The following is a 104,961-nucleotide window of genomic DNA, read 5'->3' as shown; positions in this document are numbered from 1 at the left end:
GCCAAAAAATGGAAACAACCCAAGCGTCCATTAACTGATGAATGGATAAATAAGTGGTATATCTGTATAAAGGAATATTATTCAGCCAAAATGAGAAAAAGTATGTGTTATAACATAGAAAAAATTAGAATACATTATGAAATAAGCCATGCACAAGATGGCACCTATTGGTATGTTTTCATTTGTATGACATGTCTAGAACAGGTAAATGTCTAGAGACAGAAAGTAAATTAGTGGCTGATAGGGGTTGATTGAAGCGGGGATGGAGAATCATTACTAGTGGAGATGATTTTTTTTTTTTTTTTTTGAGACAGAGTCTGGCTCTGTCACCCAGGCTGGAGTGCAGTGGTGTGATCTCGATTCACTGCAAACTTTGCCTCCCAGGTTCAAGCGATTCTCCTGCCTTAGCCTCCCGAATAACTGGGATCACAGGCACAAACTACCACACTCAGCTAATTTTTGTATTTTTGGTAGAGACGGGGGTTCACCATATTGGCTAGGCCACTGTGCCCGGCCGTGGAGATTATTTTTAGGGTGATGAACTGGGCATGGTGGCTCATGTCTGTAATCCCAGCACTTTGGGAGGCCGAGGTGGGCAGATCACATGAGGTCAGGAGTTTGAGACCAGCCTGGCCAACACGGTGAAACCCTGTCTCTACTAAAAATACAAAAATTAGCCAGGTGTGTTGGCACACGCCTGTAGTCCCAGCTACTAAAGAGTTTGAGGAAGGAGAATTGCTTGAACCCAGGGGGCTGGAGGATGCAGTGAGCCGAGATCGTGCCGCTGCACTCCAGCCTGGGAAACAGTGAGACGCCATCTCAAAAAAAAAAAAGATTTTTAGGATGATGAAAACTTTCTGAAAGTAGATAGTGGTGATCAATGTATAACTTTGTGAATATATTAAAAACCACCAAATCGTACACTTTTAAAGGGTGAACTTTATTGTATGTGCATTATATCTCAAAGCTGTCATGAAGATACTGCATGCAAACCACTGAATTGTACACTTTTAAGGGGTGAACTTTATTGTGTGTGAGTTATATCTCAAAGCTGTCATTAAAATAAGATACTGCATTCAAACTAGCAACTGCAGTTAAGGCAGTTCAGTGTTTTTTGCTCTTGTGGTACTCTACAATCCATCTATTTTTTAAATTGTCGTAAAATATACTTAAAATTTACTGTTTTAAAGTATACGGTTCAGTAACATTAAGTACTTTCACACTGTTGTGCAATTATCACCACCATCCATCTCCAGACGTTTTCTATCTGGTTTTTACAGGGAGCAGAGGGAATTGAATGGGGATATAGAGTCCCCTATCTCTAGATCTTCAAATCTTTGAAGGTTACATTAATGTCTACAATCCTTCCCTCCCCTCTGCTCACCTCCCCTTCTCTCTCTCTCCTTTTCTTTCTTTCTTTCTCTCTTCCTCTCTTTTTTTCTTTCTCTCTTTATTTTCCTTTCTTTCTCTGTTCCCCAGGCTGGAGTGCAGTGGCACAATCGCAGCTCATTGCAGATTTGACCTCAGACTCAATTGATCCACCAGTCTCAACCTCCCAAGTGACTGGGATTATAAGCATGTGCCACCATGTCCAGCTAGTTTTTAAAACTTTTTTATAGAGATGGGGTCTCACTATGTTGCCCAGGCTGCTTTGAAACTCTGGGGCTCAAGCTATCCTCCAGCCTCAGTCTCCCAAAGTGCTGGAATTACAGGTGTGAGCCACCACGCCTGGCCTATGAATTGCTTCTAATTTACTGTCTTAGCCAGGTAAGGCAGATTTGGGGGCTTTCAGTTAGCACTTTCTATCATAAAGGCTTTTACAACAAGGTCGGTGTGAGGTCTCTCACATGCCAACTACTGAGTTTATATCTGTCCCACTTAAAGACCGGGAGAAAAAAATCCTGCAAAGTGGGTCCTATTAGATTAGTTTGGTCCAAAGCTGCATTCATCCTTTAACCTCCATGAACTCCCACTCTTAACTGAAAGGTCATGGTGGCATTTTCTAGTCTGCTTATACCAGTGTCCACTTAAGGCCTGTATCCAGTGGCCATCAAAGTCTGAGTATTTTTCTTTCCCCAGTGCACATTTGTCTGGTTAATGGCTTTGGATCTCTTGAGAAAAGGAGCAAGAGAATGATCATTGCATATTTTTATGGCATTGAAGAGTCCTTTCCCAGGGGTGGATACGGCTATTTAAATCACTGGGCTCTACATCTATGAAGTCTATGAAATGATTTAGATCAGTAAACTGGTGAGGGACCATGATTTGCATGGTAGAGACTGACATCAGCCTTCTATCCAGTAGTTCTTGATTCCCTACGCATCTCGCCCTTGCCCCCTGCCTTTTAAAAAAATATATGTAAGTCAAGAAGCACCACCCCATTTCTTTTTTGAAACAGAGTTTCTCTCTTGTTGCCCAGGCTGGAGTGCAATGGCACATTCTCGGCTCACTGCAACCTCCACCTCCCGGGTTCAAGTGATTCTCCTGCCTCAGCCTCCTGAGTAGCTGGGATTACAGGCATGCACCACCATGCCTGGATAATTTTCTATTTTTAGTAGAGATGGGGTTTCTCTATGTCGGTCAGGCTGGTCTCGAACTCCTGACCTCGGGTGATCCGCCCGCCTTGGCCTCCCAAAGTGCTGGAATTACAGGTGTGAAACACCGGGCCCAGCCAAGAAACACCCCTTTTATCTTTCCTTTCAGAATACCATATCTCTTAGCTATCACCACAGATCTCTCTGGGTCCAGACACCCTGGTTGCACTCCCGACTTGCTTCCCATGGCAGTGTATATGTAATTATAGATACACACACGCAAGCATATTATAATTTTCCTGAATCCTTTGAGAGTGAGTCATATGCAGGATGCCCTTTTATTCCTGAATATTTAATTCCTAAATGCAAAGATGCTCTCTTTCATAATCACAATATAATGATCAAGAAATTAGGATTGATATAACATTATTATCTAACTTCATATATCATCCAAATTCTCCCAAGTTTCATTAATGTCCTTTAGAATAAGACAAACTTGTTTTTTTCTGGTCCCAGAACTAATCCAGAATCATATTTGAATTTAGTTGTCATGTCTCTTGTTTCCTTTATTCTGGAGCCAGTTTCTCAGTCACTCCCTTTCACGACTGACTTTTTATTTATTTATTTATTTTTTATTTTTTTTTTTAGAGAGAGAGTCTCACTCTGTCACTCAGGCTGGAGTGCAGTGATGTGATCTTGGCTCACTGCAATCTCTGCCTCCTAGGTTGGAGCAATTCTCCTGCCTCAGCCTTCCAAGTAGCTGGGCTACAGGTGTGAGCCACCACGCCCGGCTAATTTTTGTATTTTTAGTAGAGACGGGGTTTTGCCATGTTGGTCAGGCTGGTCCTTAACTGCTGACCTCAGGTGATCCACCCACCTTGACCTCCCAGAGTGTTGGGATTACAGGCATGAGCCACTGTGGCTGGTCCACAACTGACATTTTTTTTTTTTTTTTTGAGACGGAGTCTCGCTCTGTCGCCCAGGCTAGAGTGCAGTGGTGCAATCTCGGCTCACAGCAAGCTCCACCTCCCAGGTTCACGCCGTTCTCCTGCCTCAGCCTCCCAAGTAGCTAAGACTATAGGCATCCGCCACCATGCCCGGCTAATTTTTTGTATTTTTTTAAGTAGAGGCGGGGTTTCACCCTGTTAGCCAGGGTGGTCTCGATCTCCTGACCTCATGATCTGCCCGCCTCAGCCTCTCAAAGTGCTGGGATTACAGGCGTCAGCCACCGCGCCCGGTCACAAGTGACATTTTTTAAGAATACTGGCCTGCTGTTTTGTAGAATGTCCCTTAAATTGTGTTTGTTGATGGTTTTTTAATTATTTGATAGATTCAGTTTGATAGAAACATACAGAAATGATGTATTACCATGATTCATGGATTCCTATTTCGTGGGTTACAATCCATTACTACTATCAGGGCTGGCTGCGTAATTTGTGGGGCTCAGCACAAATGAAAATGCAGGGCCCTGGGTGTGGACAAGGAAGCCAATTTCCTCTTCTCATAAACTGCTGTTCCAGTCGATGCAAATGGACAATGCCCAGGGAACTGTATCCTCCACGCTGGTTTGTTCTCGATTGTTAGATGGCACTGGTAAGAGGCCCTAGCTGAATGGCCTGCAGAATGTGCTGTGTTACTGTCAGATTAGGGAGGGGATGACTGCCTTCTTGATCACCCCATGGTGCTATGAAAGTTGCAAATACAGGATAAAGTCCACTCTACTCAGACCGAGACAAATTGGAGATAGGAGAACACAAAGGAGAGAGCTCATGCTTGCATGTCTAAAGCTAAAAGCTGTTTCCAGGCAATAACCCACAAGAAATTCTCTCATGTCCTTCATGCATCTTATGCTTTGCATGGCTTGCATATTTCACACACATGCACATATTTCTTTGACATGATTTCTTACTAGACGTTTTTTAGGACTGCATCTATTCAGATAAGATAATCTCAAAAGAAGGCTTGCCTGATAATGGCTTCTCTACCAGTGAAGCCATTCACTGCTACCGACTCTGGCTTTGAACCGCTGGTATCAATAAACTGTTTCTAAGCAGCTTACATGAACGTCTCTGTGTTACTGATAAAGGCTTCTCTTTACCCTCCCCTCTTTGGATGCGTTTGTGGCTTGCTGTAACTGTGCATCCCAGGTTATAATCCTTTTTGCTTACTCCCAGATAAAATAATTATATTATGAGGTTTTTTTCTGATGTCTTTTTTTTTAGGTTGACTGCCCTGGGATATGGGCCCAACCCTGAACCCTCCTGTACCTATCCATGCCTAGGCTTCTGCCAGGGTGGAAGGTGATGGCAAAACACGGGCCTCCCCCAGCCAAGGTGACCCAGTCACTGCTCTGAAGCAAGGCAGAGAATGCAAAGCTGGGCAGGGACCACGGGACCGGGGGTAGGGAGTGGGCAGCAGCAGGCCTCAGACCCATGTGTCATCAGAGGCTCCAGGTTCTCAGAATGCTCCATTGTGCCATCAGACTTCACTTAGAAACCACAAATTCAAAGGTAAAATGATAAAGGGTTTTAAGGCAATGACTCTACATTATTAAAATTCTGCATGCCAAGCCTTGTGTGATTCTACAGGTCCACAAAGTCAGCCCTGACAAACACTATTAATTTTGATGTTCAAATTGACCCAGATTTGGCTAGTGAGAACCCCTTCAAGCTGGTTCCTGTGTCCTTTTTTTTTCTATTTAAATAAATGTTTCAAGTATAGAAATTAATTTTAAAACATTATCCAAAAGTTGTGTTCCATTTAACAAATGTAAAGCAGAACTTTTGGGAAAAAAAGTTTACAATTAGGTATAAAATACTTAATAATATACTTTGACATTCACAGTAGCTGTTTTCAAAAAACAGATTTTGCTAATATAGCTTAAAAGGAAAATTACAGTCTCATTAAAAATAAATAAGCCTTTAACTGAGGAATAGTCCTCCCTCAGGATGGATCCTGTGTCCTTTGCATGTCACTGTCATTTTCTGAGCACTCTTTTACTTTCTGACTCATCTTTTTCCTTCCCAGACCAAGTTTTGTTTTCCTTTGTTTCTTTGTTTTTGAGATAGAGTCTCCCTCTGTCGCCCAAGCTGGAGTGCAGTGGCACGATCTAGGCATCTAGGCGCACTGGAGCCTCCGCCTCTCAGGTTCAAGTGATTCTCAGGCCTCAGCCTCCCGAGTAGCTGGGACCACAGGCGTGTACTACCACACCCAGCTAATTTTTGTATTTTTAGTAGAGACGGGTTTTCACCCTGTTGGCCAGGCTGGTCTGGAACTCCTGACTGCCCGCCTCGGCCTCCCAAAGTGCTGGGTCTACAGGTGTGAGCCACCGCGTCAGGCCCCAGACCAAGTTTTGAATCAAGAAGTACTGGGACCAGGCGCAGTGGCTCACACCTGTAATTTCAGCACTTTGGGAGGCTAAGGCGGGCGGATCATAAGGCCAGGAGTTTGAGACCAACCTGGCCAACGTGGTGAATCTCCGTCTCTACTAAAAATACAAAAATCAACCGGGCATGGTGGCAGGGGCCTGTAGTCCCAGCTACTTGGGAGGCTGAGGCAGGAGAATTGCTTGAAACCGGAAGGCGGAGGTTGCAGTGAGCTGAGATCACACCACTGCACTCTAGCCTGGGTGAAACAGCGAAACTCTGTCTCAAAAAAAAAAAAAAGTATTGGTTCTTTAAAAAAAAAAAAAAATTGAAGCAAAATCTGCATCACAAAACATTAATCTTGGTCATTTTAAAATGTACAATTCTGTGACATTTTGTACATCTATCTAGTTCCAAGACTTTTTCATCACCCCAGAAGGAAACCTCGTGTGCAATTAACAGTGAACACCTCATTTCTCCCTCTCCCCAGCCTCTGGAAACCACTTGTCTGCTTTCCATCTTTACGGATTTACCTGCTCTGGATGTTTCATGTAAGTAGAATGATACAATATGTGGCCTTCTGTGTTTGACTTCTTTCACTTACTGTAATGTTTTTGAAGTTCATCCATGTTGTAACATGTATCAATACTTTATTCCTCTTTATGGCTGAATACAATTCCATTATATGGATGTGCCACATTCTGTTTATTCATTCTTTGATGCCATTTGTCTCTAGTTCTGGGCTGTTGTAAATAATGCTGCTATGAACACTTATGTACAAGTATTAAACATGTGTTTGGATGCCTGTTTTCAGTTTTTTTAGGCATAGTTCTAGGAATAGGCTTGCTAGGTCATCTGTTTAACTTTTTGAAGACTCATCAAACTGTTTTCCAAAGTGACTGTACTATTTTACATTCCCAGTTTCTGCATGTCCTTGTCAAATCACCCTTCTTTCCTCCCTCCCTTTCTTTCTCCTTCTTTCTCTTTCTCTTGCTCTTTCTTTCTTTCCAACCTAGTGAGTTTGAAGTGGCAGCTCATTGTGGTTTTGATTCACATTTTCTTAACGACTAATGACATTAAACATCTTTCCATTTGATGTTGGCCATTTTTATGTCTTCTTTGGAGAAATGTATATCCAATTATATTCATATGCCCATTTTTTAATTGGGTTATGTCTTTTTGTTGTTGAGTAGTTACAGCTCTTTATATATTCTGATACTATAATTTTATCAGATATATATGATTTGCAAATATTTTCTCTCATTCTGTAGGTTGTGTTTTCACTCTGTTGATAGCGTGTTTTATGCACCATTTACAAAAAATTTGGTGAAGTCTAATTAATCTACTCTTTTCTTCTGTTGCTTGTGTTTTTGGTGTCAAACCTAAAAAATATCATTGCTAAATCCAGGGTCATAAAGATTTGTGCCTATGTTTTCCTCTAAAAGTTTTAGAGTTTTAGTTCTTATATTCAGCTATTTGATTCATTTTGAGTTAATTTTTGTATATCATGTAATTTTGTATATGATATTGATGAGAGTCCAATTTCTTATTGTTCTTCTTTTTTTTTCTTTTTCTTTTTTTTCCAGAGACAGGGTCTTGCTCTGTCACCCAGGCTGGCGTGTAGTGGAGGGATCTCGGCTCACTGCAACCTCCTGGGCTCAAGCGATCCTCCCACCTCAGCTTCCCGAGTAGCTGGGACTACAGGCGCAAGCCACCATGTCTGGCTAATTTTTCTATTTTTAGTAGAGACAGGGTTTTACCATGTTGCCCTGTTGGGTCTGGAATTCCTGAGCTCAAGTGATCTACCCACGATGGCCTCCCAAAGTGTTGAAATTACAGACATGAGCTACCATGCCAGGCCTCAGTTTCATTCTTTTGCATGTAGATATCTAGTTCTCCGAGTACCACCTGCTGAGGCCACTTCTTTCTCCATTGAATGATCTTGACTATAGATGCATACTTTTATTTCTAGACTCTCAAGTCTATTCCACTCCTCTATATGTCTTTACATCAATACCATAATTTTTTTTTTTTTTAATTACTGTACCTTTGTGGTAAGTTTTGAAATCAGGAAGCATGAGCTTTTTAAATTTTTGGGTCCTTTGTAATTTCATATGCATTTTAGCGTATACTTTTCCATTTCTTCAAAAATGTTGTTGAATCTGTAGCTCTATCTGGGGGAATATAGCCATCTTCACAATATTATGTGTTTGAATCCATGAACATTAAATGTATGTTTTATTTTTATTTTTTAATTTGAGAAGGAATTTCACTCGTCACCCAAGCTGGAATGCAGTGGTGTGATCTTGGCTCACTGTAACTTCCACCTCCCAGCTTCAAGCAATTCTCCTGCCTCAGTCTCCCGAGTAGCTGGGATTACAGGTGCCCACCACAACACCCAGCTAATTTTTGTATTTTTAGTAGAGACGGGGTTTTGCCAAGTTGGCCAGGCTGGTCTCAAACTCCTGACCTCAGGTAATCCACCTGCCTCAGCCTCCCAAAGTGCTGGGATTATAGGCGTGAGCCACTGTGCCCAGCCATGTCTTTTCATTTATTTAGATTTTCTTTATTTTTTTTAGTAGTGGTTTGTGGTTTTCAATGTATAAATCCTGCACCTTCTTGGTTAAATTTATGCCTAAGTGTTTTATTCTTTTTAATATTATTGTAAATGGAACTTTTAAAGTTTCCTTTTCAATTGTTCATTTCTAATGTGTTGAAATGCAACTAATGTTTATGTGTCGATCTAGTCTTTTGCATTTTTGCTTATTTCATTTATTAGCTCTAATAGTTTTTTTATTATTTAGGATTTTCTATATATAATATCATGTAATTGGTTCCTTTTGTTGGAAAGGGATATTAAGAAATCAAGATCCCAAGCCTGTAATCCCAGCACTTTGGGAGTCCGAGACAGGTGGATCACGAGGTCAGGAGATCGAGACCATCCTGGCTAACACGGTAAAACCCCGTCTCTACTAAAAAATACCAAAAACTAGCCGGGCGAAGTGGCGGGCGCCTGTAGTCCCAGCTACTCGCGAGGCTGAGGCAGGAGAATGGCGTGAACCCGGGAGGCGGAGCTTGCAGTGAGCTGAGATCCGGTCACTGCACTCCAGCCTGGGCAACAGAGCGAGACTCCGTCTCAAAAAAAAAAAAAAAAAAAAAAAAAGAAATCAAGATCCAGGTGCTAAGTGTACTCATAACTACTTTGATATAATTGCTTCTAGGACCTCTTAGCAGACAGAACTAGATAATACATACATACACACACATATATATATATTTATATATTAAAATCCTTGAATTCTTACTGATTCCACCAACTTTAATTCTATTAGGAAAACTGGAGGTGAAACTCTCCATGCTGCAAGTAGCAGTGCCCGAAAAGCCCCAGGGTGGGAAGCAAGAGGTATACTGTGATCGATTCTGTGGCTGGAGTAAGAAGTGGCGTAGAGATGACTTTGAACTGGCACACAAGATGTGTTCAGTATACTTAGTTTCCATAATAACAGTCTCCTTGTTTTCTTTCTACCTCTCTGGATACTGTTTTTTTGGATTCCTTTTTGAACTTCTGTTGCTCATGCCTTAAAAGCTGGGTGTTCATCTGGGTTCTGTAACAAGCCTATTGTCCTCTCAGCTCACTTTCTAGATTAGCTCATTGATTCTAATGCCTTCCGGTACCTTTTGGGTAATAGCTACAGCACACGTTTTCAGTGCTTCAGATAGGCCTATTTGACTACATACTAAATATCCAGGCTTCACTTGGATATTCTGTTGTTGCTAGTGTGTCAAAATGGAAATGTCCTAAACTCATCACCGTGGCCTATTTCACCCTTCCTCCCGGTTGTAACTAGGTTTTCTTCCTATTGCTCAATGGTTTCTTGTTGCCCAAACCAGAAACTGGACATCCCCATGGACTCCTGCCTCGCTTTCACACCCCCACATCCAAGTCCTCTTGATTCATTCTCCTAAATATGTCAAATATGTCCATTCATCTCCATCCTTATGGCCACTGCCTTAATCAGATCACTATTATCCCTCACTTGGATTACAGAGTGCTAATTGACCTCTCAAACCCATTCTTAGTCTTAGAACCATTACAAACTTCAGTTCTAAGTTTTAGTCTTGGCTGTGCCACTTATTAGCTATATGATCTTGGTCAGATTGCTTAATCGCTTTAGGACTCAGTTTCCTCATCTGTAATACAGAGGCAAGAATAGAACCTACTTCATAAAGTAGTTGTAAGACACATAAGAGGTGATGTAGTCAAAACTATTAGCGTATTGGCTGACTCATAGTAAATGATCAAGAAATGTTAGTTATTATCATGATCATCATTGCACGGTTATTCACCACACGGCCTCTGTTATTTCTCCAAATTCTTTTCTGATTGTTTCAGTCTTTCAGCTTTTCTGAACCTCTTCCTGTTGCTGCAGGGTCAAATCCTATCTTTTGCTTCCAGGCCTTCCCTCTGCTCCCTTTTCCTGGAATTCTCTTCTCCCTTGCCCCTTGCCCTCATTCATTCTAAGTTTATCCATCATTTTCTCTTGATTTGGTGTCATTTATCTGTGTTCCAATAACACTCTTTAACTTCCTTTACTGAGGCTTTTATCTCACTACGGGACTTGCCTACTTATTCGTTGGTCTCTCAAGTAAGTCCTGAGGTCAGGGACCAGTTTACCTTGTTTACTAATACAGGGCCTGACTTGATGAATGAGTGAATGAATGGGTGATGAATGGGCCATAGCGCCATCCTGGGTTTTCTGATCTCCTGTCTGGTATACTCCTGGTGAGAGCACTGCCTGGCCGCAGGAGTGGGGAAAGCTGAAGGTGGGCTTTCCCTGTACCATACCAGCCATTAGCAATTACTGCATTATTGGCTTCCCAGATTTTAGCTGACCAGTGATTGCCAGGACTATTCCTCTAGACATGAACATAGGGCTACCTTTTCTCTCTCTCTTTTTTTTTTTCCAGACAGAGTCTCTCTCTGTCGCCCAGGCTGGAGTGCAGTAGCGCCATCTCAGCTCACTGCAACCTCCACCTCCTGGGTTCAAGCGATTCTCCTGCCTCAGCCTCCTAAGTAGCTGGGACTACAGGCGCGTGCCACCATACCCGGATAATTTTTTGGTATTTTTAGTAGTGACGGGGTTTCGCCGTGTTAGCCAGCATGGTGTCAATCTCCTGACCTTGTAATCCGCCCGCTTCGGGCGCCCAAAGTGCTGGGATTACAGGCGTGAGCCGCCGCACCCGGCCTTTTTCTCTTAACCTCACCAACAGTCTGATGGCCCTTCTCTCACACGGGAACAGCTCTTGAACTTATCAACCTGTTATGACATCTGTTATCTCTAAACCCGAGTTTACTGTGTTATGGTTGCCTGGAAATGTTATATCAAATGTGTGAAATTGCCGACTATTGGTAATTTCATAAGGTTCATCCTATAGGTGCTTTTGTAAATTGGACCCATCTGACAAGCTAACTACTGTAACGCAAATTGTGAGTAGCTACAGATTGGAAAGGTGATGGAGTTGGCCAGGTGGGCCTGGGACAGCTGGAATTTGCGGTGGAGGTAGACACAAGTTAGCAAGATGGCTTAGAAGGCAGAAGAGAAGCCAGACTAAGGCTTCTCAACATTTTACTCTACTTAGAAGTGGAAACATTTGGTTCAGAGGGCCTTTGCCTTAGACTCCATAGGGGCAGGCCCAAGGCCGCTGAGGTGGATGAACTTGGCTGCCTCTGAGTGGGAACCAGGAGGCCTGATCCCCTACAAAGTCCCAGGTTCACGACCCCGCAGGCCCGAGCGACACCGTCGGCGCTGGGAGAAGAGAGCCACTGGGTGGCAGCAAAGGCACGCAGGTTTCTTCCGATAGAGGCGGTTCCTTAACATACTGTAGTTTCCTTCTTTTCAAACTCATTGCTCTAACACTCTTAGAAATTTACAGTGGTTTTATATTCTTGAATTAGACAGTGTGAGCAGAGACTCCGTTTGCCATTTCCTCTCAGAATTACATTGATGTTTTTCCTGCGAAAATTTTAACTTATTTTTCTCCCATGTTATTTCCAGGAATCCCAGACTTTTCCTTGCCCCGGAAAGGCCGTGTCCAGGGCGACCTGAGCCAGGAGCCGCAGGGGTGGGAAGCCGGCTGCAGGGCCGGACCCGGGAAGCCGCCTCAGGAGCCGCGAGGACTCGGGAACCCCGGGCGGGGCCGGCGTGCATTCGCCCGGCACCTCCGGCTGCTACGGTGGCGACCGCGATCTGATGCCCTGGAAAACACCTTTAGAACATGGCTTTTGGGGGAGGTGAATAGGGCAGAGTCCCCAAAGGACACCTCGCCGCATACCGGTTCTTGGTGCACTTTGTAAATGTCACCCCCGTGTCTCAAAACGAAAACATCCCTTTGTCTTCTAGCACCTTCCAGAACGGGGCAGTGGAAACTAGTGTTGGGACAAAGGAGGCGAGCAGGGCCTTTTCGGGGCTCACAGAGGACCCCTCGGAGGCGCGGCGGCGGGGGAGAGCGCGACAGTCCTCCAACCCCCGCCAACCGGGCAGGGGCCGCTCCCGAGGTGACAGAAGGAGGCGGGAGGTGGAGGAGAGAAGGTCCCGCCCCACCTCGCTCTCCTTTACGGGAAGTGATGTGGGGCCAGGCGGAAAATACCCGCCAAGAACCCAAAAAAGGCCAGCGGCGGGTGGACGCGGCGCGCGGGGACTCGAGCCGGGCGGGGACAGGACTGCGGGGCGAGCCAGGTGAGGGGGCCTGAGGAGCGGGAGGCTCGCGGCGGGTTCGGTCCCTCCGGGAGGACCGAGTGAGGCGTCCCCGTGGGGCCGTCCTGGGGCTGGGGTCGGAGGCTGAGCCGCCCTTTCTCCTCGCCTCCTGGCACCCGAGCCCGCCGGAAAAGTGGCTTCTCTCCCAGGCCCTCAGTGCAGACCCCAGTGATGACAATCGCCTGGTGCTGGTCAGGTGCGGTCCGGGGTCCGGCCAGGGTCTCAGGTCGCCTCCGGGTTGCATCCAGGTGCGAGGGTGCCCATCAGGGGTAGGAAACTTTCCTGGATGGAAAGGAGGAAAGTCCCCGACCTCCCGCACGCCCCCCAGTTCATTCCTCCCTCTTTAGCTTTCAGTTTAACTGTTTAACCCGGTTGCCCTCTCGGTGAGGGTCTGGACTGCAGACTGGCTGCGAGGGAGGGGCTCTCCCTTCTCCTGTCAGTTAGACAGCAAACTCTACCTGGCGGCCAGGCCCTGCCGTCGGGACTGGTGGTGGGCTGATGTGATGACAGGCTTTAGTAACTATTGCCAAAGCCTGTCTCTGTCCCAGTAGATCACCAGCTCAGCAAAGGCAGGCCTGAAGCGAAGGGAATTTTGTGAGCCCTGGACTGAGGAGCCTTCCCAGCCTTTTAGCTCCTGCTGGCCACCTGGGCCTGCATGGCCTCAGGGTCTTCTGCCACAGGGTCCTCTTCCTTACCCCTGCAGCTAACAGCTGTTCTTTCCTTCCCGATGGATTCTCACTTTTTATGGTTGGTTGATCAGTCAGATGTTGGAGTTGGGGGTAGAGGGATTATAGAGTTGCGCTATGTACGTTTTCTCTAATCATTGCTAATTAAATTTGTTGATTCTCCACTCACTGTTCTTGTTACTTTTTTTTTTTTTTTCCCGGCCTTCTTAAAAACTTGCTTTAGAGGGAAAATACAACCTGGAAAACAGTTTCTGCAGATGGTTAGAAGTGAAGAAAGGTTAATATAATGCCGAAGGAACTTGACTGAGGATCATTATTTTCTGTATTTTCTGTTGGTTTATGTTGTTTTATGTTTTCATTCCTACTTTTTTCTTCCTTCCTTTGTACCCTTCTCTCTTCCTCCCTCCCTCGCTTTTTTCCCTCCTTCCTTAATTTCTATGACCTGCTTTGATTTTTAATTTCATTGAAGTATATTTAATCTATTTTTCCTTTTTTTTTTTTTTTGAGACAGAGTCTGATTCTGTCGCCCAGGTTGGACTGCAGTGGCGTGATCTTGGCTCACAACAACCTCTGCTTCCTGGATTGAAGTGATTCTTTTGCTTCAGACTCTAGAGTAGCTGGGATTACAGGCATGCGCCACCATGCTTGGCTAATTTTTGTATTTTTAGTAGAGGTAGGGTTTTGCTATGTTGGCCAGGCTGGTCTCAAACTCCTGACCTCAAGTGATCAACCCGCATCAGCCCAAAGTGCTGGGATTATAGGCTTGAGCCACCACACCCAGCCTGTTTTTCCTTTTGTTGTTTGTGCTTTTGATGTCAAATTTAAGAAAACATTGTCAAATTCAAGGTCATGAAGATTTATACTTATGTTTTCTTCTAAAAGTTTTATAGTTTTACCTCTTACATTTCATTCTTTGATCCATTTTAAGTTAATTTTTAAATATGGTGTGAGGTAGGAGGTCTAACTTCAACCTTTGTGTGTGGATATCCAGTTCTTTCAGCACCATTTGTTTAAAAGACTGTTCTTCTTTGAATGGTTTTGGCACCTCTGTTGAGATAAATTGACATGAATGTAAAGGTTTCTTTCTGAACTGTCAATTCTATTCCATTGATCTGTATGTCTGTCCTCAAGCTAGTATCATACTACCTTGATTATTGTAGCTACATAGTGTTTTGAAATCAGGATATGTGAGTCCTTCAACCTTGTTCTTTTTCAAGATTGTTTTGAGTGTCCAGTTCCCTGAATTTCCATATGATTTTTTTTTTTTTTTGAGACGGAGTTTTGCTATTATTTCGCAGGTTGGAGTGCAATGGCACGATCTCAGCTCACTGCAACCTCCGCCTCCCAGGTTCAAGTGATTCTCCTGCCTCAGCCTCCTGAGTAGCTGGGATTACAGGCATGTGCCACCACGCCCAGATAATTTTGTATTTTTAGTAGAGACAGGGTTTCTCCATGTTGGTCAGGCTGGTCTCGGACTCCCGATCTCAGGTGATCTGTCTGCCTCAGCCTCCCAAAGTGCTGCGATCACAGGCATGAGCCACTGTGCCTGGCCTTCCATATGAAATTTAAAGTCAGCTTCTCAATTTCTGTTGTTTTGGTTCTAGAATAGATGTAAGGGTTTTGAAGTGAACAACAATCTCTAGGAGCCACACTTTTGAGTTTTCTCTCCCAAAGCTGCTTTTCCCCTAGTCTTCTCCATCTTAGTGAATGGCAACTTCACTCTTCCAGATGCTCACACCAGACATCCTGAAATCATTCTTGATTCTTTCTCTTATACCCCACATTACATTCCTCAGCAGGCTGAGTGTGGTGGCTCACGCCTGTAATCCCAGCACTTTGGGAGACAGGTGGACGGATCACAAGGTCAGGAGATCAAGACCATCCTGGCTAACACGGTGAAATCCCATCTCTACCAAAATACAAAAAATTAGCTGGGCATGGTGGTACGTGCCTGTAGTCCCAGCTACTTGGGAGGCTGAGGTGGGAGGCTGAGGCAGGAGAATCGCTTGAACCAAGGAGGCAGAGGTTGCGGTGAGCCGAGATGGCGCCACTGCACTCCAGCCTGGGCAACGTAGTGAAACTCCATCTCAAAAAAAAAAAAAAAAAAATTCCTCAGCAAATCTCACTGATTCTACTTTAAGAATACATCTGACCAGGCACAGTGGCTCACGCCTGTAATCCCAGCACTTTGGGAGGCTAAGACAGGTGGATCATCTGAGGTCAGGAGTTCAGGACCAGGCTGGCAACATGGTGAAACCTCATCTCTACTAAAAATACAAAAATTAGCTGGGCATGGTCATGGGTGCCTGTAATCCCAGCTACCTGGGAGGCTGAGGCAGGAGAATCACTTGAACCTGGGAGGCGGAGGTTGCAGTGAGCCAAGATCACACCATTGCACCCCAGTCTGGGTGACTGAGACTCCATCTCAAAACAAACAAACGAACAAGCAAACAAAAAGAATACATCTAGGATGATAACCATTTTCCACCACTTCTGCTGCTTCCACCAAGTTCCTATCATCTCTGTCACCTGGATTACTGCAAAAGCCTCCTAAAGGACTTCCCTGCTTCCACCCTTACTGCTGCACACTCTATTCTTAAGGCAGCAGCCAGGGTCTATTATGTCACTCTGCTTGAAAGTCTCCAATGGCTTTTTATCTCAGAAGAGACAGAGTCCTCACCATGGTCTCTACAGCCCTTGCATGGAGTGTGGCTTCATCTGCTCTCACTCTTTCCTTTGCTGACTTCTGCTGCCGCCATACCTCAGGACCTTTGCCCTTGTTTCCTCTGCCTGGAATGCTCTTCCCCTCAGATGTCTGTGTGGCTTTCTTATATATTTCACTCAGGTGAAAAGTCATTTTTCTAGAGAGGCCTTCTTTGACCACCGCATCTAAAAGAGTATTTCTCACCCATCCCATCATTTTCTGCCCCCTTACCTTGCCTTGTTTTCTTTAGAGTATTTATAGTACTGTCATACACAAACCAGCACATACACACGATATTTGTCTTTCACTGATAGAAGACAAGCTCCATGATGGCCAGGAATCTGCCTTGCTCACTGTGATGTCCACAGCACATAGAATGGTTTCTGACATACATTAAGCGCTCAGAAAGATAGGTGCTGAACTAATGAAAAAGGGAACGGAAGATGGAGCAATAGGGATCATTCTGCCATTTCTCTCATCCAAGTACTAACCAGGCCCAACCCTGCTTAGCTTCCAAGATCAGAGGAGAACAGGTGCATTCAGGCTGGTATGTCTGTAGAGTGTTCTGCTGTTTCTTTCCTACTATTCTATCCATTTTTTTTTTCTAAGAGAAGCAACGTCTATAGATACACCAGCATCTCCTAAGTCTCTCATCTTCTGTCCTACTTTCCCAAAAATAATAGTCTTATCTTCCTTAAAAAGGGGAAGTTCAAATAAGTGGAAAGGTGAGGCTGTCGGTCCTTTCCACGGTGGCAGACCGGAACCCTCTGTTTGTATCCTGGGCAAACTGGGCAGGGCCATTCAGTGCCTATCTCCAGGGTGTTGTCCTCTTGTGCTGATTTAGGAAGAGTGAAGTTTTTTGGATATTTAAGAAAATGGAAATTCATTTCTTATGTATTTATTCAATAGAAACGGGGTTTCACCATGTTGACCAGGCCCCTGCGAAGGGAAATTGTCTTGCCATTGCTAAAACAAGATTGGTTCTTGAAGAGAGTAATTTATCCTTTCTATAGCCTTCACTTTTTATGCCCCATGCAGATTTTGCTTGGACCGTATTTGTTCTTCTGCTTCTTGGTCAGGAAGTTTGAGTTTATGATTTGGTTTCCCCAAGTGCAGACAGGAGCCCTGAGCTGGAGGCAGAGATAAGGGGTCTGTCATTTACCTGTGTTCATAGGGTAAGGTGTGTGGAGTAGAGAGCATTCAGCTCTGTTTGGACACTCTCGTTGTGCAGGTACTTGTATGACTGAGGTCTAGTAACACTCATATTTGATTTAGTGTCAAGTAAAATTAGATGCCTCTCTTACTCAAGAGGAATGCTGAAAGTTTTGTTCCTCCTTTCCTGTTTTTTGTTTGTTTGTTTTTCCTCTGTATATGTTGCCTTAAACAGAAGGTTACCATGTAGTGCTTTAGTCAGCCAACCTCCCATGTGTATGGAGTGAAGAGTTTTGATTCTAATGTGGGGATAGAGGTGGGGTGCCAGATTTAGCAAACTAAAAAAAGTTAAATATTGCAGATAAACACTGAATAATTGTTTCCTATATCTTATGCATTATTTGGGACATGCTTTTACTAAAAAATTGTTCTTTATTCCAAAGTGCATATTTAACTGGGTGTCTTGTTTTGTGTCTGGCAGCCCTAGTTGGAGGTTATGTTTATGCATAGAAATTGCATCGATCGTGAAAATGTCCAAAGAATGATTGAGCCGTGGCTGATTTTTAGTGATTGTGCATGTATCCAAAAGAGAGGATTTGTAAACCCAAGAAGTATTAGAATTAGAAGGAAGTTAGAGAACATTTCATTTATCTCTAGTCTTTTATAGTTAAGGGAATTTACTCCAGAGAGGTTAAGTCACTTTGTCAAAGTCACATAGAGTTAGTGGCAGAGCTGGACATGGGACTGTGGGACCAGCGGTGGTTCTGCTGCATAATCCCGTCCCTTAAGAGGTCATGAAAAAGTTGCTTATGTTTTCATGTTGACCTTTAATCACATCTGTAGCCATCCACTCAAGATCACCTCATTATCATACTGTCCTTCAGTCCCCAGATCCAACATGTGGCAGTCAAAGCCATTCTCATGAGACACCTTGACTTTTCTCTGAGGGCTACATGACTGTTGAAAGCCCCACGTGGTTCTCTTCCCTGCTGTTATGCCAGAAAGCCTGTAGTTCAATGTATTTTTTTTTTTTTTTTTTTGAGATGGAGTCTCGCTGTGTCTCCCAGGCTGGAGTGCAGTGGCACGATCTCAGCTCACTGCAAGCTCCGCCTCCCGGGTTCATGCCATTCTCCTGCCTTGGCTTCTTGAGTAGCTGGGACCACAGGCGCCCGCCACCATGCTGGGCTAATTTTTTTGTATTTTCAGTAGAGACGGGGTTTCACCCTGTTAGCCAGGATGGTCTCGGTGTCCTGACCTTGTGATCTGCCAGCCTCCGCCTCCCAAAGTGCTGGGATTACAGGCGTGAGCCCCTGCGCCTGGCCTATTTTTATTTTGTTTATGGTTTTGTTAACACTTTTGACCCTCTTGAGTATTTATTGTAAGGTGCTTTGATTAAGGTGGTCTTACTGAGTATAATTCCGCAACAACTAAGTGTTGTCTTATGGGAAGCCTGCTTGCTTTGAGTGGCCTATTCCCACGAAACTCCTCACCCCTTTTTATTTTGGTAGAATGAATATGGAAGATATACATATGACAAGGACCAAGGTAGATAGACAGGTATATGTGACTTGCTTACTAGAGATCTGTTCTTTTTAAACAATATTTTATTATTTTTTATTACAATTATTTGTACCTCTTTAAAAGAAAGCAGCCTTGAAAGTGAACATGCTTTCTCTAACTGCTATTTGAATACCATATTTCAGAACCACTAATCTTGTTTTTTCATAGTCTGGTTGGTTAATTCATATAAAGTCTTACCAGCTGCCAGGTCAAAGCATAATAATAAAATTGGTTGCCAAGAGACTGAAAAACCTGTTCATCCTTATTTGCTACAGTTTATCTACCTTGGCCTGATCCCAACCTCATGGGAGGCTGGTCAGGTCCTATCAGGGTATGGCTGAATACTAATCTCCTGTGTATTTGTATCTTTAAAAGCAAAGACAAGGTCTAAATCAGCTAGTTAAACATGATAATAGGATACTTTTATTCTTGCTGTACTAGCCCTAATAAGAGGGGAAATGAAACATACAGAAATAGGTCATGGCTTAAATGTTCATTTGCAATACCAAAGAGTTTTAAAATATAACCTATGATTGTGGTCAGGATTTCTTTGTTTCTTGCTAAGAAATCATTATGAAAATAGTGATTTTCATAATACATCTCATCATTACAAGGAAACAACTCCAAGAATGAGTGAAGAGGTCTAGCGGTCCTTGAAAAGATAAGGCATTGTCCTCACAGTCAAATACTAGAGACCTAATGTGACTTTTCCCGTTAGGGACAAGGTCAGCTGTCCCAGGCCCCACGTCTGCCCTAGGCACAGAGGGCTGTGTAGTGAAGTGGGCTGTGATATTTCCTCAGGCGGTGGCTCGTTCCTGTGTTCCGGAGCTCCTGCTTGAATGTGGAAGAATCAACGCAGTCAGGAATCAGTAGGTCGGTTTTTAGTCTCCATATTCCTGATTATTAACTATGTGATATCACACCAGTATCTCTCAGTTGGGGTTGATTTTCTCGCCTGCCCCACCCCACATGGGACATTTAGCAATGCCTGGCGACGTTTTTGACTGTCACAACTGGGGAGTAACTCCTGGCATTTAGTGGGTGGAGGCCAGGGATGCCGCAAAACATTCCCAGTACACAGGACAGCCCCCAGCAAAGGATTATCCTGCCTAAAATGTCAACAGTGCCGAGGCTAAGAAACCCTGCATTAGACAAACCTCTTTGGCTTGCAGTTTCCCAAGTTACACGTTCTCGCCATCATGTAAAACTAAGCCTAACTCTACCACTGTTGTCTTTCTAACCTCTCCCTCACCCCAATTCTTTTTTCTTTTTTCTTTTTTTTTTTTTTTTTTTTTTTGAGACGGAGTCTGGCTCTGTCGCCCAGGCTGGAGTGCAGTGGCCGGATCTCAGCTCACTGCAAGCTCCGCCTCCTGGGTTCCCTCACCCCAATTCTAAGTCAGTAAATATGGGGTAGGGCTCAGCCTGTTATTTATTTATTTATTTATTTATTTATTTATTTATTTATTGTCTCCACACGGGCTTCTGATGGGCAGTTGCAGTTGAGGCTGAGAACCACTGCCCCCAGGGATCATGCGAAATGGGGTTCTCGTGGAGGTGCCAGGTTGGCCATAAGAGAGGAGTGGACCCTCTCGGAACAGCCTACCAGCAGGAGGAAGTGAGAGGCCTGTCTATTGCGTGCTTCCACGTGAGCAGAAGCCACATGCATGAGCGACCACAGAGAACATGTACCTGAAGGGTTACACAGGGACTTGGGCTCTCAGTTTCTGCACGATAAGCTCTCAGCTGCCGGGAATGTCTACTTCCCAGATTTCCGGCTGACCACCATACCCTGGAAAGGAAATGATAAAACGGGACAGTTTCTTTATTAACACCCTGATTCTAGCTTCACTAGAGCTTCTCTGGGAGGTTGAAAATCAGTAACAAAAAACCTCACCCTGAGTCATCAGCCCATTTTGCCACCCAGATAAGGAAACCACATTTGTTACACTTACAGAATTGTGTAATTTAAGAGCTGGTAGGGACCTTGGAAATTGTAGCTCAGGCTCCCCTCCCAGAAGTCCAGAGCTGTACCTCAGGTCACGTGGCTCATTGATGGCAGGGATGGTTCCAGAAGCCTGGTCTGCTGGTTCCCTGGTGTGTTCTTTTTATGTTCTTATTCTAATATTTCTTGATTGGAACCAGTGGTACTGTGGACAATCCAAAATTGTGTGTATTGTTCAAAGGAAGTGACTTCTAGATGGAACTTTGCTAACACCCAGAGTCTCTTCCTTGAACTCCTCTGAAATATGTTAGGAGGCAAAACAAGTATATCATGATTTCCCTGTGTTAAAGCAGTGCAGAAATACCCAAGTGCCTTCTCTGTGCCAGCTGCTGGTTAAAGGCCTGTACTGCTACTTTTCCGTTCCAATTCTTGCGCCTCCCTGCCATAGCCCATTTTTCACACAAAGCCAGTGATGTCCAAAAAAAAGGAATTCACACTCCTGAGGAGCATGAAACAAAATTTTAAAAAGTTAAAGGAATTCAGGTCATATCCTTCTGCTTAAAATCCCCTAGTTGCTTTCATTGTAGTAGGTGTGAGATCCACATAGGTAGCTGTGGTCTGTAAGGGCCTCTAGTTTCCTTTTTTTCCCTTCTCCCTTCCTTTCCTACTTTCCCTTCTCCCTTCCGTTCCCCCTTCCCTTCTCCCTTCCTTCCCTTCCTTTCTTTTCTATCTTCCCTTCCCTTCTTTCTTGTCTTTGTCACCCAGCTCACTGCAGCCTCAACATCCTGGGCTCAAGTGGATCCTCCTACCTCAGCCTCCCAAGTAACTAGGACCACAGGAACATGTCACCATGCTGGGCTAATTTTTGTATTTTTAGTAGAGATGAGTTTTTACCATGTTGGCCAGGCTGGTCTTGAACTCCTGACCTCAAGTGATCTGCCTGCCTTGGCCTCCCAAAGTGCTGGGATTACAGCTGTGAGCACTTCGCCCATCCTGGACTTTATTTTTAAAATGAAATCAGAATGCCAGTTTATTGATACATGAGAAGTGGAACTGCTAAGCATAATAGATTCCTTTCTTTGAAGACAGCGTATGCTTCCTATAGGAAAAATATCCAGGTGAAGCAGATATAAAAGGAGAAAGCTACTGGGTAAGTATAGACTCAGCACCCAGTGAATTGGAAATCAAAAAGACCCAAGAGCTTTGATGCTGGAGAAAGATTACCATGTTAATGGCTCCTCAAAACTGGCTGGATGTGAAAATTGCACAGGAAGCTTTTGTTTAAAACATACCCACAAAAGAGTGTAAATTGGTTCAACTATTGTGGAAGACAGTGTGGTGATTCCTCAAGGATCTAGAACTAGAATTACCATTTGACCCAGCAATCCCATTACTGGGTGTATACCCAAAGGATTATAAATCATGCTACTATAAAGACACGTGCACACATATGTTTATTGTGGCACTATTCACAATAGCAAAGACTTGGAACCAACTCAAATGTCCATCAATGATAGATTGGATTAAGAAAATGTGGCACATATACACCATGGAATACTATGCAGCCATAAAAAAGGAGGTGTTTATGTCCTTTGCAGAGACACGGATAAAGCTGGAAACCATCATTCTCAGCAAACTGTCACAAGGACAGAAAACCAGACACCGCATGTTCTCACTTATAGGTGAGAATTGAACAATGAGAACACTTGAACACAGGGCAGGGAATATCACACACTGCAGCCTGTTGTGGGGTGAGGGAAGGGGGAGGGATAGCATTAGAAGAAATACCTAATGTAAATTTTGAGTTGATGGGTGCAGCAAACCAGCATGGCACATGTACACCTATGTATCAAACTTGCATGTTGTACACATGTACCCTAGAACTTAAAGTATAATAATAATAATTAAAAAAAACATACCCACAAGGAACAACAACACATTTTTCAGTCTCTCCTTTGGAGATTCTAATTTATTAGGTTTGTGGTGAGGGCTCGGGAATCTATGTTTTATTTAAAATACTGCTGTAGTGATTGATGGTGGACAGCCTGGTTTGGGAACCAGTGCCTAGCTCACCTTTACTTCCAGCATGAGTAAACTCAGGCTGGAAGAGATCATATGTCTCATGCAGAGTCACACAGCAAGTGAGTGGGAAGATAGAATTCAAATCTCCCTGTCCTCTGTATGCATCGTTCAAACAACATAGTAAGATTCTCAGGGACAGAGGCAGCACAGCCTCGGAAATTGTTGGTTTCTTAGTTTTTTCCTCTATATACATGTAACTAACCAGTCTAGTGTCAAACAGGAAATATACACAGCATAGTTTTTTTTTTGTTTTGTTTTGTTTTATTGCAAAGTGTCAGATTAGGACCAGTAACATCAGCACCACCTGGGAACTTAGAAATGCAGATTTTCAGCCCCACTCCAGACCTACTGAATCTGAAACTCTGGTGGGGCCTACAGCCTGTGTTTTAAAGCCATCTAGGTGACTCTGATGCACCCTGAAGCTTGAGAATCACTGTCTGCAGGAACATTTCATAACTCAATCGCTGGTTAAAGCTGCTGACCTCGGCCTTTGTAGTTGATGAGTCATTAACATTGAGGCCTTAACTTTCCTAGCTATCTGCTTTCCTTGGTGATATTTATTCAAAACAGAAACTATTGTCGTAAGTCTTCATTAGAGACGGAGTCTCGCTCTGTCGCCCAGGCTGGAGTGCAGTGGGGTGATCTCAGCTCACTGCAAGCTCCACCTCCCAGGTTCACCCCATTCTCCTGCCTCAGCCTCCCGAGTAGCTGGGACTACAGGCGTCTGCCACCACACCTGGCTAATTTTTTGTAGTTTTAGTAGAAACGAGGTTTCACTGTGTTAGCCAGGATGGTCTCCATCTCCTGACCTCGTGATCTGCCCACCTCGGCCTCCCAAAGTGCTGGGATTACAGGCTTGAGCCACCGCACCCGGCCGGGAATGGACTTTTATTGAGCACTTGCCGTATGTGAGGCACTGTGTGTGAGGCTATTATTTGTTTCATTTAATTCTCACATCCACCTTGCTAGGTCAGTGTTATTATCCCTATTTTACAGATTTGGTATCTGAGGCTAGTAGAAGTTAGATATAATCTTGATGTACAGGCTATTTGCCTAACTATAGTTGTACATTTTTGCCATCTGTTGTCTCCCTAGAACAGTGGCTTACAAGCTTGATTGCGTATAACCAGAACGCCCCTGGGAAGCTTGTTATAAATGCAAATTCCCTAGGCCTCCCTTGCAGAGATCCTAATTCGGAGGCCTGGATGGGACCCAGAATTTTGAATTTTCCTCAAATACCCTAGGTGATTCTGCGCCAGTCCTAGATCCATTTTCACCTGCCCTAATTGGTTGACCAGTTGCCCCTCAAGGCTTCTCTGAAGTTCTGTGTTCTCCTGTGTTTTGTGCTCACAGGCCTTGGACACTGGTTGGAGAAGAAATATGAGTATGGGAGAAGAGGCCATGGGAGCCTTTATTAAGAGTCTTATCTGCCCGGCTCTTTCTGCTGTCTCTGCTGCTGCTTAGAGGGTTCCTAGGCCATATTTTGGCTTTGAGTAACTTGTGATGCTTTCCATTATCTATCCCAAAGTTTGTAACTGTTCTTATAGCAACTTTGCCCTTGTGTCTGTGGGGTGCATAGATGTGAGCCATTTCCTTCAGGCTGTCATTAATAACTGTGGAGTAGGGAGTTGCTTCAGCTTTTGAGGTCAGAAATGGTAGTTCATCTGTTTGGTGATAAAAGCCCTTATTTTTCAGGGATAGAATTGACATATATAGTGAATGATTTGGCTTAGAACTTAGAAATGCAGATGCAGATGTTCAGCCCCATGCAAATGTACTGAATTCACTAAATAATTAGAAGACTGAATAATCTGGTGCTATTATGAAGGAAAAAAGTGAAATGGAAATTAAAAACAAATTTCAGATATGATGCCTGATGTCCTTTGTGAGGTGACAGGCTGATTTCTGTCTACAAGTTTAGAAGCAGCTACTAACATAAATAACCCAGGGATCCCATAGTGTAAAAGAGTCATGTCTATGAAAAGATAGTGGAAATCGGCCAGGCTTTTGTCCAGTAGAGAAATCAGAAATGTTAAACTATTAAATTTCTTTAATATGTCTTAGTCCCTGAAACAAAATGTGTATTACAAAATGGGAAGGAAATTCACAAAAGCAAACATTGCAGCTTCCTGAAGTCCACTATATATAAAGCAAATTATAGGTTATGTTTCTAAGAATACTTTCTTTTTTACCTGATACTAGAGTTGATAATAACAATATGCAAGTGAGTATAATAGCTACAGCTACCATATGTGTCAAGAATTATACAAACACTTTCTCATTTAATCCTCAAGAATCTTACAAAGCAGATATTATCCTTCATTATACAGATGATGAAACAGGCTCAAGAGGATGAAGTAATTTGCCCAATGCTGGGATATGGTTTCCAGGGATTCAGGACTTTCAGTGCTATAACTCAGACGGTCTCCACTAAACTGGGTTGGTTGGTCCCACCAAGTGTCACCCAACCTGCTGACCCACAGTTAATAGTAAGGCCAAAGGGTTCTGAGTTAGACAGTGGTTAATATACTGAAAATTGCCAACCTGCCTCACAGAGCAACTTTCAGAACATTTTTTGGTGCCCATTTTTCTTCATTTTACACACAGTTCTAATAATCTGGGTTATTTGGTTTCCAGGTGCCTTGTCAATTAAAAACAGTGCATCGGAAGGGGTAGGGGTTGACCCAGGAAGGCACACGGATTACTGTGGTGAGGGATAGCTGCCTGACTGATAGCAAAGGTGAGGGCAGGGAGAAGGAAATATAAATTAACAAAAGACACGAAATCAATACAGTGGTCAGGAGCCATTTATTATGGAGGCAAACATACATTAAAAAGAATAGCTATTATTGAACATTTCCTTTGTGTCAAACACAGTTTTAGGCATTTTATAGGTATACATAATTAAATCCATGCAAAGTAATCCTATTATTATTCCTGTTCCACAGATGAGGCAACTGAGACAGAAAGGTTAAGTAATTTGCTCAAGGTCACATGGCCTGTGAGTGGTAAAGTTGAGAATTAAAGTCATACAGTCTGTCTCCAGACTCAGATCCTCAACATCCTACTTCAGTGTAGGTCCTAGGTCTTGAGGACGTAGCATGGCAAGTTAGTGAGGTTTATTGTGATGTCCTGAATCCTCCAAGAAAAAAAAAAAAAACCCATGGGCATTAAATTTTTTTTTGTAATAATTAATTTTTAAAAATTTACCAAAGCTTTTTTTTTTTTTTTTTTTTTTTGGGAGACAGAGTCTCGCTATGTCACCCGGGCTAGAGAGCAGTGGCGTGATGTTGACTCACTGTAACCTCCGCCTCCCTCGTTCAAGTGATTCTCCTGCCTCAGCCTCCTAAGTAACTGGGATTACAGGTGTGTGCCATCACACCTAACTAATTTTTGTATTTTTAGTAGAGACGGGGTTTCCCTATGTTGGCCAGGCTGGTCTCAGACTCCTGGCCTCCAGTGATCTGCCCACCTCTGCCTCCCAAAGTTCTGGGATTACAGATATGAGACACCATGCCCTGCCAAATTTACCAAAGTTATACATGGACATTGTTCTACAACGCCTGTTACAAAAAACCAGTAGACTCCTCTCCCCCAGCCCATTTCCTGCTCCCCAGAGTTAACCAGTGAACTCTTGCAGTAGTTTACACATCTAGTCTCTAAATGACATGTTTCTATTCCTATGGTCAGTTTTTCAGTTTTAGTCATTATCTGTCGATACTTTATTACAGAAGAAGAGAATTTAGCTCATTCCTCCATCCACCCCTGCTACAAGTGTACCATTTTCATCTCCTCTTTCTTACCTGAGTTTGTTCATTTGTTCCTACATTTGTTTGTTCATTCTTTCCTTCCCCTACTCAACAGTTTATTTTTACTTTATGGAGGTATTATTGACAGATAAAAGGCTATACATATTTAATATATAGATCTTGATGAATTTGGGGATAATTATTCACCCATGAAACCATCGCCACCATCAAGGCCATAAACATATCCGTCATCTCCCAAAGTTTTATCCTGCCTCCTTTATTATTATTATTGCTTTGTGTGTGTGTGTGTGTTTTAAGAACAATTAACACTGGACCTATCTTCTTAGCAGGTTTCAGTATATAATACAGTATTAGTATTATATAGACATTATGCTGTATAATAGCTTTTCAGAACTTATTTATTTTTGCATAACTGAAGCTTGTTCCCTTTAACTGTGACCTTCCCATTTCCCCTTCCTCCCAGTCCCTGGCAACCATCATTCTGCTCTCTGCTTCTGGGAGTTTGAGTATTTTTTTTTTTAATTACATTTTTTTCTTTTAGAAACAAGATCTTGCTGTGCTGCCCAGGCTGGAGTGCAGTGATGTGATCATAGCTCACTGCAGCCTTGAAGTCATGGGCTCAAGCAATTATTGTGCCTCAGCCTCTTGAGTAGCTGGGGCTACAGGAGTGGCCACCATGCGTGTAGAGTTTGACATTTTAGATTCTATATATTAAATATATGGAAGATCACATAGTATTTTTCTTTATGTGTCTGGCTTATTTAACTTAGTCTAATAGCTTCCACACCTATCCGTATTGTCACAGATGGCAGGATTTCTTTCTTTTTTAACGCTGAATACTTTTCCATTGTATGTATAGACCACATTTTCTTCATTTATTCATTGTGAATGGACATTTAGGTTGCTTCTAAGTCTTGGCTATTGTGAATAATGCTGCAGTGAACATGGGAGTACAGATACCACTTAGAAATCCTGATTTCAATTCTTTCGGATGTATTATACCCAGAAGGAGGATTGCTAAATCCTATGGTATTCTATTTTTAAAATTTTTGAAAAAATTATTTTAAAGAACCTCCATAATGTTTTCCATGGTGGCTGTACCACTCTGTATTCCCACCAACAGTGTACAAGGGCCCCTTTTCTCCATATCCTTGCCAACACTTACCTCTTGTTTTTTTTTTTTCTTCTAATTGGCCATCCCAGCAGATGTGAGGTAATCAAAATCATTGTGGTTTTGATTTGCATTTCTCTGATGATTAGTGATGTCGAGCACTTTTTCATATACTTGTTGACCATTTTTTATGTATTCTTTGAAAAAATGTCTATTCAGGTATTTTGCCCATTAAATTTTTTTTTCTTTTGGGTGTGTTTTTGGTATTCAGTAGTATGAGGTTCTTGTATATTTTGGATATTAAACCCTTATCAGATTTACATTTTTTTTTTCCTTCTATACGTTGCCTTTTCTTTCTTTCTTTTTTTTTGTTTTTTGAGGTGGAGTGTCATTCTGTCACCTGGCTGGAGTTCAGTGGCACGACCTCCGCTCACTGCAACCTCTGCCTCTGGACTCAAGTGATTCTCGTGCCTCAGCCTCCTGAGTAGCCAGGATTACAGGTGCCTACCACCATGTCCAGCTAATTTTTGTATTTTTAGTAGAGATGGGGTTTTGCCATGTTGGTCAGGCTGGTCTCAAAGTCCTGCCCTCAAGTGATCTGCCTCTGGGCTCCCAAAGTGCTGGGATTACAGGTGTGAGCCACCATGCCCGGCCATTTTATTGTGGCCTTTCCATTTTATTGTTTCCTTTGCTGTGCAGCAGCTTTAGTTTGATGTAATCACACTTTTTTTGGTCTTTTTTTTTTTTTTTAAGATGGAATCTCACTTTGTCACCCAGGCTGGAGTACAATGGAACAATCTCAGCTCACTGCAACCTCTGCCTCCTGGGTTCAAGTGATTCTCCTGCCTCATCCTCCCAAGTAGCTGGGATCATAGGTGCGCACCACCATGCCCCAGTTAATGTTTGTATTTTTAGTAGAGACGGGGTTTCACCATGTTGGCCAGGCTGGTCTTGAACTCCTGACCTCAAGTGATCTACCTACTTTGACCTCCCAAAGTGCTGGGGTTACAGGCGTGAGCCACTGTACCTGACTGGATTATTTAGAGTATCTCTTATTATTCTTTGTACCTCTGTGGTATCAGTTGTAACACCTCCTATTTCATTTACAATTTTATTAATTTGAGTTTTTACTCTTTTTTTAGACTAGGTAAAGTTTTCTCTCTCTCTCTGTCTCTCTTTCTCTCTCTCTCCGCCTCAGTAAAATACAATTTATTTAATTTTTTGAGGACGGATTCTTGCTGTGTTACCCAGGCTGGAGTGCAGTGGTGCAATCTCAGCTCAATGCAACCTCTGCTTCCCAGGTTCAAGTGATTCTCCTGTTTCAGCCTCCCAAGCAGCTGGGATTACAGGCACCCGCCACCACGCCCGGCTAATGTTTGTATTTTTGGTAGAAATGGGGTTTCGCCATGTTGCTCAGGCTGGTCTCAAACTCCTGACCTCAGGTGATACCCGCCTCGGCCTCCCAAAGTGTTGGGATTATAGGCATGAGCCACTGCGCCCAGCCAGTTTTGTCAATTTTATTTTTTCAAAAAATAGTTAGTTTTATTCATCTTTTCTTTCTTTTCTGGTTTTTTTTAAAAATTTTTTTGGTCTCTATTGAATTTTAGCTCCAATCTTTATTATTTCATTCCTTCTTCTAACTTTGGGCTTATTTTGTTCCCTTTTTTCTAGTTTGTTGCAGTATAAACTTAGGTTGTTTACTGAAGATCTTTCTTTTTTCTTAATGGAGGCCATTTATCACTGTAAACTTCCCTCTTAAAACTGCGTCTGCTGAATCCCATAAAATTTTGATGTGTTATATTCTATTTCCATGTATCTCGAGATTAAAAAAAATTCCTTTTGATTTTATTTGACCAAGTAGCTGTTCAGGATTATGTTACTGAATTTCCACATATTTGCGAAATTTTCAGTTTTCTTCCTGTTATTGATTTCTAGTTACATGTTGGTGTGGTCAGAAAAGATACTTAGTATGATTTCAATCTTCTTAAATTTGTTGAGACTTGTTTTGTGGCCTACTATATGTTCTATCCTGAAGAATATTCCATGTGCACTTGAGAATAATGTATATTCTCCTATAGTTGGATAGAAAGTTCTGTATGTGCCTGTTAATTCTATTTGTTCTATAATATTGTTCAGACCTGCCATTTCCTTATTGATTTTCTATCTGGATGATCTGTTCATTGTTGAAATTAGGGTATTCAAATCCCTTACTATTATTGTATGATTATCTATTTCTCCTTTCAGTTTGGTTAGTATTTGCTTTATATATTTAGGTACTTTGATGTTGGGTGCCTACATGTTTACAACTGTTATATCTGCTTGATGAATTCACCTCCTTGTCACCACATAACTACCTTCTTGGTCTCTTGGGACTGTTTTTTACTTGAAGTCTATTCTGATATAAGTATAGTCACCCCTGCTTTCTTTTGGTTTCTATTTGCATGAAATATTTTTTTCCATCCCTTCACTTCCAGTCTGTCTGCCCTTAAATCTAAAACGACTCTCTTTCAGGCAGCAAATAATTGTATCTTATTTTTTATATATATTCTGTCATTCTATGCCTTTTGTTTTTATTTATTTATTTATTTATTTGAGACGGAGTCTTGCTCTGTCGCCCGGGCTGGAGTGCAGTGGCCGGATCTCAGCTCACTGCAAGCTCCGCCTCCCGGGTTCACGCCATTCTCCTGCCTCAGCCTCCCCAGTAGCTGGGACTACAGGCGCCCACCACCTCGCCCGGCTAGTTTTTTTGTATTTTTAATAGAGACGGAGTTTCACTATGTTGGCTAGGCTGGTTTTGAACTGAGCTCAAGTGATCTGCCCGCCTTGGCCTCCCAAAGTGCTAGGATTACAGGCAAGAACCACCATGCCCAGCCTCTATGTCTTTTAATTGGAGAATGTAATACATTCACATTTCAAGTAATTATCGATAGATAGGGACTTACTATGCCATTTTGCTCATTATTTTCTATTTGGTAGTTCTTTCTTTCTTTTCTTAAAAAGCTGAGCTGCTTTTTAAGCAGATGACCACCATTCTGTCTGTTTTGAGTCCCGATTTTACGGTCCCCCGAATTCCAGAAGTTTTGGGGTTCTGAATCCCTGAGACTTTCTGGAGATTCTGTGATGAGTTCCTTCTTGGATTTCCCTACTGGCAGATAAAGAGTCAGCTTTCCGAGGTCTGTTAATCAGTTACCTCTAGTCCATCTACTCTCTAGCCTCTACCATTTTGTTGCTTCCACTACCTGATCTTTGTCCTTGTGAGTTTATGTCTAAAAGAAATAAAACATTCTTTATTGTTATCTTAGTGAGATTTTGGGAGGAAGCAGAACCACATGTACATGCTGAGCATGCCATCTTTATTCTGAAGTCTGAAAGATATTTTAGAAAGATTTTAATGCAAAAGCATCCAAAAAAGGTTTTATTGCTTTAAGCAGACTACGAAAAATGGTATTGTTGTAATAATTTTACTTGCTATTCAAATTATAGTTCCAGAGTTAGGAATGTCGGTATTACCTGGGCATCACCTGGGTGCTTACTCGAAATACAGACTCCTGGGCCCCCTACAGAAATTATTTATTTATTTTTTTATTTTTTGAGACGGAGTCTCGCTCTGCCGCCCAGGCTGGAGTGCGGTGGCGCCATCTCGGCTCACTGCAAGCTCCGCCTCCTGGGTTCACGCGATTCTCCTGCCTCAGCCTCCTGAGTAGCTGGGACTATAGGCACCCACCGCCACGCCCAGCGAATTTTTTGTGTTTCTAGAGACGGCGTTTCACTGTGTTAGCCGGTAAGGTCTTGATCTCCCCCTACGTGAATATTGAATCAGAATTAGCATTTTGAAAGATCCCTAGGAGATTCCTATATATCTTGAGGCTTGAGAAGTGCTAATATGAACTTGTAATTAAAGGAAGCTAACTCTAATGAATTTTCATCTGGGATTTAAAAATCTTGATACATTTTTCTTACTAAATTGTTCTCAAAATTCTCGAGGTTGCTGTGATATATAAAAGAGAAAGGGGTGCATTTTCATGAGATTTTCATCAGGTATGAAACAAAACTTCCATTTCATTTACCATGAGAAGAGATGTCAGACTGGTTGTGCTCAGACTTTTCTTAGCTGCCCACAGTTCTTGAGGCTGGTGGTAGTTTTTTTAGATTGGACAGATTGAGTCTTCAGTCACACGTTGAGCTGCCAAAATGAAAGCGTAGCTTCTCCTAGAGGTAAGGGATACATTGATTAGTTCTATGTCCAACATTTCACCCAATAATTAATAAGTGCTCAATAACTCGTTGGGGGGTGAATGAATAAAAAACAAGATACAACCCCGTCTTCAAGATCGTCACAAACCAACAACAAAGACCAAGAAATAAATTGAATAATTAGCATACAGGGGTGACCAGTTGTAGAAATACTAAGCACAGGGAAGGTGCATCCAGCTCAGCATTGCTGGCACAAGGAGCCAAGGAGCTGATTCTCTTGGTGAACAGAGCTTGGTGCAGTTAGAGCAGCAGCTCTCACACTTTAGTGTGTATCAGAATCACCTGGAGTGCTTGTTGAACCACAGACAGCTGTGCCCTATCCTCAGCATTTCTAATTCAGTGGGGTGGGCCCAAGAATGTGCAAATATAGTAAGCTCGTAGAAGATGCTGGTAATACTGGTCTTGGAACCACAGTTTGAGAACCACTTAACTTAGAGAATTACAACGAATTCTGATGGCTGGACTCTGGCAGCTTATAGGCAGGAGGCAGGTGATACTGAAGGCAGAAGCTTAAGGAGTAGGAATTTTATTGTGGAGATTGTGGGGAGCCATTAACAGGAGAGTGATGGACTCTCATTTGCCTTTTGGAAAGATCACTTTGGGTGTGGTGTGGAGGATGGATCAGAGTCAAGAATACGTGGGGATCATAAAACCAAATAAGAGGTTTATTATAGCCGTCCAAGAAATAATCAAAACTTGGAGTAAAGGCGAGATGATGAATATCCTTAGGACCTGCTGGCCAATTGGAAGTGGGAGGGGCAGAGAGGGAGGAGTTAATGAGAACCATCAGATTTCTGGCTGTGTGTGTTGGGATTGTGTGATTCAAGACACAGGAAGAGAAGTGGGATTGAAGCAAGGTTGTGGAGAAAAGCAGAGGAGGTGAGTACAGGACATGTTGGATTGAGATGCCAGCAAGATATCTGGGTGGACTCCCTTGTAGGCAGTTTTACTTATGGAATTGGAGGCCAGCTGCAAGGTCTGGTAAGTAATCCAGCCGCTTCCCTCCTGCCACTTCCATTTGATCTCACATATCGTTTGTTTGGATGAGGCATTGTATTTGTAAGCAACAATACGAATATAACCTTCAAGGGCCTTGAGAATACAATACTTTTCTAAATATTTTCTCGAGAAAACAAATGTTCTACTTTTTTGATTCACGGGGTAGGGGGGAGGAAGAAAGAGCTGAAGTACGAGTCTTCTAATACCAGAAGAGGTTAATAAAGCCGCCCTCTGAGTGGCCAGTCGAATTGGAACTTGGTAAGCTTGAAAGGGGCAAAAATCACTTGACTGGTCTGCAGTGCCATATGACAAACAGCTGAGACTAATTAGCTGGATTGTGGGTTTTTACAGCGATGCCTGTTTTGAAAGTTGATGGAGCGAATGCTTTTCAAAAGAGTCTTTTGAAAACCTTTTTAAGTAGGCCATTCTGACTTTAACATTTCTCCCTGTCTTAACCTCAGACAAAAAGTAACCTTCCTGAAGAGGACATGTGATTGGAAATTGTCAATTGCTGAAGCGTTGGTAACTCCCGTCTCTAACGTTTTAGAAAATTACAACAAGCGGTTCTCTACCCTGGCAAGGTATGGTTTTGTATTTATCTTTTTTTTTTTTTTGGTAGTGGTTTTGAGCTCTGTCATGTCAATTTTCATGCGCTTAAATTATGTGCAATATAACACACAATACCAGTGCACATATTATTTTTAAACTAAAGACTTAATGATGTCTACTAAATTTCTAGGGATTAGTTTGAAAAGTGAATTTTCAGTGACCAGGGAGTGGGTATGAATACTGACTGCATTTTTCCTTTATTTTCTGTACGTGAATAAATAAACACAGGTTTTTACTTTCAGGTAATTGTTGAATATGAGAGCTGATTAAGAAATTGAATTATTCTGAGAGTCTTGCTTATCCTCTGAGGGTTGTTTGACAAAAATTCAAGCTTACTGGTGTTTTGTTTTTGATAGTGTTAACAGCGTTCTTTCTTTTCTCTTTCTTTCTTCCTTTCCCTTTCCCTTTCCTTTGTTAAATTTGAGACAGAGTCTTGCTCTGTCACCCAGGCTTGAGTGCAGCGGTACAATCTTGGGTTACTGCAACTTCTGCCTCCCAGGATCAAGCAATTCTCCTGCCTCAGCGTCCTGAGTAGCTGGGACCCCAAGCTACCATGCCTGGCTAATTTTTGTATTTTTAGTAGAGATGGGGTTTCACCATGTTGGCCAGGCTGGTCTCAAACTTCTGACCCCAAGTGATCTGCCCGCCTCGGCCTCCCAAAGTGCTGGGATTATAGGCATGAGCCACCGTGCCCGGCCTAATAGTGTTAATAGTTTTAATGGAGGAATGTAAGTGTGTGTTTTAGTGTAAGGTTTATTTCTTCTGGGAATTAAATGTGCTTTTCAATTAGTGTTAATTCTGTTAGGTTTGATAAGGGTATTGTTGTTATGTAAGGAAATGTCCATATATTTTAGAGATGCAAAGTGAAGTATGCTGGAGTGAAAGATCTGGGTGGTGTAATGGGAGATTTCATTATATAATTCTCTCTACTTCTGGATATTGTATTAGTTTACTAGAGCTGCCATAACAAAGTGCCATAAACTGGGTGGCTTTAAAACTATGATTTCAAAAACAGAAATGTATTTCCTCACAGTTGTGGAGCCTGAAAGTCTAAGATCAAGATGTCAGTGGGGTTGGTCCCTTTTGAGGACTGTGAGGGAGAATCCGTTTTAGGCCTTTCTGCTTAGCTGTGGATGGCTGTCTTCTCCCTATGTCTCTTCATGCCATCCTCCCTGTGTTCATATCTGTGATCACAGTTCCTTTCTTGTGAAGAGACCATGAGGGAAGATTAGGACCCACCCTAATGACCTCTTTTTAACTTGATTCCCTCTATAAAGGTCCTAGCTCCAAAAAACATTATATTCTGAGGTACTGGGAATTAGAGCTTCAGCATGTGAATTTTAGGGGAACACAATTCAATCCATAACTGGCAGTCTGAAAAGTTTCATAATATGATATTTTAAAGATTTGCCTGAAATTGCATGCAGTAAACATTTGTTAAGCCCAGTGCCTGGTAAGTGCTGGATATTGAGTGTGTAAAGATGTGGAAGACATGGTTCCTGTCCACTAACCCATGGTTTAATCAAATACAGGGATCTAACTTTGTGAGTGTGTATGTGTTTGCTTATTCCTTCCACTGAGTTGTAGCCACTCTCACACTTGTGTGTCCCTGGAGGCACAATCACGGTCCTGACACATGGACAGCCTAATATCACAAGAGATACCTGGAAGGGTTCCCTTGCCCTGAGCACCCATGAGCATAGGTTAAGAGAGTGGAAGGACTTCGTGTTCACCCAGTCCATTCTTCTCATTTTACAGATGAAGAAATTGAGGCTTAGAAGTGCTAAAGTCATTTGCTGATTTGTATTAGTGCCAAGTCATCCTTCAGAGTCTCCTGGCTTCCATTCCAGTGTGGTGACCAAAAAATACTGTTTTCTTTGCCACAAACTCATGCTTTTCACCTGGGAATGAACCCCAAGCCCCATTATCAGAAGTCATTGTGGGAAAGAGCCTTGATAAAAAGCGGACATTCTGTGTCAAGGTTCTTGGATTATAAATACCAAAAAAAAAAAGAAAAAAGATGTTTTGGGGATGAGTGTTTATTCACGAGGGCATTTTATCCATAGAATGAAGTTAGATTAAATACATTCCAAAGGAGTTTAGCCCCATCTTGGCTGCTTTCTCTGTTTCTTAGCTCTTTCTCCTTGTCACTTGTAGAAATAGGTTGTAGAGCTACGACTCTGCGGCCATAAGAATACAAACAACTGTTTTTCTTCTTTCTTGGTGCTTCTGCTGCCCACAAGACAGGAACTGTGGCAGAAAGGGGACGGTCTGATGAAACCTTGCTGGCTGGCAGGATGGCACCATGGCAACTAGGCTGCCTCTCTCTGCAGCTGTTTTAGCTTCCGCCCTCTCTGGACCCTCGGTACCTGAGTGCTCAACGGGGAAAGTGTCTTCTCCCTGCCTCCATTTCTGATTTTCCTCTGTAGGATTAAGGCTTCTTGAGATATCTGCTCCTCTTTTGCTGTTATTCCTTTCTTCCTCCCTTTAAACTTGTTTGATTTAGAGCCAGAGCTCAGGCTATAGCACACATGATAGCTGATGAGTCATGTGAAGCCCATTAAAAACAAAAGCTGATTATCACAGGAGCCATTATTTACTTGCGCTGTCTATGCGCCAGCACGTTTTCTTGTGCGCTTCTGGTGTTGCTGCAGCATGGCTGGGGCCCTCTTAGGGTGTAGGCTGGGGGCAGGTGGGGGAAGTGGGTGATGGATGAGATGGGGTGCTGCCTGAGAGAGGAGCTAGCTTTGCTGCTGCTTCTCTGAAGGCAGAAGTCACTTTGCTCAAACACGGGTATAAATCATCCTTTCAAGAGCTGAGAGCATCCATTTTTTTGTTTGTTTTTCTTGTTTTCCCAGTTTCATACTCTATCAGGCCTCCTTTCCTGATGACATGATCTAAGCTGGAATCTTTTAGCTATTCTTTAGCTAGATGGTAAATCCAGCAAATAGCTAGATGTTAAATTCATTCATCTAGCAAATAGTGAATGGGTTCGCCATTTTCACACGGAGAAGGTCCAGACCACTTCAAGTTTGTACCTCTGTGGTATGGCAACTGAGCTAGCCTGTGGATGATCACTGGTTGAAAAATCTCCTTCCTAGTGTCCTTCTTGGATCTGTCTTGCTGCGCCTTACATTTTGGTTCTCTCTTCACTCTAAATGTCCATCTCATTTTTCCCATGGCCTCAGGAAATAGAATTATGTTGATGACACTAAAATTCATAGCCATATTCTTGTGAGCCCTAGGTCTGTTTTCCAAATGCGAATTAAAACAACTCCCTTGATGTCCCTCAGACATGGAGACATTTAACTGGTTGGGTACCGTACAGTGTAATGTGGTAGTTGAGAGTGTGTCTGAGTTCAAATCTTGGTTCTGCCATTTCTGGCTGTGTGACCTTGGGCAAATTTATTAACCTTTCTGTGCATTGGTTTTTTCCATCTGTAGATTAGGGACTTTATACGGTTGTTGTGAAGACTAAATGAGTCAGTGCTTTAAAGGATTTAGAATAGTGCTCAGTGTTAGTTATAATTATCATCTTCTCAGACAATCTTTTCCTTTTTCAGTTAATGATGTACCATTTATTTACCAAACTAAAAGTTTTGGTTATCTTTAATTTCTATACTAGTCTATCAAGAAATTATATTGATTTCTACCTCCTAAATATATCTCGAATTAATCACTTCTTTTTCATCCCTACTGTCTCCAACACAATTCAAACCCTCAGAGTCTCTCTCCATATGTCTTAGCCAGTTCAAACTGTTACAACAAAGTACTATAGACTGGATAGCTTGCAAACAACAGACATTTATTTCTCACGCTTCTAGAGGCTGCAAGTCTGAGATCAGGGTGTTCACATGCTCAGATTTTGGTGAGAGCTCTCTTCCAGGCTGCAGACACTTGACTTTTCACTGTGTTCTCATCAGGCAGAAAGGTAGCTCTCTAGACTCTTCTTATAGGGGCACTGATCCCCTTCATGAAGGGTCTATCCTCAAAACCTCATTACTTACCAAAGACCTTCCTCTTTCTACCGTCACACTGGGGATTAGATTTCAACATACCATTTTTGGGAAGACACAAACATTCACTCAGTAACATTAGAGCCTCCTGATGCTGTGTGTATTTCCAGTCTCCATGTGGCTGCCATAGAGATCTTTGTAAGGCACACATTTCATGGTCCTCTCCTGCATAAAGAGCCCATGGTGGTCTTCCCTTGCCCAGAGGATAACACACAAACTTTTTTTTTTTTTTATTATACTTTAAGTTCTAGGGTACATGTGCACAACGTGCAGGTTTGTTACATATGTATACTTGTGCCGTGTTGTTGTGCTGCACCTAGCAACTCGTCAGCACTCATCAACTCATCATTTACATTAGGTATAACTCCCAATGCCATCCCTCCCCGCTCCCTGCTCCCCATAATAGGCCCCGGTGTGTGATGTTCCCCTTCCAGAGTCCAAGTGATCTCATTGTTCAGTTCCCACCTATGAGTGAGAACATGCGGTGTTTGGTCTTCTGTTCTTGCGATAGTTTGCTGAGAATGATGGTTTCCAGCTTCATACATGTCCCTACAAAGGACACACTCATCCTTTTTTATGGCTGCATAGTATTCCATGGTGTATATGTGCCACATTTGCTTAATCCAGTCTGTCACTGATGGACATTTGGGTTGATTCCAAGTCTTTGCTGTTGTGGATAGTGCCGCAATAAACATACGTGTGCATGTGTCTTTATAGCAGCATGATTTATAATCCTTTGGGTATATACCCAGTAATGGGATGGCTGGGTCAAATGGTATTTCTAGTTCTAGATCCTTGAGGAATCACCATATTGTTTTCCACAGTGGTTGAACCAGTTTACAATCCCACCAACAGTGTAAAATTGTTCCTATTTCTCCACATCCTCTCCAGCACTTGTTGTTTCCTGACTTTTTAATGATTGCCATTCTAACTGGTGTGAGATGGTATCTCATTGAACACACAAACTTTTTAGTGCCATGTCACAGTCCCTTTAGGCCCAGGTCTCCAACACTTTCCCATGTTTTCAGCCTCTGTTCTGGATACCTTCTCCCCTACCTCCATGCATCCTTTCAGCCGCGTCCACTGCTGAGGTCCTTTCATGCATCCTAAGTAACCTTAGCCTCCTACACCTTTGCAAGTGCAAACCCTCAAACCCTTACTCACCCGCATCAGTCAGCCCAAGATGTGTTCCCTCCTGAAGGACTTAAACCTGGTCTATTTCTTTTTTTAATTTTGGACATCAGGCATTCCTTACCAAATTCCATCAAAACTCGATTACATGTTTTGGATTGGCATCAAGAATTATTTGCTTACAGTTTTTGTTATCTTGAAAGGATAATGCTTATTTGGCTGACATGTGAGGTAAAGACCTTCCCCACATTATCTGGTGCACTGTGTAATTTTTGTCCATTCACATTTGTCACTTGTCCCTCTGTGTGCCTGGACACTCACATTCTGACTTCAGTCCTTGACTCAGATGCCCCTATGTGAAGTTTTTCTGATTCCCTCCTTAGACATCGTGGGCTCCTTCTCCTCCCTCTTGTGCTATCTCCCCAGACCTCCCATCTCCCCAACGGCTTGCATATACTTCTGTTACAGTTCTTTTTTTTCTTGAGACAGAGTTTTGCTCTTGTTGCCCAGGCTGGAGTGCAATGGTGCGATCTCGGCTCACTGCAACTTCTGCCTCCCGGGTTCAAATGTTTCTCCTGCCTCAGCCTCCCTAGTAGCTGGGATTACAGGCATGTGCCACCATGCCTGGCCAATTTTGTATTTTTAGTAGAGACGGGGTTTCTCCATGTTGGTCAGGCTGGTCTTGAACTCTCGACCTCAGGTGATCCGCCCACCTCGGCCTCCCAAAGTGCTGGGATTACAGGCATGAGCCACCATGCCAGGCCCTATAGTTCTTCTTTCCATGAATTTTCCTTGGGCACTTCCACAAATAGCTTACCTATTAGACTGTTGCTCTTCTAGAGCCACATTCTTGGTGCTTAACATAGTGGCACATCCCCAGTTCTTGTTCGTTAGATGTTTAATTGATGTGCTCATAAGCTGCTGCCTGAATTTCAGTCATTTAAACCAGGCTCTCTCCCTCCTTAGTGGCATCAAGCTTTACTAGTATATCTTTGGATCTTTGGTGGAGGCCAATTTACTTATCAAACCTTATTTAAAATTACTAACAGCTTTTGGATAGGTATATGTATGCTATTTTGCATTTAACTTCTGTTATATTTGAAGGACATTTAATATATATATTTGGGAAATACTTTCATATGTGTTGTGAAGAACACTACAACCCTTTCCCACATCCTCCTATGCTTTGTAGTTTTGATATTTTCACATTTGTCATTTGAGCCAAGTTTATTTTTCTCTAAAACAGCTTAAAATTTCTGTTAAAAAACAGATCCCCATCTATTCTAGCTTATAGAGGTTGGAAAAATGTTTAAAATCTAAAAGTGATTAAAGGTTTGTAGAAATCACAAAATAAAGATTTTGGCCAGGAGCTGTGGCTCACACCTGTAATCCCGATACTTTGGGAGTCCGAGGCCGGCTGATCACCTGAGGTCAAGAGTTTGAGACCAGCCTGGGCAATATGGCAAAACCCCATCTCTACTAAAAATATAAAAATAAGCCGGATGTGGTGGTGCATGCCTGTACTCCCAGCTACTTGGGAGGCTGAGGCACGAGAATCACCTGAATCCAGGAGGCAGAGGTTGCAATAAGCCAAGATCAGACCACTGCACTCCAACTCCAGCCTGGGTGACACAGCGAGAGAGACTGTCTCAAAAAAAAAAAAAAAAGTAATCCTGGCTGTAGTTGAGGGACTCTTTGGAGTCAGGTGTGGACTAAATGTTGTATTCTCTTATGATGTTTAATGTGGTTTTTTGTAAGACTAAAGATTCCAGAATTCTGTTACAGAGTTGTTTGCTGATTTGTTTCTCTTGTGTAAGTGCCCTTTTCATTTCTAGATCACAGTTACTCTAACATCTTTCCTCAAATATATGCATTTCGTGGAGTTAAATGAAATACAGACTTTAGGACAATTAAATATAGACTAATGAAAAAACTTGGCAAAGTTTTTTTAAGTGGCTCCTAAATTATTAGCCAGAATTCAGAAATTTGGGTTTGGTTTCTTTAATTTGAAAATTAAGAAGAGACATGGGCTGGCCTTTTTAACATACAGTGTTGAATTACAGAATGCATAAACATTATTCCTTGTCTCTCTTAAGATACTTGCCATTTTTATAATCTAGTACCCTACTTTCTAGATATTAAATGGGGGAACCCAAGTGCTAGTAGTTAAAATTAAATATAGTACTGTATTCAAAAGAAAATTCGGATGATAGCTAATGCATTTTCGATGTTTCTCTAGAGGGTGAAACACCATTTCTGTTTAAAACATTCTACTATAATTCTTCCTCTAGTGACTGCATCTCAAGTAACTTTTTTTTTCTTGAGCCCAAGACGGGAACAACTTATATAAATGTAATATGTTACATTTGAAGACTGGTTTTGGATAAGGTCACCTCAAGGATCTGGCACCTATTAGGTATTTCACCTTTTAGCCATTCAAATATTTATTAATTACCCTGAGAACTACCTCCCTTCGCTCTCCCAACCCCCTGGCGAATGCAAAAGAGAGAAACAGAATGACTTTGAAAGAGAAATTATAGGTAGAAAGTATGAGAAAAGAGCAGAAACCAGTAAAGTGAGAGAAGAAACTAGAAGAAAGGAAAGAAAAATATCAAAGGCAGAATAAATGTAAAAGCTGGTAAATTAACAGATTAAGGGAAAAAAGTAACAGTCTCCTTGATACATGCTGAAACGAAATGTGATAAAGTTGACACCCATTCTTAATTCTCATGCTTAGCAAACTAGGATAAACCTGATAAAAATGTGTACCAAAAGTCTACAGCAAATGTTATTCTTAACAGTGAAACGTTAGAATCAAGACATGACGGGACTGGGCTGGGCGTGCTGGCTCACACCTATAATCCCAGCACTTTGGAAGACCGGTGGGTGGTTTGAGCCCAGGAGTTCCGGACCAGCCTGGGCAAGGGAGGCTGGGGCGGGACAGTCACCTGAGACTGGGAGGCCGAGGCTGCAGTGAGCTGTGATTGTGCCATTGCACTCCAGCCTGGACAACAGAGTGAGATCTTGTCTCAAAAAAAAAAAAAAAAAAAGACAAGAAAAAAAAGAGATAAGACTACCTGTATCACCACGTGTATTCACTGTTTTTTTTTTTTTTTGAGATTCTCAGTACAGTAAGATAAGAAATATAAATAAAAGGTATAATTAGGTATAATTAGCTTTTTTTTTTTTTTTTTTTTTTTTTCAGAGTCTCACTGTGTTGCCCAGGCTGGAGTGCAGTGGTGTGATCTTGGCTTACTGCAAGCTCCGCCTCCCGGGTTCATGCCATTCTCGTGCCTCAGACTCCCGAGTACCTGAGACTACAGGTGCCCATCACCACACCCGGCTAATTTTTTTGTATTTTTAGTAGAGACAGGGTTTCACTGTGTTAGCCAGCATGGTCTCAATCTCCTGACCTTGTGATCCACCCACCTCGGCTTCCCAAATTGCTGGGATTACAGGCGTGAGCCACTGCGCCCAGCTGACTCTTTATAATTAGACTAAAAGGTAAGATTAGAAAGGAAGAAGTAATTTATTTTTACCTAATATGTTTAACAAATTGCTGGAATTAATATGGCTGTATAAGAAATAGAAGATACATGTTTAAAAGTTATCACTTACAGTAGTGACAAAAACAAAGTATCAATAAGTTGAAAGATACACAAGATCTTCATGAAAAGTGTTTATTGAAAACCTTTTTTTTTTTTTTTTGGGATGGAGTCTCGCCCTGTCACTCAGGCTGGAGTGCAGTTGTGCAATTTCGGCTCACTGCAACTTCTTTTCCTGAGTTCAAGTGATTCTTCTGCCTCAGCCTCCCGAGTGGCTGGGATTACAGGTGCATGCCACTATGCCCGGCTAATTTTGTATCTTTAGTAGAGACAGGATTTTACCATGTTGGCCAGGCTGGTTTCGAACTCCTGACCTCATGATCCACCCACCTCGGCCTTCCAAAGTGCTGGGATTACAGGTGTGAGCTACTGTGCCTGGCCCAAAAACTTTTTGAAAGATGCTTTTCTTTTCTTTTTTTTTTTTGAGACGCAGTGAGCGATCTCGGCTCACTGCAACCTCTGCCTCCTGGGTTCAAGCTATTCTCCTACCCTAGCCTCTCAAGTAGCTGGAACTACAGGCGCACACCACCAAGCCCAGCTAACTTTTTTTTTTCTTTTTTTTTGTGGTATTTTTAGTAGAGATGGGGTTTCGCCATGTTGGCCAGGCTGGTCTTGGACTCCTGACCTCATAATCTGGCTGCTGTGGCTTTCCAAAGTGCTGGGATTACAGGCATAAGCCACAGCACCCAGCCAAAAATACTCTTTTCTTAGAGTTTATTTATTTATTATTTCTGTTTTTTTTGAGATAGAGTCTCACTCTGTCACCCAGGCTGGAGTGCAGTGGCATGATCTTGGCTCACTGAAACCTCTGCTGCCTGAGTTCCAGCAATTCTCCTACCTCAGCCTCCTGAGTAGCTGGGATAACAGGTGCCTGCCACCGTGCCTGGCTAATTTTTGTATTTTAGTAGAGATGGGGTGTCACCATCTTGGCCAGGCTGGTTTTGAATTCCTGACCTCATGATCCACCTGCCTTGGCCTCCCAAAGTGCTGGGATTACAGGCCACTGTGAGACACCATGCCCAGCCTAGCTTATTTTTTAGAGCAGTTTTAGGTTCACAGTAATACTGAGTAGAAGGTACAATTTTCATATATTCCCTTCCCTCCCAACACCCACAACATGCACAGTCTCCCCTACTATCAACATCCCATACCAGAGTGGTACGTTTGTTACACGTGATGAGCCTACATTGATACATTATCATCCAAAGTCCATAGTTTATATTGGAGTTCACTCTTGGTGTTGTACATTCTATGGGTATGTATACAAACGTATAATGACATCTATCTATGTTATAGTGTCATACAAAATAATTTCACTGCCCTAAAAATCCTCTGTTCTCTGCCTGTTCATCTCTTTCACTTCCCCCACTCCAACCACTAATAACCACTGATCTTTGTGCTATCTCCATAGTTTTGCCTTTCCTAGAATGCCACGTAGTTGGAATCATACAGATTGACTTCTTTCAGGTAGTAATATGCATTTACGGTTCTTCCATGTTTTTTCATGGCTTGATAGCTGTTTCTTTTCAGTGCTGAATAATTTTCCATTGTCTGAATGTACCACAGTTTATTTATCCATTCACCTACTGACGAACATCTTGTTTCTTCTGAGTTCTGGCAATTATGAATAAGGCTGCTATAATAAATATCAGTATGCAGGTTTTTGTGTGGACATGAGTTCTCCCTTCATTTGGGTAGATACCAAAGAATGTGATTGGATTGTATGGTAAGAGTAAGTTTAGCTTTGTAAACAACTGCCAAACTGTCTATAACAAAGGGCCTGTACCATTTTGCATTCCTACCAGCAATGAAGGAGAGTTCTGGGTTTCCATATCCTCACCAGCATTTGATGTTGTCAGTGTTTTGGATTTTGGTCATTCTGATAGGTATATAATGATATCTCATTCTTGTTTTAATTTGCAATTCTCTAATAACATATGATGTTGAGCATCTTCTCGTGCTTATTTGCCATTTGTATATCTTCTTTTGTGAGATGCGAGAATATTTTTAAAAGCACTGAAACATAAATAGATGGAGAAATATGCATGTACTTAGGTAGGTAGATTAAACATCATGAACATGTCAATCTTCTTAATTTGATCTATAGATTTATGCAATCCCAATGCAATGCAGTGCAATCCCAATAAAAATCCCCATATGTTTTTGAGGAACTCAGATGGAAGTGTGAAGGGTGCATGTCCATGGTAAGGTGGGTACCAGTCCTACCAGATATGAAGTTATATTTTAGGGTCATAGTGATTAAGACATTGTGGCACTGGCCCAGGGATGGTCAAAATGACCAATGAAACCAAATGTAAAGCCCTGAAACAGATCCGTTCATTTATTGCATGTCACTGGGGAAAAGATAATTTTATGCAATAAATGGTGCTATGACAATTGTGTATCCTTAAGGGAAAAATAATGAAATTGGATCCCTACATATTCCTCAAATTCTCAGTGTATTAAAGACGTAAATAAAAAGGCAGTATCTTTGCAAACATAATATACAAAAATATCTTTGTCGCTTTAGATAAGAATTTCTTGGCTGGGCATGGTGGCTCACACCTGTAATCCTAGCAATTTGGGAGGCTGAAGTGGGAAGATCACTTGAGACTAGGAGTTCAGGACCAGCTTGGGCAACATAGTGAGACCCTGTCTCTACAAAAAAGAAAAGAAAGTTAGCTGGGCATGGTGACCCATGCCTGTAGTCCTAGTTACTTGGGAGACTGAGATGGGAGGATGACTTGAGCCTGGGAAGTTGAGGCTGTAGTAAGCTATGACTGTGCCATTGCACTGGAGTGAGACCCTGTCTCCATTTAAAAAAAAAAAAAAAAAGGCTTTCTTGATCATAATATAAATTAAAGTAACTATAAGAAAAGAATAAATTTGACGACTTTAAGATTAAGAGACACTAAAAAAGTGAAAAGACAAACCAAAAACGGTAAGAATATATTTGCAACATACGTGACTGATAAATAGTATCCAGAATATATGAAGAGCTGTACATCCATGGAAAAAGAACCTGGCTGGGCGTGGTGGCTTGTGTCTATAATCCCAGCGCTTTGGACGGCTGAGGTGGGCAGATCACTTGCCTCCAGGAGTTCGAGACCAGCCTGGCCAACATGGCGAAACCCCATCTCTACTAAAAATACAAAAATTAACCGGGTATGGTGGTGCGTGCCTGTAGTCCCAGCTACTTGGGAGGCTGAGGGGTGAGAATCACTTGAACGCAGGAGGTGGGGGTTGCAGTGAGATGAGATTGTGCCACTGCACACAAGCCTGGGCAACAGAGGGAGACTCTGTCTTAAAAAAAAAAGAACCCAATAGAAAAATAGGAGAAAGATACAAATGTGCATTTTAATAAGAGGAAACTAGATGGCCAAGAAACTAATAAAAGATGCTCACACTCATTAGCAAATTTAGATCATAATGTGTTACCATTTTGAGAAGTCTGACAACAAGCACCAAATGTTGGTGAAGATATGAAGTTGGGAGTGTGTGAAACAACTATGCTGGACAGCAATTTGATATTATCTTCTATTACTGAACATGTGTGCATAGATATAGCCCAGGAATTTCACGCTTTGACACCTACCCTAGAGGAGGTGATCTCCCCCGGTGTGCGCCGAATTCGTTCAGTTGTGTGCCGAATTCGTTCAGTTGTGTTGAGATGTTGAACCCCTTGTCCCTCACGGTGGCTGGACAGGGCCTGGCCTTTCTGGGGCCCTCAGACCTGTTGCCTTTGATCAAGAGCATGTGTCCTGGTAGGTCATACAAATATCATGAACAAGGTTGAAAAGCAATTTTCTAGAGAAACTCTTGCTGGTGTGCATTAGGAGATATGCACATACATATAGCAGTGTTAAGTGAGACCAAAAACATGGTAGACCTGGTATAGGTACTGAATTCTTCTTCTAGGAAAACACAGAGACATTAAGTAACTAGATAAGGGTAATTAGAGAAGGGTTCTAACCTCTTATTTCTTAGTGTCAGTGGTTTCAAGGAGAGTGAGCGGGGCAGAGAAGGTGATAATACTACAACTCCTCTCCACTGTGTTTCCTGTGTTTTCTTTTTTCTTTTTTTTTTTTTTTTGAGACTTGAGGCTCACTGTATTGCCCAGGATGGAGTGCAGTGGCATGATCTCAGCTCCCTGGCAACCTCCGCTTCACAGGTTCCAGCAATTCTCGTGCCTCAGCCTGGAGTGCAGTGGCGCGATCTCAGCTCACTGCAACCTCTGCCTCCCAGGTGCAAGCAATTCTCATGCCTCAGCCTCCTGAGTAGCTGGGCTTATAGGTGCCCATCTGCATGCCTGGCTAATTTTTGTATTTTTAGTAGAGATGGGGTTTCATCATGTTGGCCAGGCTGGTCTTGATCTCTTGACCTTAGGTGATCCGCTGGCTTTGGCCTCTCAAAGTGCTGGGATTACAGGCATGAGCCACCATGCCCAGCTAGTGTGTGTTTTCATTGAGATACATTCAGATGGGTGGTGGATGATGATGGGCAAGGCCTAAGTTTGGAATCTGAGGAGGTGCTTATTGCAGTCTTCTAAGAGGAGTGAATGAGTGAGTGCCGTGTGGGACATCTAGCTGTCTTCCCTGACATTTCCTTTTTTACTCACTGCCAGATAAAGAACTTTACAACAGGGAGATAGTATCTGGAAACCAAGTTTAATCAGAACAGCCGGGACTGCCCACCATGTCCTGTGTATTGAGTTTGGCTGAGAGCACCCTGCTGTTATCCTTGGTCTTGTTCATCCTGAACTAACAGCATGTTCCGTCTTCTGTGGCTTGTACAGTCATGGTCTTTTTGGAGCTTTCACTGTTGGCTACTCTGCCTCTGTCTCAAGGACAGAGGTAAATGTGGGCCACAGGGAATGGGGATGATTTTCAAGCATTTCTCGGTGATGTGGCTTTGATGATCTCTCACACTGAAGCTGCCCCCATCCAATCTCATCATCCTTCCCTTCCAAAAATCTGATACCACCCACGAACACCTCATGGCCATTCCAACTCTTTCCCTTCCCCACTTCACATGTCCTGCTTCTGTCGGCAGCATTATTTTGGCCTCCTGGCTCTCTAGGCTTTATTCTTTGGTGTTTTCTTTGCTGTATCCTTTTCTACCTGATGTGGAACTCTGTTCTGTTATTTTAAAATTAGTGTATCTTGGATCCCCTTCTTCCCATCCCCATGTGGCTGCCCTCATCTAGGCCCTCATGTGCAAGGAGTGAGAGGTGATAGAAGGGACAGCTGTCACCATGACCCCACTTAAATTTCTCATGGCTGAGCTTTGAACTTTGAACCTGGAATCATACAGCATAGAATGTCTGTGTTGGAAAGAGACCATTGAGGTGAAACCTCTTATTTCATATTTGAGAAAACAAGGCCTGCAGAGGGATGGTGACCTATCCTGGGTCTACACAGATGGTGGTAGAGGAACCCCATATACCAACGGATTAGTCGTCCTGCTCTCCTTAACTTGCCACATTACCTCATAAGCATTCCTTTGAGTTTACAGCCAGTTTTGTACTTCGAGGATTATATCTTAAACACATTTGTATCCTTTGAAATGATTAGCAAGCTCCTCAATACTTATTAAATGGAAGTCAAAACATGTCCTTGCATGAAACATGCTGTGTATCCTATTCCTCACTCTCTAGCTAAATCTTGCCTGGCTTTGAAGAAGATGCCCAGCTCAGGTCCTGGCTCTTGCTTTGAGTCATGGTCACATTGCTCCTTTTCTTTCTTTTTTTGAGACAGGGTCTCACTGTGTCACCCAGGCTGGAGTGTGGTGACATAGTCATGGCTCACTGTAGCCTTGAACTCTTGGGCTCAAGTGATCCTCCCACCTCAGCCTTCTGAGTAGCTGGACTACTGGCACAAGCCACCTCGAGTAGCTGGACTACTGGCACAAGCCACCTCACCTTGCTAATTAGAAAAATTTTTGTACAACAGCATCTCATTATGTTGCCCAGGTTGGTTTTGATCTCTTGGGCTCAAGTGATCCTCCCACCTCAGTCTCTTGAATAGGGGGGATTACAGGTATGAGCCACCATGCCTGGCAGATTGCTCTCCTTTTCTGACCTCCCAGGCTCTACTTGACTTATAAAACAGCCATCTTACATGTCCCCAGTAGTTTACAGTTTATAAAATGCATTTCACGTCATGGACCCTTTAATCCTTCCAATAATCTTGCTAGATAAATATTCCCATACTGAGGAAACAGTAGGGAGAGGCTGTCTGGCTCACCACAGGACACATAGCTGGGAAGGAAGTAGCATAGTTCAGGTCTTTTGACTTGAAGCCCCTTTCACTTTTGATTTCTTGTGCTGGCTGGTCCAGATGGTGTACCAGATGTTTTTCTCCCTGATAACATTGTCTTATCCGTCCTTTTTTGTAAATGAGTGCGTCATTCCACCTAACCCTGATTACCAACTTCTTTAAGGGAGTAGCTGGATCATATGTTTCTTTCATGACATTCGTAGTTGCTAGCACAGTAATGGATAGGTAGTAATTGCTTACCAAATACTGTTGAGTTGGATGTAAATATCGTTTAATTATCAGAAAAGCACAGCTATCAGTGGAGTCCCAAAACACTTTTTGAGTCACTCCTAAATAAAATTGGCAGGGAATGGAGGGAACTAGGGGAAGGAAAAGCCTGTTAGAGAAAGTAGATGGTAGACACAATTAGCATTTGAGTGACAGCTGGCCAGTTGTCTGTCCAGTGGTGAGGGGTAGTGGAGAAGCAATACACAAAATGAGACTCTTCAGGAAGTATGCAACTGTACTGAAGAGATGAGACACACCCATGAGGTGGGAACGGAGTACTTAAAAGTGGCAGATGACCTGTACAAGTTAGCCAAAGCATTCATTCATATTAAGAAACACTGATTAAAGGAATACCCTGAGGAGAATGAATTTATGAGAACAGGCTTCCAGGGTGAAAATGGAAGGGATAGAGATGCAGTTTGGTTTCAGTTTATAATCATTCAGTTAATTACTGGAGCCATGAGAAAAGAGACATAAGTAGGTGAGGATGTTGCCATTGAAACAACTTCTCTTCCCTTTCTTCTACTATGTGCAGTCAATAGGACCTCAGCCCTGAGCCCTGGAAGTCAGAAGTGAAAGAAAGACAAATAATTGCTCATGTCATCTGTGCATGGAGGTGTGTAGTGATGAGCAACTTGCTGGATTTTCTGGTACTTCTTTAACATATTTTTGTGCATTTTCTTCATAAATCAAAGAGATGCTTTAAAAGTTCTAATACTTGGACAACTAAGTTGTGTTTCCAACTCTGCCTTTTCCCAAAGGGTCGCAAAAATCCGTAGACATAAGCCCCAGATTTTGGTTTGGAAAATCATGCTGCATTTTGTCTTTATGTTTGGGCTGCTTCTGAGTTCATAAATATTTTGTGCCTGAATGAAATGTAAAACTGCTTCCACTATAATATATGTGAAAAATGTCCAGTTTCCTAATAGTAGAAGCCAACACATTTTCTTTTGTGAGTTTCTGTCTCCTACAGAAAACATAAGATGGAGGGCTTTTAGATTAAAAGTAATAGAATTTTGATATCTGTTCCTGCCTGTGTCAGAATTTTTCACAGTTTAGAACTGTATTTCAAGAGCTAAAGGAATGTATATCTAAAATGCTTACAAGCATCAGAAATTAATGGAAATTATTTCAAATTAATTAAAAATCATAATTTCTATATGGAATAATTTTATCTCTCATGTTCTATGCTGTAGATTCTAAAAGAAAAATAAAAAACTTGCATTTCTTGAACATTCATATATGGTTTTAGAGTGATACATCTAGGAAAATAGATTGGTACCATTGAGGCCTATTGTTAGATGTGTTGGTTTATTTTTAATGCTTGATGGCTATATAGCAATTATATTTTTTATGTGATGAGCAAGTATATATAGGAAAGTAATAAAAGGAATATCATTATAATATTTCTTTCTTTAAAAAATAGGAAGGTATTTCTCGAGGTCAAAACTCAACCAACCTTTGCGGCCAAATTTGTTGGTATATAAAGGCTAACTTTATACTTTAAAATGTGGACATAATAAAATGTGATTGTAGAATTATGAGATTGATTTTCATGTGTGACTTCTGAAAACTTTTTTTACTACTTTACAGTTATCTGTCTCATGCAGAATCTCATTTCACCCTCATTTAAAAAATTAAGTGTAATGTCGCTTGTTTTTGTGATTTCCCCTGAACACTCATAGTTTCTAAAGACTTACTTATTGCTTATCAATTATCCATGTTATAAACACGTGGGTACTTACGTCTTCATGGTTTATGCTCCTCTTGTCTACAATTTCCTTTATCCTCTTGGGTTGTTCTCTTGCTGATTCATAGTCTCTTTGCTAACACAAAGTCTTTATTTCTGTGTTAGTAAATCTGTATTGAGGTTTATTCCCTGACTTTTTTTTTTTTTTTTTTTTTAAAACAAGGCTCTTGTTCTTTCTGAGCCACCCTCTTGCCTGCTTATTTTAGCCCTTATGTTCTTAACCTCTAGGCTTCAAATGTCTTTCTCAGAGGCATGTTAAGAAAATAGGAGCTTTGTTTCCATGGATAGCCTTATCACAGGCTTAGCTGAGGACAGAGACAAGGTATGGCCTTGGAGGACTAAGTTCTAACCTGGATGCTTGCCTTTCCATCTGCCTAGTCAGGAAAAGGAAACTTAGTGAAGGAACCTAGTTGGAGTAGTTAGGGAGCTTTTCTTTTTTTTTTTCTTTGAGATCGTGTCTTGCTCTGTTACCCAGGCTGGAGTGCGGTGGCACTGTCTTGGCTCACTGCAACCTCTGCCTCCTTAGTTCAAGCAATTCTCCTGCCTTAGCCTCCAGAGTAGTTGGGATTACAGGCGCCCACCACCATGCCTGGCTAATTTTTGTATTTTTAGTAGAGACAGATTTCACCATGTTGGCCAGGATGGCCTCGAATACCTTACCTCAGGTGATCTGTTGGCCTTGGCTTTCCAAAGTGCTGGGATTACAGGCATGAGCCACCACACCTGGCCAGTTAGGGAGCCTTTCTTTTCTTTTTTTAATGGACAGAGTCTTGCTCTGTCAGCCAGGCTGGAGTGCAGTGACACGATCTTGGCACCTCCGCCTCCTGGGTTCAAGTAATTCTCCTGCCTTGGCCTCCCAAGTAACTGGGATTATAGGCGCATGCCACCATGCCCAGCTAATTTTTGTAATTTTAGTTGAGCTGGGGTTACACCATGGTGGCCAGCTGGTCTCGATCTCTTGACCTCATGATCCTCCTGCCTTGGCCTCCCAAAGTGCTGGGATTATAGGTGTGAGCCACCGTGCCTGGCCAGGGAGTCTTTCAAACTGGATGGGCAGAATAGGGGAAAGCAAGTTGACCGAATAAATTGCTGTAACTTAGAAGGTTAGAAAATTTCTCTGGCTTTTGATAAAGCAACAACTACTATGGGTCTTTTTTTGGTATATATAAATAGATACATATATCTACATCTATCTATCTATATCTATAGCTTTTCGGGTGTTTGGCTGCATGGATGAATTATTATTTTATTTTCTATATTTTTTTTGAGATGGAGTCTCGCTCTGTCACCCAGGCTGGAGTACGGTGGTGCAATCTTGGCTCACTGCAGCCTCTGCTTCCTGGGTTCGAGCCATTCTCGTGCCTCAGCCTCCGGAGTAGCTGGGATTACAGGCACGTGTCCCCATGCCTGGCTAATTTTTGTATTTTTTAGTAGAGACGGGGTTTCACTATGTTGGCCAGGCTGTTGAACTCTTGGCCTCAACTGATCCACCTGCCTTGGCCTCCCAAAGTGCTGGGATTACAGGTGCGAGCCACTGTGCCTGGCAACTTGGATGAATTATATAGTGGTGAATTCTGAGATTTTAGTGTACCCATCACCTGAATAGTGTACGCTGTACCCAATATGTAGTTTTTATATCCCTCACCACTCTCCCCCAGTCTTTTCTAGCTACTGTTACTGTGGGCTCTAATGAACTGTGTTGTCTGCCCAGATGTCCTCTTGAATTCTTGGAATGCTATCCTCCGAGACTCCCAGATCCATAAACGACTCTTTCCCTTTGTTGACGTGCTCCTTAGTCTCTTGGTGTTTGACCTTGATATGACTTTGAATACCTGTCTGAAAACTCCCTTTGTACATAATCCCTGTGGATTTGAGTTGATTTTGTGCTGCGTTGACATAAAGCCAGGTAGGGAATGCCAGGGGTTTCTCTGTCCCCTCTACCTCCTGCCCCTTTCTCCTTCCCTGGAACTTTGTAATGGTTTTAAGCAAGGGTACTTTCTTGTAAAACACTCCTCCTGACACAGCCATTAGCTGAGCCTAATACTAGAAATTTCTTCTGAATTCATAGAAAGAAGAAAATCTGAAGTTTTACTTTGATCAGTATTTTGAAAAATTTTTGTACCTCTTTATGCTCTTTTGTGCTATAATTTAGTATGAAGTGACTTCTGATACAGCTCAAAATAATATGTTCTCAGTTATCTTAAAGTTGCTATACCAACATTTCATTGTGTTTTTCAAACCATACCTTGACTTTTGAGGGTTCCATCCATATATAGATTTTTGAGTCCGTCAGGACTAATCTGGTCATATTTTCTGATGGCCTCAAAGTGTCCGTTTAGATACAAGAAAGGATCACCAGTGTACCTGGTTACAAACATCGTCCCAACAGTTTTCTCTCTTGCGCCTTTAAGGACACCAGTTTCCTATCCCATGGTCAGTGCTGCTTCCCTTTTGGGCAATTTGGCCTAGATTTTTCCAGGACTCATTTCCAGGACACATTCCCTGGGAATGACCCAGTTATGGTTGTTCTCAAGACTCTTCCTGTAGTCTCATTTCATTCTCTCAAGCTTTAGATAGCTCCTCTTGCAGTTCTCACCAGGGACACCCAAAGCATTTCAGATCCCTCCCAGATAAGAAGTGTGTTAAGGTGGTATAGGAGACGCTGAATAAAGAGTGTGGCAGACCTTACAAATGAGCTGTCAACTGAAGTGGTTAGGCAGAGAGGAGGTGTTTAGGGACAAAGCCAAAGGCAAAGGAGATGATTCAGAGCTGCATTGTAGGTAGACCTTTCTGCAATGATTTTCCAAATGTGTACCGTGAGATTCTTCTTATGTCCTTGGTGGGTCTATGGGCGCTGGTGTCTTAACCTTCACTCCTTTCATTAGAATCATTCTGCTGCCACCTATTTTATATGTTGGGGTGCCATGTAAGATTTTATTTGAAGAAACAGTTTTATTGCTAAAGAAAGTTTGCAACCAGCTGGACCAGAGCAGTTTTCTGAGGCAATGAAAGGTTTGTTGCAATGACATTATGTAGGTTTCCTGTGCAGGAACTGGCTCTGAAGACACTCATCTGCTATGAAAAAGAAGTAGCCCAAACCTAGAATAGCCCTTTCATGCTTCTAGAAGTCAGACAAGAAACTTCCCAAAGAATAATCTCTATAGTGATCTGTAATAAAATGTTATGATGCAACATATTGTGTTCGTTCTTTATTGCTCAATTGACTGTTGTAACAGGATGAAAGCAAACATGTGCTGAAACGTGTGCCTGAGCCTTGACTGCCGTTTCTTGAATGTAGTTCACATGTGCTTCCTTAAATAATTTTACAACAATAGACAAATGAATCCATTCTGATTAAGAAAAGGAGAGAAGTCTAGTGCGAATTACAGGCTTCTCCACTAATAATTATAGGAATTCCAAATAACATGTAAATGCTAATGGCAGACGTAAATAACTTAAAGTAGCATAAATAAACAACTTGGAGGTCTCTAAATTTGGTATATCACTTATTTGACCATATACTTTTTTTAATTCCAGTTTTTAAAAAACATAATAGAAAGTCCAGGCGGGGTGGCTCATGTCTGTAATCCCAGCACCTTGGAAGGCTGAGGTGGGCAGATCACTTGAGGTCAGGAGTTTGAGACCCAGCCTGGCCAACATGGTGAAACCCCATCTCTACTAAAAAATACAAAAATTAGCTGGGCGTGGTTGCGCAGGCCTTTAGTCCCAGCCACACGAGAGGCTGAGGCATGAGAATCACTTGAACCTGGGTGGCGGTGGTTTCAGTGAGCCCGAGATCACACCACTGCACTCCAACCTGGGTGACAGAGTGAGACTCCATCTCAAACAAACAAAAAAACCCCCAAAAAAACCCAAAAACAAACAATAGAAAAATAAAATTTTAATAAGTTTACAGAACTCTTTTTTTTTTTTTTTTTTTTTTGAGACGGAGTCTGGCTCTGTCGCCCAGGCTGGAGCACAGTGGCCGGATCTCAGCTCACTGCAAGCTCCGCCTCCCGGGTTTACGCCATTCTCCTGCCTCAGCCTCCCAAGTAGCTGGGACTACAGGCGCCCGCCTCATCGCCCGGCTAGTTTTTTGTATTTTTTAGTAGAGACGGGGTTTCACCGTATTAGCCAGGATGGTCTCGATCTCCCGAGCTCGTGATCCGCCCGTCTGGGCCTCCCAAAGTGCTGGGATTACAGGCTTGAGCCACCGCGCCCGGCCCCAGTTTACAGAACTCTTAAAGTATTTTCATGAATCCTGGAGTTTCACAGAATGCAAACTGAAAAGCACAGATTTAGTGCTTCTCCGAATAAAGACTGCAATGCTTGCTCTTTTATTATGCTTTATATTCATCCTCTTTAAGAGATGACCTTGGGCTTATTTTCTAAAAATGAATATGATCTAGGAGTTTCAACACACCTTTCTTAGAAATAGATGAAGTAGCAAAAAGATAAATAAGGGTATATCAGATCGAAAACCACAACTAACTAGTTTGACTAGAATGTATGTAATTTTGCATCCAGCTAACAGGGTGTACAGATTGTTTTCACATAATCATGGAACACTTATAAAACTTAATTCAGGTGGGGCATGGTGGCTCATGTCTGTCATTTCACCATTTTGGGAGGCTGAGATAGGACGATCACTTAAGCCCGGGAGTTCAAGACCAGCCTGGGCAGCAACATAGTGACACCTTGTCTCTACCAAAAAACTGAAAAAGAATTATCCATTTTTGGTGGTGCATACCTGTGATCCCAGCTACTTAGGAGGCTGAGATGGGAGGATTGCTTAAGCTGGGGAGGTCAAGGCTGCGGTGAGACATAATTGCGCCAGTGCGCTCCAGCCTGGGCAACAGAGTGAGACCCTGTCTCTAAATAAATAAACTTAATTCCTCTTAAATTCCCCCAAATTCGATGTTATGCAGACCACATTTAGCAATCACAGTGCAATAAAATTAGAGATGGACAACAGTAATAGCAAAAAAGCCAACTGTAATCTGACAGGCTGAGTTAGAAACTGGCTGGATGAGTGTGCGTTGTTGTTCTTCAGTCCTTTTGCATAAGTAAACACAAGTCACACCCCATTCTATAAACAGCTGCTGATAGAAATGCAGTCAGTTCTGAGACTCTGCATACTGAATAATAGGTGAAATAAGGAAAGACTTTGAGAAGCAATAAGAAGTATATTTGATTTGACCTTGTCCATTAGGTGAGTTTCCTTTTTTTTTTTGGTTCAGTTACTAAAGAATATGATATTTAGGGAACATTTAAACATGTGTTGTAAATATATATTAATGGAGACAGTAGACTTGACAAAAATAAAAAAGACCTGTGTATAGCTGGCTGTCTACAGCGTACTGACAGCAAATGGAAGAAGCTAAGAATCCTGGCATCATTGGTTTAGTGGTATTAAAACATCAGGAAAAGCCTTGATTTTTCTGAGCCTAGTTTACTGTTTTTAAAAGAACTAAGTTGGGATATAATAAACATATTTATAGATACTAATGTTTTAAACGCGTGACCTGTTTGTATCAGAATGCTACCTTTTCATTAACATTATGGTAAAGCCCAAACTGGCATAGTACTAAGAAGCACTGGGGTTTCCAGAATGGCTTTTTTCCCAGACTTTACAGGGGAAAAACTCTTCCTGATTGGAAAAGTGGGAGTCCCTGAAGACACAGCAGCATTATGAATTTATTGAGGAGGGTTGCACACCTTGAAGTTCACATAGCAACTCAGTGTGTAACAAGAAAAGCACTGGCATTGTTAGTTTCATGTCACTTTTTGCACATGCAAACTGAAGTTGGCAACAGTACCTGGAGATGAGGGACAGGAAAGCCAGAAGAGGAAAAAGACTAAAAGTAGAGAGGCTATGGCACCCAGATGATGGTTGGAAGTGAGGCTGTTGGAACACAGCATGGGGTGTGGTAGGGTGGATGTTTGACTATGGAAATGAAAATCAGCTGTGAAGAGATGGAAGTCCTGTGTGCTTTAGCATGCAACCATGTACCTGAAGAACATATGCCTGTGGGCAGAGAATGTATCTGCTTAAATGTGGTTACTGCCTGTAGTCAGGACGTGGTGCTGTGCGCCTGTAGTCCCAGCTGCTCGGGAGGCTGAGGCTGGAGAATGGCGTGAACCCCGGAGGTGGAGCTTGCGGTGAGCTGAGACTGCACCACTGCACTCCAGCCTGGGCAACAGAGCGTGACTCTGTCTCAAAAAAAAAAAAAAATGTGGTTAGTGAGGGTGAGGGTGTGGGGTAGGCAGGACAAGGGAGGTGTGAAGCCATACCCGGTGCCTCTTAGTAGTCTTTTTAAGTATCTATGTGCCAAACTGATGGTACTCATATTCTCATTTTTTAAAAAGTCAATGATAAATGAGCCCCTCTCTTCCCCAGTTACTGTCAACTCGTGGACATTTGTCTAATTGTTTTTATTATTTGGACAGTCATCTTTAACAGGTCTGGCTGCTTCTAATTCAATATTTTTCTTAGAAGGAAAGAAGCATCATTGCTCCTTCAGAAAGCAAAGGGTTTGCTTTTTGAATTGGTGTGTTTCCCTAACAGATTAACATCTTTCCTGTGTTGCAGCAAACAAAAAACTTGAGGAAGGTGAGATGCAAGAGGGAGTCAGTCTGTGTTGGTCGAAGGTTTTCCATGCACGTTTCATGTTGCAGGAAGATGAGTCTTGGCAGATTCCTTGACACTGTTTTTAGGTCTGCGTTTTGCAACTTGGAAATTCTCTTTGCAATGTGAAGTCCTTTGAGTGCTGATTTTTTTTTTTTTTTGAATGCTATCTGATTTGTAATTCTCTCAGTCCTGGCTGTGCTGTCATTTCTATTTTTTTCTGCCTTTGAGCCTTGAGCCCACGAGTTTGGTGGCACTCTGAGATAACCAAAGCTCTGCATTTTACCTCTTCAGAGCTTGTTAATACCACAATTCCCTGTACTTACCAGTTGGGCTTGCAGATGTTTCACCTTCCAGGTAGCTTAAGTTGTTCCTTCTTTTTCATTTTCAGGAAATATTTCCACTCCATCCTTTGATAGCTTTATGAAGTCTCAGTGTCATCCTGAAGGTAGAGTGGAAAAACCACCAGGCTCAGTGCTCAAGCCTGATTTCAGCCTTAATCTGTCATAATCATAAGAATAGCTATGGTTCATTGATCTTCATTAGGCATTTTGCTGCTCACTTTATACAGGTAGGAGGTGGTGTACTGTTATTTGAATTTAGGAGAACTTGACTCCGAAGTCTGTGTTTCATTGTCTTCTATGTGCTCACAAAAAGCAACCACTCAGTGGGAGCATACTTCATAGATTTTGCACTCCTTCCAAATTCTTGGAGGCTGCTTGCTTCTTGGTGGTGGTAAGAGGCATGTTTAGCTATGGGTTGAGCAGACTATTGCAGTGTTGTGTGGTTGTGTCCATTCTGAGACTGCTGTCACATTATTTGAGATATTACTAAGCAAACCAAACAGCCACACCTGTTTCCACTGTATTGCCTATGTTTTACCAATGGCATATATTCTATGTTTGCTTTTCTTTTCTATTACCCTATATCTATAAAGCAAGAGGTACTTGTCACAAACTGTAAGTCCTATAAGACCCAGTGTTTTGATGCATTTACTTTCCATAAATCTCTATAAACATTCATATTCTGATCCTGGAAGAGCCTTGGGCAACAAATAATGTCTTTTGGGTAAATGAGTCAATGGTTTCCATAAATTTAAAAAAAAAGCCGATATCTCATTTGAGTCATTGACATTGGTCTTCCACAACCTTTTCTGCTTTCAGGAATCATTTCAATGCCCTCTTGTTTCCTAACATATAGTTGTTTGTGTTATTTGCCTACTGGGTTATGTTGGTCACCCACTGAGGTGATGGTAACATTTCAGAAATAGTTCATGGGTTTCTGGGCTATGACTGTTTACTTTTTCTTCATCGTGGTCTTTCTCTTTAAGAAAAATTATGAACATGTGGAAGATGCTTTTAAAAATGAGGTATGTTATATATATGTGTATATACATGTGTATATGTACATTACATGTAACTCCCGGGTTCAAGTAATTCTCTGCCTCAGTCTCCTGAGTAGCTGGGACTACAGGCTAATTTTTTTGTATTGTTAGTAAAGTCAGGGTTTTGCCATGTTGGTTTTGAACTCCTGACCTCAAGTGATCCGCCTGCCTTGGCCTCCCAAAGTGCTGGGGTTACAGGCATGAGCCACCATGCCCGACCTAGAAATGGATATTTAATTCAACACTATTTGCAGATAATTTTATTTTTTGTCTGAAGAACTTGCTATACTGGAATATCACCATCTGCTAGAAGCTGGTCTAGCAGTTTTCTAGCATTTGGTCTAAAAGTTTTCACTTTGTTTAAATGAGGGAAATGGAATATTCCTATGTAGCAGGTGCATTTGTAAATATTAAGCCAAATGCTGTACACCTTAAAATCTCAACAGTTTCTAGCTGTGAACTTCTCTGCTGCCTCAACATCACTGTTAAGGATGGACTTATGTTATTATTATAAAACACTGTACTGATAGGAATGCACTTATGAATCTTAGGTTATAGGTGAATATAAAATGCAGTTATCTAATATTCTGAATTTAGATAAAATCAAACTCATCTTTTAATAAGAAACAAGGAAAAATCATATTCCTGTTTCCTTCTACTTTTCAAAGGTGTTAGATTTCCACTTCTCTACGCCTGAGATTTTGCACAAACAAGACAAGCTCTTTGTTTATAACGTCATTTTTTCCACTCTTGACATATTAGGGAGGGCAGGACCATATCTACACACATCTAGACCAGAAGTTGAGATGAGTAAACTGCACAGAAGACATAGGCTGTCTCCACTTATGGAAATGGGGTTCCTGCTATTGGGCACTATGCATCTTGCTTTTGAAGTGAAAGTAGCTGTGTTTCACCTCAGGGTGTAGGAATTGTAATGGGCTGTGAGAGTTGTGGCCAGGGCTCATTTGGTAAATACAAGTTGTCCCTACTCAAATATCTTGGTACATTATAAAATGCCTCTTCTATCCTGCCTCATGCCACGTGACTTCTCTTCCTTGCTTTTGGTGTCTCTGTTATGTGTTCCCTTCCAGAATGCCACGTATGGGTCCACAGTGGCATCGTTAAAAACAAAACAAACAAACAAAAAACCAAGAAAAGCCTACTGCTTTTAACGTTAAACATAAAAGCACTGATAAGCTTTATAATTCTATGCCAGTCATTTGTATATGAACATTTTCTCCAAACGAATCCCTGGACAAGGGGCTGTTAAATTATATGAAAGAACATGTGGTGTTGTAATTCACATAAATGCTGATGTTCTGTGCTACCCGAAAAGTGATAGTTGTATTCACCTGCTCCTGTTTCTCTGCAAAAATAATTTTACGCTGCAAGAACTGAAGTCCATAAGCTACCTGGGAACACTCGAATATTTTATTAACCATTCTAAAAAATACAAAATATTTTCAGATAAAGCATTCTTTATAATATACCTTATGTTTCTCTTTCTAAATATTTCTCCTCTTGAGCTTAGGAGTTTGAGACTAGCCTGGGCAACACAGGGAGACCTCATCTTCCCACCTACAAAAAAAAAAAAAAGCTGGGCATGGTGTATGGTTTTGTGCACTGCTGTGATCTCAGCTGCGTGGGAGGCTGTGACAGGAGGATCACATGAGCCCAGGAGGTTGAGGCTGTCTCTTTATTCTCTACTGAGCTTCACGTGTTTTTGTTTGTTTGTTTTGTTTTGTTTGTTTGTTGGCTTGGTTTTTGAGATGGAGACTCCCTCTGTCTCCCAGGCTGGAACGCAGTGGTGCCATCTCTGCTCACTGCAACCTCCACCTCCCAGGTTCAGGTGATTATCCTGCCTCAACCTCCCTGAGTAGCTGGGATTACAGGCACCCATCACCATGCCCAGCCATTTGTATTTTTGTATTTTTAGTAGAGACGGGGTTTCACCATGTTGACCAGGCTGGTCTCAAACTCCTGACCTCAAGTGATCCGCCCATCTCAGCCTCCCAAAGTGCTGGGATTACAGGTGTGAGCCACCATACCCGTCTGAGCTTCACATTTTTATTCCTTTTGCATGTTTATTCCTTTTGCATCTTTGTGAAACATCTGACTTGGGATATGAATTTTGATGTCATGTTGTGTTATATTTATGAGAGAAGCTTAAAATGTTCAGAAAGATTGGCTTATTTGAAAACCCAAAGGCAGGTATAGTCATTGGGAGAAGTTAGACTGGGGCATGGCTAAAACCATAAGGTCTAAGGTAGGCAAGGAGTAAGAGATACATTTTCCACATTGAGTATAACTGAGTTGGATCCCCATTGTACGCTGGCACCCAGCATATACTAAGCATTCAATCAATATTTATTGAATGAAGGAAAAAGATAGAGGGTCAGAAGTATCCTTACAGAGACATGATGTCAGAGAAAATAAAGTCTCGCTGTGTTGCCCAGGCTGTAGAGCAATGGCGCGATCTCGATGTGATTCTCCTGCCTCAGCCTCCAAAGAAGCTGGAATTACAGGTGCCCGCCACCACGCCCAGCTAATTTTTTGTATTTTTAGTAGAGATGGGGTTTCACCATGTTGGCCAGGCTGGTCTGGAACTCCTTACTTTAGGTAATCCACCCCACTTGGCCTCCCAAAGTGCTGGGATTACAGGTATGAGCTGCTGCACCCAGCCTAAAATAATCTTATTTGAGAGGAAAATACTAAGGGACTGAGCAATTCTACAGGGAAATGGAAAATTTCATGATTACTCTGCTTGCTTTTCATTTTGAAACCATGGGAAAGAAAGATGATTTATGGGATATGGTACAAGTATCAAGAAGAGTTTTTTGTTGTTGTTGTTTTGTTTTTTTCTTGGATTTGCAATGACCAACAAGAAGCAGACAAGCTCCCAATTTATGACTTCTCTCCTTGGCAGAGCTCATCAGGAGGAAGGGCTTCTTGACAGAGGGACTCTGGGGACAGAAGTACAGATCCCTCAACCCAACCTCTGTAACAGCCCAAGCCTTAATCGTAAAGCAGTTTATCACTGCTATAACTGCTGGCACTGAAGAAAACTTTTGCTTCTTGAATTCAAGAAGCTATAACTGAGGTTTCTCGCTCTGAAGGAAGGAATACAGACAGACGAAAAAATACGCATACATGACTGAAATTTAGGAGACTTGAGATCTAGACTAGCCCCATATCTAACTGGTTTATTTCAGACTATTCATTTGCCTTCTCTGGGTTTCAGTTTCCTCTTCTGGAAATTAGAGCATTCAACTGATGGGTACTTCTAGGTCTGAAATTACCAAAAACCACCCAGATACAACTCATTCTTAGATTGGAATGCCAAAGTAGATTTTGTGATGGGTAGGGCACCCCAAAGTCATTGTATTTACATTGAATTTCTTTCTATGATTTTTCTGAAGGTTCAGGTACTGGTTACATTAAGAGTAGGCTATAAAATTGCATGCCTTGCTAATAAAGAACTTGGTGAAACTATTAGTAGTATTGTTAATAAGTTTCAATTATTGAACACTTAGCACAGGGCAAACAATGTGCCAAAAGCTTTCTGTGGGTTATCTCACTTAGTCCTTAAAACAACTCAGTAAGATTAGTACTGTTATTATCTCCATTTTACAGTTGAAAGAATAAGGCTTAGTTTAAAAAACTTGGATCAGGTCCTACAAAGTAGAAAAGTCAGAATCTGAACTCAAGCCTATTTGCCATCACACTGAGAAAACATCACTCTCTATATAGTATGAGTCTTGTCCAGACATGAAGTTCCTTTTAAGGATAATGAGCAGATAAAATAAAATCAAGTATATTTATTACATGTAGTTGTTCAGTTAATATTATTCCTCCCCTTTCTTTTGTTCTGCACTAAATATGAGTAATAGAGGGAAAATTTGGCTTTCAAAAGATGGCTGACCTGTCTGGAGTAGTTTTAGAATGATTCTTCCTAATAGTAGGGGATCCTAAGGTTGGAGTCTATGATTGACTTTAATATGACACGTCATGGAAAATCCAGGCTGTGATATGTCTGTGTGTGTGTGTAGGAGAGACAGAAAGAGAGGGAGAAATAGAACTAGATATTTTCCCTTTGCTCTTAACTAAATCTACTCTCTTCTATCTTGTTTCCTAAAAAACGCTTAAAAAGTATTTTTGAAAACACTTAAAATTTTTTTAAGTGCTTTTTTCCTTCAACTTTTATTTTAAGTTCGGGGGTACATGTGCAGTTATTTTTATTTATTAAAAAATTTTATTTAAAGATGGGATGTTAATCTGTTGCCCAGGCTGCTGTGTAGTGATGTGATCATATCTTACTGCAGCCTTGAACTCCTGAGCTTAAGCAATCCTCCTGCCTCAGCCTCCCAAGCAAGTAGCTAGAACTACAGGCTAATGCTACCACACCTGCCTAATTATATATATATATTTTAAGAGATAGGTCTTACTAGTCGCCTGGGCTAGTCTTGAACTCCTGACCTCAAGCTATCCTTTTGCCTCAGCCTCCTCAGTCACTGGTATTACAGGTGAAAATATGTTTTATTTTAAAAATAAGGAAGATGATAGACTTTCTCTCACTGGGCAATTAACACCACATAGTACATGTTGAGGAAGTGGGTGTTCCTTGCTTTCTATTGTTAATCTGATGATAGTGAGGGTGGAGAGCACTTTGAAAAAATATTTGTATAAGGAGGAGAGAGAGAAGTGAGCTGAATAAGAAAGTCTTTTGCGTATCCCAAATTAAGGTCGTTCTTGGCTTTTTAGAAGACATTTCCTTGAGGTAGACAGCACTTTTTTGAAGAAGGTACAGAGTTTAAATATGTAACCTTGGCTTCAAATACTCTTAGCACATCCTTATTTTTAAAAATTAATTTTCAGTTTAGGGGCTCAGTGTACTTTCTTATACTTCTAGGAAAGAAAAGATCATTGCCTGCATATTGACCCTTGGAAGCCAGATTGCTGGATGCTGCTGCTGCTCATAGCAGCTAATACTTACATAGGACTTACTATATGTGCTGTCCACTGTTCCAAACTTTATGTGTATACCCTAGCTCAATCCTCACAATAGCCCTCAGAAATAGCTTTATTATTGTGCTTCATTAAGTCTAAAATATATTGATGATGCATTCTTGACCTTGCTAGAAGATGCTAACAAAAGACTTTCACACAACTGTATCTCTAGTGACACCTGATTTATAATAGCAATTGCAAGATGTCTTGGGTTGTAAGACTGAAATGTAAGATGCACCCCAGTTTTAAAGAAGTTAAAATAAGAAAGCATGTTAGAATTGATAAAATAGAATCTCATTCCTGTTTTACAGACGAGGAGCCCAAGACAAAAGAGATTAAATAAATTTTCGAAAGTTACGTGACTGGACTCAAATACAGGTGGCTTGGTTGTAGAGTTTCTGCCTTTAACCTCCATGTTTTTCTCCTGTCAACAATACACTGGAATTGAGCCTATGCTAATATGTGGGTAGACTGGCCAAGACCCAGTTACTTATGCCCTCGTTGCGGCACTCATGATAGAACAGCCCCAGATCTTTCTGAGGGAGACAGTGTATATGCTATGTACAACCTGCCTCTAGGGCAGTGATGAGGATTGTTGTACTAATGTGTGTAAAGTGCTTGACATGTGGGCATCTGACCTAGGCTTCAGATACATTTTCAACAAGAGAGTGTCACAGGGAAGTCCTTCTGAAATGGCTTCCCAAACCTCAGTAGGCTGGAGTACAAGCAGGAAATGGTGAGTGTACAATGTTGTTTGGGTGCCACCAATGTCAAATTCTGGTACTATGTGTTCTCACTGTTTCCCTTTGTCCTCTGAAATGCCGACACAAAAATCATTTACATTATTAGATTTCTGTATTTGAGGAGTGGAGTATTTTCTTCCTGGAAAACAGGCCCTAGGAATACCACTCAGGACTTGAGTAATAAATTAAAAAAAATTATTTATATGAAAATCTACCATCAATTGAGACTTAACATGAAGTTGTCTTCACCTAGTAGTGATAAGTAGTGATGAGAAAACCAGGTATGGGATTGCAAGATGGAGTTGGGAGTATAGTCTGCTATGGACTAGAATGATTTTCTGCTGAAAGATGGGGTAATTCCATTAACTCCAGGCTTTCACTAATTGGACTGCAAGCTCAGATAAGAAGGCTGCCACCCTGAACACCATGCCCAAACCTTGAAAGATCTGTTATTTTGAAAACCTGCCTGCCCCCAACTCCCTTTATTTCTCTGAAATTTCCTTATTCTTTGGAATTCTGGTCTCTGTTAACCCAGACCAGCCTGGTCAGTGTGATCAATTTTGGACAAACTCTAGACAGCATCCAAATTTGCTGAAGGTTTTCCCCAGTTGAAGTCTTCATTGCTGGGTCATGGGTGAATGTTTTTCTGCCGGGTCTTTGAGGTAAGATGGGAGATGAATTCTCAACCCAGGAAGCCTGTGTCACTCATCACATCTTTCCCTGTTATGTCGTCATCTCCTATGCCAGTGCTCCTTTCTCCCAATCCTTTACTGTCCTCGAACACATACATGCTGTTCGAGTGTGGCGATACAGTATGTAATGGTGGAGATACATTTTTGGATACAGAATACCTACAAATGAGGTAATTTAAAAATAGAATTTGAAGTTTGTTGGTTTGGCACAAGTTTTAAGCACCACACTGTTGTTTTTGGTGCTTCCGATTGTCATTTTACATTTCTAGTTTTGAACTGTTGGGACATCTGAAATTAATTTGAAACATTTCAGACTGTTTTGAACCAGTCTATATCAGTCTAAACAAGTAAGAACAATTTTATAGATAACTGTAGTTATCAAACTAGTTTCCAGCAGTTTAATAGAGTTTGAGCAAGTGTGACTCAGTTGAAAGTAGATTTAATTTGTCAGCAGAGTTTGATCCAGTAAAATATACTCAGAACCAACTAAAACTTATAGGAGCCTGTCAGAACCTGCATGTCCAAGTCAGAGCCTATTTGAGCTAGCTAAAACCAGTCTGAAGCAATTAAAGCTAATTACAATGAGACTCCAATAATTTTGGTTAGATATATCAGGTTTTAACCAGAGTCAGAAAGTAGTTTTGTAGGAGAACCTCTTTTAACTCACCCTAAAATAATAGGAACAAGATTCTTTTGAACAACTATGAACTTGCTGAAATGGATGGGTGTATTTTATATGGATTTGAACCTGTTTTCAAGTTGATCAGAACTCTTTTGAAATAAACATATCTTTATTAAATGAATTGCAAATGGTTAGAACCAGCTAAAAAAGATCAGAATTAGTTTGAAAGTGATCTTTGTTAACTCAGCCGACCACTTTGAACCAGTGAGCAATACTTTGTGCTAGAAAAACATGTTTTAAGCTGGCCAGAGTCAATTTGAAAATTGTTCTAGGTCTTCAGACTCAGTCTGAATGTCCACAATGGAGACAATAAGTGAGCTAACAGTTAAGTACCCAGTATATGCCAACCATTGTGCTGGGCATTCCATAAACAGTATCTCATTGAATCCTCAGAACAATGGTGTGAGGTGTAGTATGTATTCTTTTTTATAGAACAGAAACCTGGAAATCTAAGGCTCAGAGACATCCAAGTAATTGGTATCTGGGAGATTTGGAATTTCAAACCCAGCTCTGCTTGATTTTATGAGTTTCCTATTAGGTTACCTTGTAAAATACCATACTAGTGGTCACTTTAAAGCCCAATATTGCATTTGTAACAAAAATGAGTAATGGACATGAAGCTTGGGGTAGAACAGACATTGGACTTGGAACTAGGAGATCTAGATTCCAGATTGTGCAAATCAGTCTGCTTCTCTGGGTTCTGTTTTATCCTTTAGAAAACTGAACCCAGAGAGTGGAAGGTCTGAACATTTATTTTCAGATCAAGAAAGCAGATAATTGTCTTAAAGATACAATCTGAAAAGTGCGAACTATGATTAATATTGATGGTGGTATCTATACTTTCAGTTTGCGGTATTTGGTTTGTTAATAGTCCCTTTATGATTACTTGGTCACTATTGCTATTGCGAATAGAAAACAAAACTCATGAAGATCACTTGTAGACTTACATGTGTGATTATCCATGGAAATGAAACACATTAAAGATAGTTTTAAGTCTTTGAATTCCACTTAAGTGGGTTTAGAGAATTCTAGAATATGATGCCATTAGTGACAGCATTTTTTCATGTACCTTAAGTGATATAAAAAACATAGTTATACCAACTTTTTTTTTCAAATTAAAAATAAAGAGGAAATAAGGTAGCCACAGTGTCTTCTTGCATCATTCTCACTGCAGGATCGGTATTGTTTTCTGCTGCTCCATTCAGTTTGAGGGGAAGCCCCCAAATGAGTCAACATTATCTGGACTTGCTTTTCAATTCTTAGCTCTTATTTCCATTAACTTAGAGCCAGGTGTGATGCTGTGATGTGACATGCCATAATGTTGACGTCCAAGTTGTCGGTTTTTGGAGAGGAATTCTGTTATATGTCATTAATACTGGTGACCTACACTTGCAAATACCCAACTATAAAGATAGGTAAGGCATCATCTGTGAAGTGTCACTCTTTATGGTGTGCAAATAGAATTTTGAATGTTTGTAGAGGCTCTGCCCTTATCCATGGGCTGACCATACCTGAAACATGAGGTTGCAGATCTGCACTGAAGGACTCTGAGGAAACACCCTGCAGTGGCTCTTGGGGCTCAGCATTCAGGAGTTTTCAGCATAAGGTGAGTCACCAAGTTGAAGATAGGGTAAGGGAGGCAACATTGAAAACCAGTCAGTATTCTTGTCTGAGTTTTTATTAATTTTATGGATACATAGAAATAGTCCTATAGGAAGCACTGAGTATGGCAGCCAAGTTTCTGGATATGGGGCTGGGTAAAAAGGAGATAATGCCAGGACTCAGTAGCATCTAATGCAGGACATCAGGCATGTATATAGATAGATAAATATGTATGTTTTTGAATAGTCATGTAGAGTTGTCAGTGTTAATGAGATAGTTATTTTTATGATTTTCAGGAGAGTTTGTTGGCATTGGGGAGAATGGAGAGAGGTTGGTTAATGTGTACAAGCATACGGTTAGATGGAAATAATAAGTTCTAATGTTCAACAGTAGACTAGGGTGACTATAGTTAACAAAAATGTATTGTGTATTTCAAAATAGCTAGAAGAGAGTACTTGAAATGTTCTCAATGCATAGAAATGATAAATACTCGAGGTAATAAATACCCTAAATACCTTGATCATTACATTCTGTGCATGTAACATTGTGCTGATGTGATCATTACATTCTATGCATGTAACAAAATATTACATGTACCCCATAAAAATGTACAAATATTATGTATCAATAATATTTTAATAAAAAAGTCAACCTTCCCTGGAGAGAGATCCCATTTCTAGTTGGACTGATATTTTGGTTTTGAATCTATTTAGAGGGTAAAAACAAATCATGAAAAGTGCTGATTGCAAAGAACCAAAAATAGCCATGGTTAGGTATTGCTGATATAAATGAATTTTTCTTCCTTAAGGTGGACTTTTGTTTTAGTCAGTATTGAAGAGCTGAATTTTTAGCAGTTCTTGATAGAATACCCAGGTAAATATAGGTAAGCGAGCCCTTGGTTGTGGGACTATGGTCTGTGAGCAGTGACTGTTTAAATGTGGAACTCAGTTCCCAAGTGAGCAGTGATATTCCAAAGAAGTCTGACATAACATGTAGTATATATTAATAGTAATATGTAAGGAAGCAGGGAGTAAATTTACTTGTGAAATAACAGTGTCTTTGAAGGAACTGTAATAACATGTGAAAATGAATAGAATAAATGAAATTGCCTAGATGTCCATGTAAAAAGAGAGAAAAGGCAAGGTTCTAGCACTAGGAGACTTTGTTTCTTTTTTTTTTTTTTAATTTCCATAGGTTTTTGGGGGAACAGGTGGTGTTTGGTTACAGGAATAAGTTCTTTAGTGGTGATTTCTGAGATTTTGAAGGACCCATCACCCAAGCAGTGTACACTGTATTCAATCTGTAGTCTTTTATCCCTCACCCCCCTCCCACTCTTTCCCCCGAGTCCCCAAAGTCCATTGTATTATTCTTATGCCTTTACATCCTCATAGCTTCACTCCTATTTATGAGTGAGAACATATGATGTTTGGTTTTCCATTCCTGAGTTACTTCACTTAGAATAATGGTCTTCAATTCCATCCAGATTTCTGTGAATGCCATCATTTCATTCCTTTTTGTGGCTGAGTAGTGTTCCATGGTGTGTGTGTGTATATGTATATGTATATGTATGTGTGTGTATATGTATATGTATGTGTGTGTGTATATGTGTGTGTGTGTGTGCATATATATCTGTGTGTGTGTGTGTGTGTGTGTGTGTATATATCTCTCTCTCACAATTTCTTTATCTACTCATTGATTGGTGAGCATTTGGACTGGTTCCTTATTTTTGCAATTGCAAATTGTAGCACTAGGAGACTTTGAAAAAGGAGGGGAAATTGGAACCACTTGTACTCTAACAATTACTGTTATTCCTTATAACATTCTCCTTCCTCTATTTTTCTTGTATTAGTTTTTATTCTATATAGTCTGCAGATAAGACTTAGTGACTGTTACTTTCTTGTTGATTATCATTCTCACTTGGAATTTTTGTCCTTTTTTGGTACTATAATATGTATGTTTTTATTTTTATTTTTATTTATTTTTTTATTTTGAGACGGAGTTTCGCTCTTGTTGCCCAGGCTGGAGTGCAATGGCGCAATCTCGGCTCACCACAACCTCTACCTCCCGGGTTCAAGCGATTCTCCTGCTTCAGCCTCCCGAGTAGCTGGGATTATAGGGATGCACCACCACGCCCGGCTAATTTTTGTATTTTGTAGAGATGGGGTTTCTCCATGTTGGTCAGGCTGGTGTCGAACTCCCGACTTTCAGTGATCCGCCTGCCTTGGCCTCCCAAAGTGCTGGGATTACATATATGTTAAATTAAAACTACACTGTTAATTACTATTTCAATAGCTTCTCATCTAGCTAGTTATTGGGTCTTCAAGGATGGTGACCAATATGTATGTAACCCTCTTTTCATACAACCTGTAGACATACAGGTTAACATTAGGTGTTAAGCTGAATATTGTCGTCATTTTTTTAATGGATAATTAATGTTTTCCAATGGATTTTAATTAAAAAAATTTGTGTGTATTTTACAGGTGAACCACTGAGTTCTTCATTATGTCTGATGGAGATTATGATTACCTCATCAAGTTTTTAGCTTTGGGAGACTCTGGCGTAGGGAAGACCAGTGTACTTTACCAATATACAGATGGTAAATTTAACTCCAAATTTATCACAACAGTGGGCATTGATTTCAGGGAAAAGAGAGTGGTAAGTTCTGTATCCTTCTGTGTAAAAATGTAATCTTTGAGTCAACATTTGCTGGTCTGTTTAGTTTACTTTGTAGGAATTAGGAGGACAAAGGTCGGGATCTGAAATTAAAAGGTACGTAGGAAAGTGAGTTGTATTCAATCCAGGCAACATGATTGAAAAGGTTGTGCTGACAACACTTCATATAAAACCAGGCAGACAAAGTGGAAGACAGTTCTTTAAAATGTCACCTTGGTGCTCTTTTGGCTTGTATCTTCCCTTCTGGACTCCAACAGTTATTTGTCTTGAAGCCTGCCAGCCACTTTGCCCCTCATACTCTTGTTTTATGAGCTGTATCTTCCACCTTTGGTATCTTATTATTTTTAATGGGATTTCTCCTAATAAAGTCTCAGCAATTCCGCATGGAATACTAACTGGCAGAACTCATCACTGCTGCCGGGAGGGTGAGGTTGGAGTAGGAATGGGGAATGCCAGTAGTGAATGTGATGTTCTGCAAAATGTTAAAGAGAGAAGCTTTTATTTACTTATTTTTTTAAGGACTTTAAGACTGAAAGTTATTCTAGTGTTGGAGGGGAAGGCAGAAGGTCATTGTGTCACAGTTGCAGATGAGGAAAGACGGCCTTCTCCTTAGATTACATTTGTTGCTGAAAAATCCATTGTTAGCATGAAGCAGGTAAACAAGTGGTCAGGAAATTAATGACAAAGGTCCTTTAATGGATCATATTCTGTCAGGGGGAAAGGTTCCTGGCTTTTAGGACAGAAGAACGTTCTCTTTTGCCCATTCTAGGTCTTTTATTCTACTACCAGAGAGTCTTATAGAGATTAAGACCCACTGAATAACAATAGGGCCCTAATGAAATTTTTAATATTGACGTATAGTTGATAGAATCTGTATATATGTATGTGATTATTTTTGTTGGTTACTTATTTTATAACTTAAAAAATAGATTTGTTGAGATATAATTCACAAAAAAAGGAAATCCATCCATCTAAAGTATAAAAATTGAGTGGTTTTTAGTATATTTGGAGTTGTGTGGCTATCACAGCCATTGAATTTTAGGATAGTTTCATACCTCATACCTATTAGCAGACATTCCTCTTTCTACCTCCCCTTAGCCACCATGAATTTTCTATCTGGCTTCTGCACACATCATATAAATGGAATAATATATGGCCTTTTGTGTCTGGCGTCTTACACTTAGCCTGATGTTTTCAAGGATCTTCCATGTTGTAGCATGTATCAGGACTTCATTACTTATGATGGCTACATAATATTCTTTTGTATTGGTACACCAGTTTGTTTATCCATTTGTCTGTTGATAGATATTGTGTTGTTTCTTTTTCTATTTTCTAGTGTATCATTTTAATTCCTTTTTAAAATTATATATTTTGAGTTATTTTTTAATAGTTCCTTTGGGGATTACAATTATTTTAATTTTCACAATCTAATTTTGATTAGTAGCAACTGAATTTTAATGCTGTATAAAACTTTACTCTTATATGGCTCTGTTTTCTCCCCTCTTTTTGTACCATTATTGCTATACAAATGACATCTTTCTACATTGTGTGCCTATCGCCAACACAGCTTTACAATTATTGCTGTATGCAGTTAATTTTTCTTTTCTTATCTTATCTTTTTTTTTTTTTGAGACAGGGTCTTCGTTGCTCAGGCTGGAGTGCAGTGGTGAGATCTCGGCTCACTGCAACCTCTGCCTCCCAGGTTCAAGCAATTCTCCTGCCTCAGTCTCCCAAGTAGCTAGGATTACAGGCACTCGCCACCATGCCCAGCTAATTTTTTATGTTTTTAGTAGTGCTGAGATTTTGCCATGTTGGCCAGGCTGGTCTTGAACTCCTGGCCTCCAGTGATCTACCCATCTTAGCCTCCCAAAGTGCTGGGGGATGACAGGCGTGAGCCATCACTCCCAGCCTGCAGTTAAATTTTAATCTGGTGGAGGAAAAGGGCTATAAAGAAAAAAACGTTTATACTGTTTTTTATATTGACCATGCAGTTACATTTTTACTGGCGCTCATTATTTCTTTGTATGGATTTAAGTTACTGTCTAGTGTCCTCTCAGCTCAGTCTTGAGAGTTGTCTTTAGTATTTCTTGTAGGGCAGGTCTGCTAGAGATGACTTTTCTCAGTTTTGTCTTAATTTATCCTTTAATTTTAGAGGACAGCTATGTTACTGATTTTTAAGTTCTTTGAATATATTTATAATTCCTGATGTAAAGTCTTTGTCTGATAAGTTTAACATCTGGGCCTTCTCAGGAATAATTTCTATTAGTTGCTTTTTTCCTGTGCGTGAGCCATCCTTTCCTGTTTCTTTGTGTGTCTTACAAGTTTTGCTGAAAACTGGACATTTAAAATAATGTGTCTATTCTAGGATTCTTTCCCCTACCTGGGTTTCTTGTTTTTACTGCATATTTATTTATTTTTGTTGTTGCTGTTTGTTTGTTTGATAATGTTTCTAGGATAATTCTGCAAAATCTGTGTTCTTTGTAGGCAGCTACTGAAGTCTCTGCTCAGTGAACTTAGTGGACAGCTAATGAGTGGACAAAGTTTATTAAATTCCTTGACCCAATAAGTCTCTTAGCTTTTTCTGAGAGTCTCTGTGTGTTTGTTGGGGTATGTGTTTAATACGACTGCAGGCAGTTTACAACTCTGCCTTAGCTTGTATTTTCTGCCTGAGAAGAACCTCAAAGTCAGTCAGAAGTGAGAGATTAGGACCTTTTTAGATCTTTCCTGGGCATTTATAGAGCCCTGCCCATGAACATGGCCTTATAGCTTCCAAGGAATATTTGGGAGCATTATAGAAATCTCATTTTCTGTTTTTAAATTTTGTTTTGTTGTTGTTGTTGTTGTTGTTGTTGTTAGACTTTTGTTAGCCCTAACTGGTATTGCTACCTCTGGTAGCTGTGATGTTAAATAAATTACTGCTAATAGTTTTCAACAAACGCCCTTGGGGATAGGGCTGTTCTCAAAGAGCAAGCTTTGAGTGAGATCAAATAAAAACAAAGCTGGGGCATGGAGCTTTCCAAGGGGCTTCCTGACAATTTTTCTCAGTATGGGACTTTTAGGGAGCTCCAAACCTATTGTGCCTCCGCTGTCCACAGTGGTGGCTAGGCTGATGTTTTCACAACTACCACATTTGTGCAAGTGGTTTTTAAGTCTTCTAAAAGCTGGGGCAAGGTAAAAAAACACCTCAAAGCTTACTGTTTTTACTGATATTCAGCTGTTTTTCTTGAATAAATGCTCCTTGGAATGTTGCAAGTCTTTGTTAATTTCTAGAGTACTGAAAAATTTGATTTGGACAATTTTTACCAGTGTTTTTGTTGCTATTGTGGAGGAAGAAATTTTTAACGGTCCAGGGTGGGAGCTAAACAGTAGGTACGCATGGACATAAAGACAGAAACCGTAGACACTAGGGTCTCCAAAAGGGGGAAGGGAGCAAGACAGGGGCTGAAAAACTACTTACTGGGTACTACGTTCACTGTTTGGGTGATGAGTTCAATAAATGCTCAAACCCCAGCACTATGCAATCTATCTATGTCACAATCCTGCACGTGTACCCCCTGGTTAAACCAACAAAAAAGATGAGATTGGAAAAAGCCATAGAAATGTAATATTTCCTGAAACTAGTGACCCAAGAGAACTTTGAGGAAAGATAAGCTAATTATATTATATTTTATACAAGTTATTTTTTATACATATTTTACAATATATTTATAAAATATATACATATATTTCAGTATAACTTATTACATTACCTGGATATAATTATTTGACATAAATACAAACGTGGTTGTATTCCATATGGGATTCTCTTTGGAAGTTTAGATGCCTTAGGGATTTGTACTGAATAAAAAGGTGAGAAGGGTTCACTGGTGTCAGAAGTTCTCTCTTATTTTCTCTTTCACTTTGCTGTTTTAGGTGTACAGAGCCAATGGGCCGGATGGAGCCATTGGCAGAGGCCAGAGAATCCACCTGCAGTTGTGGGACACAGCAGGGCAGGAGAGGTATGAGATCTTCAGTTATGTGCTCCTTACCGAAGGAAAGGGAGAAATAGTTGCATTCTTTAAACAGTGACCTGAGCAGGAAAAAGCCAGCCAATTCATTGGTTTGTACTTGGATAAAGAATGCTGCCAATTTAGCAGGAAATTTGTCAGTCTGAGATGAGAATGGTGGCTTTATTTCATACAGGGTCAAAGGAAAGGTTAGGATTCTTACTCGTGGACTTTTTTCTTTTCCTTCTTTTAATTTTTTGACATAGATACTTTGCTCCATTTCCTTTTGCTGTTTACTCAACCACAAGAAAGTGGCCAAGTTACATGCGTTATTCTTACCTGATTGTTGAAACCTAGTGGGAAATCTGGTTGGAATTAATTCATATGACCAGAGAATACTTGACCAAAATAAGCCACATGAAATCTTGATATAAAGTTCTTTCAGTTAGCTAAAACTTCTGTTTTCTCTCAAAACCACCTTGAAGGATTTGTTTTTTAACTTTTTATTATGGAAAACTTCAAGGATATTCAAAAGTGGAAGGATTATATGATAAACCCAGGTTCCCATTACTCACCTTCAACAATTATGAAATTGTGGCCAATAGAATTTCATTTACACCCCTTACCTCTTCTCACTCCCACCCCCTTGCCATATAATTTGGAAGCAAATTCCAGACATCATATTATTTCATTTGTAATACTTGTGGTATGTAGCTCTAAAAGATAAGAACTCTTTTTTTTTTTTTTTTTTTTGAGGCAGAGTTTCGCTGTTGTTGCCCAGGCTGGAGTGCAATGGTGCGATCTCAGCTCACCACAACCTCTACCTCCCTGGTTAAGTGATTCTCCTGCCTCAGTCTCCCGAGTAGCTGGGATTACAGGTGTGCACCACCACACCCAGCTAATTTTGTATTTTTAGTAGAGACGGGGTTTCTCCACATTGGTCAGGCTGGTCTCGAACTCCTGACTTCAGGGATCCGCCCGCCTTGGCCTCCCAAAGTGCTGGGATTATAGGCGTGAGCCATGGCCCCTGGCCAAGAACTGTTTTAAATAAAAACATTGATGAAAAGTATTTGAGAAAAACCTAATATTGCTGATTAGATGACAAATTCATACCAATATTTTCTTCCCTAGAGCCTGCCTGTCAGTTACAGATTTTACGTATAGGCAAAGACAGAGGAAACTGACTGGTGGTGGGGTGGGTTTGGGGGTGGGGAGAGAGAGAGAGAAGACCGAGAAGAAAGGAGGATAAAGCCTTGGAAGGCAGAGTACCAAGACAGAATAGGGTCTGAGTCAAGACATTCTTACCTTCAAGTCAAACAAAGGGCAATCAGAGATAAGAGATCTCTGCATATTCTGAAATTAAAAGATCATGGAACACATTGTAATGTTAAGTCAAGCTTTCACAGAAGGAAAACATACACTATTGCATTTGGCCAAATTAACTCATAATTGTACAATAAATTCTTGGCTGAGACTAAGATCACAAGCTGGTTCTTGTCATCCCTGTCCAGCAGGCTGGGTTTTCAGATCACATGGTCTGTTAACACTTAAACTGATAAAAGTGATAACTATCCTCTACACTTTTGAAATATCACTATGTAGCTTGTCATTGGTAAACTTTTGTAAGAGGCTGAAGGCATTGCTTGTAGCTTTATATTTCAGGAGTGGGGCGATGGTTTAACTTACCATTCTGCTTTTATGTTCCTAGGTTTCGTAGCTTAACAACAGCATTCTTCAGAGATGCTATGGGTTTTCTTCTACTTTTTGATCTGACAAACGAGCAAAGTTTCCTCAATGTCAGAAACTGGATAAGTAAGTGTTATTGTTCCCCAGTGTCCTGCTACACACTCCTCTCTTATTTATAGAATGCCCTCTTAAGCTCTACTTCTGTGATACATTGTTTTGGAGGAGATCTTAGTGCAAATACTATTTTAAGGAGCAAGGTTTTTAGTTTAGGGACAAAGATAATTGAAATACACTGCTTCTCCCTGGTACTGATAACTTTGATTTGTTGAGTACTTCCTGTGCTCCAGGTACAAGGCAACACTTTATGTGTGCTCTCCTTTTCAGTCTATCCCACAGAACAGACTCTTTTTCCCATTTTATAGATGAGGAAGTAGAAGCCTAGAGAAGTTAAATCTCTAAGTATCTGCTTGTCTATTGTATGCTATCAATTCTTCTATCATCTCTGGGCATCACATGTATATTACATAGATGCAGATAGCTTTTGAAGACTTAATGGTTCATACCCCTGGCTTCATGTCTTTTCTGTGCTTAGAGTCCCCTTCTAGGTTTTAGGGTTAGAGCATCTTTCAGGAGGATTCTGCCATGGAAAACTCTACAACTGCATTGGTAAAAGTGGTCCCCAGTGCAATGTATGTCAACCTTTATTTTGGAGAGATTTTAACCTCCTAAATGGTTCGTAGCCATTTAGAATTCTGCCACTTGACTGCATAACAGCTTTCAAATGTATGTTTTCCTTATTTGGTCATATTAGTGTAACCCTAGAGAAGCTATTAGAGAAGCCTGTAATATTAAATTTTTAATGTCTAAATCTATAAAACACCGATTTAAAAAGACCTGATACTTAAAAATTACTTACTGTTTTGGGATTTTGAAAGGGTAATTGGCTGTAGTTTTGATAGTAGAAAACCTTATTTTAAAAATGAGTTTAAAAATAATTTAGTACACTGTGGTTTTCACATACTTTGTGTCTGATCCTCACAATCACCCTGGGCAAAGATTCAGGTCAGTGTTGCGTCCTTATTTCAGGAGAAGGACATTGAGCCTTAAAAAGTAATAGACTTATCCAAAGATGTGAAGCTTTGGCTGTCAGTTTAATGGCCTTTTATGACCGTTCTCAAGTCAGTTGGCCACTAAGAGTTGAAGAGCTATTAATTACTTTAAATATGAGTTCCCCAAATATAATAATGCTTACTGGGACTTCACTTCGCTAGATGCCTGGCTGAGTTGCATACCTCATTATTTCCCTTGTAGCTGAATGACAGTGGCTACTTATGGTCCCTTACTCTCAGTCCATGCTTGTCATCCCTCCTTTGCATCATCAGAACAAGTTGTGGGGCTTTTTAAAATCAACCATTTTGCAAGGATCACTGGAGAGTGCTCATAGAATCTTAGCATTGAAAAATAGCCCACCTGTTTTTCACAGGTAGACACTAAAACTCTGAGACATTAGATAAATATTGCCTATCCTGGCTAACTAGTTGGATAAAGAACAAAATTATGTGAAACTATGTATACACATTGATGCATTTTGTTTTCCTTAGTAAAAGAATCCTTATTGCTCAATTAGATAAAGAACACTTATATGTATTGAGGATTTTATGCCTTTAATGGAAAGTATTCTGCACCCCCTACCATTTAAACAAAAAGGTATAATGTTCAGTGTCAGAAGTGGTAATATCAAATCTTAATTAGGAATAAACATTTGTTAATTATCTGTACTTTTAATTTTTCTTCTTCCTGTAAGCATTTTGACTATTACAAGGATCATTCATTTGTTATCTTTTTTTTTTTTTGAGAGGGAGTTTCTGCTCTTGTTTCCCAGGCTGGAGTACAGTGGTGTGGTCTCGGCTCATTGCAACCTCCGCCTCCTGGGTTCAAGTGATTCTCCTGCCTCAGCCTCCCAAGTAGCTGGGATTACAGGCGCACACCAACACGCCCAGCTAATTTTTGTATTTTTGTAGAGACTGGGTTTCACCGCGTTGGCCAGGCTAGTCTTCAACTCCTGACCTCAGGTGATCCGCCCGCCTTGGCCTCCCAAAGTGCTGGGATTATAGGCGTGAGCCACAGTGCCCGGCCCATTTCTTATCTTTTAATTAAAATGATAGCTTAATACACACAAGTACAAACACACACACATATAAAAATCAGTGGTGAGTGCCAGAACGCAGTGTTGCATTAAAGAAGTAGCTGACTCGTGGGCCCTGATTGGCCTGGGAGAGGAGAGCAGGTCTATATACCCTCCCCTTTCCCTTTGCTCCTTGCAGACCCTTCCCTCTCACTCAGTCTCTCCATGCCCACCTGACAAGGCTGATACAAGTCTAAAGTAAGCCCCACTCAGTTGAGGAGACAGAACAGAGGCTCAGTCCTCTGGGCCTGGATTGAAATCTGAAAGGAATTTGGTAGTGTGGTAGTCACTGCCCTGTCTTCCTGGAGTTCAGAGGAGTAAGCAAGTCATGCCCGGAGTCACTCTTCATCCAGTGCTAGTGTGTTTCCTAAGGAAACTTTAAAGTAGCCTACATTTCTAAAGTTTCTTCTGTAGACTTACGTAAGTGGTGCAAGAACCCAACAGCATATATTTTACATATTTTTACCTCTTTATTTTTTATTCTCATTATTTTCTGTCTGAAAAACCCTTTCCACACCTGCCCCCATTTTGTTTTTTTTTTTGTTTGAGACGGAGTCTCCCTCTGTCGCCCAGGCTGGAGTGCAGTGGCCGGATCTCAGCTCACTGCAAGCTCCGCCTCCTGGGTTTATGCCATTCTCCTGCCTCAGCCTCCCAAGTAGCTGGGACTACAGGCGCCCGCCACCTCACCTGGCTAGTTTTTTGTATTTTTTAGTAGAGACGGAGTTTCACCGTGTTAGCCAGGTGGTCTCGATCTCCTGACCTTGTGATCTGCCCATCTCAGCCTCCCAAAGTGCTGGGATTACAGGCTTGAGCCACCGCGCCTGGTCACCTGCCCCCATTTTTTAACCAACTAGAGTTCTGCTTATTCTTTAAAACCTAGCAAAGATGGCCTCTGTGAGATTTTCTGTGATAACTTTAGTTGTGTTAGATTTTTTCCCTCTTCTTAACCCCTGTTACATTTTATACTGTTTATAGGGTCCTTATCACGTCCAGTACAAGATTGTAGTTATTTATGTAGGTGACTTTTCTCTTAGTGATGTTTTTAAAATAACTGATTAATCTACTTTTTAGATAAGTACAATCTTAGTAGAAAAATTAGGAAAAATGAGACTAAAAGAAGAAATCACCAATAATCATGCTTCCTAGACTGCCCAAAATAAATACTGTTAACCAGAATTCCTGGTGATACTTACATGCTCTTCTAAATGCTTTAATATATTAACTTGGTAGTTCTCAAATGTGAATGTGCATCTCAGTCACCTGGTGGACTTTTTAAAACACAGATTCTAGCCCCATTTCCAGCATTCCTGATTCAGTAGAGCTGGGGTGGGACCTGAGACTTGGCATGTCAACAAATTCTTAGGTTATGCTAAGGCTGGTGGCTCACAGTCTTTACCTGCAGAATTGCTGGATTAATTCATTTTAATCCTTACCTTGACTGTATAAAGTAAGTAGTATCATTATCACCATTTACAGATGGGGAAATTGAGGCAGTCAAATAGCTTCATCAGGGTCACGTAGCTAGTAAATGGCAGAGCCAGGATTCAACCCTAGGTGTACTGGATTCTGAGTCCTTGCTCATAGCCATCACACTGGGCATGGACCCTATAACACCTTATAAGGCATTAACAGAGCACAGAACCACTTGGGAGACCAGAAAGATAATGAGGTAACCATGAAGCAAGTCTTGAAGGAAGGTTGTGGTTAAGTATTCAACAATGTGGGAACAGCATGTGTAACAACCTGGAGGAAAGAAAGGGCATGGCTTTTCATGAAATGGTACACAGTTTAGTCTCTCCTCTGTAGGTCTTATTACCCCAGTTGCCCCATGAGGGCAAAGAACTGTTGTGAAATTCCATGCAGAGTATCAAGCCTGTGCTAATGCTCAGTAAACACCTACCTCCTTGACTTTCTCATGATAAGATACAATGAACACGACTTCATAATGAGGAACTAAAATGTCCACATGGTTCTGGTTAACCATGATGAAAAAATAAATTAGGCCATCAACTTTGAAGTATGACTTACTGTGGAAGTTTAGGCCTTAATTTTATTCTGGGGTTGATGAATAAGAAATGAGGTGTTATTTTCCTGCTTTGAAAGATTACACTATTTAGCTTAGTGAAGCTCTTTGGTTTGAGTCAATGGCTTTTTATAATTGTGCCTATTTGCAGGTTTTCAGGTGAAATAAATGCTGTGGAAGAAGAATTACAGTCCTCTGCTTCCACTTGGTTTTGGTGACAGAATCATTTCCTGTTTATTCTGGGTCTTTTCTTCTCATTGAAGCCTGTATCTTGTTTGTTTTAAATGAATTGATTCTGCCCTAGGGTAATAGAAACATGTGAAAAACATTTTGGATAGAAATAGATTAGTTTGGAGAAAAACAATTCTTTTAGAAATGTCATTGCTCTGGAGAAAAAGACACATAAAAACAGTTTTAAGATTAGCAATAAACCCTAGGAACTCCTCCAAGTTTCTTTTCAAATAGCCATCATAAAAAAGGGTGTTTTGTATGTGTGTGTGCACACGTGTGTGTGTGCACATGTTGGCCCTCACACTTGAGAGGTAGCACATTCTCTTATCAACTCTCTGATGTCAGTAAACTGGGGTATGTGCTTAAGAATGGTTTTATATTTCTGCCCCAACTATTCAGCTTTACAGATAAGATTATTGATGCTTTGAAAGCATTATATCAATTCCCAATATCTATATATACATTACAGTCTTCAAAGCACTTTTGCGTGTTTTGTTCATTGATCATACACTTACATTATTATTTACGTATATAATAAACTTTCCTATATTAATAGGCCAGCTACAGATGCATGCATATTGTGAAAACCCAGATATTGTGCTATGTGGAAACAAGAGTGATCTGGAGGACCAGAGAGCAGTGAAAGAAGAGGAAGCCGTAGCACTCGCAGAGAAATATGGGTGAGTATTTTTGTGGAGAAGTCTAGAGAAAGCATTTTCGATATAAACATTAGCAGGAGAATGGTAATGAAAAAGACAAAAGTGGGAAATTAAAGCAAAACCTCAGCCATAGGCCTTGGGGCATGTTGAATGTTTCCTTTTTATATTATGTGATAGTAGGATCCTTTGAAAATGCATGTGGCAGGGGCTTCCTTCAGTGCTTTGGTCCCATTTTCTCAAGCTCTTGGCATTTGCAGAGAGACAACTTTGAGTTGTCTCAGAGACGCCTTAAGAGTGTAAGGTCTTCTTTCCAAGATGCAAATAGGAGACTCCTGGGGTAAAGAAATCCTCCATGTTAAGCAAGGAAATTTCTTTTTTCTTTTCCTTTCTTTTCTTTTCTTTTCTTTTTTTTTTTTTTGAGACAGAGTCTCACTCTGTTGCCTAGGCTGGAGTGCAGTGGCATAATCTCAGCTCACTGCAACCTCTACCTCCCGGGTTCAAGCGATTCTCCTACCTCAGCCTCCCAAGTAGCTGGGACTATGGGAGTCCACCACCACACCCGGCTAAGTTTTGTATTTTTAGTAGAGACGGGGTTTCACCATATTGGCCAGGCTGGTTTTGAACTCCTGACCTTGTAATCCACCTGCCTCAGCCTCCAAAAGTGCTGGGATTACAGGCATGAGCCACCACACCCAGCCTCAGCAAGGAAATTTCAAAGCCACTTTATATACTATTATAGAGAACGCTAGCATATAAGAAGATCTTATTGGTTATTGCAGACTAGGTGCTGGTTTTGAAATTTCTATGCTGGGAGAGGAGTGTGAGATCTTCTTCGGCTTAGTCTATGGTCTTGTGGTGGAGGGTCGGCAAAATACTGTCGTTCTCCTTGAGTTCTGGGAATAGGATCATAGCCGCAGCAGCAGCATGAATTGGACATGAAAGAAGTGGTCAGCTGCTGCTTATTAAAGTATTAGTGTTAAGGGTGCCTCTAAAAGGAGTTTGTACTTTACTTTCTTTCTACCTCTCATACAATGAGAATCCATATGTAAATTCAAACCCTTACTAGCATTAAAAGAGGAAGGAAGCAAGTGCGTTGAGAAAGGAGGGGAGGGAAATAGAGATGGTGTAGATAGCGCAGGGGATGTTACCCAGCTTGTGGCCTTGGTGGTTGGCAGAATCCAAGGAGGCCAAGGAAAAACCTTTCCCTTTTTATTGTGTGATCTTCTTTATTCTCTCTTTGGTTGATAGAGGTTCAGAAAGCTGGTAGGGTTTCTACTTGCGAAGGGACGGGGAGGATAGGTTGGCCGGGTAGAAAGAAGCCGGACTCTGGAGAGGTTTGAATACCAGGTAAGGAGATTAGATTTGATCCCTGGGGGACAGGGAGTTGCTGAAAGTCTTTGAGCGTGGAGGGATGTCATGTTTACATTTCCAGATCAGTCTAGAGGCTATATAGGTGGAGAGAGAGGAAAGACTAGAGATTGATAGATTGCAGTGGTCTGTGAGGTGGGCAGAGGCTAGCTTTGTGAAAAAGGAAAAGGAAGAATAAATCAGGAAAAACACATAGAGTAGGGCAGGATTTTAGGTTTTTTTCAAGTCTGGCTCAGCTGAAGGACTCCCCTCCAGTATAGGCTTACTCTGGCAAGGATTTGCAATTGCATGTAGAGGTTTTCACCCCAGGGCAGACGGTGTTTAACCATATTAGAAACATCCAGAGAACTTTTAACCCATGCTCATGTCTGGGCTTCACCTCTGATCATCAGACATAATTGGTCTGGAGGAGTTTCTCGGGCAGGGTTCAACTGAAGAAGCGTACCTGTACATGAAGGGCTCTGTTATAGGAATTTGAGCATATGCAATTGTGGGAGCTGGGTAAGTAGTCTCTGTAAGGTGTTGTCTTTGTGTCTGATGCTGAAGTTTGAAGGACAGGACAGGCAGACAGGAAGGGAAGAAGGATGTGAAGTGGGGGACAGATGGAAAAAGTGAGAACCAGCTGGTGCCCATGGTGAGGGACTAAAACCCATGTCACTTCCTGTTGCCTCTGACCTGGCTGGTGTGGGTGTCCTGCAGAAACTGGGGCCCTTTGTCAGAGGGCTAACAACATTCACCTGGCCCAGGTGCAGGTCTAGTTGCAGGTTTATGCCAACAAGATGAGCCAGCAGATAAGCGACAATGTATGAGGGCTATGAAATGGATGTTGCTTCACTTCCCACCCCCAAAATTGCCCCCAAATCTCTTTTGTGGCCCACCTTAACCAGAAAGGGAATTCTGGGAAATGTTGTTTAGCCTAGCCAAGTTGACTTATTACAAAGCCTGGGCATTGGTATCTTTTAAAAGCCCCCACGTGATCTTCATGTGCAATGGTTGAGAACCCGTGACTTAGGTGATTCTGAGGTGGAGGTTGACAGAGCCTTACTGGCCATTCTGAAATGCCCCCCTGCTCCCCTGAGAGGCACTCATGTAATGTAGTAGAAAAGAAACAGGGAGAGATCAAATACCCCAGAGAATACTGAAGTGTTGAAGCTGTGAGGTGTGTTGCAATGGGTAAGGAGGAAGTAAGTGATGAAGCAATGGAAACCATGGATCTAGAGCATTCTTTTGAGAGTATGTCAGTAAATGCAAAAAAAAAAAAAAAAAAAAGGCAGTTAGAGGAGTTAACTAGATCAAACAAGCACATTCAAGTATATTCTCAAGTACTGGGGGAGGGTCAGGCTTGACTTCTTGTCCCTGTGGGCTTTTTCAGCCCTTTGCTTGTTTCCTGTGCCTGGTTCTTAGGATTCCACAGCCTGTCTGGTATCACAGAACCTAACCTTGCCTTCTGTCATATGGGGTGTGTGAGGGATGACCTGTGCCCAGGTCACCATGGTTATGGAGTATTTCATAGAGAGAAGCTCAATCTATAGTTTTTGAATTGGGTTAAAATGAGAAAAGGTGATTTAGCAGATAATGATTGAAACTCTTGAAGAAAGAAAAGGGCTGGAAACAGAGTCCCTTAGGATATACAGAAATCATAACATGTAGTTCGGTAGGCTGTTTGACACTTTCAGAGGAAAATACGATGGAACAATTTGGTTCACATGCATTTCACAAATACAGCATATAACTTTAATGATTATTTTCACAGGTGTTTTGTTTCATTCTTATAACATTTACATTGGTTGCACATGCACTAAAGGACTATATTGTTTAACCATGTGCTAACAGTCAGAAAACAGGATAAAGTTTATGGCGTGTCTTCATATAATTTGTATGTTGTTTGATAAATTTATGTTATTTTTTGTTACTATTTTGCTGTCTTCTATTCTCAATTCATAAAAGCAGATCACTGGGGCCAGGTGCGGTGGCTCACGTCTGCAATGCCAGCACTTTGTGAGGCCAAGGCAGGTGGATCACCTGAGTTCAGGAGTTCTAGACCAGCCTGGCCAACATGGTGAAATCCCATGTCTACTAAAAATACAAAAAATTAGCCAGGTGTGGTGGCAGGCATCTGTAATCCCAGCTACTCAGGAGGCTGAGGCGGGAGAATCGCTTGAACCCTGATGAGGCAGAGGTTGCAGTGAGTCAAGATCGCACCATTGCACTCCAGCCTGGGCAACAAGAGCAAAACTCAGTCTTAAAAAACAAACAAAAATAAACAAACTAAAAAAACCCCCAGATCATTGGTTTACAAGTGGTTCTCTGGAATAGACATGCATTCAAAGAATCAAAAACCATGTCTCAGAAGAACTTTGTAAGCCTAATGAAGAACACTGCAGTACGAATATGGAATATTAATCTGTGTGTGCTGGGACAAGTAAATTTGAGAATGAGGACTTCCTACAACAGACAAAAATGTAAAGGGCAAATTGTATGCATGATAATGAATATCAGAAAAAAAAATTTGTGACCTGAGTCTATCCCTAATTTTCCATGTTTTTTTTTTGTTGTTGTTGTTGCTGTTTGTTTTGTTTTTGCTGTGAAACTTGGTTAAATTGTAATATGAAGCTCTCAGGTCACTTCCTAACAAATCAAAGTGATCTCTATGGTAAACCAATTGAATTTTCCTGGAACAAATGCAACATAATGGTTTCTAATGTATTATATCGAGTGATATTGTCAATGAAGTTAGAGAAGAGAACAAAACAAAGTTGTTCAAACTTCCACTGCTGCCAAATGATTACAGTTCACATGGTTCCTGAAACACTTTAAAAAGATAGCTACGAAGTCAGTGACAAATAGAAGAGAAAGCAGAATGAAATATTGGCAACATTCCTCTTTTAGAAGGTACTATTCGATCTCAAGCTTCAGTGTGCATCAGAATCAGTCACCTGAACGCTGGGTCCCACAGTTTCTGATTCAGTATGTTTGGGTTGAAGCCCAGAAATTTACACTGATGATCAGTTTCCAGATGTTGCTGCTGCTGGTTCAAGACAACACTTTGAGTTCCTATCACATACGCACGCTAGCAGATATTTTGCTTGACAGGTGAGCATGCTAGCAATATTTTCTTTGGACAAAGTCAATCTTGTACAGGATATGAACCAGTTGTCTACTTGTGCCATGCGTGGATGAGTGAAATATGCTCAATGACTTCTCATGCTAAAGAGAGGAAGATTTTTTTCTCGCCCAGTTAATTATATCCCCTATGATGTCGGCTGGGAAGGGACTGTGGCATTGGTAGGGAGGGAGCACCAATCACAAGTGAGCAGACCAGGGCTTCACTCTGTGACTAAATGTGGTTGCATTGAAATGTCTGTCTACACTTTATTCACAGAGGATAGTTGGTGGTATAATAAGCCTTTGTTCTTGATTCAGAGTTGAGGAAAATAGAGAAAAATGTGAATATGATCTAAAGCCAGGCACGGTGGCTCATGCCTATAATCCCAGCACTTTGGGAGGCAGAGGTGAGTGGATCACCTGAACTCAGGAGTTCGAGACCAGCCTGGCCAACATGGTGAAACCCCCTCTCTACAAAAATATAAAAATTAGCTGGGCATGATGGAGGGTGCCTGTAATCCTACCTACTTGGGAGGCTGAGGCGGAAGAATCATTTGAACCCAGGGGGCAGAGATTGCAGTGAGCCGAGATCGCACCATTGCACTCCAACCTGGGCAACAGAGCGAGACTCCGTCTCTTAAAAAAAAAAAAAAAAAAAGAAAAAAAGAATATGAACTAAGAATGACAACTGAATGTACATATTTTGTGTGCTGTGCAAAGAAAAGGGCAGCAAATTTAAGATGTTGTTCTCCCTACTGAAGGCTGCTGGTTATTGCTGAGGAAGATGCTCAAGAGTTTCTGGAATGAAAGAGGAATTAAAAATATTTATTTACAACATTAATAAATCAGTATGGATCGTTTCAGGGATTTCAAGTAGCTTAGTTCAACAGCATGCTCCGTGTCTTCCTTAGTTTGAACTAGATGAAATGTGGTACAAATAGCTTGATCTCTAATAGTTTAATTCTTTACAAACTTGATTACATCTTTTCTTGATTTGAGAAATAACTTAGTGTTGTAGCATTGGGCATGTTCAAAAAGTACACAAATAAGCCATAATCAAACATAAAAGACTAATTTGCAGAGCTCCATTTAACTCAGTAGAGGATCTGGATTTCATTTGCCACAATCTCCCAGGTTCAAACAGTCAGCACACCAGCTGTTTCCTGGAAATGTTGTTCAATTAGCATCCAACAGGCTATGAAAAGTAGTGTGAAACTCACTTCTCACTTCAGTGAGACATTTCTTCATAATTTCTAGATCCGCATGGGAGCCAAATATCTAGAGCCATTTGACCACCAAACCTACTTGCTGTCATTCCTGGCAACCTCTGACTGAGATTTAGGATCTTGTAGTTTTGTGAGAATAAATAATGGAAAAGAAATCAGAATGCTGACCTACGCCACAAGCAAGATCTTGGTGAAAAACTGCAAATGCTCATGCCCCTCTCAATGATTTGAATCTGTTTACTTAAATTTTTTATTTAAAAATTTATGATTAATCTAGTTTTGGAAAATGCATTATAATTGATGGTCTGCATGTACTCCAAATGGCCTTTAAGTGGCCGCTTACAGACTGATAATACGATTAGCAGCACTGAATTTTTTTGGCTTTCGCAGTAGGGCTCCATGGTGGTGCTACATTAGCACCACCATGTGGAGAGAAGGAACAATAGCAATCTTTCTATGGTTAAAATGGGGACAATATAATCTCTTGATTTTTTTTTTTTTTTTTTTTTTTTGAGTTGGAGTCTAGCTCTGTCACCCAGCTGGAGTGCAGTGGCACGATCTCGGCTCACTCTAACCTCTGCCTCCCAGGTTTAAGTGATTCTCTTGCCTCAGCCTCCTGAGTAGCTGGGGCTACAGATGTGGACCACCATGCCCAGCTAATTTTTATGTATTCTTTTTTAGTAAAGATGGGGTTTCACCATGTCAGCCAGGTTGATCTTGAACTTTTGGCCTCAAGTGATCCACTCATCTCGGCCTCCCAAAGTGCTGGGATTACAGGTGAGCCACCGCGTCCAGCCTGGAACATGATTTTCTTATGGAAAGAAAGTCTTAATTCAGGGTCTTTTCTATGGCTCTCATCTAGTTTGCTAGATGAGATTGTAGCTCAATACTACTCTGGCACAGTGCTGAGAGTGGAGTGAAGTCTATTCACTTATTCCTGTAGAAATGAAAATCTTACTGCCTCAAATTGCTCAGAAAACTCTGAATGATTACCCTAAAGATTTTAAAGTTGTTAACCTGACTCGTGGTCCCATGACCTAGAGGTTTACAAATGGCAAGAAAATAATACTTTTAATTGAAAGAAGTTTGTTACTTGAATTTGGAGTTACAAGTCTAAACTATGTCTTGTTAATATTGTGCATCTTTTAGCATGAGTAACTTGAAAAGTTAGAACTCTTATACCTTGAAATTATACCAATTAAATATTTGCTTAAGTTAATAAACAGTGGACAGTAGCTCACAGCTCTGCTAGAAGCATCAGTCATTTAGACCTCAGTATTAATCAGTAGAGTAAGATCCATTTTCTTCCAGCATTTAATGAAGATTGCTTGGGAAGTGAGGAGTTTGATGAAGAGTGAGGGAGGCAAATGCTTTGGGGCATGAAGCACTTTGGCCAGGACGAGTCTGAGTGCAGCATCTCTGATGTAGGGAGGCATGGTCCCAGGTACCAGAATTAGAGCAGTATTGTGGATTTTATAGATCAACTACATTGTGGATTAAACCAATGTTTGTTGGTTAGTCTGCAAATTTATTTTTATTTTTATTTCACACAACACACAGACTGAGAATTTAATGTTTATCATGTTGCTAGTGACATTGCATTTTTGGGATGATGTATTCTGAGTTTTTGTTTTTCTTTTCTGAGACAGAGTCTCCCTCTGTTGTTGAGGCTGGAGTGCAGTGGCACCATCTCAGCTCACTGCAACCTCTGCCTCCCGCGTTCAAGAGATCCTCGTGTCTCAGCCTCCCTAGTAGCTGGGACTACAGGCACATGCCACCATGCCCACCTAATTTTTGTATTTTTAGTAGAGATGGGGTTTCACCATGTTGGCCAGGCTAATCTCTAACTCCTGACCTCAGGTGATCCACCTGCCTCAGCCTCTCAAAGTGCCGGGTTTTACAGGTATGAGCCACTGTGCCTGGCTGTGTTCTGAGTTTTAAACAACATAATTACAAATAAGCTTTTATCACCTAACCCAATTCTGTGTTGGAAATAGGAAACATTTATTGTTTGTACTATGTGTCAGGTTCTGATGTTAAGTGCTTTAAATATTAACTCATTTAATCCTTACAAGAAGACACTGATGTTGTTTGGTATTACAGATGAAGCAGCGGAGGCACAGAGGTTAAACTTTTGTCAGAATCACAGTCAGTCAGATGTAGTACTAGGATTTGAATCCAGGCAGCATGACTCCAGAGGTTATGACTTTTTTTTTTTTTTTTGAGACGGAGTCTCCCTCTGTTGCCCAGGCTGGAGTGCAGTGGCGCGATCTCGGCTCGCTGCAACCTCCACCTCCTAGATTAGAGTCTCCTGCCTCAGACTCCTGAGTAGCTGGGATTACAGGCCTCCACCATGCCTGGTTAATTTTTGTATTTTTAGTAGAGACGGGCTTTCTGGTCTTGAACTCCTGACCTCAGGTGATCCACCTGCCTCAGCCTCCCAAAGTGCTGGGATTACAGGCATGAGCCACCATGCCCGGCCTGAGGTTATAACTCTTAACCATTGATTCATGCTGTCGATAACTTCCATGCATAGGTTTTATAGTTTTCAAAGTACTTTAAACTATGTTTTCTCATTTATTCCTCAAAAATGATGGTGAGGTAATTTTCAGGAGTCATGGAGGAAAATTAAGGAATCAAATGAGGCTGGAGACTCTGGAGTTGGAAAGATATTTATAACTGATTTTGAGAGAATTTTTAAAATGAAGTATACATTATTGTGATTTAGTATTTTAAAGAAACTTACTGTTCAACTACTTTTAAAAATATTTCCAATTTATTCCGTTGGGGGAGATCCGAGTTTTTCAACTGCTTTTTCATGTAATGTATTTCTGAAAGGTGATAGAATGGTCAAGCCCTCTCCTTAAGTATAAGAAATGTTCTGTGGACATTAACTGATTTTTAATGGATATAATTGAGAAAGATCATAATGAAGAAAATGTAACTATTTACATTTTGAAAAATCTCATTCTAAAATTCTATTCTTGTAGCAATGGCATCACAAACTATCCCTAGGATTTTAGCTCAATAATATTATAGATTCTTGATAAGTAAACACATATTGACTCCAGTCACAAAGGATTGCCTCTTCAAGTTGTTAATCAAATATTACATGTGACTAGCGGGGGACAGAGATGCATTATCTTCATTTTGTGGGCAAGGCGATAGATGAAGATAGAGGAAAAAAGATTGACAGTAACTAAGAGGCAAGCAGGAAGTTTAAAAACTGCTAAGACCATGTCATTTTTCCCAACAAACTTTTTTCTGATTAAGATATTTTAGACTCAGCAAATAAAAGGATGACAGAAGATGAGCATGGTAGAGTTAGTGGAGCAACTCTGCCTTGCAGAACTCACAGGTGGGTGGATAAATACTCAAATGAGGTGATAGTTTCTCAACCAGTTTTTAATAGCTGTGCTAAAACAGAGAATTGCAGAGTTTCAGTTGCACGGCCTTATCACCTCCTGGAGGAAGTTATCAAATAATAAGACAGCATTACTGAGGAATCATAATGGAAAAATAGCCTTATGTCCCTACACGTATATCCTCTAAATCAGTGGTCCCCAACCTTTTTGGCACCGGGAACCGGTTTCGTGGAAGACAATCTTTCCATGGACCAGTGGAGGTGAGGGTGGTTTTGGAATGATTCAAACATAATACATTTATTGTGTACTTTATTTCTATTATTATTACATTATAGTATATAATAATTATACGGCTCACCATAATGAATCAGTGGGAGCTCTGAGCTTGTTTTCCTGCAGCTGGACAGTCCCATCTGGGGGTGATAGGAGACAGTGACAGATCATCAGGCATTAGATTCTCATAGGAGAGTGCAACCTAGATCCTTCACATGTACAGTTCACAATATGGCTTGTGCTCCTATGAGAATCTAATGACACTGCTAATCTGACAGGAGACAGAGTTCAGGTGGTAATGCGAGTGATGGTGAGCAGCTGTAAATACAGATGAAACTTCGCTTGCTCACTGGCCCCCTGCTTACCTCCTGCTGTGTGGCCTGGTTCCTAGCAGGCCATGGATTGGTACCAGTCTGTGGCCTGGGGATTGGGAACCCCTGATCGAAATATGCTTCTTAGTAACGTCAGAAGTGAAAGAGTTCTGAAAAGATCTGTAAAAGCATTAAGAAGTTAAAAAAGAAAACTTTACCAAGCTCTCATATAGAAGCTGTTACTGGCCAAGAAAGAATAAAAGAGTAAAGTAAATTGTAATCAGAGTCACTGATGTAGTTGTTAACATGCTGTGAGAATACAGAAAAACAAAAACATTCTTTAAGAAAAGTAATTGTAGAGGACTTTAAAGTTCTAATAAATTTAAGAAATACTTTACTGAATTCAACTGCAGGACTCCCTGAGATGATAAAATAACTTTGCTTTGTGTTTTGATATCTAAGAGCATTTTGGTTAGATTCCTCACAAATGGTCGCAATGAAGTCAACAGTTGAAGGAAATACAATGTTATCACGTCTTTCATGGCTTTATTGAAAAGCAAGATGAATTTGTCAGGTGATTAATCCTGTTGGAAAGACCATCTCAAATGTATAAAGGATGACTTCGACAAGAAGACTGATTTCTCAAGATTATGTGAAAAACAGCCATACAGTTTTGAAGCAATGCTTTGTGAGTTATTTAAAAATTACACCTGTACTACAGGTCTCTGAATAACAAAACAAATGTATACTTAAGATTTGATGGGCCGGGCGCGGTGGCTCATGCCTGTAATCCCAGCACTTTGGGAGGCTGAGGCGGGTAGATCACGAGGTCAGCAGATCAAGACCATCCTGGCTAACATGGTGAAACCCCGTCTCTACTAAAATTACAAAAAATTAGCCGGGCATGGTGGCGGGCGCCTGTAGTCCCAGCTACTCGGGAGACAGAGGCAGGAGAATGGTGTGAACCTGGAGGGCGGAGCTTGCAGTGAGCCAAGATGATGCCACTGCATTCCAGCCTGGGCAACAGAGTGAGACTCTCTCAAAAAAAAAAAAAAAAAAAAAAAAAAAGATTTGATGCTCTTGAGGATCTTGATGCTGTAAAATTCAGAATGTCTTCAAGTGTATGGTCCAGAAATATAGTCTGGAGTTGGTAAGTGGTAAAGCCTTTGATAAATATGGCCAGTGACCTCTGATTACTCCCCAAAGCCAGCGTTTTCTTCTTGTGCGGTGCATAAGATTTATTTATTTTCAAAGCCCTCATACTAGTTTGGAATCAGTAGAACCTATGGTTAAGATGGCTGCATTGGAATTAGAGGTGGACCCATATCCTAACTCCACTACTTTGTAGCATTGTGAATTGGGCAATTTCCTTTCATCTTTCTCAGCCTTAATCATTTGTGAAATGGGAACACTGTGTTCCTGAATACAGTAGGGGTTATATTTAGTGAATCATGCATGTAAGACACATAGTACTGGGTAGCTCAAGAAATAATTTTTGTTATTATTTTCTTCAATTTTAAATGACTCATATATATCAGCTTGTTTCAATTCAGGCAAACCAGAACACTCTGAAGAGAATATGCAAGAAATCCCTGAAGCAAAAAAGGGGGAAAAGCTAAAAAAAAAAAAAAAAAAAAAAAAGGTTATAGTCCAGAAAACTCATTTAATAAAATAGTATGTTGCAAAATTTGAATTCACCCAATTTTTTTTCTTCTAGTTAATAGTTTTGGAAATCAGTAATCTATGAACTAAACACTGAGAAGACATTTCCTATTTTGTTTTACAAGATGTAGTATGGTATATGAGGAGCTGTATAGGAAAACAGGAAGAACCTGCTTGCTTCTCTGTCATTTATTAGCTGAATGACGTTGATCAGACCGCTTTACTTTTCTGGGCCTTCCTTGCCACAGGCCTGCTTTAAGAATGTTTTTCTAACCTAAAGATTACACGAAAAAAAAAAAAACAGAACTGATCAACGAATTCAGTAAAGTTGTAGGATACAAAATCAACATACAGAAATCATTAGCATTTATATACACCAACAGGGAACAATCTGAGAAAGAAACCAAGAAAACAATCTCATTTACAATAGCTACAAAGAATGTAAAATACCTAGAAATCAATTTAACCAAAGAAGTGAAGCATCTGTACAAGGAAAACTATTAAAAAAAACTATAAAAACAGATGAGAGAAATGGAAGAGGACACCAAAAATGGAAAAATACTCCATGCTTATGGACTGGAATAATTAACATTATTAAAATAACACTTCCCAAAGCCATTTACTGACTCAATGCAATCTCTATCAAAATACCAATAATATCTTCACAAATATTGAAAAAAAAATCCTAAAATTTATATGGAATCACAAAAGACCCTCAATAACCGAAACAATCCTGAGGAAAAAAGCACAAAGCTGGAGATATCATACTACTTGACTTCAAAGTTTACAACAAAGCTATAGTAACCGAATCAGGTACTGGCATAAAACAGACACATAGACCAATGGCACAGAACAAAGAACCCGGATATAAATCCATACCTTTACAGACAACTCATCTTGGACAAAAGTGCCAAGAACAATGGGGAAAGGACATTGTCTTCAATAAATGATGCTGGGAAAACTAGATATCCACATGCAGAACAATGTAACTAGACCCCTCTCACCATATATAAAATCAACTCAAAATGCATTAAAAACTTAAATATCAAACTTGAAACTATGAAACTACTGGAAGAAAACATTTGGGAAACACTCCAGGTCATTGGTCTGGACAAGAACTTTTTGTATAAGACCACAAAACACAGGCAACCAACACAAGACTAGACACATGGGATTTATATCAAGCTAAAAAGCTTCTGCATAGCAAAGGAAACAACAAAATGAAGACACAGCTTACAGAATGGGAGAAAATGCTTGCAAACTACCCATCTGATGAGGGATTAATAACCAGAATATAAAAGGAGCTCAAATAATTCAATAGCAAAAACCAATAATCTGTTTTAAAAATAGGCAAAAGATCTGAATAGACATTTCTCAAAAGAAGATCTGCAAATGGCAATCAGGTGCATGAAAAAATGCTCAACATCACTACTCAGAGAAAGGTAAATCAAAACTACAATGAGATAACATCTTATCCAGTTAATATGACTTTTATCCAAAATGTAGGCAGTAATCCCGCCCCTAATGAGATAACATCTCATCCAGTTAATATGACTTTTATCCAAAATATAGGCAATAATCCCCACCCCTGCCAAAAAAAAAAAAACCCAAATACAGACAACAGTGGATGCTGGTGAGGAGGCAGAGAAGGGTGAACCCTTGTACATCGTTGGTGGGAAAGTAAATTAGTATAAGCACTATGGAGAACAGTATGGATGTTTTTTTAAAAAAAACTAAAAATAGAACTACCATATAATCCAGCAATTCCACTAATACATATGTGTATGTATATATATGTATATATGTGTGTATGTATATATACATGTGTATGTGTATATATGTATATATGTGTGTATATGTATTAGTGGAAGTTTTCTTATAAGTTTTATGTAAGCTTTATTTACTTTTGCATATATATATATATCTCCAAAAGATATATATAGATAGATATATCAAAAAGATGTTTGCTATCTGTACTCCCATGTTTATTGCAGCACTATCCACAATAGCTAAGATACACAATCAATCTAAGTACCCATCAATGGATGAATGGATAAATAAAATATGGTTTATATATATAATGGAATATTATTCCACCATAAAAAGAATGAAATCCTGTCATTTGCAGCAGCTGGGATGGAACTGTAGATCCTTATGTTAACTGAAATAGCCAAACGCAGAAAGACAAATGTTGCATGTTCTTCCTTATATGTGGGAGCTACGAAGGTGGATCTCGTGAAGATAGAGAGTAGATTGGTGAATACCAGAGGCCAGGAAGGGTAGGAGGGAGTGGAGGATGAAGAGAGGTTGATTAATAGGTACAAATATATGGTTTGACAGAAGAAATAAGATGTACTGTTAGATGGATCAGTCGGGTGACTATAGTTTACAACGATCTATTGTACATCTTGAAATAGCTAGGAGAGAAAAATTTAAATCGTTCTATGTGAAAAGACAAATATTTAAGATTATGGCTACCCCAAGTATACTAATCTTTACAAATTATATCAATGTATTAAATGATCATATTGACTCTGAAATGATGTTATGCATAAATAAAAAATAAAGTGTTCTTACAGATACAATTTAAGCTCCTTATAAAATTCCTTGCTGATTCCATTCTCCTTCCTACCTCCTCAGAGGGAACCACACTATATTTACTTCCTATAGCAGATGTTGTTGGTTGCCTAGTATTCATGCCTTTCTTTATAGAATCCCAATTTCCTTTAGCTATCTACTCTGCTTCTAGAGGATGTCCTACTTAAGAGAGGCAGGTGCCAGTCCCCAGTCCAGGCAGACTGATTGGTTTAAGCCAGTGATGGGGGTGTACCATTCCTCTTGCCAGAGTTTGGTTTAGGCATTGGCATGTGATACAGTTTTGACCAATGAGACATGAGGGAAAGTCTGCCAGGGACTTCTGGGAAAGATTTCCTCTTTCCTGAGGGAGGCACACAGAGGAAGAGAGTCCTTTTTTCCTTGGAGCTGTGGTGTGTTGAGATGTGATGCCTGGAATGTTTTAACTTCTGGGGTCATGAAGGGAGTCAGACTGTGGACAAAGGTGACAAGTGGAGGATGGCAGAACAGAAGGAAGAGATGAATCTAGGTTCTTTGTTTCTACTGTTTGGCAACCGAGTTAACACTGGAAACTCTAGGTCTGTGTTCATTATGCATGACAATAAATTCCTACTTGTGATTCATGCCAATTTGAGCCACAATTTTCTGTTACTTTTAGTTAAAAGCAGTCAAAATTATATATTTCTAGTCCAAGGAGTTATACTTTTACTACATAGTTGGTTTTATAATGATGCGTAATTATTTTGTGTTCTTTACACAAATGATCTTGTATCATACAAGTTGTTTTTTTAATTCAACATTTAATTTTTGCCAAGTTGATACAGTTTGAGCATTGTATAACTCATTGTACAAAAATATCACTATTCATGCACTTATAGATGGACATTTAGGTTAATTTTTTCCCTATTACAAATAGTTCTGCAATATCTATTCCATTAGACGATGCCATGTGTACATATATGAGAGCTTCTCTAGGGCTACGCTATCCAGTATGATAGCCACTGGTCACATGTATTTAATTAAAATTAAAGTTCAGTTTTTGGCCAGGTGTGTGGCTCGCAGCATTATTTCAGAACTTTGGAGAGGAAGAACAGATCACTTCAGGTCAGGGAGTTTGAGACCAACCTGGCCCAGTATGGTAAGAGTGGCTGGGGTGGTATGTGCCTGCAGTGGCTACTTGGAAACTGAGGCACAGACCGCTGAACAGGAGGCAGAAGGTTGCAGTGAGGCTGAGAATTGCACCACCATGCTCCAGTCTGAATTTGACAAGGGTGAGACCCACAATACTCCAAGATCCGCGTTACTGGTTGCCGTGTACATTTCAAGAAGTGTTCAACCAGCTACATGTGGCTTTAGTAGTTGTGTGCTGGATAGCCTGAATATGGAAAGTTCCTGTCATTGTGGGGAAGTTGTGTTGAATGGAGTGCTGGCTCCAGGGCAGGGGTTTTCTCAATATTTTTCATAGCATGGCCTGCAGAAAGTATTAATATTTGTGCAGCTCACGGGAGGATGAAATGAATGAGCTGCTCAGGTTGGAGGAGACTGGTTCAGGGACTCTGGCTGCCCTAAGACCTTTCTCAGTTGCCCTAAGGACTGAGGGACTGCTCATGTCTCAGGTATCCCTGTAACTCACTTCCTGCCCATCAGCATGCCTGGGCTTTGCTTTAGGTGTATACCCAGAAGGGCTGTTGCTGGGTCATAGTGCATGCATGTTTCAGTTTTACCAGATATTACCGTCCTATTTTCCAAACTAGTTATAACAATTTATACTTACATCAGCAGTAAATGCATGTTCCTCTTTTCTTCTTCTTGGCAATACTTGATATTGGGAAATTTTTATATGTATGCCAATCTGATGGGTGTGAGTTAATATACCATTATTTTAATGTGCATTTCCCTTATTTTGGGTAAGGTTGAACGTTTTTTCATAAATGTAATTTCTTAGAATTTCCTGTGCATATCCTTAGTCTATTCCGTAGTATCTTGTTTATTACTTTAATTCATTTGAGGAATTATTTTTTCGGATGCTCACCCATTTGCAACTTATATGAAATATCATGTATTTTGGCCCGTCGCTCATCTTTTAGCTTTGCTTATGATATATGTTGTGGCACCAAAGTTTTAAATTTTAACATTGTCAAGATTATCAAACTTTTTCTCTGTGGTTTGAGCTTTTGTGGCTATATTAAGAAATCCTTTCTTATCTCAATGTCAAAAAGATAGTCTCTTATTTTTCTTCTAACAGTTTTCAAGTTTTACTTTTCACATAGAGGAATGTAAACAGCTTTCATACTAAGAATCAAGTTTTAAATTCTTACAACTAGGCCGGGTACAGCGGCTCACACCCATAGTCCCAGCACTTTGGAGGCCGAGGCAGGTGGGCAGCTTGAGCTCAGGAGTCGAAACCAGCCTGGGCAACATGGTAAAACCCTGTCTCTACAAAAAAATACAATAATTAGCCGGGCGTGGTGGTGTGTGCCTGTGGTCCCAGCTACTGGGAAAGCTGAAGTGGGAGGATCAATGCTTGTGAAGTCGCCTGGGGGCTGAGATCGTGCCACTGCACTCCCGCCTGGGTGACAGAGACTCTGTCTCAAAACAAACAAAAAACCCTCCAACAACTTATTAAATGAAAAAAGATTTAATTCTGTCTCTGTCTTCCAGAATCCCCTACTTTATATCTTTTTATAAATCTTTTTATAGTAAATCAATATATATTACCAAAATATATATTGCATAAATATGCTCCTTTAAAAAAATGAAAATTACTTTTTTTTTTTTTTCGAGGCAATCTAACTCTATTGCCCACGCTGGAGTGCGGTGGCACAATATTGACTCACTGCAACCTCTGCCTCCCGGGTTCAAGTGATTCTGGAACCTCAGCCTCCCCAGTAGCTGGGATTACAGGTATATGCCACCATTCCTGGCTAATTTTTGTATTTTTTGTAGAGATGGGGTTTCCCCATGTTGGCCAGGCTGGTCTTGAACTCCTGACCTCGGGTGATCTGCCCACCTGAGCCACTCAGAGTGCTGGGAGGTGTGAGCCACTGTGCCCAACCGAAAATTGATATTTTGAAGAGTCTAAAATTTCCAGTTTTGCATATCTACTAGAAATGCAGTGTGAGTATTTTATTGTCTTTTTCACTTTTTAATGTATTCTGGGGTGGTAAAATGTTTGTCACCTTGTATATTTGTATTCTATCGATTCTCTAATTTGAATTATCAAGAGCAAAGGTCACTGTCCTTTCCCTCCACATGTTGTTACCTGAGTTGTCTCTGTCTTCCAGAATCCCCTACTTTGAAACTAGTGCTGCCAATGGGACAAACATAAGCCAAGCAATTGAGATGCTTCTGGACCTGATAATGAAGCGAATGGAGCGGTGTGTGGACAAGTCTTGGATTCCTGAAGGAGTGGTGCGATCAAATGGTCATGCCTCTGTGGATCAGTTAAGTGAAGAAAAGGAGAAAGGGGCATGTGGCTGTTGAGAAGTCACGTAAGCGACATAGTAGTTGAGGTGGCCCATGCCTGGGATCTTCTCTATGATTGATACATGGCACAGCGAGAGATTAATGGGCATTGTGTACAAATTGCTTCTCACTATCCCCATTAGACCTACCAATAAAGCATCTGGTTTTAAAATAAATTTGTTGTAGCTTTGAAATATTTCTTTAAGATTTAGCCTGAGAGTTAGGAGAAATATTTCAGAGCCAAAAGTGCCTTATAAAGCCTTAGCCTATTATAGTAAATCATTCAAGAATTTAGAATTTTGCAGTCACAGAAGAGTGTATTTATTATGTAGAATGAATGAGGGTACTGTCACCTGCCTCAATGTAGGTAGGCCCAGAGTCTTACATTTAAGATCTTACATGCAATTATAAAACTGCCACAGTCTTCAATCCAGATTTAAAGCCTCATGTCATAGGTGACATTCTAAAATCCCATTAAAGCCACTTGAGTGTTAAATAAGGATATACATGCACATCAGCTCAATGTCTTTGAGTATTAATTTTATGTAAGCATTCTATTTAACATGAATATAAGACGAATCATGGACATATCTATAGACCTTGGATAAACTGGATTGACCAATTGTATGTTCACGGTGACTTTTTTGTTGGTGGGAAAGGGATTGGGGTGAGGCAGGGTGGCTTAATGTATTATGAGCAACCAAAGTGGGACTTCTGGCTCCCTGCCATATTCCCATTGCTCTGAATGGTTGATTGAAGGGTCAGGGAACTAGATTTTATGGCTTTAGTTCACTGTGATTGTACATTTATACTTGGCCCATGTGCTGGCCACATCTGAACACAGCTGGTGCTTATGCCGAATTATTTGTGATGAGTAAATATTTAGTTTCTTTTTCTTCATATTTATAATGTTGATCTGGCATCCTCAGGCTGCAGCTTAATTAGCTTATAAATTACTCATCTCTGTCTTTACCAGCAGGCTCTGTATTGTTGATATTTGCGACTTGTTTTGCTTTTCCATTGGTGGAATTGAAGTAATTAGTTTTTAATTACATAAGATGCCTGTTTGCTATTTGGTGGAAGATAGAAGTTCATATTGAAGCAGTTATATTTGTACTGTAGTTCAATAAAAGAAAAATGAAGTATTCTGTAGCTATATTTTTCATAGAGCTCATGAGCATTTACTGTACTTGCTGGATCTTGCCAAGATCATATATTCTGCTGTATTGCCAAAGTGTCTTCATACCAAATTTAAGGTGGTTTTAATATGTGTTTCATGGAAGTTGTTTATAAAATTCAAAGGTATTTCATTTAGGTGAAAAGTCTTATTTATTAAAGTGGTTTGAATAAAGTAGATCAAAACTTCCAGAGATCTTAATGGCTATTTAGGAAGAAATATCACTCACTATAATTTAAATAAAGAATAAAAATAAATTTTGTGGTGGCAAATGTTTGGTAGAACTGTAATTAGAAAAAAACAAGTGTATTTGGGTGATGGTTACACTAGAAGCCCAGACTTTACGACTACACAATATATTCATGTATCTAAACTGTACTTGTACCCCCTAAATTTATTTTTAAAAAAGGAAAAATATAAGTATAATGAAAAATGTTATTTTTTTTTCCACTGTCCTTCCACTGCTCCCATAACATACTTAGCCATGGGTGGTAAAATTTTGCATATTTCTATCCTTGAAATGAAGGCTTCTTTTAAATTCCAAAGAAGTCACTGAGGCCTGTGCATTTGAATTGTATATGCTAGTGAGGAAAAGATTTAGACATTTCAAGAGCAGGGTCGGCTGGGCGCCGTGGCTCATGCCTGTAATCCCAGCACTTTGGGAGGCCGAGGTGGGCGGATCACAAGGTCAGGAGATCGAGACCATCCTGTCTAACACAGTGATACCCCGTCTCTACTAAAAATAAAATAATAATAAAAAAATTAGCCAGGCGTGGTGGCGGGTGCCTGTAGTCCCAGCTACTCAGGAGGCTGAGGTAGGAGAATGGCGTGAACCCGGGAGGTGGAGGTTGCAGTGCGCTTCTATAGTTGCCACTAACACTTCAGCCTGGGAGTACAACATAATTTTACAGCTACATATCAGGGCATATTTTATATGGTGTATTTGTGTTAGAATAACACATTAAATGTCTTTAAACGTAAGAATGTTTGCATGTTTCAGTTTTCAAGAACCAACCAAGTAATTAGCTATAGATTCCACTGGCCTTAAACATACAATTAAGTGTATACATGATATAGTGCACACACAAGAGCCACCTTTAATTATTGAAATAACCTGTATTCTTTTTGGAAATCATTTTAGTTTGGTATTGAAGTACTATATTTTTTGTGCATCAATGTATTTTTCTATTTACAAGCCTATGTAAAAGTGAAGTGTATCTTCAGTGAACCATGTGCCAATTAAGCTATAATAAAGTGGTCTAGTCTGTCAAATTTGTGTGTGAATGTAACTTTATTTCTTATCACAAAGTTTCATACCAGAGGTTGTAATGCCAAAGGAAATGAAATTCAGGGATACACGTTCCATTAGGTGCTCACTGAGGGGCCAGCCAAGACAACATATTCTGGAAAAGTAATTTAAAATGTTATCAGGCTGGGCGCGGTGGCTCACACCTGTAATCCCAGCACTTTGGGAGGCCGAAGCGGGCAGATCACCTTAGGTCGGGAGTTCGAGACCAGCCTGACCAACATGGAGAAATTCCATCTCTACTAAAAATACAAAATTAGCTGGGCATGGTGGCGCATGACTGTAATCCTAGCTACTTGGGAGGCTGAGGCAGGAGAATCGCTTGAACCCAGGAGGCAGAGGTTGCGGCAAGCTGAGATCTTGCCACTGCATTCCAGCCTAGGTGACGAAGCAAGACTTTGTCTCAAAAAAAAAAAATTCTGAGAAATAAATTCTGATCTTTTGAAGTTGATGTCAAGATGACTAACAATCTATTTAAGATGTGTTTCACTTGGTATTTTTATAAATTGGAAATCTCTATGGTGGTATTTCCAGGTCTTCTGTTATTGGTAATATAGGTGTTTATATAACTAATAAGCTCTTCCATTATAAAATACTTAGATAATGCTGGATAAAGTATGAACATATTTTTTTAAATGTACTGTTGATTTCTCAAAAAAAAAATATGGGCAATACCCTAAGACCACCTTCTTCCCTTTGAAAACAGACAACAGAGGGGACTTACAACAACCTGATGCTGAATGTGGTTTGCTTTTGGTTTGGTTTTGCCAGTATCAGTAATCAGGATGCTTTGTTATAATGGCTACAAAGAATTAATAAAGAAAACCTTGGGCCTATTGAGAATAGGGTGCTGAAACTGCAGCCCTCTGTCCCCAAACACACAGAAATCCAGGACCTGGTCTGTTTTTTTTTCTTCTTCTTCTTCTTTTTGAGATGGAGTCTTGCTCTGTCACCCAGGCTGGAGTTCAGTGGTATGATCTCGGCTCACTGCAACCTCCGCCTCCCGGGTTCAAGCAATTCTCTGCCTCAGCCTCCTGAGTAGCTGGGATTACAGGCACCCACCACCCATACCCGGCTAATTTTTGTATTTTTAATAGAGATGGGGTTTCACCATCTTGTCCAGGCTGCTCTTGAACTCCTGAGCTTCGGCCTCCCAAAGTGCTGGGATTACAGGCGTGAGCCACCATGCCTGGCCGACCTCGTCTATGTCTTTAATCTCTTGTGAAAATTTACAATCACAAGTCTGCTTGAACACAGGTTGAGGGTTAAAGTATATAATACCTAATTTTTCTGGGTATGTTAAATCAAGAAATTAACAAAAATTAACATTTTAAAGAAGTGATTTGTTCTGGATTACTTGGTGGAAGCACAGCAAAAATGTTTGCAGATGGAACATTTCTGCACAGGCTAAAATACACCCTACTATGGATGAGATTACAATGAAAAATTACAATCTATTTCTTCTTTATCCTTACCTCCAATCATTAGCAAGGGCCAGCAGACCAAACAGCCAGCAGGATTTGGCATTTAAGAACCTCAAATAATATTCTTATCAGAAGGAGACCATAAAGTCAAAGTGTTTAAGATAATCACAAACATGAAAGGAACTAAAAAATCCAGAAAAGAAGACAATATTAAAGATACCAGACTGGTTTGAATTAAAAAAAAAAAACCCAAAAACTTCCAACAATGAAAAATATAGCCATTGATATTCAAAACTTAATGGTAGAGGTTAAATGACAGGTTGGACAGAGTTGAAGAGAAAATTCTAGAAGGCTGGTCAGAGGAAATTACCCACAATTCAGCAAACAGAGATAAGGAGAAAGTCCTGGAGGGGTTAAAAGACATAGAGGGAAGAAAAAACACTCCAACTTATATCTAGTTGGAATTCCAGAAAGAGAAATTAGAGAAACTGAAGGAAGAGGCACTATATGAAAACATACTAGCTGAGAATTTTCCAGTAATAATAAAAGACACATACCCTTAGATCTAGGAATCATAAACCCTAAGAAGGAAAAATGAGAAGGAATCATATTTCCAAGATTTCAGTTCAATCTCGTATTCCATTAAAATAGGTGTAAAGAAAAGAACAGTTCTAAGGCTGGCTACACACCCATTCAATCTAAAGTGAAGCACTGAGTATGTTCATAGACTGAAGGGAACAAAGTCTCAGATGAAGCCTTAAGGTATGGAATTCAGAACACAGATAAAGGATGTGGCCTCTGACATCAAAGGTAAGCGGGTAGACCTGGGTGTTCATGTGTATGGGAAGGGTGTAACATTTCTTGGTGAAGTAGCAGGAACAAACTGAGAGTTGGGAAGGAATTGTGTAAAGGTTGCAAAGACTGGTAAGCCTCTTCCGTAATTGTTGAGGAGGACAGGAGAGGAAGAATAAAGAAATGTAAAATAATTTTCAGTCTCTTGGTTGACAATAAAGTATTGGGCAGATGCTTATTACTAAAATTTCTGGTATGTGCCTTTGTTATTTAACATTACTCTGGAATTACTGGTTGAATAACTAGACAAGAAAAAGTATCCAATAAAAGGAAAAATATGTGTATTTGAAGATTATAACTATACAAACTGACTCTAGAGTTAAAATGAAAAGATAAATGTTGAAGAATAGCCAGATAAATAATGAATAAGGAGGACAAGGAAGGAAGGGTGATATGGTTTGGCTGTGTCCTCACCCAAATCTCATCTTGAATTATAGCTCCCATAATTCCTATGTGTTGTAGGAGGGACCCAGTGGGAGATAATTGAATCATGGGGCCAGTTTCCCCTACACTCTTCTTGCGATAGTGCATAAGTTTCACGAGATCTGATTATTTTAAAGGGGTTTCCCCTTTCATTTGGTTTTCATTCTCTTTGCCTGCTGCCATCCATGTAAGATGTGACTTGCTCCTCCTTGCCTTCTGCTGTGATTGTGAGGCGTCCCCAGCCATGTGGAACTGTGAGTCCATTAAACCTCTTTCCTGTATAAATTGCCCAGTCTAGGGTATGTCTTTATCAGCAGCATGAAAACTAATAGAAAGGGAGAGGAGGTAAACCCAGTTATTTAAAAAATTACAATAATTTAAATATTTGGGCACTGGCACATTAACAAGTAAAACGATGGAACAGAGTGCAGAAATGGAGCTATAGATGTGACATTTTGAGTGAGTGAGGGAAAGGATGCTTTATCAACATACAGCACTGAGGGAAAGACACTGGAGTCCTATGTCATTTATACTTAAATTCCAGACAAGTTGAAAATTCAAATGCAAAAAAATGAAACTACAAAACGTAAGATAAAACATTTTGAAAAACAATTTTGGAGAAGTGCAGTTTAAAGGAAAGTACCAAATCCAAAATCATAAAAAACTGGATACATCTGAATATACAAACAACATATTTCTGCATGGAAAAAACCATGAGGAAAGCTTAAAATATTAATAGGGAAATAATTTCTAAATGCATTTCAGCAAAGGACTAACCTTAACGTGTAAAGCGCTGTTGAAAATCAACAACAGAAAACTGTGTAGGACCTGAGCAGGCAATTCACAGAAAAAAGTTGAAAAACATTGTGAAAGATTCTTAATATCATTTGTCATTAAATTCAAGTTGAAATAAGAAGATAAATTTTCATCTCCGGTTGGCAAAGATCACTTTTCATAGGGGTGTAGTGAAACAGACATCTTATTTGTTGATGCGGAGTGTTAATTGGTAAAAACTTTTGGAAGGCAATTTAGTATTATCTGCCAAATTTTAAAATTAGATATCTATATCCAGCTCCTCTTGATCCAGCAGTTCTACATAAACCCTCTCTTGAAAAGGCGTGTCAGTAAAGATGCTTATTATACCAAAAGATAAGAATGACTATCGCTTAGTGACCAATTAAAATACTTTCGTACAATGGCATATATATATATGAAAACGAATGTTAAATACCCGTTTACAGTAAAATGTGTATCAAATGCCTATTATGTGCCAGGGACTATTCTAGATACTGAGATGTAGTTGCAAACCAAACGAACTGAAATCCCTGCCCCTCATGGAGCTCACATTCCAATGGAGACAAGGTAACAGCAAGATGCAGAAAAGGGTAAATAGTATATTAACTAGTATTATAAAGACGACGACGTACAGACAGGGAAACACACAAATATACGTGTTTGCCTATGCACAGAAAAGCTCTGGTAGGTAACAAATGGAACTGTTTTGCCCCTGGGGAGGAAGACAGCACGTCTAGGAGAGGAGGTAGTTTCTGGCGAAAGTATTTGTTTTTCTTTTTGTTTTTGTTTTTGAGACGGAGTTTCGCTGCTGTTGTCCAGGCTAGAGTGCAATGGCGCGATTTCGGCTCACCGCAACCTCTGCTTCCAGAATTCAAGCGATTCTC

The 104,961-nt window shown here is 40.7% G+C and overlaps 1 protein-coding gene across 6 annotated transcripts; it reads left to right on the top strand.

Annotated features, from left to right (window-relative positions):
* Positions 1 to 12,508: 12,508 nt before the first annotated feature.
* Positions 12,509 to 98,276, top strand: LOC116268510 (ras-related protein Rab-27A). 6 transcript variants are annotated; one of them, XM_031662610.1, is made up of 8 exons: positions 12,509 to 12,636; positions 33,376 to 33,495; positions 49,356 to 49,436; positions 69,789 to 69,963; positions 73,894 to 73,979; positions 75,676 to 75,779; positions 80,649 to 80,772; positions 97,920 to 98,276. In XM_031662610.1, exons 4-8 carry the CDS (start codon positions 69,811 to 69,813, stop codon positions 98,116 to 98,118), a joined length of 666 nt encoding a protein of 221 aa, XP_031518470.1. In that variant the 5' UTR covers positions 12,509 to 12,636; positions 33,376 to 33,495; positions 49,356 to 49,436; positions 69,789 to 69,810; the 3' UTR covers positions 98,119 to 98,276. The 6 variants fall into 6 exon arrangements, with proteins under 6 accessions (XP_031518470.1, XP_031518469.1, XP_031518466.1 ...); XM_031662609.1 differs by having other exon boundaries at positions 49,356 to 49,470; XM_031662607.1 differs by lacking the exon at positions 49,356 to 49,436 and adding an exon at positions 19,558 to 19,629 and having other exon boundaries at positions 12,576 to 12,636.
* The last annotated feature ends 6,685 nt before the right edge of the window (positions 98,277 to 104,961 follow it).

The sequence above is a fragment of the Papio anubis genome, unplaced genomic scaffold, assembly GCF_008728515.1.
Source record: "Papio anubis isolate 15944 unplaced genomic scaffold, Panubis1.0 scaffold81, whole genome shotgun sequence".
Taxonomy (NCBI): Eukaryota; Metazoa; Chordata; class Mammalia; order Primates; family Cercopithecidae; genus Papio; species Papio anubis.
Note: the sequence above shows the minus strand (reverse complement) of the source record. Positions and strands in the feature narration are given on the sequence as shown.

Coding starts and splice junctions, on each gene's coding strand:
- LOC116268510 (XM_031662606.1), top strand. CDS start 69,811: ATGTCTGATGGAGATTATGATTACCTCATCAAGTTTTTAGCTTTGGGA. Junction 75,780..80,648: donor CAATGTCAGAAACTGGATAA/GTAAGTGTTATT, acceptor CTATATTAATAG/GCCAGCTACAGATGCATGCA. Junction 80,773..97,919: donor GCACTCGCAGAGAAATATGG/GTGAGTATTTTT, acceptor TCTGTCTTCCAG/AATCCCCTACTTTGAAACTA.